This window comes from Perna viridis, chromosome 15 (assembly GCF_037379345.1).
Source record: "Perna viridis isolate PV_CMFRI_1.1 ecotype Kerala chromosome 15, ASM3737934v1, whole genome shotgun sequence".
Taxonomy (NCBI): Eukaryota; Metazoa; Mollusca; class Bivalvia; order Mytilida; family Mytilidae; genus Perna; species Perna viridis.
The window spans coordinates 23367005-23491176 of NC_142459.1; the positions used below are offsets into that span (position 1 = coordinate 23367005).

General features: G+C 32.3%; 1 protein-coding gene and 1 long non-coding RNA gene across 16 annotated transcripts; one reads left to right on the top strand and one right to left on the bottom strand.

Moving 5' to 3' along the window:
- Nucleotides 1-2117: 2117 nt before the first annotated feature.
- LOC148597530 (talin-2-like) lies at nucleotides 2118-114984 on the bottom strand. 15 transcript variants are annotated; one of them, XM_088562708.1, is made up of 56 exons: nucleotides 114910-114984; nucleotides 106890-106943; nucleotides 77536-77775; nucleotides 67554-67651; nucleotides 64126-64255; nucleotides 62762-62911; nucleotides 62320-62462; nucleotides 60891-61018; nucleotides 59958-60021; nucleotides 58802-58912; nucleotides 58190-58279; nucleotides 57509-57574; nucleotides 56595-56696; nucleotides 55039-55115; nucleotides 54423-54564; nucleotides 51143-51283; nucleotides 50368-50525; nucleotides 49643-49796; nucleotides 49037-49138; nucleotides 48609-48776; nucleotides 47981-48196; nucleotides 47454-47567; nucleotides 46900-47031; nucleotides 46420-46548; nucleotides 45798-45911; nucleotides 45256-45369; nucleotides 44432-44695; nucleotides 43902-43985; nucleotides 43221-43448; nucleotides 42289-42408; nucleotides 41723-42060; nucleotides 41364-41457; nucleotides 39980-40069; nucleotides 37729-37851; nucleotides 36781-36924; nucleotides 34289-34591; nucleotides 33876-34057; nucleotides 33318-33450; nucleotides 32689-32790; nucleotides 31823-32140; nucleotides 28922-29143; nucleotides 28279-28425; nucleotides 27128-27478; nucleotides 26759-26884; nucleotides 21691-21807; nucleotides 21095-21280; nucleotides 20608-20712; nucleotides 19842-19947; nucleotides 16590-16625; nucleotides 15183-15307; nucleotides 12106-12231; nucleotides 11121-11138; nucleotides 8654-8725; nucleotides 7877-8059; nucleotides 5806-5931; nucleotides 2118-5526 (listed from the first exon to the last, which is right to left on the bottom strand). In XM_088562708.1, exons 3-56 carry the CDS (start codon nucleotides 77675-77677, stop codon nucleotides 5431-5433), a joined length of 7650 nt encoding a protein of 2549 aa, XP_088418834.1. In that variant the 5' UTR covers nucleotides 77678-77775; nucleotides 106890-106943; nucleotides 114910-114984; the 3' UTR covers nucleotides 2118-5430. The 15 variants fall into 15 exon arrangements, with proteins under 15 accessions (XP_088418834.1, XP_088418823.1, XP_088418832.1 ...); XM_088562697.1 differs by having other exon boundaries at nucleotides 54384-54564; XM_088562706.1 differs by lacking the exon at nucleotides 16590-16625 and adding an exon at nucleotides 17996-18007 and having other exon boundaries at nucleotides 54384-54564.
- On the top strand, nucleotides 97849-113606 carry LOC148597531 (uncharacterized). Its single transcript, XR_015918804.1, has 3 exons — nucleotides 97849-97983; nucleotides 112643-112897; nucleotides 113366-113606. It is a non-coding gene; the product is annotated as an uncharacterized LOC148597531 (long non-coding RNA).
- Nucleotides 114985-124172: the final 9188 nt, after the last annotated feature.

The following is a 124172-nucleotide window of genomic DNA, read 5'->3' on the forward strand; positions in this document are numbered from 1 at the left end:
TGTTTTCTAGAACAGATGTATGTTGCTGAAAGATTAAAGTCAAAACTAAAATATGTTGAAATAAAGTTCGCTGACCTATGTTTATTTATATCAAAATTATGAAGTTTGTTCATACAAGGTCATCTTTGAGAAAATCTATATACTAGACATATTAGGTATGATCTGCCTTAAATCATTTCAATGTTATGCAAATCGTTTGTGAATACTCATACAAAAATTGGTTATCAAATTATGTCTGCATAGTACAGTTGTATCAATATTGGCATCAGAACTCAAACGTATGTAGACGAGCTTTGAAAGCGAACAATGAGGAATCTACCTGTAAATATATCAATTTCTTAAAATGAGAGAATTCGTTAGCACGCTTTCATCCTCCAGCTTTTGCTATCATTGGTTGTCGTTACAGTCTTGATTTGAGACAGCCATGTTCACTTTTGTGATATTATATCAATAGCAGTCAGTGTGTTCAGTATGAATTATAACACCTTAGAGGCTGCTGACTGTACATATCTGTTTGACATACCTACCGGTACACCTAGTCTGTGTTCCCAGTTTCTAGTGGAGTCCGGGTTTTTCATTTAATTTAGTTTCTTTGTACGTGTTATTTTTTTGGTTATTGTATGTATTTGTTGTGTGCCTCTGTTTCCCTAGCAGTCTAGTATACCCCTCGAATAAATTATTCTGATTTCCGCTAGAATCTTGGTACCATTGATTACTCTTTCTTGACCTGCTAACTTACTTGTACATTTATGTAGTATACAACGGTTTTATGATAACCAGCAGATAGGGTGTCGAACTCGTTATACTATTTATTTTATCGGCACTGTTAATAAAGAATCGAAATCTACTTTTTACATTATTTTACTTTTTAATAGTCTGTAAGTCTCGGTCTGCGTTCTATTTTTTTTTTTTTTTTTTTTTTTTTTTGGTTTATTTCCGGCATCTCGAAACGCTGTATTACAATGCAAAATCATCTATTTTACGCTTTTCTTAACACTTATATGATGTGGTAATAAATATTTGTCATTTTATTGGTATTTTTACAAGAAAATATGTTTTGCTTTTGTATACTGAATCCAACGCTCTGAAAATGACAAATCTCTAGGCATTTGAATGATAGACTAGAATCCATTCTCGTGAAACCACGGAGTCACATGACGGGACTTACGAACTCTAATCTGAATATGTTTATTTCAATTATTCATATGAACAAGATGTTGAGAATATTTTTGTTCCTTTTTATCCGTAACGGAAAGACGCTTTTTTTGTTTTTAAACCAATTGGTGTACACCGGGATCCCATAAGAGGAGAAAAGAACACGAATTTGATAAGAAGTGACGTATTTACAACTACATTTTTTTTCTTTTCAAATTGCATGCCAAGTTTAAGTGTGTATTTTAGAAGTATACTTCTGTGTTCATCCTCCTGAATATGGGAGGAAATAATGAAACTCAAAAACAAGAAGTTTAGAACAAACCCACAAAGGATAGATAATTTTAGAAATTATCTACATGTAAATCAGCAACTCAATCATTCATAGTTGTATCTTGTAAGGGTAATCCTAGACATTTAAGGGCTGATCAGCTGTTTCATACCAGGGAGAAGAGGTTATCAAATAAGGGATGTTGAATCCCCCTTACAGGAAAATTTTGCTCATTGTGTCGAAAGTTTTGTCAAAAATATTTATTTGTTATGACTGAACAATCTTAAGTTGTTATATATTTCAAAACTGTGTCAACATCATTTGCTCTAGGCCCAAAACTGTTCAGGAGATCAGTCTCACAGTTAGAACTGAGCAATAGCACTAAAAGCTAACTGCATTACGTTGATAAAAGAGTTTTATGAAGGATGATCTGGATTCTGTAGCAGATGATCAGATGATATCGTTTACAATATATTTTGATTATGTACAATACTCCCATGTATGATTCTAATGCTGATGATGATGATGAGAGGTTATCCCTAGAAGCACTGTACAGCATACTGAAATTCGCAAAATCATCTTTAGACAACTCATTATAGCAAACACAATTCTTAGAGATAAAATACCATTTGTCAACAGACACAGACATATACCACAATAGGTCAAAATATAGATATATAAAACAAAACACATATAAGATTATTTCACTTTATTACTGTCAACATGTATTATACAAACAAGCTCTATTTAATGATATGCAAAATTACCGACAGTTTCTCATTCAAAATGGATAAGAAAAAAAAAAGAAAAAATCCTCTAAAAGAACTCCCCTAGAATGTTCACAATTCATTTTCAATGAAAACTGTCAGGCGTATAATATATAAATAATAGAAAAAAACAGTGCAGAATGGTATACTATATCTGTAAATATATTAGGTTGCTAAGCAACAGAACTAATATTTACAAAAATCTAACAAAAAAGACTAGTAATCAAAGCACATGGTATATATAATAGAATAAACTCCGTAAATATTGAATTTACTGACACAATCTCCTGTATAAAGGTCATTTAAGCACACCATGAGACCTCTGTCACTCAGTTTGACAGCACCATCTCTCAATGTCAAAACCCAAAGTCTCAATTCTCAAAAAAAAAAAAACATTTTCTTTCCCAATACAACAAAAGTGGTCAACATTCTCCTTAAATGAGATTTATGTAAAATTGGAGAAAAATGTTCAACATATTACAAACACTTTAATATTGTGTCTTGAAGTTTATAATAAGCTTTAAATGGACAATAAATGAGATTGGTATTAACACTGGAAGCAGTCTACAGGCAATTTTGTAAATCATTTCATTCATTTTAAGCCAAGAAATAAAGTTTTGTGTTTCACATATTTATTCTCTGTACAAAATGGGCAAAATATTCTTTTTTTTTTAAATTTCCATATTGTACCACAGCTCTTCTGTGCAAGTGAAAATATAAAAAAATGAAGTGTTGGTCACAGAATGCTATGTTAGCAGACAGAGATATTTTTCTTGGCCATACATGTATAAACAGAAAGGGGAATGTGATGATCTGGATCTAAAGTCAAATGAGAAAGAAATAAAAGAGCTTCTATCAAATAATATAAATATCCTATCAGTTCATTTGCTATAGTGTAGTCATGGTAACCATGTAATTATTTAGTCAAAAGTTATAATTATTTTTAGAAAATGCTATCAATGTTATCTGAATTTGGTAAAAAAAGTCTTAAAATCAAAGAATCAATTCAAGAAAAAATATTTTACATTCCAAAATTGCCTTCTATCATAACAACAATCCACCATAATGTTAAAATGATCAGTAATGCTGCATATAAAGTAACAACTAAGGCCACTACGGAAGCAAATTAATATATATCTGCTTATAGTTTGGATACCATATACAGGTGAAATATACATGTATCTTACTCACATAAAACACTGGTATCATATGGAATAACTTCAGTTAAATCACATTTCATACATGTGGCGACAGATTTTTTTTTGCAATGCAGTTTCAAATTTTGAAAAAAAGGAATTATCTGTTTTTAAGTTATAAACATATAAAGGATTTTTATCTTATATATTGATAATCAATCAGTTGATGTGTATTGGAACATACCTTAAGAATACACAATTAATATGTACATTATAAAAAGGTAAAATCTTCCTTATATTTCATGGGTTGCAGACTGCTATATGTGATTCTATTAGGTTTGAGTCTAAAGGCATCCAAACACAAAAAAATTTTATACCTAATTTTAGGTCATTTCAGTCATATTTATTGGGTATAAAATTTTCAGGACATTTCAGTCATAATTATTGGGTATAGAATTTTTAGTGAATATAATTTTTACGGTATATTTATTATGATAATTTCTACAGAGGTTAAGGTCATTATAAACAAATATACACACTAAAACTACTCTGTAAGCCACATATTGTTCAATGATGGGCACAAAACATCTTCACACACAGCACTCTATGGTTATTTGAACACAAATTTATCGCAGATGCAAGTTAATATATACAGTAATATAAAATCTCTCTATATATAAAGACATATTATAAACAATCCTGGTTCAATAATACAACAATAAAAATCACAATTATATAAAACTAATACATATCGAATAACTCTACAAAAAACTGTTTGGAAGATCTTGATAGTGTATTGGATTCAGTGGTCAACAAGTCTTAAGTTATATGCTCCCAAAGAAAGTCTGAAATTGTATATTGAAAATTCATCTCCAACATAAGAAGTATTTCAGAAGTTATATCATTTTTGACTGGGATTTCTTGTATTACTGGAATACTTACAACAATTCTGTGTTCACATGGCTTTGCATTTGCCAAGAAAATGCAAAAAATGAAATTGTAAAATTTCATTTCAATTTATCTCTTTAATGTAGCTTTAAATCAATTTAATTCTCCATTGTACTGCTATGGCCCAAAAAAATTTAAGTCAGCATAAACCTAATACCCATTTTGGATATTAAACTGTAAAAATTTAATCCAGCAAAGTCATATTATATTCACATAGCAATGCAATAACCCTATAGAAAGGGGTGAACATTAGCACACCAAACAAACAAGTACATGGTTTCAATCCACCAATCAAATTAAATATTAAGATGATCACAACAAGATTCATAAAATTAATACAAATTCCATTTTTGAACATAAGAGACTAAAGATGTATGAATGCCTGTAAATTCAGTAAAAATACTACAGTGTAAACTGTCTAAAACAAACCCCAAATAAACTGAAAACCTGTCTAAACCAGACAATATTTGAGTCCCTACCTGTTTAAATGTATTTTGAACCTGAATAAACAAACATCTGTCTAAACCAAACACATTCTACATTTCATATTGGATTCAGTTTAAAACCTGTCTAAACCAGACAATATTTGAATCCTTCCCTGTTTAAATGTATTTTGAACCTGAATAAACAAACACCTGTCTAAACCACAAACATTCTACAGTTCAAATTGGGTTCATTTTAGACAGGTTTCACTGAATATGAACTTTTTTCTCAAATAAAAAATAATTGTACAATGTTCAACAATGAAAGCTGTATGGAACTGTCATATGATTAATATATAATGAAAATTCATGATCTGTTGATATGTAGCAATGCCTTTAAACTCTGACCTTTGACCTTTAATCTTTTCTATGGCACTTTACATGACCAGCTTGTATTTTAACACAGCCTAAACAGTTTCTATGGAAACAATATAATCCTTCACTTAAATCTTGCAACGATTCACAATTACTCTTTCAAATTGTTCAATGGTTTCAGAAATTTGACGATGAAGAATCGTAATCATCAGGCTTATATCGAGCCTTCCTAATTTCAGCTAATTTCAATCTGGCTCTCTCAAGTTCTTTTTCTCTCTTCAAGATCTCTTCTTGTGCTTGCAATTCCTAAAAAAGTTAACAAATATTTATAAAGACTTCTAGAAGAAATTTCAACTTTTCTAATTATATCGAGCCTTCCTAATTTCAGCTAATTTCAATCTGGCTCTCTCAAGTTCTTTTTCTCTCTTCAAGATCTCTTCTTGTGCTTGCAATTCCTAAAAAAGTTAACAAATATTTATAAAGATTTCTAGATGAATTTTCAATTGTTTCAAAGCATGCAAGGCAAACACAATTTACCAATATTAACAGTGTCCTATACAGTAATACTTACATTAACAAAAGTTTTGAAAAGAAGCCTTCATCTAATTCAAAAAAGGTCTATCCATATTTTGTACAATTAACGTTATATCCCATAACTCTATCTACCCAAATAAAATGCCTTTTGCTCCAACAACTGGTGTTATCAAATCATGAAGTGATGACATACGACTTACCTGTCGAATACCTCCAACCCTCGTAGCATCAATATCAACCTCTTCTTGCTCTTCAATACCTCCCTTAGCCTGTTGAGCAGCACGCACCAAAGCATCAGTGGCCCTCTTCACAGCATTACCAGCAGACTGGAAAAATATACAGAAATCTAAGTCTTCTGAGGAAGTAACTTTATCAATAAATTTAAGCCTAGCTTCATACATAATTAGTTAATTGCAATTTTCATACATTCTAAGATACACAGGCAATATTATTTCACATGATTTTCACGCTAATTTCACACAATTTTCACCTGAATTGAGCAAATGAACTTTGAGACAGAGTTCATGTGAATTTCATGTGAAAATTATTTGCCTGTGTGACATTGTTGGTTGTCCTTACACACCCTGCCTTGTACTAACAGACAGAGGCAAACTTAGCAAGTGATTGTACAAAAAAGCAACAACCTTGTACAAGGCCTATCCCTCAGCTTTGACAAACTGTTCTGACTGATATCCGAACTGTGAATGAGTTTTCTCCATAAGCCACATGATTGTGTGAGAATCTCTTACTTTTGTACAACCCAGTCAGAGATCAAACACAGGACCTTTAGTATGTGCAGCAAACATGCTACTACCAAACCACCGAGAAGTTCAAAAAGATTTAAATTTTCAATCTGTTGCTATTTAAGGAGGTAGACCTAGGGTAAGGGACATAACTCATGAAATCAGTGATATGTTTGTACAGTAGATTCCGCTTAATTGCATAGCCTATTTGCCAGTAAAAATTATGCAAATAACCGGGCTATTCTTATAACCGAAATTACGATTTTACCGGAAGTGCGAGTTCAGGTAAGACGACGATACTGTGGATCAACCAGGGATATCACTGTTCAACATTTCTGATCTGGTATTTAATTGTTATAGACCTTCTCATTGTATTGTTCTTTTATCAATAAATAATAATATATATTGTGTTTGTCTTGTTTATTGACCTTCTTTACGCTGTGTGTGTATTTATAAGTAAAACCACGTGTTTCTCATCTATAAATAGTCAAGTAATTTCCTGACTTTTATACGAAAGCAAATCCCATATTTCATATTTCAGGCAGGATTCAGTGTAATAATCATCAATGTTAGCAGTTTTTGGGCTTTTGAAATGGTCTGTGTGTTTTTATTCCTCTGTTCATTGTACACTGATAGTTGTGTATTATACGCGTCATTGACCTCGATATATTCCTATGAAGAGTGGATAGTATGGGGCACCTTAGGGTAGTTGAATTTCATTAGACATTGTACTGAATGAATGACTTTTAATTTTCGTATGATATTTATGCCTAGTAACCCAAGCTCACTCAAAACTGTTCAGCTCATTAAAGAAAATTAAATTTACATTGATAATCATTTGTAGTCGGAAGAATTTAAATAGGGACAAAAAAGACCCCAAGCCGAACCTCAAGCCGCATCATAAGGTGATGTTCGGCATGTCGTCAGAAGTCATTGTTCACCTAGGTGCTTGTTTATTTTAATGTAATTAGAAATCATTTATATTGTCTTTTATGTCCATGATATTTTAATCCATTATTAACACCTCCTGATTGATGATAATCTAGTTTTTACAACAATAAATATGATTGACATATTTATGACCCGAAGGCTTAAAATAGAATTTGGGAAAACCTGTCTTTACCTGGACGAGGCAAAATTCTCTATGCAATAAACCAAAATGCACCTCCAAGGCCTATGCAAATAAGCGATTTTTTCCCTAATAGAATAATAGGAAATGGTTTTGTGCAGGAGAAAATTATGCTAATAACCGAAATATGCAATTAAGCGATATGCGATTAAGTGGAGTCGACTGTATCATATTCAATTTCACCAAAGCTTCTCAAGCTTTCGTTTGAAGCAGAATAAAATGAATCCAAGTTAATTAGATGCTTACATAAGATTGATGTAAAATGCTGAATACAAACGTTTCAATGATTTGTAAGAGTTGTGTCACTTACCCTAGGTCTACCTCCTTAAATAAAATGTGGTGAGGTTATTTGTTGAAACTTTTCAAATAAAAGAATCATCCAGTTTGAACTATACAAACCTGTAACCTTTGCATGGCCATTGACCCTGGGTCGGCCTTGACCTTACAAGCTACCAGTAGAGCAGCTGTGGATCCAGCTACCTCCTTGGCTGATGCAATAAGTTTTTCTTCCGTTGCATTCCCCTGTACCATAGCATTTGCAGATTCACACAAACTGTGGGTAGCTCCAGCAACCATCCTAGCCTGTAATATAAAATATAAAATGTTTTATTTATAGACAAAATAAATTTCAGAATTTTAAACAATAAAGAATTTTATCAATCTCTAAGACCTGTTCGTGTCACAATGCATAGTTTTGGTATTTTTTTTATAGAGTTGATTGGTAAAATCATAAATTTATTGATTTTTAACATAGATCCAATGGGGAAATTCTTAATCTGTAGTTCATTATCTGCAGTCAATTTTCACAGAAACTACAGATTTGTGAAAGAAAACACCTCTGGGTCTGGTTTCATAAAACATCCCAATTTTCCTAAATTTGAGATTTTCCTCAAAATTATAGATCTGTTAAAGTGAACACACAAACATCTTGTAAAAGCATCAACTACTGATTTTCCTAGGCTTCAATTCAATTAACTGTTTCTAAAATAAGGAAAATGCCTTTACCAACAAGACAAGTTTTGACTTTCCATATTGTGATACCTTGTTTCAATGAGCATTGTTTTCAATTTATCTTAACTTAAAGACAAAGGTTTAGAAGTTTCAAAGAATTTCAAGGCAAACACTCCACTAAAGAAACAACACTCCCAGATCAAATATCTTGTTTAAAATACTTACAGCTGAGATAAGTCCCTGTGACCACTGACCATCATCATTCATAAAATCAGCTTTATGGTATGCTGCACCAATCTAAAAAGGGAAGTAACTCTAATTACATTTTAGAGGGAAAAAAAAAACTCAACAGTAAATTGTCTAATGTGCAAGAATGATAGGTAAAGGTAGAACAATTAAAGAATACAAGATTTCCAAACTATCTCTCTATTTGATCCTTTTTAGGTTAGTAGTATGTAAAACAGTTATTCAATATAGGGGCAAATTAAATGTACTTAGTACATTGACATTCCCTTACCATCCATGTAAAATGGACTTGGCCAAAATATTTGAAATATCCTAGGTTCAAGTCATCATACACATTACAATTAAAATTGTATTACCAATGATTTCCCTGATATAGGATTTGAAAGTCTCGTTCTAGTTTCATTTTCCTTTCTGGAATTTTAAATTTAGATGTGACAAGACTTACCTACACTATTTGGACACAATGATTTGTTAGCTTTTCTATGATAGACTTTCATAATTATATTTTGAGAAGGCTGACATAAAAAAATGTGTAATTCAAACATTTTTTTCCTCTACTATTATTTGTTTAAATGTAATGAGTGATAATCTGCCAAGTACATTAAACCCCTCATACAACACAGAATCTAATGTGCAACAAACATTTATAAAATACCAGGTAATAGTATGTGTACCCATTTAAATATACTACTGGGTGTAATGTTTAACCATGATAAATTATTAGGAAAAATTTCCAACAAGGAACAATCCTTTAGTAAGGCCTTCATAAAAAAATTCTACATTCTCATCCAACAATTTTTAAAATTGGGAGTGGCCAGGCAAATTTTATTTATTATTTAACAATTTACGTAAAAAATATTGTCAATTTGAAAGAAATGTACCTTAACTGAAAAAAAAAATCACAATAAAATTTTTGGGTGAAGGTGAAAAAAATTGGATCGGGAGGGGATCTAGGATATTTTTTTTTGGCCTCTATAGGCCATGTTTAATGTTAGAGATAATAATTAATAATCAAAACTTCATGTAAAGCAGAAAACATTCATGAGTAACAAATAAAAAGATATAAATGTAGGATAAGAATAAGTTTCAAAGTGGACCAATTCAAAAGGGTGCAGTTAAGTTAATACATTTGATTTATCAGACTCATTTATAGTACCTAATTAAATGTATCAAAGATGTTTATTGAAGGTTGTTTCAAATGCAACAATGATTTTTTAAATTTAAAAGGCCATTTGCAGCAGAATTGCAATTTTTCTCTGTTCAGGTCAATTACGAACCAAAACACTAAAATACAAAATCAACTCCCCACGGAAACATTAGCAAAATATGAAGTGAATATACAATAAAAAAAAGAATTATAGCAATAAAATACAGCCTAGAAAAAGCAAAATAAAATCAGGTCTGTATAAATGTCATTTTAAAACCTTTTTCAAAAGGTCTGAGGCACCTGAATGCTATAAATAGTGGGACAAAAATTCATGATTAAACCAGATAGTTAGGGAATAACCAATATTTATAAAGCCTTTCCCAATTCAAAAATGGTCAATAAAAACCAATAAGTAACAACATCCTAGCAAGCAACATATATAACAGCAAAAGAAGTTAAAATCTATGTACAATCATAAGCCATGCATACATTCATTAGCCATACATGTACAAGAAATACAACAGGTAGAGATATATCCAGGGTCTCAAGGGTCTTACTAAGAAAGATCAGTGTTGGGCACTTAAAAAAAACTTATCACTAGACTTAAACTTGTCCTTTTGGAAAAGCAACAATTTCTATGGTAAAAGTATCAATGAACAACACTGTTGTCAAAAACAAAGAAATTTTAACTGTACTATCCATTGATGGTACAGTGCACAATTTCCTCCTATAAAATATAACCCAAATGACATTCTTGTAATTATTGTCTCCCTACATGTACTAAGTATCCAAACCCTGGATTTACCCCAAAGGTCATGCTACTGTAACATATAAAGGTATATTAGGGTATAGTCTAAGCTCTCTACACCATTATTAAGTATTAGTTCATCCAAAAATCAGGCAGTTTCTATTACAATAACCATCGATGGTGAAATACACCTTAGGTTTAAAATGCATTTTAACAACTACATAAGTATCTAGATATGCAGATTTCAACTGATTATGTCAAAAAGAAGTGATACTAGAATTCTAGTTATCTTGTTTTCAAATAGAAGTGGATAAATCATATTCTCCTGTCAATTAAAAATCCACTTTACTTTATCAAAACATTTCAGGCATGTGTTAATATGTTTTCTAGAAAATGCTTAGCAATTCCAATTCATCAAATTTAACACAATGTCTATGAAAAAATCTATTGTTTTTTAAGCAGGTCATAAATCACATGTACCGGTACACCCGTGAATATTATCAATGAATCCTGCATGATTTTTGGTAGGACCAGTACTCTAATCTCTTTACCTCTTTTTTAGTTCGTATCTGAAAAGCAGCATTGTTAATAAACTAATCACAGTTAAACTTCATTCTCAACACAAACCTAATGCATCAACTATAACTCCATGCATCATGGCACTTTAACTATGGATCTTGATAATTAATTCTCAATATTATAGTTAAATAGAACATGATAGTCAAACTACACTAGTTAAGTAACACTATTGGGCATTTAAACAATAGGACTTGACAATGTAAACATAATTTGTACTGCGACAATACTGACAGTAATGTATAGTACTGCTATTTCACTACATAAATGTAAAACTTGACAGTAAAACCATGATAATGTAATAATGATACTTGACAATTAACTATAAGGTTTGACACCGAAACATCACACTAATATAGAGTTGACTAGCCCAATTAATGATGGTAACTAAATATAGCATCTTGACAATACTAACTACCTGACAATTTTAACTATGAGACCTGACATTTTAGCTACCTGACAATTTTGACTATGAAACATGACAATATTGCTACATTACTATTTGATGCTTCATGCATCTTTGTAAATTAAATGTCAGATTTGCCACAATTTGAGTAAACCAATAATGGGTCACTAAAATTCTTTTTCAATGCTTTCCAAGATTCTCTCATGCTTTAGTAGAATTAAACATTGATTTCAGATGCACAATCAGATTTTCAAATGCAACATCACAAAATACACCCTTAACTAAACACTATACACAGGTTTACATTTAATTGGCAAATATAACAAGCTTGGATTTGAAACATTTTTTTTTCAAGAAATTTTATTACACATTTCAATTTGAGATTTTCCTGAAATTAAATTTTCAATTTAAAATGATCTTCAGAACAATAGATTTATCAGGTTCAGATGGGGGGTGGGGGGAATTTATAACACAGTCTTTCTTATGACCGCATGGTATCATATTTGTCCTACTTATAAATTTTTGTCCTAGTTATTAACCCTGACAGTGCATACCTTTCCTTGCTGTACAAGTTCCCTTTGAGCTGCTGATGCTGACTTGACGAGAGCTGCTGTGGCTGCAGCAATTGACTTGGCTGCATCCAGAATTTGTTCCTCAAAGTCCAGACTCATATCAGCTTCCTACAAAAATAGTGAAAAATATTGTCAATATGAATGTTGACCCTACAGGAGATGTTAAGACTAGGAATATCTGTAACAAAATAAAACAAAAAACATCAACTGATACTTTCTGTATTGTGAAACAAGCTTATGTTCGAACACACTTCAAACTTATATTCTTTTAATTACAAAAATAAGGGGAGGAACACGGGAATCTCAAGTTAAAAAAATCTGTTCGGGGGTTTTGCAAAAAATATCCAGGGAAATTCTATAAGAAGTAAAGTTATTTTGTAGCACACTTTTATAAAAACATACTGTTCATTCAAGCATATATACTATGGCAAATAAGACTTCAAAACAAAAATAATAAAACAAAATAAAACAAATTGGAAATTATTACTAAGCTAAACACTGAACTTAAGTATCAGAATATATTCAGCTAAATATTCCTTTGGTAAAATTAGAAGAAATTACAGCTTCATTCTTGTATAAAATGAAAAGAATTGACCAGGAACCTGAGGCAATAAGCACCCTATGGACACGGAATATTTATGAAGCAGATATGTAACTGAATTTGAAAATACTTACCCATGTAATGATGACAGATCTATACTATAAGCATATGTTTGACATTGAAAATAACTCCCTAACAATTATTTTGATAACTTTCAAATGCCCATAATATTACTGTATTTGAACGTAAATTCCTATTGTAAAATCCATGAAAAACAGCTTTAAGGCACAGAATGTAAGTATTAAAATGAGCTCTTTGACCGTGTGCAATAAGACATAGATAAGACATGTGCCATCATTACAATTCAATATAATGGTGGAAAGAAATGTCCAGAATCATCAATGATATGATCAATACTACAATACATAACTAATCGGACATAGTTTTCCATTGCTAGTAAGCAAGTACTTGTACTTCAATGAATAAATCCAATCTGACAAAAACAACGAACATGACCTTGTACCCTACAGATTGATTGATTGATTGTTGGGATTTAATGTCCGAGCAGCAATATTTCTGCTATATTCAGACGATGAACATGAAATGGATGATAAAATGAACATGAAATGATGATGAAATGAAAAGAGGGATGGGACACAAGGATAATAGGGTCGACATATTTTGATTGCCACTGGAAAAAAGGAGAGATTGTTAGGGTCGGGCAATTTAGCCTCCTGTACCCTACAGAACTGATCCCTGAATTACTCACCGCCATCATTGTTATCCTATCAGATGCACTAACCACCACCTGTTTTAACCACACTGCTGTTATCATCCCAACACACTAACCACCACCTGTTTTAACCACACTGCTGTTATCATCCCAACACACTAACCACCACCACTGTTAAGCACTTTGACCAACTAATCAATACAAATGTTTATCAGTCTGACCAACTGACAATGATCCAAGCAGCATGACTGGCCAACCTGTTTACAAGTCTGACCTACAAACCCAGTCTTATTCAACCAAACATACCTACTAACCCAGTGTTATTCAACCAAACATACCAACCACCACCGTTGTTAACAAGTCTGACCTACTAACCCAGATTTTTCAACCATACATACCAACCACCACCGTTGTTAACAAGTCTGACCTACCAACCCAGTGTTATTCATCTAAACCAACCAACCACCACCGTTGTTAGAACTTATCACTGTTATGATATGTTCAATATTCGGTGCTATATATCTACCACCAAATATATCAAACATATCTCCCAGTAATAAGTATTGTACCTCCACCATGTTAGTCTAAATAGCCATTATAAGATATTATCAGGTGTGTTAGCAGTTAGTTAGTACATAAGAACTAAAATAAGATGGCAAAATTTCTAGATGAGAGTGAACACCTGAAGATAACAAAGTCTGTAAATCACCACTTAAAATAAGACTGAACAACTCAAAAAGATGAAGTTAGTGAACCAATAAAAATATTAACTTTGAGAACCACTCAAAACATGATGTTTGTGAACTACTCAAAAATACAAAGTTTGTAAACCACCACTTAAAATGAGACTGAACAACTCAAAAACATGCAGTTTGTGAACCACTCAAAAATATGGAGTTTGTGACAACTTTCACTTGAAAGCAATAATCAAGGACAAATTAAGCATCAACTCAACATTGAAACAAACACAACTGGGACCAATAGTAAACTACCATTTGCAAATGATTTTCATATACAACCAAAAATAGCCGTACGATCAAAACTTAAGTACCAGTCCACATAAAATTCAGACACTGCCAGTGGTAAAGTGATTTATGTTGAAGAAAACCCACCAAGTAAACCATGACTTTTCAGTCTACATATGCTATACTTTATCATTTTTGCATCCTGATCTGCACTTTCTAGAAAATCATACATTCATCTTCCACTAAAACCAACCAAATCAAACCAAGTCAAGAATGACAACTCTTGCAAAGTCCCAATTTCATGTACAATCTATATAATTTTTAACTTAAAAGTGCAACAGCCAAATGAAAAAAGTAAGACTGGTTATGTGATCAGTAACAGTTTCTGAACAAGAAATAAAACTGAATTCGGTGGGTTTTTGACATGCATGAATCACCTTGAGTCTGATTTTTAGAAAGACTGATACTTAAGTAAAAGCACTGCATCATGGCATTTTTCTAGCACACTTAATGAAAGGTATAAGGACAATAACAATTAACATTAGTTCATTATTATAAGTAGCAACTAAAATTGATCATACTGAACACTACAGAGACAATATGTCAGAATTAAGTATAGACTTTCAATGCATTTATGATGAACATCCTAAACTTGAAAAATCATTAAAATACATTTCAGTATTGTTCTTATGAAGGAATGAAATATTAATACATCCTGCTTTGGCATGTTTTCCGTTACTTGATAGTTTCCAGATCATTTTTGTAAATGCATCAACAGTCCATGCTAATTCAGTATATACAGTTTATCCTTCATTCTTACCCTGGCTTTTTGTCTTGGTTTCAACATAGCTAATTTCTTCGCAGCAGCTTCAATCGAGTTTGCTGCTCCAAGTAATTCATTCTCTGCAATCACTGTTGGATCTTCAGGATCAACCCAATCAGAGCCTAAAACATACAACAAAATCTGTGCTCAAGTTTCCAGAACAATTTTTTTCAACCAGGAGTGGGCAATGTTACATTCAGATGATATAATTTTACTTTGACTTTAATCATGAATGAAGGATATAAATAGGATTTGAACAATATTTCAAATTGAAAAGAAGTATGCATCTACAGGCCACACAGACAGAATATATATTCTTTCAAAGACATCCAATCACTTTAACTAATGGTGTAAAAAAATTGATGCTTCATGCTGTTAGACTGATTCAATTTTTACACATGCAATATGATTATAATATATCTTTTGGTAAGTTCATTTCAATGCTGAAAATTGTAAAATATCATATACAACATATATCATTTTAGGTAAAGAGAATAAACTAATCAGAGGGTTCACATGTTAATTCAAAAACAGGAAAGGATGGTCTGGTATATAATTAAATGGACAAATATATCCATATAAGGGAGTATTGTACATGTCAAAGGTCAACAGGAGAATTAACTGATGCAAACACATTCTCTATTTTATTGCATTACTCATATGATTCTTCTTTGAAACAACCATTTAGAGTTAGACTGCTTGGTACTAGAATTATCACATTTAAGGTGACATTGTGCACAAATTATATGGTTGATCAGGGGAAAAAAACTTTTTTTTTGGGACTGTCAGCTAAATGTTAAAATCAAGTGATAAAAAATGATGATGAAGGAATGGCAACATTCTTATATTATTCAGTAGCTTCAAGAGAATAACTTGTCAGAAGCCTTGATCAACTGTAATAACAAATGCCTTATATGTTAATGATTAAAACAATTCATTGCACACCTCCTGAATCAACTGATGTTTCATTTAGTAGTCATATTATTTTCAACTCAATCAAAAATATATTTTACAACAACATCAAGGGGAGAGAACTGTTCTATCCTAATGGCATTCAAACTGGTTCCTGTTTTTTTTTTAAGTTCATCATCCTTAAAATAGTTAAGAATAGGTCAAGAAAGTCAGCATAAAGTAGAAATTCTAAAAGCAAATTTACTTTCTCTTATTGAATTCAACATTTACTACAGGAATTAAGTCTGCCAAATGTTAAGTACGTTTAAGACCCCCCCTTCAAAAGTAAAATTGGCTTTATTAAGTAACAGAAAAGGGGAAATATACCTCTTAAAAAAAAAAAAAAATATAACCAAGAAATACAAATTTAAAAATCATTTCTTGACCTCTCCTTTTACCAAATCAGGCGTGAACAGGGAACCATAACTAATCGGCATTCAAAACATTGGTTACCTGGGACAATGTATGACCATCTGATTTCATGGTTTGCTGTGGAGGAAAATGTTCTCGTAAGTTCAACAGAGGGTGAGTAAAAGGTAAAAGACATGATGAAAATTACAGAACTCTATCTAATCTATGCTAATAACAAATATTGACAACAAATTACGACCTAAATATTGACCTACATATCTAAAATCTAAATATAGAAATGAATTGACCTGAACCATGAAAAACAAAAGCATGAATGTTAGTATAGTTTGTCTTTCTATAAATAAAATGAATGAATGTGGATTAAAAATGATTTTAAAATACAAATCACCACTTTAATCTTATACACACAACACATATGATAAACTTAAAATAAAAGCCATGTCAAAATGCAAAGAAAGAATGAAAGTCAAGCTAAACCTTGAAGATAATGAAATACTCCTAATTTAACAGGAAGTTGCATTGACTTCAACAAATGGTGAACTTTCAATACATGTAACAGAAATCATGAAAATGTGTAATTCTTCACCAGTTGAGCTTTTTTTTTTAAATGAACACCAATATAACACACATCAAAGTTATCTGATTAACTAGATGAGCATACATCATCAGAGTAGACTGTTCAAAAACCAGAGCAGACATCATAGTGGAGTACTGCAATTTTGATTTTTAGTCAATGCAACCCATAATCCTATGCAGCTTAATGTATGCAATAACTTGAAATAACTTGAAAAAACTGTGTGATACCACTGTTTAGCAATAAGCTGCCATGTAAGATTGATTAGAAAGGATGGAATAGAACTGAACAGCAGCGCTAAAACCATGACAACATATTCTGATCATACCCATAATCCTATGCAGCTTAATGTATGCAATAACTTCACACAAATTGAAAAAACTTTGTCTTAAAAACACCAAAAATAAATAACTATTTTTGAAATTCATATATCATAGATCAATAGCAAAATCCTCATACTGTGAGTAAAATCCGAACTGAGTAAAATCCTCACACTGTGTGCAAAATCCTCATACTGTGAGCAAAATCCGAACTGTGAGTAAAATCAACTCAACAAACTTTGCACAGAATTACATATTGACCGGCTGTTTCATGCCTTTAGCCTGAAAATCTGCCAAAATCACATGCAAAAAGGCAAAAAGGATGGTTTTTCAAAGCCATTTCTTTTAACTTTGCAATGCTAAAATATATTTTGAACTGCTACATGTGGTAAAGTAGGCAAATTTTATGATTCAATTGAGGCCATAGCCATTCAATGTTTTGAAACTGAACTTACGCCGCATGTCAACCCAAAAAAAAAGCCAAAAAGCAAATTCCTGTCGGCAAAAAAAGTCAGTAAATAAATATTCATTTAAAAACTTGACAACAGTGTTACTATATATAGTGGGATGCAAGGAGTTGTGGGAAAACCTACCTAACAGTTGAGCTAAATATAGAATAGACAATTACTACAAATAGAACACAACTATTTATATCTTGCTGAAAATAAAATACAAATATATAGAACAATACAAGGGCACATGAAAGGACTCTGGTAGTTTGTTCACTGTGTTTCATGTGGTACTCATAAAACATATTTCTTTGAAAAATTCAATGAATTTCCTCCATATGGAGAGTGTCACATTCAAAACAGGAAATATGATGTGAAGCAAACAAAAAAAATCTGTTTTCAAAAGTAAATATACAGCAAAAAAAAGAAACGTAATGGTAAAATCTGATTTGAACAATCTTTTAAAAGTAATAAGAACTGTTTAACACAAAAAACTACCACTAGAGACAGAGTGAAAAAACTTTACACATTTCATATCTTGTGAGGACAGAAATATAAAAACTGTAACATGAAAAAAACAAATCGTGCTGGCGCATTAAAGGGGCTCACTAGAGGAAAGTCTACATTGGTAACAACAAAAAAATAATGGCGTGCATACAGAAAATTACCCAGGAAAACTGCTCGCGGTACTCCTTTACTTCTATCATACATTTTATTGACTAAAAACAAAAGGAAAGCAGTGTGGATGAACAAAAGAGAAAAGTGCCACAAAAACACACACACACAAACACATGGAAAAAAGGGAGATAATTCATCCCAAGTTTTTCCTAATTATCTCCCTTCCTTCTGATTGCCAAAGATAAATAAAATGGGTATTTTAAGAAATTTGGGTAAGTAGGTCCATGACATGGCAACCTAAAAGAGGTGAGACTTTCATTGCGACCCCCTGTATTTCTTTTTTTAACCTTCAATTACTCAAATCCAAAAATTCCTTGCAAATGTTCAAAATTTGAAGAAATAGGTATGACCAAGTTGTAAATAATAAAAACAAATGGGTGAGTCTCAGCACAAGATTAATACCCATTTAGTGTTCCTCTTATCACCTAAATAAGAGCTCATGAGAAATGAAAAAAAAAGTTTTAACAGCTTATTTATTCCCTGTAAGACAAGTATGTAATGGATGATAACAAAATCACAAATAATATTCCAATTAACTGAAGCATTCAAAACAGTACCCTACACTGTGTGTAAGCCAAAGCATAAATGTAAATAAAACAGCACTTAAGCCATCAATCAGAAAGCAAAACACATGCTATGATTAATGTAAATCATGATTTTACAGTAAAGCTTAATGATTATGCAAATCAGCTTTCCCCTATGAATATGCAAATTTCATTCATAATTATGCATATTAGCCTTTATTCATGATAATGCAAGCCCAAATTTCTACTAAATGTGCATTCTGAATTCAAAATATTGTATAAGTAAAGGCTAAAATGCATGAGATATTTTTTTTAAAATGTTCTTTTTTCAAATTAGCTGGAGTTAAAACTGAAGATGGTTAGTCTTAGTACCCTCACACAACCATACTACAGCCCAATAGACACAAACTACTCTAAAAAAAATTTCTACATTTGAAGGCTTTCATCTTTTATCTTCAATTAGTTCTTTTTTAATCAAACAGAATGAAGTGTTGTTATCAAAAACCTACATAAGAACCAATGGAAATCTTTAACAATAATTATAACCAATAGCCAATGAATATGCATGTCATATGATGAAGATGAGAAAAAAGGACTTTTATGCAACTCACTTAATACTGCTAAATATAGTTTAATAGAGAATAAATTTTACATATGAAGACAATGAGAGTTTAATCCACAAAATGATACCACTGTTTAGCAGTAAGCTGCCATGTAAGATTGATTAGAAAGGGTGGAATAGAACTGAGCTGCAGTGCTAAAACCATGACAACATATTCTGATCATACCTTTAATAACTTCTGCTGAGTGGACAATATCTGTAACAGAGTTGGCGACTTGTCTTGACAGAGTAATAAGGTGCTGTTTGGCTTCTGCTGTAGGTTTCTGTACAATCTGTAATACATTACATGACCCCCTTTTTTAAATATGTTGTCCTCATTTTTACAATTTTAGTTACATATATGAATGCAATATCACGCTGAAAATCGTGTTAAAAACTAAAAGTGTCATATTCTCAACATAATACAACTTGATACATTATATAACAGCTACACCTACCATTTCTTCTATTTAAAGTGAATCTAAATTCATCGAAGTATATACTGAAGCCCTTTGAGATTTTTCATAAAAGCAACTGTTATTGAGGAAATAAAATAAGCATTTTTTATCCCTGCCTTCAAAGTCCATTATTAGATAAAATTTTCTAATTAGACAGACGAAATAGTTAAACTAAAACTAAACTAAACGCTGAGAAGGTACTTCCTTTCATGAGTATCAATGTTCAGTTTTTATTTAGTAAAGCCATTGTATTTTCATTTTCATTTTCATTATTTCCATCTCTCCTTGAGGAGAATTGGGCCCTTAACAAGTCCTCTCCACCTGTCTCTTTTGTTGGCCACCCTGGTTGCTTCGGTCCATGACATTGTATTTTCAACTTAGAATAAACATCTTAATTAATGTTTTGATCTTATCATGAAAACCATACATATTGGTAAACTGAAGACAATAGTTTTTTTCCACAGTATGTAAGATATTTTTAGTTTTGGTACTCACAGTATGAACTTGTTGAAGTAGTTGGTTATAGGCGACAGCGGTGGCTCTTCCTGCCTTGACTGTTCTCTGACGAGTTTCTGTTGTCTCTGCTGTAGCAGCGGCAGCCTGAATAATTCATAATGAAATCTGTTTTCAATATCTTCATAAAAACTGACTTCACAAGAGAAAATAATTGCTATACAGCTACATAAGAGTCTGAATTGCTCACCTGGATAATTGAAATCATTTAGTTGTATTATTTTGAACAAAAAGTTAAAGCAGCTCTTATCCCTAAATCATTCCTGCTGCCTGTTGAGCAACACAAGAAGAAATAGAGCATTTGCCAAAGTTGCCTTAAGACTTTACCAAAATATTGAAACCTCATACCAGTAATTCTACCATCTCTTAACAAAAGCCATCAAGATAATGTTCAATAAAAAAAACTATGGTTATCAATAAAAACATGAAACTATAATATCTAGAAAAGTTTCCACAATCCTTGACTTACCTTACAAACACCCAAGAGATCAAACACAGCCTTACGACCCATATTGGCAGCAACAATGACATCTTCCTGTTTACAGGAATTGCCAGCATGCACTGCTTTGGCTGTTGCCATGGTGATAGGCTTGGTCAGGCGTATCAGATCTTCAGCTGATGCTTTTTTGTCGGTACCTGGTGTGCTGTCATAGGCCTGTAATCCAATAAAGGGAGATAATTCAAAGTCATGGAACCAATTAAACATTTTGGATTTTTTTTCCAAAACTTCATAAATTTGTCTAAATCAGAAGGCAAGATAAACTTACATCAACATAGCATGTTTTTTAGTGATTGCTATACTCTAGAATACAATATTTTAACATTAACCTCTGACTCATCTAGCCTACTTAACATTAACCTCTGACTCATCTAGCCTGCTTAACAGTAACCTCTGACTCATCCAGCCTGCTTAACAGTAACCTCTGACTCATCCAGCCTGCTTAACAGTAACCTCTGACTCATCTAGCCTACTTAACAGTAACCTCTGACTCATCTAGCCTGCTTAACAGTTTTGATTATCATTCTTTTCTAATTTTGAATACAGACAGACAGACAGACAATTACCTTGACCTCCTGGTTAATAGCTTCAATAGTGCCCTCCAGAGCCTGTGTTCCTCTTGAAGCCTCATCTTCAACAGTTTTGACAGTCTTCAGTAAGGAGGTAACATTAGTCACCATCACCTGGAAAAAAATATAAGTAAAATTCTTACTATTGGTCGAGACTCATAGCTGATTTACTAAAAAAGAAACAATTCCGGTGTGTAATGAATTCTCCAATCATGAAAGAACTTGGACATGAATGTTGAAAATAACTGCAATATTTGTAAAAGAACCAGACCAGCAATATTAAAATAACACTGAATTGTATTATATATAATTGATGACTGTCTCCCTATTCAGCTTACCACTCAATGCAGACTTGCTGAGAAATCTAAATGTATCTGACAGTAATGGATGTTCCTGTATTAAGAATATCAGTTTATTTTTCAGTTTTCCCCAAAAAAAATTGTAAGAGAATTTCTAGCTGTATATTGTAATATAATACAAATACATCATATATGGATATCTCATACAAGCTGTAAATCTATACATTATAAGAAAACACATGAATGAAAACATCATTAAAAAACATAATATCTGTTATGTCTGACCCCTGACCCAATACCATTAACTCGTAAGTAATTCTCTCTGAATGTATAGAGAGACTACTTCAAATCTAATTTGTTCTGATGTCATTTTTATCTTATTACCAAGACAACAGACAAATCCTACAAAGGCAAAAGGAGCCTATTCCACCTGTAGATATTGAATAAGTTAACAATTACACCACTTATTAAAAGAAAGAGAAAACAAGAAGTTTTGGAGATTTTTATCTAAACATTTAATGATACATTAACATTTAACAACAACTACACAGATAGTATTCAGTAACTCATTGTTAAAGAAATAAAAACGTACCAAATTGACAATTGTAATTTTTATTCACTCAAGTAGAATTTCCTGATTTAGAAATCATACTGTTGAACTCTGATTCATTTGAAGAAAACATAAGGTGTTACAAAAAAGACAGGGTCAACATTTAAAAATCTATGTCTGAAATAATCTGCCTACTGAGTTAAAAGGCTACACCATCATGTGAGCTACTCTAAACAAGGGTACACCTCCCTGAATTGAAATTAAGTGAGTAAAATGCTCAGGATTAGCTCCCTTTGTATGCATCTAACATTTGTATAAATTCTTTTGCACCATTGTATATAGTTTCAGTTAAATCTCTACAGAATGTATAGAGATGGGTATAGACACTTTTGAACTCATCTTCATAAAGAAATTGCAGCATATGAGGGAAGACATACTGAATGATCCATATTAACCCCAAATCTATAAATAGGACAGAGATATAAATACACAGATTACCCCACACTTCTATAAATAGTATATAGACTAACATAACAACAAATCACTACATCACTGATATGTATCAACAAAGAGCATCATAAAATTCTGATAATAATAGCACTTGATATGTTTTATAAATAGCTGGCCTGGGTTTTCCTTCTTTTCCTCTCCTTTATGAAGGAAAGCAATTAGCATCCATAAAAAAAAAAAAAAAAAAAAAAACCTGTTCATATTTATGTGTATTTAATTTTTCAGCACATTATTAAAGGATACTTTGTGAAAAGCTACATGTAATTTTTTCTTATATCTTATTTTTAAGCTCACAAACTGCAAAAATAAAAGTGAACCAAACCTAAATAAATATAACGTAATTACTTTTCTTCAAATTTCGCAAAACTAATGAAAATAAATTCAACTGAAACATCAATTTAAAAAAAAAAAACTAAGTTCAGTACCTGCTACACTGTCAATGAAGAAGACTGTGTGAAATTAGTACATGTATAGTAAAATCTTTATAAGGTAGTTGACAATCTCATGATTAATGTTCATGTTACTGCCTAAAATTGCATTTACATGTATAATTATATTGTGACCAAGCAACATGTGGATTCAAAGAACCTGAATTGCTCACATGGACAACAATCTTTAGCTTCATATTAAAAAAGTAATAAACTTATAAGTTTGCATTAAGATTTCATGAAAATTTAAAAAATATAGAACAGACAACTAACACATAATTTTTATCGCAGGCTCAATGATCACATGATTAATTGGCCCAAGTAAGATAATTAGTACACACATAAATATATACTAATCAGTTCCAAAAATAATACTGACATCAAATGATTATAAGATACACATGTTTTATAAATTTAATGTTCCTCCAATTATATTTTAGGGTTATTCTTTCATAACTAGATTTAATAAATTGACAAGTCTGAGGTCCAGGATCACTGAAATTTTAATTACCTATATCATGGACTTATTATACTTTAAATTCATTCTTATTGAGGACCTTTCATTTTCTTCTGGTTGACCTTTCATTTAGGATGCTAAAAAAAAGTCCATGACCTTTCACTCTTGAGAGTAAATTTGAACCCCTTGAAGACAGAATATACAATAAAACCTGTCAAAACTGACACATCTTAATCAGAACCCTGTCTTGTAAACCTCTTCACTTAAATTGCAATACAATTAGACGCTTTATGAAACCAACACTGATTACACTGAACAATACTTTCAGTCCAAGTGGTGTTCATTTAGACATGATTGTACTGTACAATACTGAATTACTATGGATTTACAGGTGATCATATATTAACTAATGCAAGTACACATTCAAATAAGAGAACTGTACTTGTGGAAGAAAAAAATTCTCAAAGACATTATGTATCAATACATGTGTATCCTATAATGAATATACTTGTACTGTTAAATGTAAGAACACCATGCTATCTTAAAGTTTATTGTTTCCTTTTTTGTGGTTTAGTTAATTTTGATTTTTTTTTTAAATTCTGTGAATAATAATTATGAATTTTCAACTAAATCTGAACCAACAGCAGCCTTGTATAAGTTGTATGAAAAAATGTCACTTTAATTTTTCGAAATAAAAAGCAAATTACTCCTAAATAATTCGCTGTAAAAAAAATACAACAAAAATTAAAGCTAGCATAGCACACAAACATTAATAAAAGGGGTTCCATTCTACAAGGACAGTCACATGATGGTTGCTATGGAGAAACCAAGTTGTATATGTTAACAAATGCATCCATGGCAACAATGAAACATGAACCACATTCACTAATGACACTGAAGAATTTAGTCCTGCATGGAATATGGTAAGGCAGTTTTCTACCAATCAAATTATTGCAAGCCCTTTCACTCAGAGCATGCTCGAACAAGATATAGTATACCGCTGTGGCATAAAATTCATTATAGAATCTGCTCTCTGAAAGTACAATGAATAGGAATATATACAGCAAGGTTTTTCCATAGTTATCAATTTCTCCATAGCATAGTTGCCAACCCAATCTTTCAATTTAATCTGAACAGGGGACAAGCAAAGGGTACGGAAAAAGTACCTTTTCAAAAGTATTTTGCAGATATACTTATTTGCATAATAAGTTAAACAACAATTTTTTTACTACATATGATTAAAATGGTAGCAAACAAAAAGCAAGTGTCAATATTATTCAATAATGATTAAATAAAAATTTTTTATAACATAAAAAACAATCATTCCATTTCCTTCAATTTTGACTTTTTTTTTTTGGTTAAATGAGCTATTTACATAGATTGCCCCTTCTGTATACATAAACTGTAGAACCTCTCAACAGATGATGGCTGAATTTTTAAAAACATATTTTTTTTTCCAGAAATACTGAAATTTTCATGTTTACTTTCACCTACAGAAGATACACAAACACATATCCAAATTGACAACAAGGGTTGGCAACTATGCCATTAAGCTAAAATAAATCAGTGCCAAAATACCTTATCTTTACATAACAAAATTATAAAACAAAATGCATTTCATGGCATATTGTCTGAAATAATCATTGAAAATAAGGACATTGGTCCCTATCCTTGAATTTTTATACAGGTCTAAGGATGAAGAGACCATTGCAGGACATATAGGAAGGAACAATGCAAAGCCTGCCCATTTCACATCATGGGAAACAATATCACTGCACTCCAAAAGGGACACCACAGCAAGAGCTTATGCCATATTTTTCTTTATGAAACAATTATTAATTTTATTTTTAACATCTAAATTACAAGATAAAAACTGAATAAACTAAAACTTTGATACATGATCTCTGGAGAAGCTTTGTGGCCATAGAAGTGTAACTGCTTCCTATATTAGGTAATAACTATGACTGATTGCTAATAGATCTTAAAATTTAAAGCAAAAATCACACTTTCAGAAAACAGTTGTTAATAACTGGTAACAATGAAACAGGAATCTTACTTGATATACAGTTTGACTTTTCAAAAAATCCTGATTCTAAACCACAAGACAGAAATATAAATGGGGGGAAAAGAAGAGGATGTAAACTGATAATTTTATCTCATACAATACATGTAGTATTCCATTACGGCCACTTCAAGTAAATTTGCAGAATCTCAACCCCACATGCTCCATTTCAAAAGCCCCCTCCTTCAAATTTTTTTTCTTTTTTTTTTTTCTGCAGTTCAAATTTCCAGAATTTTTTCATGTCTGTATCTGTCATGACACTAATTTTACCCAATGGCTAATGACTTCTAGTGAAATCTTGACAAAATAAGGTGTATGTAACCTGAATTGTATTACTTAATTCAAAATAGTCTTAATCTATGTATAATCGTAGTATACAACTTCGACAGCTTATGCTAGCTTACTCTGCTATGAATTTATTCAGATTTTACAGTTCAAGAAAAATAATAAAAAATAAAATAGTCCCATCTGCCCCATTTTTTTGTTGCTGGTAGATGAGAAGCTACAAATTTACTTGATGTGGCCTACAATAATAAATAAAGTGATACAACTACAATAAAGGATGAATATATGTTTTATACTGGTTAAGGTGTAAACAGAAAAAAAGCCAGTGCTAGATTATGACCCCTAGGTGCTCTATGTCCTATATTATAACCCATGAAACATTATAAATATAATGATATTCTACCCAAGGTTAAATTTGGGAAATACCAATTCATTTATAATTAATTAAAGACTATAATAGATATGGAAACATACCTTAGCAGATTCTTTCAGATGTAACATTGCTGGGTCCTGCACATTTTTACCCGAGGCATTCTTTGTAGCGCTTATCAAATCAGCCAGGGCTGAGGCAACATCCTTCACAGCATTTATCAGTAATACCTGTGGATAAACATTTTTAAAATTAACTTTTCATTAGGTATGTGGAATTTTGGCTTTTTTGGTACACAATTTAGATTTACTGTTGATTTCTTTTTTTTAGCAATGTTTTTCTTTCCTTAAACTTCTAAGACCATTATAGTCTGAATAGAACAAATCAGCCTGTGTTATCTTGAATATAATCTGGTCTGATGAAGGAAAAACTCATTCAATGAGAAGAAAGTTAATAAATCTGCCCAAATGTACCTGAGCCTCTGGTTGGTCATTTCCAAGGGAGGAGGCACCAAATTTAACCACATCAGCCAATCGTGTGATAGTTTTCACAGCTTGTTGTGCAGCTCCAGCCAACTGTTCCTGATTAGATGCAGCACCAGCTACAAGAGTCTTTGTATCCTCTACAAGTGCCTTGGCTGTCTTCAGGATGTTTTCTCTGTGGTCAGCGAAGCTTTCTTCACCCTCCCTGTTCAGAGTACCGGCAGTAGCGAACATGATAGTAGTGTCAAGGTCAGCAATGATACCACTGACAGTACTTGCTGCATTGATACAGGCCTGGGTACCTCGAGAACCAGCTTGCAAGGAGGCCAAAACAAAGGATACCTAGAACAAAATTAATGTTTGGTATATTCAATTACATCATAATTTTTTTCACTACTCTGATTACAGCAAATATAATTTTTTAAAACACATACAAAATATCTTAAAATTTTATCTCACTGTCTAGTCATAAAATAAACATATCATGATATTTGTCATGATGTCAACTCTTCATGCTTACATTAGTGTTAAAAATGAACTTTCTGATTAATACAATGCACAATTAGAATTGATTCAAACCTCTTATCTGCATCTCTAAGATTTCCTTATTGTTTTGTAAGCCTTGTGGTATTCATCAAGATCAGATCTTTTTTTAAATGACATTTTCATATGTTATCCTACAAAGGCTTTAAGACCACTACTGAGGTAAAACACATAATAAACCATGTGCAACGGTTATAGACAGCACATGTAGCTTGCAATTAAAAAAAAAAAAAAATTTAATTGCAGTTATATAAATATAAGAATTGAAATAATTCACATCACTCAAGATGAAATAATCAATATTAATTGCAATACTGTGAAAGCACTATAATTCACGGGGTACCAATTTTCGTTGGTTTTCATTGTTAGGCCAAACCAAGAAATTTGGTTCCCAACAAAAAAGAAGAATCCCATTGATGTGTTTACTGAAAACCTAAAAACCACGAAATAAAAAATCTACGAACTTGTGTTCCTGCCCTAATCCGCAAATACTGGTATTCACAAATTCAAGTTCTTTCATAGTATACGGTAAACTAAATGATAAACTGAATGGAGCCTCAATAAACTCCTTCTTCAATAAACCCTTCTGTGATACTGACCTTTTCATTAACACTCCTGGCATGATCAGCGAGATCCCTCTGAGCAAAAGTATCACCAGGATTGCTCTGTAGGTTACCAGCATCCTGTACAAGTTCTATACAACTCTTTCCAAGGTCCATAACAGTTGTCCTTATTCTGTTAGATACCTGAACAGACAAATAAAGAATCCATCAATAATAAGTAATAGACTTTAAAAATGCTACATAAAGCCAGACTGTTTTGTTGTTGTTATTTTGGAAGTACTAAAGTCCAGTACTCTCATAGGGGCATCATTTAAGTACATATAAAGTGTCCAGAAACCCTACGAAATTTCCTGAAATTGTGATAGCAGACCTGATGTAGTTTTGTTAACAAAGTACATAGAATGGAGAGTCAGACAGATACAGTCTGTTAATAAGCCCTCCATAGCTTTTTTTGGGGGGGACACCAGCTGAATTAGTAGTATATGTACATACAGAAGTAATACATTTTTGAATACGTAAGAAAATATAAATTACCTAAAAGGGTTAAAATAGAAATCTTAAAATTATAATCATCCGTTGTTTATTAAAACTGGAAAAAGAACAAATAATTTACATGTTTCCTTGGTGAAATCTTCTACAAATAACAACCAATTTGAAATAATTGTACATGAAAACTTACATCAGAACTGGCAGATGCTGCTGCAGCACCAGCAGAGTTAGATGCCAGGAGATCATAGTCTCTGGTCAGTTGATTGGCTAACGACCCTAAGTCAGCAGGGTTACTGGTTGATTTACCGACCATATCTTGTGCTGTCATGGCAATTTTCTTAGCAACACTGACCATATTGGTCTGGAAATCGACATACGATTCTGATTCACTGATGTTAATCTTCTGGTCAGTCTAAAACAATGATAGCAAAATATAATCATTGGCCAAATATAATTGTGAAAATAAAACTTCAAGGAGAGGAAAAAAGAATAAATGTGTGTTGACATGCCCATACAAGTCAAAATGCATTTAACTCAATTTACAGTTACTTTTACAATCCTTAAATATCTCTTTTCAAAACTACATGTATCACTTCAACAAGAAGAGTTTATTAGTCTTTTACTCCAATCAAAATCTATCATTTATTCAGTCATTTCAGTAAACTTGAAGTGTACCCTAAATTTCTTTGAACCTAAGGAAAAATTTTAAGTCTTAAAAACTTTTGGTCAAAGTCTCAATGTCTAACTATCTTTCTGTCATCTAACTGAACACCTTTTCATCTGTCGTTATTTTGAAACTTTGTAAACCAAGAAAGAATACTCCTCTTCAGAGATAGGAAAAAAAAGAAAACGAAAAACAAAAAAAGAAAGATTTTTTATTCTGACAAATCAATTGATTAAATGAAACCAAACAAATATAAACTGAACAAAACATCAACAGAACAACAGATGGAAGGGAAGATGAATTGTATCCTTCTACTAGCAATTCTACCAATAGCACAAAATGATTTCCCAGAAAACTGAAAAAAAATAACTATTGTAAAACATGACTGCCCACTCGCCATAATGTTTCCAGAGAAGAAATGAGGACTCTCAGATGGAGCTGGATGTAGGATGGCACAACGGCTGATAACGGGACAATGTGAATGTATTAATAATACAAAGACTGAACAAACATAAAACAAGTTAGATTTATACCTGTGATTAAAATTTTGAACTGTGAGCAAACTTGGTCTTTAGCCACAAACCTGACTGAATCTACTCCAGCAAAAACGAATTAAAAATACGTAAAAGTGGAAAATGCTGTGAAGTTTATTTCATTGTGCTAAACCAAAATATTCTTTCTTTTCACTAGTTGTCTCAAAACTACAAATCTAAATTTAAGTTATCCTAGATTTTTACTTTATATCACACATGTTAAATATATTAGCATTGAATTTGAAAGAGCACACACATAAAAGCTCTGAATGACTAATGATTTATGCATTTGTGAAAATGTTTCACATGAGTTACAATGATTTTCACATGAATTGAGCAAAGAAAATTTGAGACAGCATTCAGGTAAAATTTATGTAAATTGAACCTTCATATGACCTTATCGCATGGAATTGATCTGAATTGAACTCCACATGAAAATGCCATTGAAACGAAATTCACATGAATTTCCCATGAACAATATATGCCAGTGTAAAGTACTAAATCAGTGACGGATTACAAAATACTACAAACAACTTCTTGAAAATTATTTTTGACTGTTTCTAGTTTTTGAACAGGACACAAAATATCTATAAAATTAAATCTCTAATGGATTAAAATCTAATTATTAAAAATTTGTTCATTATAAAAATGTATTTTGTTTGGGAATATTTGAAGTGTGGACCAATGGATGTTCATGATGTATTTGAATCACGGAGTGTGGACCAATCAATGTACATGATGTCAAAGTACCAAAGCAAGTCATCAAAAAATAATTAAGTTTGCTCAAAGAGAACCGACCAATCAGAAAGCTTGTTACAAATAAAACATACACATTGGTAACTGTTAGAAACAAGCCAATGTAAGTTTTTAAAGCAAAGGAATACATTATTCTCCCTACCAATAGAAAAACATAATTCATGAAAAATATTGTTCAGCGTCTACCATAGTATGATCAGTATTGTGATAGGGCATGATGTGGAGGAACAGCTCTGGATAAAAAAGTAATGGTGATACGGCTCTCAGTCATAAAAAATTCACCAATCTAATTAAAATTAGACCAATCTATTGTTCCATTCAGTCACTGCACATAGTATCTAACAACACTCCATTCTACTGATCAGCCAATCAGATTTTATCTTTCATGATTTTGAAAGCATTAGTCATAGGGAAAGACCCAAGGATTCTGAAAAAGTCATCTGAACTGAAAGTAGAATGGGGTGTTGTTAGACATAACATGAAGTGATTGAATGAAACAATTGATAGGTCTTATTTTCATTAGATTGTATATTCATACATGCAGTGTTATTTTTGTACCTTAATTTAAAATTAACCAATGAAAATACTCAAATTTCAAATTTAACCTGGTGGTACGAAAATCATTGAAAATTTTATGACTTGAAGGCCAGGTCTTTTCTGGTTATGCATGGTCTCACAATACTTACCCGACATGTAATCTAAATACATACAATTATCTCTTATAGCTAAAAGTTTACTGAGGGAAAATGTGAAATATCTAAATACACACAATCATCATAGCTACTTTATCATTTGTACAAGGTTTGAATAATTCACAATTATTCAATTTAGAATTGATGAGAATGCTGGAAATACAACAACCCTCTATCTATGTATTACATACAGACTTACAGAATAAAGTTCCAGGTTCACGACAATTGAGTCTATTAACACTGATATAATTCTCATTCAAAGTTTACATCAATTATGACAAATTTAGACAAAAGGGAATGATAACCCACACATTCTTAACATATCTACAAGAAATTTCAAACAATCTCTTATTTTAGCAAGACATAATTCAAACAGCAGCATTTTAAGCCAGAATAGGCGACAATATTGCAGATTACGCTAAGAACCAGGAAGGGAGATAACCCACCTTGGTAATAGATTTTGTGATCTTCTCAATCATACTGGTAACCATGCCTGCCTGTGATGCTGACTCTTCCAAGGCCTGTAACAAGTCCTGTACAACATCTTTTGTATTATCTGCAGCAGTGTCAATATTTTCATGGGTGTGAGAGGCCTTGGGGTTACCTCCCCCTTCCTTACACGAGTATAAGAACTGCAATGCAGACTCCATAACAGTCTTTGTCAAGTCCAGAGTGTGAGTTTGTTGACGAGCTGTAGTTGACAGCGATGCTGCACCAATGGCACCTTCAGCAACAGGTTCAATGTAGCTAGCCATAACAGTAACCTATAATGTAGGGCAATAATGAAAATTCTAGTCCAGGAAGATACGTCTTACAGAGATAATAGACATAGACATCATTTTACCAGGTCTACAAACAAAGCATATGACCTGAAATGTATGGCAATAATGAAACTTCTAGTCCAGGAAGATACATCCAACAGAGATAATAGATACAGACATCATTTTACAAGGTCTACAAAGCACAAAGTGGCAAAATCAGAAGTAAATATACAGTTAAAAAAAAGAATCATAACGGTAAAATGGGGATTTGAAAAAGCGGGAAAAAATAATGTCTGTAGATAACACAATTATTCTTTGACACTTTGAGAAAAAAATTATCATGAATTAATTCATCAACATTTCAGTTTAAAGAAGTTTACTTTTAACTGTGTGTTAATAAGAAGAATTTTCTATTTCTCTCTATCCAAATTACAACATGTAATATTGCTAGATTCAACTGTTTATTTTTGTTTTACTGAAACTTTCGAAACTTCATTACAAGGAGACTAATTGAAATGTCTTTGTTCTTTTCTGTATATTGTGACACTTACTCTATGACCTAGATTTTCTGGTTCAGATTTAGCAGCTACTTTCACTTTGTCAACTGTATCCAGGATTTCTCTAGCACTACCAATGATTTGTTCTTGGAAACCCTGGACAAAATTAATAAAAAAATAAAATTACTTTTTAAACACAATACAACTACATATTTAAGAGATCTCAAATTAAAGGCCTTTATTAATCTTTCCATGTTTTCATTCAAAAAGTCATTAGTTTTTCTAAATGTAAATGAACAGTATTTAGTTTTCATTCCTTAGAATTCGATTTCAACTAAATCGCATTGGTGTGTGAAACCTTTTTTTTAATATTCTTGCCAATTCTGCTAAGTAATTTTTCATTTCAACTCCTCAAAATAAAATTTGACTAGCACGCTTGGTTTAAGTATTACCTTAAAAACTGAACAAGAAATTGGAATGTTCTGAGATGAACTGTATTGTCCACTGTCCAGGGTCATCAATATACTACATTGTAATAGTCCAAAAATCATCACTTACTATCTTGGAGAGTACATCAATAATAAGCACTAGAACTTGTAATCTTTTATTTTTGGATGCAAAAAAAATTAATGCATCTTCAACAACCATATAGCAAGAACATTGTTGCAACATTCCAACCTTACCCGTAAGTTTTTCTCAGATCTAGGTTGAAGGTTCTGACTGATGGCAGACAGTGAGGCCTGGTCCAGGTTACGTACACATTTGTTGATAGTATCAATGGATTCATCACACTCCTTCTGTCCAGGTGCACAGTCCCTGTAAATAGTTTAACATATTTTAATGTCACAAGTAAAAGGGAGAAAATGGAATGTAAGGCTATCAACTGATAACATATCTGAGCTAAATCACATGGCTAGCTCAACGTCCATCTTTGGCAATCTCTTTGAAATATTTTTCCTGAAAAGTAGGTCAGAGAGAATACTTTTACACATTCAATTTCTGATATAATTTATATGTGTACTTAAATTTTCATGTTAATGTGATCCTATCTTCACACCCAATAATACACCTTAAACTTCAAGACAAAGGGACAGACAATTATTTACATGCCCAAACTACATATGTAACAAGGTGTTCCAAGACAAACTGGAGGAGGGGTTAAGGTTCAGTCTGACAATTAAGCAATATCCTTTAAAGTATTACTCTCAACATAATTAGGCTCTAATCATATTACAACTTACTTGATGGAGGCAACTAGTTTCTTGATTGCATCAGATACACTCTTGGAGTGATTGGAATACATCTGGTAGGTGGGCGGGTCTTTTGGATTGACAGCCAATTGTTTTGCAGCTTGTACCATGTTGGAAGCTCCACCTATCATTGCCTTGCCTGCAGCAATAATAGGTTCTTGGGCAATTCTTGCCTGAAAAATTTCATTTCATAATATTTAAAACATGCAATATGACAGCTTTTTATGCATTCACAGATAATTTAAATTTCTACAGTAAAATGTGTTGAAAATTTAGCTTGCACCATAAAAGATGCTATGATTAATTTGATTGTCTTTGCATCTTAAATGGTAGCACCTTAACATTTCAGTGAAAAAGTATATAAAAACATCCCGTTATATGTGATAATAACAGTATAAGTATACCTCAGGACTGATCTTAGCAGGCATACTAGCGAACTCTGGTGAAGAAGCAAAGGTAGATAACTCATCAACAGCATTAATCAATGGTTTGGCTGCCTCAGCACATCGTTGACGATTCTCTTCAGTAAAATCACTGTCCAATGCTTTTATTGCCTTAACTAGTGCAGCTGTACTGTTGGCTACGTCTTTGGCACTTTGTACAAAATGTCTCTTTGCCACAGGATTAGTGGTTTTGGAAGATGCCAAGCGACAGGCGTTACAGAGAGAGGAGGTGTGTTTGGCTACAACTGTTGCAGCAGAAAGAACCTACAATCACAGTAGAAGTACTAATAGAATAATGGACTTGAATACAAGTATATATAATGTACATTCTTAATCTAATCAGCACTTATATTTCTGATATAGATGAATGGTAATTTTATTTGCTGTTCTCCAACCCACCATTCTCAATAATCTGAAGGGAGATAAACAAAATATTTTTATCATTTTGTTTATCCTAAATTCTTCTCTTTTTTCTTTTTTGGTAAGATACAAATCAAAAAGTCAACAAATCTTTTTTGGATTGCACAATGATTTGGATTGGTTTGAAAAATGACAGCCTAATTCTAAAATCCATGGCATCAATAATGACAAACCCTCTAACACAGAACTTGATTTGAAAAAAAAAACCCTTGATAATTATGATGGAAATTTTTTTTAAAATTCAATACACATTTATACAGGTAATTAACTAAAATTTGTTTATGTCCAGAACTTGTCCCTATATGTACATGTAGTAACTTCATTTATCAAAAAGTTCAGATATGTAAAGTTTATTAGCATATCATTCCATAGAATCTACTGTTAACTGATATTTTTTTGGTAATATTTATGACTGCTAAATGTGGTAAGTCATTGCTTCTTCATTCAGGAGCATTCCTTGTGGGTATTGTAATGCACTGTTGCATTCATATGTATTTATTGTACATTTGAATTAGTATTTCATTTTAGTATGAATATTATTGATAAAACAACTGTGCCCAAACATATCTTAATATATTTGACAAAATTTCTGATAGCCAAGAAAAGGGGAAATCATATTTTAATGATAATTGAAACACAAGAAGAAAAAAATTACAAAAAAATGTCGGAATGAAGTTTGTAATAGAAGTCAATGAGGTTAAATATCCCAACTTCATCTGTTACAAAAAAAATCACAGGGCTTTAAGCAAATAACAATAAACACAACATGTAAATAGGAAGAATCCAGAAATAATAAAGGAAAAATAAAATATAAAATTGGCGCACTCAGCACAGAAGACAAACAACACAGCTCATCAATCTTTAAAAAAATTTCTGGTGTGGAAAAATAAAAAAAAGGTAATGCAACTTATGCTTGAAGTTTGATTTTTCAAGACTTTTTTGGGGTAGTATAATACAACTAACAGTTGGAGGGAACACAGTAAACAAATACCAAGGCAAGGCTAATGGTTTTTGACTTTTAAATGGGAGGTAAGGAGGGATGTCAGATTTCTTGTCTACATCATATTTAGTGAATAGTTAAAGGTGTTGCATCACATATTTGTATGTATAGGTGTCCCTAACTAGCAGACGAGACAATAGTGATTAGGGGAGATATAAACATTCAGTCAGATAATGCATCAGGTCTTTTACTAAAATAGTATGAGGTGAAGAAATGTAAAAGTCATGAAAATAATTTAGGTGGTAAAAAGTTAAAATTAATGAAATGATGAAATTATCTACTTTAATACAAAAATAAAAAGAAGAGATTTTTTTTTAATTCTTTTATCTTCAAAGGCTAAAAGGGTATATTTTTGTTCATTTAACTCACATATGTTTTAAAACCAAAAAATTACAAAGGAATAAATTAAAAACCAACAATTTAAACCTGTCTGCATTGACTGACTCAGACAGTGAATTTATTATAATAATCAAATTAAAACATAGCAGTATGATCAGACAGAACTAAAAACTTGAAGATAGTCTACAGACATACAGACGCGTATGCAGGAGACGTACCATTGACCGAGCTGCCCAGGTAGAGTAGTACTTATAAAAAGAGCAAAATTTCATCAAAATAATTTATCTGATGTTTTTCTTTAACCTCTCATATCCAATTACATGGGAAACATAAAATATCAATTAGCAGTATTAGTTAATTCTATATACAGATAAATGAAGCTTCATTATGAGGGAGTGATAAGGAATATTTAGTGTCGTAAAGAACAGTTCACATTTTTATTGATATATCCTTCAATTTGCTACTAATACTGCTATCATGCAAAATATTTCTTCATGAATGAAGGAACGTATGTGTTCACAAACCTGGTTGATCCTTTGATGCTAAAGGGTTGCCTATAACTGTTTAAACACTTTAGTTAGGTGGAAAATTTTTGCCAGAAAAGAGGTGGTCAAGTTCAGAGCCAATTGTGCTTAAACATATATGTCTCTATTGATTACTAATTTTACACAGTGCACCTAAGTCTACCACATACCTGTTGCTGAGAACTGGCAGGATTTGCCAGGTTTTGGCAGGCAAGCTGTATTGCCTGGTTTGCCCGGGCAAATTGTGACTGATCAACTAATCCTGGACGCCCTGGCTCAGAAGCCTTGTCAGAGATTCCTACCAAATAGGCAGCCTGCAACACAAAATGGAAAAGGAAATGTTTCCAGATATACATAACAAAAAATCAAAAGATTTGTCCTTTTTTTTTTGGGTGTGTGTGTGTTTTTTTTTTTTTTTTCAAACTAAATTTTAGGAAAGAAATTAAGCCATTAACCTTCAAACTGAATATATGATTGCCATTCTGAAAGTTTCTCCAATATCTTACATAAAGTCAACTCTATTTGCTTTCTCTCTGTCAAACATGTTAAGCAAGCTTATCAACATATTAGCTGCTAACATTGACAGTCTACCTAGATAAACATGTACACAGGCAAATATTTTTCACGTGAAATTCATGTTAATCAAGCTTCACATGAAATTCATGTGAAATTCACATAAAATTAACATGATTTTCATGTGAAATTCACTAACAAGAATTTTATGTGAACATTTCGTGTGAATTTTACGTGAAGGCTCCATTCACCCGAATTTCATGTGAACTCTGTCACTTAGTTTATTTGCTCAATTCAGGTGAAATTCGTGTGAAAATCATGTGAAATAATTTTGCCTGTGTAGCCTCACTCAAGACATAGTTTTCATCATTTATCATGTGGTTACACACGTAGATTTATCATGTGGTTACACATGTACATTTATCATGTGGTTACACACGTACGTTTGTGATATGGATTGACACACTATTAACCAACTTATATTTGCATTTCAGGATATCGATTTGATTTTACAAGAATTTACTTTTCTCTACTTAACACGATCTCAATAATGTTAGGACTTATCTGCGGTGAAAGTTGGTTTAAAGTATAAATAGTACACATACCTGTGATGAAGCCTCGGTCAATCCACAGACAGAGTTGGCAAAGTTCTGAACAGAATCACAGAAGTTATCTAGTTCTCCTTTCTTAGCATGATTGGTTATACCTGTCATGGCTTCACCAAGGTTCTGGAAAAAATAACAATATAGCTTAGATAAATAAAGGATGTTTCAACTGGCCTGGGTTTCATAAAAAAAAAAATCTCAACTTGAGAATTCTGTTAAGTCCTGTGTTTTTCCTCAAATCTTCAGTTTCAAGTGATCTTATTGGTAGAAATTTGAGTTGAAAAAGAATGAGGACTCTTAAGCAATTGGTATAAAACATTGACATTTTTACTATAATAATAAGACTGTCCTTTTATGATAAGACACTAAACTTCTAAATGAAACTTATATTTATGTAAGAACAAGTGCCCATCCATCCCTCTCTTTAGGAAACATCAATCAAATGTTTAAAAATGTTCAAATTAACCTAGAATATACTTAGTAGATTTTTTTTATTTATTTATTACTTAAAATTAACTATGTGAAGCATTAATCTTAACCAAAGTTTAGGAAGATACGCAAAAATAATTTAATATATCTAAATACCTTTTTCACATAAAACTGACTTTTCAATTTATAAATTCAATTGAAAAAAACTTGGTCATAACTTCATGATGGCATTATTTTAGACTGATGATGTAATGAATCTCTTATTCATAAAAAAAAAATGGCTCCACAGCAAAGCTAATCAAAGCATGTAATATAATCTACTTTCATTTACTAAAATAAAAAAAACAACAAAATTAAGATGGATTTATCAATACAATAAAAAAAAACTTGCCATACACCAAACATGCCTGGTTAGCTCAATATATCTATACCAACAGTAATCTAAATTCAATCGAATAAAACTAAATTAGTGTATAAGTGGTTCATTTGCAGCTGCTTGCTAAATACTTTTTCTTAGTAAATTTAGTTTAGTACCATTACATATACATATTTCTACTGTATACATTGAAATTTTCTCAGCAGCTTTATTTTTAAATTTTTGCGGTATGACCCATAACATAGTTGTGAATATATTCTTCAAAGAAAATTATGATGCATAAAAAAATTCCATTACCACCAAAAAAAAGGTTCCTTCACAGTAATCTTTTAAAGTGATTACTTCTTATAAATTCAAAATAAACAACTTTTTAAAGTTTTAAGTCTTTTAAAGCAAGTCCTAGCTGCAAAATAAACCATGTCTACACATTTTAGGGAAGGAATATCATGCTATGAATTGGTCAAGTTCTGATTAACAAACTTCAAAAGCAATGAAAGGGGTAGGGTAAAATAAGAAAATCTCAAGTCATAGCAATGTTTAGCATTCAGAACTAAGTGTTAGGTCACAGAAACAATATTTCTGGTTCGATCTCACACAATATCAATAGTGTACAGAGAACAACACTCCGCCCATAAATCCTCAACTCTTGCCGAATGAAAGTATTTTTATGTGCAATTTTACAGAAAAAAAAAAAGAATTGTAGTTGTCTTTCAGGTTGAATATAGGTATCTCAAAATAAGGTTCTTTTTTATATAAATTACAAAGTAAAAAAAAAAAAAACAGATCCAACACTGAGAGAATGTATTTCAGTAAATTGTGCAAACCAACATTTCCAATAGATTGGCCTAAACAAGATATTGAACCAGTGATTTATGTTTGTGTGGCCTATTGGACAGAAAGTAAAACACTTTACCCAGATTCGTCCCTGAAATGATCCTTTAACCAGTAAGATAATACATCATCTAATCATGCTCTATAAAACTAAAGCAAAAATACAAATCACAACTTAAAGGTAAGTAAAGCTGGAGAAAAGAGAAAAGCTGTCTATAAAATGCTAAGATAAATTAGTACATGTAAATGATGACAATCTAATTCAAATTAGACCTACTCATTATTCTGTTCAGTCGTTATATGTAGGTTCTAAGAACACCCAGTTCTACTTTCTGTTTACAAGTCCTTTCTGATCAGCCAATCAGATTTCAGCTTTCACGATTTTGAAAGCATCGTTAGAAGGGAAAAACCTGAGGATTCTGAAAAGGACACCTAAACAGGAAGTAGAATGGAGTGTTGTAAGATCCTACATGAAGTGACCAAATTAACAATTACACTATGAGTTGGTCTAATTCCTTTGATAGTATGTTTACATAGATAAAGCTTAGTAGATCTGAACCTTACACAAAACCTGACATGCTTTATAGTAATATATATAATGTAACATATACTGACCTTTGACCTCTCCATGACAGCATCCAAACAATCAAAGTAGGACATGTCTGTAACAGGTTCATTTGCACTGTCTAGCAAATTCTCCATCATCTGAAATACATAAGAAAACATGGCTGTGTTTGTTTCACCAAACATATGGTGATAGGTCAAAATCTATAGATCATATTTCTTTTCAATTTACAATGCATTAGATGCATTTCTTTTTTTCATTATCTCAAGAAGCAATTTGGGATGGTGAGAACTTTTAGAATCTTTCTTCAATACTTGTCAAGAACATTTAGAAGAACATTCTTTTTTATTATTATTATTTGAAAATTTCAGAATGTGGAATTTATGGTATTCTGCCTCTCTGTATAAGACCAACTGTTTTACTTTAATTATGTTTGTGAAAGTGATTTATAACCTTGGTTTGAAACTTACAGTTTTGGTGCCTTTAATAGTAGTTTTGATAGAAGCATCAAAATGATCTACATGATACACAGTTATAGTTGGATTAAAATATTCATTTTTTTGTACATGCATTACAAGTGATTGTTTAAACTCTATATCGTTTACCCTACATGACACTCCAAAACCTACGACCCACCCCTACTCAGAATCCACATGAAGTATATTTAATGATATAATAAATATGACATGTCAAAATGTCATTTAGTGCAACACGTAGGTTGAATCTATTCAAAAATATGAAGAAACTAGTCTTGTTAGAATCTAAATAAATGACAGAAACTATATTTTATCATTGTTTTACCATGGGCTGCCCATTTATGTTGTTATTTAACCCATGTGCCCAATCAACCTGAGACTTCTATATCACCCAAAGGGCAACTGACCTATGGGGTGATTAAAAAATAAATGACAGAAACTCCATTTTATCATTGTTTTACCATGGGCTGCCCATTTATGTTGTTATTTAACCCATGTGCCCAATCAACCTGAGACTTCTATATCACCCAAAGGGCAACTGACCTATGGGGTGATTAAAAAATAAATGACAGAAACTCCATTTTATCATTGTTTTACCATGGGCTGCCCATTTATGTTGTTATTTAACCCATGTGCCCAATCAACCTGAGACTTCTATATCACCCAAAGGGCAACTGACCTATGGGGTGATTAAAAAATAAATGACAGAAACTCCATTTTATCATTGTTTTACCATGGGCTGCCCATTTATGTTGTTATTTAACCCCAAGTGACATTAATGGCAAGCCCATGGTAAAACAATGATAAAATGGAGTTTCTGTCATTTATTTTTTAATCACCCCATAGGTCAGTTGCCCTTTGGGTGATATAGAAGTCTCAGGTTGATTGGGCACATGATATAGGTTTTGGCATGTAATATTTAGTATTTATATTACAATATTGTAGAATATATCCGTACCTGAATCTGTCTGAGGGCGTTATCACATTCCTTCTGACCTGGTGCTGATACTGTACATGTATTAATCAGCTGATTGATGCTCTCTGTTACTGCTCTGTAAATAAATAAATAAAAATATGATTTACTCACCGTATTTTATGGATTCAAATAAAAAAACACTAGTAATTTTCATCAGTGCAGTTTGTAAGTACTGAAGTAGATACTATTTTTGTAATATGTATTTTTTTCCTCTTGAATATAGCCAATAAGGTAACCATATAAAGCTCTACCTAGGTGTGGAAAACAGGTATGCTTTCATGCCTATATGTTAGACAGGTAAGAAAAACAAATTTTTCATATTTGTGGCACATGAACTATACCTGGCAGCATTCTGAAGGAGATTTTTGGAGTTTGGAGCGTTGGGATCAGCTGACACTTGCTTAGCAGCCATCAACAATTTACTAGAAACCATAGAAACATTTTTCAATCCTCCAACAATTTGTCCCTGTGTTTCTTGGTCTTTAGTCATACCAGCAATAGTCAAACCAGTATGTACAAACTCTTCATAGGTGGAGCTGTATTGACGTGACGATTCAGCAAGAAGTTTTGGTGCTCCACGAGAAGAATGTACAATGTCACTAGCAGCTTGATTCAAGTTGACAGCAACACTATTCATCTCCAGCTGTACATCTTGGAAGCTCTTAGTTGTGGATGGAAACTAAAAAAATAATAGAAAAAAATATGAACATTTCAGGTACCTCATACAAACATATGTCACATTTATTTGCATTTTTTGAGTAACACAGACCGAAACTGTTACCTCGACAACCAAATTATAAACAACAAACTAAAGTTTAAAAGTTCTATATCTAATTTACAAAAGAGAATAATAGACACACTGCCCACACACTGTTATTGGTTCTAATGTGTCGTGAAAGGCATTTACCTGCGTTGTAGCCAAAGCCTGACTAGTATCTGTAATTTGCCGGATAGCATTATCAACATCTCTTTGTCCTGGTAAAGTGTTAACACAGTTGTTCAGAGCATTAGACACTGACTTGGCAACCTGCAACATAAAATGTCATATCTGTCTTTAAACTTAACCTTTTTTTTGATTGCTACATTTTCAATATGGTTTATGTATACATGTATTTTTAACCAAAATATGTTCAACTGTATAAAGATATGTCTCATACAACTATATAGTTCTATACTGAATAAATAAATACAGGTTTACTTTTTGCCTATGTTTCTTAAATATCTTCACAACTTTTCATATTCTATTTAAAAAAAATTGGCTTTCCTTTTTTCATTTTTTAAATGAAGGTGCCCAATAAAATTACTAATAATGAAATGCCCATATCTGGTTAAGGCAACTGATTTTCTAATAGTAAAATGTCCATACCTGTCTAAGGTACTATTATTTTCTCATAATGAAATATCTATACCTGGTTAAGGCATTGTTATTTCCTAATAGTAAAATGTCCATACCTGACTAAGGTACTATTATTTTCTCATAATGAAATATCTATACCTGGTTAAGGCATTGTTATTTCCTAATAGTAAAATGTCCATACCTGTCTCAGGTACTATTATTTTCTCATAATGAAATGTCTATACCTGGTTAAGGCATTGTTATTTCCTAATAGTAAAATGTCCATACCTGACTAAGGTACAATTATTTTCTCATAATGAAATGTCTATACCTGGTTAAGGCATTGTTATTTCCTAATAGTAAAATGTCCATACCTGACTAAGGTACTATTATTTTCTCATAATGAAATGTCTATACCTGGTTAAGACATTGTTATTTTCTAAAAGTGAAATGTCCATACCTGGTTAAGGCACTGTAATTTTCTAAAAGTGAAATGTCCATACCTGGTTAAGGCGTTGTTGATTTTCAGGATTTTCTGGGTCATTCATTGCTTTCTTAGCTTCGTCCAGTAACTTGATAGATTGACTAATAACCTCCCTTGCACTGTCCACGACAAGTTCCTGTACCTCTCGGTCATCTGTAGTGGCTGCCACACCCCTGGTGGCATCGGCCAGTACTCTCAGGGCATTAGCTGTATCCTTGGCAGCAATACCAACATAGTTATCATTGCCCTGTAAATATACAAAATTCCAAATTAATTCTCTTTGTCCATTAAACATTTCACCAGTTCACCCACAAAAAAGCCACCAAAATTCTTGATACTGTGAAATTTTAAATGAAACCTCTTTTAGACTGAATGATTTGTTCACTTCAGGAAGGAGGAATTGATATGATGGGATTTCAAAAAGCATCTGGTTTGAACAGAATTCAGGTTTTGGTTAAGACAAGTTTTACAGTACTATCATTTTAACTTCTAATCAGTAGTGTTTTGGTAAGTGGACTTTGACCTTTGGAGTGTTCTCATTTTTTTAAATGAGTGTCTAGTCAAGCAAATATAATTAAATTTATTAAACTGTCATTTTTATTGTTGCAGATGAGAAAAGTACTAAATAAAACACTTTTTAAGACAAAATTTGCAGACAAAAAACAAAAACAAAGACAACACTAGTAAACCGCTGACATACCTGTGAAGCAGCAGTAAGTAGTTGTGCCATGGCAGACCCTACTGTCTTTGATGTAGCTCCAAGTTTGGTAGCCACAGACTCAGCCTGCAAACAATGATAATAAATTACAGTTAAGTGTAAAAAGCACTTTGTACATTGTTTTGAAATCGATAAAACCTAGATCTTTATCAATACTGTCAGAACCAAGTAAGTTATATCTATAAATTTTCACTTGTTGTTAAATTACACACAATTTTGAACATTACTTGATTACTTGTAATCTAAGTTATCTACTAACCTCTAGAAAATATTTACACATGTACTTTTACCAGTATAAGCATCATCAACTTAAAAGACTAAATAAAGATAAATATATATTTGGTCATCTTCACATGATACATTTTATCTCACCATCACTGAACTAAGTCATTTCCTCATATGGCAAAGAAAATTTTTTTGTTTTTATTTTCATTTGTTGTCAGACTCTCAGTGATTCAGGAGAAAATTGATCCTATAAAGATGATAACAATCTATAAATATCATATACTTACAGTTTCTCCAGGCAATGGCCTAAGTTGACCTTGCTGAGCTGACCTCTTGACTTCAACAAGTTCAGTATCCAAGGTAACCAGCTGATCTAAGGCACTATCAATCTCCAGTGATCCATAAGCCTCCTCTGATTTATTTGTAGCTGACCTCAGTTCAGCCAGGGCATTGGACATGACCTTGACACTGTGGCTAAGGTTCAAGGCCATTGCTTGATCACCAATAGTTGGGTTGGCAGCATTGGCAGCAGCTATTAAAGCACTGGCAGGCTACAATTTTTAAAATACAATGGTCATTTTCACAAAAAATCGTAAGTGTAAAATTAGTCGTAAATTGTGACGTCACAATACTTTGATTTACTATGACGTCGTAACTTACGACTCTTGTTTACAATGACCACAATTCTTATGTTGAACATCTTGCAGTAGTGGCTAATACTGAGAGAAATTTTGAATAAATTCTAAGAATTATTGTGAGGTTTGTTTATTTGTTTTACATCTCTATTTTAATTTTTTATTTACCACTTCTTACAATTTTTATCTTTATATAGTTGACTGACATAATAATTTTCAACTTAACATTGGAAACGGACATTAGATAAATAAAGTTTAAACTAGGAATTTGAACTTTATTAAAGTTTTGAATGATACAGGTTTTGTTCAACTATGTATCTCAAGACTTATCAAAATAGTAACATCTATATGTAATTAATCTTTTTGGTTCTGACCAAGAAAAAAGGACTAAGATATAGCTCCATAAAATGGTTTTCATTCAGACAGATTCAACTGCATAATATTAGATTCAGCTGTGCAATTTTGCTACAACAAACCTGTATAAAGTCTTTACTCTGGTTAATCAGGTTGAGCTGAGCTGTAGCACTGTCTGTGTTCAACATAGAAGCTCTGAATGCCTGTACTAATTTAGGTAGCTCTTCGTTCATTTCCTGAAATATAAACACCACATTGATATTCATCATTAGCATCCATACTTCAAGCAACAATCAAATGACAAACCACTTAAGCCATACTCAGTACTTTATAGCCATATCTCACATGAAGTTTATGAAAATTTTCTTCTCAGAAAGAATCGAGCAGAAATCAAAAGTATAAATTCCAAGGATAAAGACTGGACAGGGAAAACAGAAACACACAACAATGAACATTAAATAGCCAAGATAATACATTGGAGACACAATTTCATCATCAATTGATCTCAGAATGTGATAGGGGGTTTTCATATAGTAATCTCCTTGTTCAAAACCCAGCCAAAAATTACAAGGTAAGGGCTATTAGCTTTTAAGAACTTGACATCTTTTCACTAGTTTGATAGAAGCCTATGAATGGGAGAAATTTTTGTCAGTCTTATATTCACCTTGATCTGTACATCCAGCTGGTGCTGTGATGTGGTATTCTTGTTTGTGGTATTGGCAGCATTAGCCGCATTCACTAGCTGTGTAGAGGCTGAGGCTGCCTGTCTGGCTGCATTCTGTAATGGACAAAAAAGTAAAATATGATACTGAGAAAAGATTTTTAAAAAATTTTTTGACAACTCAGCCTTTTTTTTTTGTCTTAAATTTCTTACTTGAATTTCTCACATAATTGTTTTCTTGTTTTAATTTTAGTGATTAAGGCTTACAGTGTCAATGCTAAATCAGATGGATATCACATTCAATAGATAATATCACAGAAAATAAAACAGTGTACTTCAGGGAATAGACTTGGTCTTTCCAATGAACATTTCCTGATGCACTGTCTTAGGTAGTTGAAAGAAAAATTAACAAGGAGATCTAAAACTTGCAATCAGACAAAAAAGATTTGAATACCTGTAGCAAATAGAAAGAGCAAACCTCTTTGTCAATTACTTGTCTACATGGCAACTTAAAGAAGTTCTTCTGAACCTCATCAGCGAAGATAAGGCCAAATCTACTCCCTGAAGTTAACTATTTTATTTGCTATAACAACATCAATGTTTCACTCAGTTAGCAAAACCATACCTCCAGTCTTCTTATGAGTTTTTTCTTCAGAGCATTACTGGCAGCTATGTTGGTAGCTGATCTCAGATCTTCAGCAGCTTGTCGTAACCTGTGTTGCTGCATAGCATCATTAGGATTGGAGGCACATCCCTAAAATACAGATGGTTTCAGTCATTAATCAGAAAAATAAACATACTTAATCCTATACCTTCATTTCACTTATGAAGCAATGAACAATGAAAATTTTATGAATAAAAATCGACCTAATACTTTAAATTCTGTATTATTAAGAAATGTTATCATTTATTCCTTTACCATGAAAATATAAAATTCAGCATAGTTTATTTACTATTTTTCAAGTTCAGTCAAATAAAAACCCAGGATTTTACAAATCTAATACTGACAGTCATGTTATATACAAAAACATAGAATCATGACCCCAAAGAAGGAGCTCTTTTATATTGCACCAACCAACAAAGATCCTAAAATAAGGTTGTTTACCTTGGCTGCTTCCACCATTTTAGCTGTGGCATCAGCCAGAGCTTTAGCAGCAGCCAGTAGTCGTTTCTGCATATCTGAGTCGGAGTGACCTTCAGCATCTCCTTTGATGGCATTCACCAACATAGAGGTTGCCTGTTGATATAAATTATGCAAGCTTATCTCCAAATGTAAATTAATTGTCTCATGAGTTATAGCAAGATTAGCGAACTTGTTTTTTGGTGAGAATACTTGGTGAGAAGACCATGAGGTACCCCCACACCCAAAAACTCAAGAGTTTACCTGCCTGTGTAATTAACCCTTGGATATCTCCAACCATCTCCCTTTTATTAACTTGATACATTTCACTTTTCTTCCTTATTTCAATTTTGATGAAGACACAATGCTATAGAATTGATTTCAACAAACTTTTTTTTCATTCTTTTCCAGAGTAACTTGAATACATCTTTATTGTAAAATTAGATACTTCAGATCTACAGAAATAACCCTTTTACCATAATGTGTAAGTACCACACTAACAATGTTACACATGCTAATTATGAACTTATAATGTTTACCTGAGCCAACTGCCTAGCTTGTTTAACCATTTCATGTGCATCACCAAAGTAACTGACAATCTTATCTGTTCCAGCAAGGATGGTGTCAACAGCTTCTTCATGGGCTTCATGGGCCTAAAATTCAAAATCGTTAATAATTAATTGCAAGTCCAAAATTCTAAATCCTTCATGATTAATTGTGAACCTGAAACTCAAAATAAATAATACTAAATTATCTCCCTTTTCAAAGAAAATTAGACAGTTGTCAAAGTACAGGCCCTCAAAAATGCATTTTAATACATGTACATCCATTTGCAAAGAACATGGTCATTTCTTAATATTTAAAATTTCTTGATTTTTTCCTCAACAACTGATTATCCTATACAGTATTATAAATTTTCAACTGCTACATCGACGAGAAAATACATTAGTTTTAAAATTCTGGAATAACTTCAGTCTCATGGCTTTATAATTTCTCTACTTTATGATCAAAAACTATTCAAAATCAGAGGAAACAAATCATAAATTCAATCTACTCCAAAACTTACACTTGTTGGACCCGCTCCCTTCTTAATGTGTTGTAACAGGTCATTAAGAGCTTGAGTAACCGCAGTAGCTGCTCCTCCGAGGTCCTGGAGGAGTTTGTCATCTCGGCAAGCCTGTTGGGCAGCGTCCACGATTCCCTCAACAGACTGGGCAACCTGTTTGGCAGCTTCTATCAACTGCTCCTGGCAGGCTGGACTGGCAATAGTTGGTGCAACCACCTAATGTATAAAAATGAAGGAAGTTGACTGACACAGTATACTACAATGGTTGATGCAACTATCAGGAAGAGAACACAAAATGTTTCTATACAATTGGGGAAAAAATTGGTACACTCATTTTCCATTTATTAGGGAATCTCCTTATCAAATGAATTACTACAAATGTAAAATCTTACAATATGCAAAGCAAATAGAATTCATAAAATGAAAATACCACATTTGATGCAAAATCAAGTCATCCCCAAGGACTAGATGTGTTTTTTAACCACTTATCCAATACTTACCTTAGTACAAGCGACAGGTTGTGATGTGGCGAGAGCACAGCTGGTGGCAGAGTTGATAACTTACCTTAGTACAAGCGATAAGTTGTGATGTGGCAAGAGCACAGCTGGTGGCAGAGTTGATAACTTACCTTTGTACAAGCGACAAGTTGTGATGTGGCGAGAGCACAGCTGGTGGCAGAATTGATAACTTTGTTCTGAAGACCTTGGTCATCAGTAGAACTAGCCACACCTTTAGCCTTCAGTACCAGTGCAGATGTAGCTCCTGCTACAGCCTTGGCAAGAGCAAGCAAAGTTTCCTAAAACACAATGGAGAAAATTAATTAATTATGGAAGTAAAAAAAACTTTTAAGTGCAAAACAAATTTTAGAATTTTTTGTGGTACAATCAAAGCTGGAATTATAATTTCTAACAAAATATACTGGGTATGTTAATCTAAAATGAAAAATATCCTAGATTCTCATCCCCAACCAAACCAATTTTTTCACACCCCTCAATTTTATTTTGATATTTTTCCCAATTTATGTCAATTTCTTTCAAACTGACAGCATTTTTATACCTGGTATTGTCTATCCATATCTTCAGCTGTTTCCCCAACCCCTTCCATAACTTCCTGACTGGCCTCTCCAACAGTCTTGGCAGCAGCAATGATATTCTGCCTCTGTTAACAAACATTCGAGTCTTATTAGATAATAGCTATAGGAATTTATTTTTAAGCACTTATTGTAAACAATTCATTTCCGTGGATACTTATTTCTGACTATTATGATATCAATTCAAGTAAACAAAGTAAGTAGACTGTGAAATCATGTTGATTTACAATTCATGCTCAACAAAAAAAAAAAAAAATAAAGAGCATCAACCAAATAGCAAACAATAAAATGAATCCTTTTCCTTATATCCTCAAAAATATTCAACAGACTAAAGTTATGTAAAGTTAATACTTGTAAAGTAAGTTTTTCTTACTGTACAGAAAAGAATTTCAAAAAATATTCACCTAAGAAGAAATATCCTTTAGCATGAAATGCCAAGCATCGGTATTTCTCATTCTTTTTAAAAAAACAATTTTTTAACAGCATTTTCACACTAAAAATATTAAGTTATATCATCCTCATCTCAATTTAAATGAAAAATCTGAAAGCTTGAACTCCAAAATTCTACTCACATCTCTAGCTCCAGGTTGTGCAGCATTAAGGAGGTCGGTGAAAGCTCCTGCCAGTTTCTTAGCAGCATCAAGGAGATTATTGCCAGATTTCTTGTCTTCTTGGAGTGCTGCTAACATACGAACATCAACAGAGAACTCTCCAACATTGGAGGTACTAAAAAAAAATAGATGCAAGTGAAAAAACTGAATAATGAGGTATTTGAAGGAATGTTGAATTACTGTACATTTCCTTTTAGAACAACAAAATTTAATAGAACAAAATTTCTGAAACACATCCAACTTGTTATCAAGTGTAAGTATCTGTAAGAATCAGGCAAAGGGTGAAACATGGTATGAAAAACCCACCAGTTTGATAGTTTCATTTGAGTATTTTTGCCATCAGAATCAAAGAACAGTAGAGATTTTCCATATCATGCTGGACCATAGAGTTACAATTTCATTTAAATGCACTGAAAATGAACATTTCAAGGGCAGATAACTCTGTCCAAAACCTCATTTTTCTAACATTCTACTGGAAAATTTCTGAGCAAAGCCAGTGATGCAGAGATTAAATAATAGTCTTACCAAATAGAGAAGGTATCATTGACTGATATTACATTGTCACATCTGTGGGTTTTTGACATCCATGATTCTGATTTTCCCCATTTTGCCTGATTCTTACGAACACTTAAAGCCTGAATAATATCTGTTTCTTTGTACAGACAAGATAAATAGGATAGACTTACATCTGAGCCACAGCAGAGCTAACAGCTTCAGGGTCAGGCTCCTCATCACCAGCCGACAAGGTGACAAGCTGAGCAGTGGCAGCATTCATGGCCGACACTTCTGCACTAACTTTTTGTCTAGATAAATCAAGTGTATTCTGTCTCCATTTCTTGGAAGCCTGAAATTGAAAGGTCAAAAGCTTAAAATCTCTTACAGAATGTGATGTAAAGTTCTTCTACAGGCTTGTATCAATGTTGAAAATATGTGCAAGCATGGTTGCTTGCTAAAGTCAAAACTGACAAAAGCAAGTAAATCTATAAAAAACTTATCCTTTGTACAAATGAAAATATTGAATTTTGTATACAGAAACAGGTATACAGAAACATTTCAACAATGTGGGACAAGTTTCATTCAAACGGAAATTGATTTAAATGGATGTGTTTTACATATATTTTCAAGGTTAACTTTATTCATTTTTCTGCCTTAAAAATATTTCTGTTAAAGACAATACAACTTCACCTATACAAAAAAATAACTAAATCCAGGAAAACCTTATACATGCAGGAATTTCTAGAGTATGAAAAATATACCATTAATGGAACATTTAGTGAAACTGCCATGTAATGGTGAAAATAAAATGTTCAAAATGGCCCAAAACAAAAACTGTCTTTTGGATTTTGCTGAAAATTGAACAGAATCTGGAAACCATCAGGCGACAGATAGACAGACGGATGGATGGATGGACACACAACTTTTCACGTAATACTTCGCTACCTAAAAGAGCGTTCAACTTACTGCATCATCACCAAGTTGTGGTAGTGTGGTACCAGAGTCCATCTGTGATTGGGCCTTTTTGATGGAAGACATTCCCTCGTCAATGATGGTTATTAGTGCCCTCTGTGAGTGAGTAAGCGTCTGTTCTCTAATGTTCTGACTCTGGCAATAGAGTATTATACAACATATATATATATATATATTGTTAAATAAAAGGTATACATAAGAGGAGAGGCTGAAGCTTCAAAGAGAAACAAGTTAAGGAGGTAGACCTAGGTTTTGGGCATAACTCTTTCAAATCATTAGTATGTTTGTTTAAACCATTTAACATAAACATTATGTAAGCATTTAAGTAACTTGGACTGATTTCATTCTGTTTCAACTGAATGCTTAAAAGGCTTTCATGAAATTGATTGCAAACATATCACTGTTTTCAAGAGTTATTTCCCTTGGTCCACAATACTGTAAACCAACTTACCTTTGATTATTTTTTAAGAGCAAGAAAAAAAAACTAAAATAAATTGTCTTGAATAAGTCTCTTCACTGTTAGTAAACAAAAGAATAGCAGCAAAATCAAAATTGATATCCTGAAGAGTGAAAATAATTACATGTACTCCCAAAAATGAGTTGGTTTACAATACTTTATGCACCTATCCCATGTTGCTGTTTCCCGTACTGCCTTTCCCTGATTAGAACTTTGAAACTTCCCGTTTTTTATTAGGACAAATTAGAGCTTGTTCTTCATGGTGAGATTGAACAGTACATTCTTTTTGTTACTTTGATTGTATGTTTAGATAAGTTGATGAAGATCAGGTCACAAAACAATCCTCCATTTCTCTGCTTTACTATAGTAATTAAAGCTACAGTACTTATTTTCTAAGGTGACCTAAACTTCATACTTTTTTTTAAATTGAGCTTTTGTTATTCCTTTCTTTCTCTCAATCTTAAGAGCTTTGAAAGTAGGGAAATAATTCTGAAAATTTGCATGTATTTTTTTTATCTTTGTTCTGTGGACTTCCCATTTGTAGTGTCAGTGCTGGGCCCAGTTTCATAACAAAAATTCTCCAATTGAGATTTCCCTCAAAACCTTGAGTTTTCCTCAAATCTTCAATTTCAAGCTAACTGATTGATTGAAATTTGAGAATTTTTATGAAACCAGCCCCTGAACACTTTGTGTGCACGTTGGCCCATTACTACATTTATAATGTATATACCTGCCAACTGTCACTAGTTGTAGTGGGTTTTCCCCATGGGGGCTCTAAAATTTAAATATTCAAAGAGCAATATTGACCAGAATTTACAATTTAAGATTTAAGTAAGTTTCAGATTCATTAGATTTTTGTCATAAAAAAGCCAGAAAAACAGAAACTTTCATGAATTTGAAGGACCCCAAAATGTTTTTTTTTTTTTTTGTTCGCTGAGAACTTTTGTTTGTTTGTTGGGGTTTAACGTCCGAGCAGCAATATTTCAGCTATATTCAGACAATGAACATGAAATGGATGATAAAATGAACATGAAATGATAAAAAAAGGATGGGTCACAAGGACAACAAGGTCGACAAATTTTGATTACCACTAGAAAAAGGGGGAATGGGTAAGGTCGGGCAATTTAGCCTCCTGTGGCGGAGCACAAAGGTTCCTACTCCTATCGAATACCACAGCAGGGTTCTTTAACGTGCGAGGAACGTGGCATCTTTCCCAACACGGTGCACCACTATGGTTTGCGGTCAGGTTTTCCGTATTATAGCCTGACAACCCCAGCATGTAACATGCCAGGGGTACCCCATTCCACCACCTGGGGCACACATCCCAGTTGCTCTGTGGGTAGAGCGCCTAGCCCCCAGCTAGGTTTCTGAGCACTATTTAGTCGCCTTTTACGACAAGCTTAGCGCTGCTGCAGGCCAATTCTTTTACCACCCGGACCTGCATGGGGCCGCTGAGAACTATTTCATACATAAAACCCTAAGGACATTTTCAAAAGTTGGCAGGTATGAAATATGTATTGTCCTTTTATTTTGTGTGCATTCAAGCAAGTAGTTTAATTTTCTCAGAAAGAAAAGAAAAATTGTAATAATATGCAATAATAAAAAAAATCACTTCATGCAGAATCAAAACAAAGATATCACCAAAACTTTAAAAAACAAACTTAGAAGCAAACACTAAAATTTTCTACTTTGAATCTACATAAATAAAATTGTTAAACAAATACAAAAATGCCTATCTAAGAAAGGGTAAAATAATAGAAAGAAAACTAATCAATACTGCCTACCTAAACTCATAACAAAAGACACACAACAGTTACGACCTGTATTATTAGTATGGGAAGATTGGGACTGTGACAAAGGTTCACAGCATTTATAGGGTGCACAATTATTATGGGATACATACTGTTGCAGCTTAGAAATTTTGTGATGTATACATTTTGAAATATTTCTGTGCTGATAAAATATAGAAAATATTACATGTAGTACCTGTAAAAATTTACAATCACAGAAAACTTCAACAATTAGCAGATTCTAAATATCTTTTTCATAAATACTAGGGTTATATGGTCAAAATACAAATTTTATTTGATTTTTGTGCCCCAACCCAACAAACAGTTAAATTGCCACTAACTGCCCCATAGTGCTGTTACGTTGTCACTAACTGATAAATCTTTTTTATAATCTTTGCATTTTTTTCAAAATTGAGACTATTATCTTTTACATATTTGATAACATTCTTTTTCCATTGAAAAATATATATTTCAGAACCTAACTACAAAATATTGAATTTGAAAAAGCAAAACAAAGAATTTGTTTTAGTTGACCTATGACACCACACTATTTCATTTATTTACAGTGCACAGGTGTAAAGTATAAAGTGGAACCTACCTGATACTGTAGAACAGAACTACAGAAAACTGATTTATGGTTTTAAGAACCTTGCAAAGTTCAAGATCATATTTTATTTGAATTTCGTCAGCTGAATCAATGAAGACCTGATATCAACAGAGTTTACTGTGGGGATAAGAACATTATTGTTAGAATGGGTTGGAATGAAAAACACAGTACTGAAGATTTATGTCAAGTAAGCAGATGACATCAATTTCTAAACCTAAAAATAAAATGAAATATCACCTGCAATTCAATTTTAACATTAGGCCCCTTTCCTATTATCAAAACATTATATCTTGATCAATCTTTTAATAAATGACCCCTCTTGACCTTTCACCATGATATGACCTTAAGGAATGTTATTGTGTTAGTATATAAATAGCACACCTGTCTATTTGCATGCCCAACATGCGCTTCATTTGACACCTGACTATGTTGTGCTGATCCCATTGATCCAACAGAGAAACTGGACTGGCCAGTGTTAGCTCCTCTTAATACTGCTGGCATGGCAACAGAGCCAATGTCTGCATGGTCAACCCTGGCTTGGTTTCTCTGTATTATAGTTGCTCTGAAATAAAAGAGACATTATAAAAGCTAAGAAGAAATGAAGAATTACATTGAGATTTTTCTTTTACAGAGGAAATTTCACCTTGTTGGGGTTGAAAATACTCAAATGGAGTTTTCATTTTAGATAGTTGTTTGTCACAAAATTAAGAAAAATCAAGTAATCTTTTGTTCAATGAAATAGGCCTGAGAACAAACATATTAAGTTGTATGACACCACCACTCATACAGAAAGTTAACATCCGAAGGCAACTAAAATCACTTACAATGTATGACCCATTTTTATGAAGCAACACATCAAATTTGAAATCAATCCAGCCATCAGAAACCAAGATAATTGTGATGAAATTCTGACAGGTGGAATGATGGACAAACACTCCTCGAGTGGGGGCATAAAATAAAGTTAGAATGGTCATTGACATATTCCATTGTGTATACCACTCAATAGGGAACACCAAAATATAGATAAGGTACTTACTGAGATGGAGCAACATTGTCTTCAGATATCGGTGCTTCATCTTCTCCATCCAAACCAAAGTGGTCCTTGGCCTTTTTCTATAAGAGCAAAAAAATCATATACATGTACATATGTCTCACTTCTTTTTTCTGTGAATGGGTTTGAAATAAGCAAAAGAAAGGTGTGACCTGTGCTAAGTAGGTAATTTTCTACCACTTATATTTTTGAAGGAATGAATATGGCTATGCAGTTAAATATCCCCAATCACTGCAAAATTACAAATAAGTCAAGTCCTAAAACAGAAGTAAACTACAAGGTCAACACACAAAGCAGAAATTGGCAAAATAAAAAGTTATTATACAGCAAAAAAAGAAACATAACAGTAAAAATCTGAATTGAAAAAGTGGAATTCCGCCTAAAGGGAAGAAAATCATCCCTGACACAATGTCAACACATAACAGCAATATCATATTGTCACTTTATCCTTCTATATACCTCCTACTTGGGCCGAAAAGCAGTGACTATCAATTTAAAAGTCTTTGGTGTAACTTGGCTGGGAATCTAACCCTCCAACCTTCTGTATTCGAGGCAGGCAAGCTACCCTGAGGCTAACGAGACTCAATAAATTTTAACTGTGAAGATGGACAATAATAAATAGAGAGAGAAATAAATATAAACCCTAGCCAAAGGAATGCATATATTTCTAACCCGCCTATTAATCAGTCTATCTTTACACAAAAAACTTGTTAGCCCATCACTTATAGCAATCTATGTCTATTACCTCTACCAAAAATCTATGATTTATAAATTCTAAGTTAAAATGGTGATTAATATAGGCTTACAGACCAATCAATTTGATAAAGGAATTCAATCTATCACTTTCCAGACTAATCTAATAAGTGCTTAAAGGACATAGTTTAAAATCAATTCATAGAAGAAAATATATCTTGATAAATTGTATAAACATTTTTGGTGAAAACAAATTTTTCTGTACTCATAGCTGTGTATGAAGGTATTTTAGGAAAAAAATTAATGTTAGCACCGACTGACCTGTCACAAGATTAATGTTATTTAAGTGATAAGGTCAAAGGTTATTCTATGTTGATATCACTTTCTTAACTACATAATTGATAAGTCTGATGCAGAATATCTTCTCAAAAACACTATATATTCTGTGGAGAAAGCATGTTTTCTTTGGTTTCAATACTCATGCTTAGGTCAAACAACAAGTTTTCAGCAAAGTGTAAAGTTTCCATTTGGAACTATAGATATTCTATGGAAATCCACAATGACAAAATTCCATGACATAATCAAATTTGGGCACACCATGAATACTGATACTAATAATGGAACGTTCCTCCTTCACTAGAGGTGGAAATGTTCACATCAAGTTTAGGCATTGCAGGTTTTGTTTTGAGTTCCTCCTTCACTAGAGGTGGAAATGTTCACATCAAGTTTAGGCATTGCAGGTTTTGTTTTGACATTATTAGGACAGGATGGACTGGAAGTTACACAACAATGTTTTAATGGTTATAAAACTCCAAAGAACAAGAAAACTGTGTTAAACATCTACATACCTTGCTAAGTATGATATCAATATAACCAGCGATGAGTCGAGATATTTGTTCACCTTCCTGTGTCTGTACCGAGTAATAGCTATCTGAGTAATCACCAAAATCCTACAAACAACAACCGTTAACTCATCTTGCTTTATTCAATAATGTATTTATAGAGTGTGCCTTTGAATACTGGGCACGAAATTTTTAACGAAAAACTTGAGACTCTAATATGGTTCAATCATATCTTCACATAAAATATATTTTCAAAAACAGACTTGCACTATTTTGAACACCAGATGGCACTTATTGTAATTGTACACATATCAAGGGTATTAATTTCGTGATTATTGGTTTATGAACATATTCACATATTCTTGCTTTATTCAATTTTCTTTACTCCATAATGTATTCATAGAATGTACCTTTGCACGAAACTGTTAACGAAAAACTTAAGTCTCTAATGTGTTTCAATCATATCTTCACATAAAATATATTTCCAAAAACAGGACTTGCACTATTTTGAACACCAGATGGCCCTTACTGTAATTGTACTCATATAAAGGGTATTAAATTTTGTGATTATTGGTTTATGAACATATTCACAGGTTCTTACTTTCGCAGAAATCATAGTTTTTGTGTAAAGAACATTGGAATAATTACTCTTTTGTATGTATTTATTTCAGAAGATTGTGCATGACCACGAAATTTGTGAAAATAAGAATCAAGCGAAAATAAGTACAATTAGTATTCAAAATGAAATTCTTATAACTCTTACAAATACATTAAGAATATACTTGTTTTCTTTGGAACTTTTCTCACAACATGAATTTTAAAAGGACTTTCAAATAATATCATTTATCAAAAGACAAAATTTTAATTTGAAATGTCTAGAACTCCCCAATTCATGAAAATTTTCTACAGCACAAACTTACTAGAGTGAAACTATTAGGAGAGGCAGCCCATCTTCTTACAGTTGTTAGTGGCCAAGTCTTCAATATCTGCAACACAAACAGTTCTATGTTGGCACCCTTCAATGACTAGTGGTACATTTATTTAAAAATGAACAGAATGATACAAAATACAGTGTAGATACCTTCTAAGCATGACGGACAGACAGACAATCAACTATCAGGGATAAGCATTAGAGGGGGCCCTCTGGTTTTTATCACATTCCTGCTGAAAATGTCCCATTAAAATCAGAAATGTTTACAAAAAATGGCCCATTTGTTCTTAAGATCATTAAAAATGGCCCATTTTCAATATTTTAATCCCAATCACTGAACTATTAGATCTGCTTACAGAATTTGAAACACAGGTAAAAATGGTTATCTAAACCATTCTTGTATATGTTTGTAACCTGTAACATTTACATGCTACCAATGTACAATATGAAGCATTTTTAATTAGAAAGTAACTGCCTAAATCAAAGTATCACTTTATGACAAGAAAAATGGTTCAGTCCAATTTAACAGATATGATTACAGAACATTCATACACATTCACTTTTTTGGTGCATTATAAAGGTAAAAAGAAATGCCTTCTTTTCTTCATTGACATTCAATGGTCTGAGATCCAGAAAATTAACTTTGAATAGCCCAAATCTTTAAATATACCTCTTTTGTTTTTTCATCCATCCTAACGACACTTTCTTTGGTGATTCCCAACAATCTGGGAGTTAACTTATTTTTTCCAGGCATTTTCTCCTACAAAGAAAATTAGTCAGTTAAATAGGAGAAACACAGGCCAGACTGTCCTTTTTATAATCAAATTCCAACAGCGTAATAAGATTTAAAATTTCTTACACTGGTGCACCTGTTACATGTCACCATATCCATTCTTCTTTCTACTAGTCCTAAAAATTCTTTCAGGAAACACCTCTGCTGTTTCAAGTGAACTTTAGCCAATGAAAATTTATTCATTGTATATTATGTTGAAGGAGAGAGTATTTTCTTGCCAAACTTTCCCATAAACAGCTGAATCTTTTTAGACTGGAGTATTACTAGATTTCTAGACTGCAAGGCAGATTTCACCTCATTTCTAACACCATCCTTAAATTTGTAACTTTACAGAAGATTACAAAGTTTAGGATCTGTTGAATTCTGTGTTTGCAAATCAGAACTGATAGATGAATTATGATTTATCTTCTATGGGAGATATTTTTTTTTTTTTTTGCATTTCAGGACAAGAATGACTGACCAAGAATCATAATTCTATTATCCACTTACCTTGACTAAGAAGAAAGTGATACCATAGGTCTTGAGAGATCTACACAGCTGAGTATATTTAGCTTTAGCTTCAAATTCGTTCAGTCCTTTGTTTCTTAGGTTTGAATGTTCCTAAAATGAAGAAATGTTACAATGAATACAAAATCAGATGAATTAGATAAATGATTGTGATCAATTTCACAAAAAAATTTAGTGTAAAATTAGACACGGTAATGATGGCACTGTGTAATTGTTTATCAATTAATACTTGTAACTTGTTGTGAAATCAATATTAGGATAATTAATTGGAAAAAGTAGATAACCAAAATATGATAAGAAGCCCTACAGAATGCCCAAAATTATACCAGTCCAAGAAACTTGTTCTTTGCAGAAGTTAAATTCTCACACAATAAATTTTGGTTATTCATGATAACCAATGGATTATCTTATTTATCATCTAAATTTTTCACAATGATTTATTGCTATTTTCAACATATAAAATCGGCTGTGTGATATTCTTGTAACATTTTGGCGAACAAAGTCAGAGAATGAAATAACAGAATTTATTTCAGTGTAAACTATAGAAATATATTACAAAGGGAACTTTTGGAAAATCACTGCTTTCTATCTAAAAATTACTGATATCATCAGTGTAATTGAAACTTTAAGAGACCTGATATGTTTTCTATAAAATGAACCATTTCAGAAACTTTGCTGTCATATTTTTAATGGGACCAGAGTCTTTATAATTAAGATACCACAAATTTCCTGCAAATGGGTTACCATGACAACCTATACACCTTTGAAATTTGTTAATATGCATTCTTTTATACTCTTTTTTATATTAAGGAGGTAGACCTAGGGTAAGAGACATAACTCTTGAAATCAGTGATATGTTTGTGTCATACTTAATTTCACCAAAGCCTATCAAGCTTTAACTTGAAGCAGAATGAAATCAATCCAAGTTACTTTGATACTTACATGAGATTGATGTCAAATGCTGAATACAAATGTTCCAATGATTTCTAAGAGTTGTGTCCCCTACCCTAAATCTACCTCCTTAAGGGAAAAATCTACATACTATCATAAATCTTTGGCAATAATTTACTACTTTGTAATTTATGCTTCCCGGACCTGTTAAGTCAAAACTGCTGTTGATGACCCATATCTTACTTACATGAAATATTTTCTTTTCGATGCCTTTATTTTTCACATATTCCTTTGGTAAAAATTCCTTCAATCTGAAAAGAAGAGCATATTAACAATTACATCAAACATTTATATATAAAATAAAATAAAATAAAAAAATAAGTAAATTTTTCCACACAAGTACCACATCTGTGAACAAGCTGTTTTTTGTTCTTATAATTTTGATAATTATGTTTCACTTTGTTTTCATATTTTCCATTTATTTAAATTTTTACTTATTTAAATCAGTTCTCTGGACAAGTCAGAGTAGTTCCATGCTTCACTGCATTTTTTACCCCATATGAAGACCTATTTATTAATACAGGGGGTTTGATCGTTCTATATTTTTCTCTTGTGAGTAGTATTTTCAAATGGTATAAACATTAAAAGTTTTAACTGTAAAAAAAAAATATGCTGCACATTCATTGCGATCTTACTGAAGCCTTAGATCATCCTTGTCACTCAGTCACACATCTATGTTTTAAAATTCAGGAATGGTCAACATTGTAAGTCAAATAGACAGTTAAAAAAAATTTTAACCGTAAAATCTGGATTTGAAATAGCAAAACTCCACTACAAAGTGAAACAAAATCATCCTGGTTAAAATTTGAAAGTTTCCAATACCTTATTGTTCAATACCCAGGTTGACAAAAGGTCGTCTATAGACTGTTCACGGTGATAAAACTATATATCAAGTTATTTAATGTGTCAGGGTAAAGGCCAGTGATGATGGTTTTTTTCTGATACCAAAGCACTGAAAATTGTAACAGACCATCCTTCACTATAAAAGTTAAAACATATTTACTTGGTACATCCTACAAAGTCCAAAGAATATGTCCTTTACCTATCCTACACCTTTCATTTTAATGGAATAACCAATACAGAGGTCAAAGGTTAAACAGCCTAATACCACAAAACCTACTCTAAGAATCCTGCTTTGTGTTTGCCCTCCTGGTAATTACCAAACTGTATCTGACACTGGAACCCTGCCAGTTGTATAGCTTCCTCCTGGGTAACAGGATGGGTACCATTTAAAACAGCATCTCGACACTGCAAGAGGAATCATTCCATTGAACTTTTTAATAGCATATTTCATTCATTTCAGATTTTAAAATTCATAGCAGAATAAAATGAATCTAAGTTAATTAGATGCTTATATAGGATTGATGTAAAATGCTGAATACAAACGTTTGAATGATTTTTAAGAGTTGTGAATGTTTTGTATTACCTTTCCTTATACAATTATTGATCTGTCCTTTACAACAAAATGAATCAACGTAACCTTTCAGTTATCAGAGTACTTTAAATGTATTAATTTTCGCGGTTGCTAATTTTGCAGATTCTGTTAAGTGAACATATTTGTGGGTATCAATTTTTGCAGTTTCAAAAAAATGTTTGGCATTATGTAGTGTAGAAAGTCAATTTTATGGGTGCTATTTTTCATGGTTTTCTATCGACCGCAAAAATAGCCAAAATCAGTACGTTTACAGAAGATGAGAGGGCATTTTCAAGAAAAAGTCATTTCAATAGTCAAACTACTTCTTCAGCTTCAGCATATAATGCTCATCAGTAGATTGTTTTTGTTTGTTTGTTGGGGTTTAATGCTCGAGCAGCAATATTTCAGCTATATTCAGGCGATGAACATGAAATGGATGAAAAAATGAACATGAAATGACAGTGAAATGAAAAATGGGATGGGACACAAGGATAATGGGGTCGAGAAATTTTGATTGCCACTGGAAATTGGGAGAGGTTGGTAGGGTCAGATAATTTAGCCTCCTGTGGCGGAGTCCTATGGTTCCTACTCCAGGAGAATACCACAGTAGGGTTCTTTAACGTCGTGAAACGTGGCATCTTTCCCAACACGGTGCACCACTATGGTTTGCAATCAGGTTTTCTGTATTATAGCCTGACAACCCCAGCATGTAACACGCCAGGGGTACCCCATTCTACCACCTGGGGCACAACCCAGTTGCTATGTGGGCAGAGCATCCTAACCCCTGGCTAGGGTTCTGAGCACTATTTAGTCGCCTTTACGACAAGCTTAGTGCTGCTGCAGGCCATTCTTTTGACATCCGGACCTGCACGGGTCTATTCATCAGTAGAACTCAATATAGACATAATGCTTGCATTGTGACAGTGATTAGTCAAGTATCTTATGATAGAAAAGTTTATATCAATTAAAAAATACATATATTGTGACTCACAAATGTATACCCCAATAAAAAATATATGAAAAATACTGTCTCACGAATGTATCCCCTACAAAGAAATAGTACCGGTACTTGAAAAAAAAATACAACTTGAATTATCTCCCTTTGGAAGACACACTATACTTGTATGAGTTATACCTGCACAAACAAGAGATTAAGCTGTATAGGGTCTCTCTGATCAATGTTTTGGTCGGAGAAGAAGAACTTCCTCCTCAGCAGTAAAACATCATTATCTGTCACTCCTTGCTCTCGTAACGTCTTGGAATGGTCTAACCAATCCACTGAATAAGAAAGTATTGAAGTGTATATTGGAGGATGGAAAATGACGTATGCAACATTAAAATTGCATTTTTCTTCCAAATATGGAAATTATTTTTATGTTTTTTGTTTTTTCTTTAATTCAAAAATGAGACTTAGTTGTTTTAATATTAGTTCACACTCAATTTATTATAGGCTGGATTTCTATATATATATTAATGTAGTAAGTTCATTTTGCAATGATTTATTTAGCCTTATATGAAAAATTTGCAACAAGAAATGTCTTCAAAAACAGCACAACATTCTACAAGTGAAAACTAACATTCATCATCTGTGTGAAGTTTCTTTCTCATCTCCTCCAGTTTTTTCTGATCCTTAGCTATGGATTTGTCACGTTTCATCGTTAATGTCTTCTCTCGTTCATCATCTGGCATTTCTAAAACTAATGAGTATTCTTCATGGTTGGAAATTCCTAAAAAAAAAAAACACACATAGGTTATAAATTATAACATACAAGAATATTATGGTGTTCAATGATTAAAATAAAATTGGGCAGAGGACAAATTAAACAAGTCAATATATCAAGAGACGTTTGAAAAAAGACAGGACATTCAATGAGATTGATAGACAGGCAGACACCCTAAAACTATGGTTGCCTGGACTTTTCTCAGTAGAGGACCAATAACATTTCAGATACTAAGCATTGATCCCACAGTCTTATCCTGACAAATTTGCAAATTTGCTAAAACCTTCCTAAACTTATCCAGACAAAGTTCCAGAATTCCTGTTTCCCATCTCTCATGGCAAGTGAATTTTTACCAAGGTAATATAAAATTTATCTATTTTGTGAAGTCATTTTCATGGTGAAATGATTGAGGGAATGGGTATGAAACTATCAAGTTTCAAGTTTCAACTTTTATTAATACTCTCTGACAGGCATTACACTGTAACAAGAGGCAGATAACTAACACATTTACAATACAACAATGACAGACAAGGTAAACATTCATACAAATAAATAGTAAATTTTCATACACATAAACAAACATTGTAGGAACAATATATTGACCAACAAAATCACGATCGATAACACAAAAACTATTCATAATCAGGAAGCAGGTGCTAAAATCTGAGCCCAGATACTTTATATATAAGTGGATTTAACATGTTACCAGAGACAGATGAAATCTTATTATTCTTGAATGTAAATTTTCAAAGGCCTACTTGCCAATAGCCCCTAAAGTAAAAAAAAAATATACATACTGGTTACCAAATTTACGCTGTGGGCTACCAAGCCAAAATTTTAGATTAAACCCCTGGCGTCGGTTTCACAAAAATTTGTAAGTGTGAAATTGATCGTAAATCATGACATCAGAATTTTAGTTTATGACGTCATTACTTACGATCAACTTTACACTTACGACTTTTTGTGAAATCGAGACCTGGGGAAATTAAAACAGTGTAGACTTATACTAATATAATTGAATGAAGTTGTGTGGTTGCCTTGCAATATCCATATGTTCTGATCTGTTTACCCAAATCTCAACCATTCAGTTTATCCATTGTGGTAGATTGATAAAATCGGTTTACAACTTTGCCAAAACACGTTGCCTTGCCATAACCCCTTTTAGTCAAAATGTTAAAATAAGTAAACAACCCTGCCCAAACATGTTGCCTACACCTTACCCATTTTGGTACAGATTGTCACCATAAGTTGCCCAACTTGCATACTGTCATCAATTTGGATTTTCTTATTAGCATCATCTAAGGTGCGGATTTGTAAAATTCTAAGTTTCTTCTTGTACTCTAATAAATCCTGCAAAATAAAAACAGAAAACTGTATGTCTTTTCTTTCTTTTTTTTTTTCTTGCTAAACCATGGCCATTCAATTTTGAAGGTCGAAATTCTGTAAATGTGTGAAAGATATATATCATGTATTTCTTGCAAAAAGATCTGTTTTGTAGCCTACTCATGGCCTTATATTCAATGCTATATACTACTTAAAACTGCTGACAGTGAATTAAATTTATATTAAAGAAATGCAAATGCTCATGTGTGACCACTTGATACAAATTTCTACATTAATTCTTCAACGGAATATCCTTTTGTTCGGTCAAGAAGATAACCACTTATAAAAGCAAAAAGGACTCAAAAATGAATGATGGTATTCAGTCTCCTTGACACAAGTGTTCTAATATTATCTGTCTAGGAGAAACTAAATTCATTCTAAAGACAAGGAGGTCAAAGTCCATACTTAGGACAAGAGGTATGCAATTCAAATTTTTTTTATTAAATTTAACATGTTTGTGAAATTTTGATTTTCCAGAAATTATACTCTACACTGTAGCCTACAGTACCATGCCTTTATTTGGCAATTAGAACACATATAAATTCTGTTGCAAAAAGGTGAAAGCGTGCGAGTCCTGTTGACATATTTTCAGCCTTAACTGATACGCTGAGGCACTGAAGATTTTTTTAGCTCAGACCTGGTTTTACCAGAGTGGAAAATAAGCAGTAGACTAGTAAACCGAGTCTATGTAAAATCATGTCGGTCTATGCAGAAATCAATCAATAAAGACTGATTGTCTATGAAAAAATTATCATCTATAAATGGTTTGTGTAATCAAAATACAAATTTTCATTATCATAATTCACTGTCCAAGAAAATATTATTATTTGCCTTGGTTGCATGTTACAATGTCAAATGTGCTAAATAATGAACTCCACAATTGTTGTTATAGGGGTAAAAATAATTTCAATTGATCGATACCCAAAAACGCGACTTGACCAGTTGCCAGTAAATGTCTGATATCTATAGTACGTTAAAGTGTAGAATAGGTAACCAGTATTAATAAAGTAAACAGTCCCACCTGCCTTATGGCTGGAATAAGAATCTCTATTGGTCCAACAAAGGAAAACAAGTTCAAAAGTTTTTACAGTGTGTATCTCTGGAATCCACTTCTTCTAAAGACATACTTGGTACTGTTACAAAGGGTTTAAATATTTAAAAATCAATAAAAATTAAAACTTGTCGGTGTGACTACTGATGGTGCATCTAATATGACCAGAGTCAAGAACAGTTTCTGTGCTTTGTTTAGGAGGTAGACCTAGGGTAAGGATCACAACTCTTAAAAATCATTCAAACGTTTGTATTCAGGATTTTACATCAATCCTATGTAAGCATCTAATTAACTTAGATTCATTTTATTTTGCTTCAAACAAAAGCTTGAGAAGCTTTGGTGAAATTGAATATAATACAAACATATCACTGATTTCATGAGTTATGTCCCTTTCCTTAGGTCTTCCTCCCAAAAAAGATAGAATCCTGGCATAATAAATACTGTCTAGTACATAGAGCTACCAGTGGAGGATTCTTTAATCTATCATTGACCCATTGTATAAAAAAGCAATGACTCTTCTTATCGAATTTACTATTTTTACAAAACAGAAAAAACTTTTGATAAAAACATTATTCATAAAACTTGTATTTAATTTTTTTAAATTGATAACTGAATAATTATTGGTCTATGAAAATCTTGGTAGACCGAAGTCTATGAAAACTCAGATTTTAGTTTCCCATACTGTTTTACAAGGTCAACAGGGCAGAAAATGGCAAAACTTGAAAAGAAAAAAAAAGAGGAATCGTAATGGTAAAAAGTTTAAAAAATTGTTTGAGGCCAGTGCTTGTTTCATAGTTTATAATGTCCAGGAAACACAAAATTTACAGATTACAAACCTCCAAAATTACATACAACTAATTTATTTTCATGGATACATATTTTCGTGATTCAGGACTGCAATCCATTTTGAGGCAAATCAATTTTGTGTCTTATACTGTCTTAAAGATATATGCCTAATACAATGACCTATTTTTTTTTTTTTTTGGTAGATTTTTCTTGCTCACAAAATTACCAAAAATAAATTACTTGTGAAAATTAATTGATACAAAGTAATTTTTACCACACTGCAATACATCTGATTGAAATGATCTTGATCTTTGTGATTCTACACACTAATTGTATAGAGCTCTCTATCCAGATCCACAATGACAATCTTTATAGCATAAATGATGGTAAAATCAATAAAAAATTTAAGAGAATTTTGAAATCCAAACACATCTAGTAAAGTGTTGTATCAAGACAGCAATTCAACGTTAAACTAATTCAATCTCTTCATGGATATGATAAGGGAAGAGGAAGATTCTGCATTCTACATATACATGTATTCTTAATCTAATAAGAACTGAGACGAAAATAACTACAATCCTTTTTAAAAAAACCCATCCGAATGTTAGATTAGGACAATGTGGCACTGCATCCTATTTTAAATCTAACCACAATTGAGCCAAAAATAGCCTCAAATATCCCTCTCCAAAACCCCCGTCCGATGTTAGATTAGCAAGATGTGGAGTGCCATAGGAAACCATCCAATTAGACCCAGTAAATGTAAGTACCACTTGAGTAACTGTAAGTATACAGTAATTAGAATCAAAGCGTCCAGATTTTTGTAATTTTAACCCTAGTCCTAAGTGGTGATCTAAAAGTTACCATGCTTCTATTACAGGTTTCAGAAATGCACTCAATTGAAGGAGATGATTTTAGACTTTGATGGTAACTAAGATGATGTACTTGAATTTCATACCAGAGCTTTTTTTTACGTCATCCACTACTCATGGGAAAGTGAACGATACAAGTAAAAGTAAAAGATATAATTGTCTTCCCAACTAGAACATCTATCAATTTCTTAGAAATCACACATAATATAGAAAAAAAATTTTTTAATAACAAAATGTCAATTATATGTGCTAAATTTAGACAGTTAAGATCATGGAAGAGCAGGGAATCATGACAACAAACATTGATTGAAAGATTTCCTTCTAATTTTGTCATTGGGTGGTGGGTAAACTGACATTAACAATCTTTCTCTTTTTTACTTCATTCATGTAAATTTAATTTAACTGTGTGTTTTTCATAATTATGTTGCTTTTAGTGTTTCAACTTCACTGTGTCGTTTCTTTGTTTTTTTTTTTGGTTTCATTTTTTTTAATGCAACATCTGTTCTCTCTACATAGTTTTTAGACCCTGTAAAAAGTGAAATGTAGATTGAAGACTTACACCACTTCTTAATAGGTAATAATCTAAGGTTCTCCCATTCTCTAACCATATTCCTTTACGAGGATCTTCATCTGCCAGAAACAGACCATATTCACCAGCTGCAAAAAAAGAGCATTTTTAGTCATACTAAGATACAGTGAGAGTTATGCTTTTTCACTACCCTGAAAGAGTAATCAAGGGAACCAAGGTTATAGCAGTAATCAAAAGAATGTAATCCAGGGACAAAGACCAGACATGGAAAACAGACACACACAACTGAGAACATAAAGTAACTAAAATCATACATACAAAGTAACAAAAGCAAATGAGCAACTCAGACTCCACTAAAAACTGAGAGCATGGACCAAGTGAAAAAAAATCATCTGTTGGAAAAATTGCTAGTGTAAAGAAATAATTCAATCTAAGTTATTTCATGAAAGGAAGTATTTTTATGATATGAATGGATACTGAACAGAGTTTTACTTCCAGATTCTCTTTCAGAAATGAGTGGTTCAAATTATTTCTACAATCGATATGGTCAACAACATGCTAGCTTAAATCAGCATGTTAAAATCCAAATTTTACCTTAGAGAGTGGATTGGTTTCTCCTATGAAAACTGTAGAAAAACTCAGAAAATGTAAAACAGCAGATTTAACTCGTACAGAAATTTAATCACTGCCTGATGGTTAAAAAGTCATGTGCATTTTTAATCCCCAGCTTAGCACATTGGCAGTCTCCTACAACTGAAAGCGGGTCAATCAGAAAGTTTTTAGATAACTCTAATAACTATCTTTCTATATCACTATTTTTTACAGATCAAGTTGTGCATTTTAAAGCGTTTTTTTAAGAATAGTAGAAGAAAAAAAACAGGCCAGAAATTCATAAATAGTTAGCAAGTAAGACTTTTTTCAGCTTTTCTACACAATAGTATTGATCTTATTCTACGATGTCACAAAGTGTTTCCAAAAGACAACTTACCAAATGGAAAACAAATTTTTCACATAGTATTAAAATCACATTTTATCCAGTAATTTTCTATCAACATAAAAATTTCCCAACAATAAGTCCCATCGTACAACAATTATAATTATTCTGCCATCTGGAATTGTGTTTCGGCGACATCTTACGACATGGATTTCATTACCATATATAACCAATTACAAAACTCAGTAGCATCAATCTTCCCGTACAAAACTTTGCCAACTAACGAGAAAGCTTTTAAGAAAACCGACAGGAACAGATTGCCTAAGTCTACTGACACAAATAGAACTCAGGCAACATTTGCATAAAGTAATTCCAAAACATTCAACTTGAGTAAATAAGGAGGCTTAAGGAACTTTATTAATAGAGCAAAAATGAACCTACAATCTTTTCCCTGAATCCTCAAATAAATGAATCTCGACCATGAAAAGAATGCATTGTTCAATATTGGACTCCATGGGAACCAGATCTCTCTGAATCCTCAAATAAATGAAGCTCGACCAAGAAACAAAGGCATCATTCAATGTCTGACTCTTTGGGAACCAGATCTCAGCTCAGTTATAATTATCTATTTACAATAACATGCAGTGTATGCACAGTTTGATTAGGGCAATGCATATTTAAAAAGAAATGTAATTCACAGGACTATCTAATGTCATGCATATTTTAAATGATTTTACTGATATTTAGGTCATAGTCAGATATGTGACCTGATTATGTTAAGAAAATTTTAATACATGTATGATACAAACTAAGTGACAGTACCGGTAATAATTATTTTCCAAAGGAAAAAGTTCAGCATGAATATAGATATTCTTCTAATAGAAATCAATCCATCAAATTTACTGCTTGGGTTAAATTTCAGTTACCATGAGAAAAAGGCAATGAAATTTTAGGCAACTGACAGGCAAATCACAAAGTTTTTAGAATGGTCATTCTATTTTTTTGTAAGTTTGCATCAATAGCAAACTTAACAGTCCATAAAGTGGAACATTCTATATCACATGACAGGAAAAAGATTTGCAAAGACAAATACAGTTAGAACTTAAACTACGCATTATAAAACTGGTACAAGAACCCAAATATCTAAAATACCAGTTTACTTTGAGTAAATCATTCATTTACATAAATCTAACCCAATGATTAGACTACTGCTGTAGTAGTACTATGGCCCTCATGTACCCAATATTGTCAATATCTGCAATGATATCTATTCCAGTTATGTACCTAATATCCTCGATATCTGCATAGATATCTATCATGTTTGTCAATAAACTTCCAGTCAGTTTGGTCTTCAAATTACATAACCTAAGGCCAGCACACATCAGACATAAAAACCTATCAAAGTTTCAGATCAATTTTCCTTCAACACTGGGTTAAGACACTATCAAATTGACCATGGTGAAATATATAATATTATCAGCTGGACATTAACTTTCTTCACCATTAAGAAGAGAATTACCATAAGGAACTTATAAAGTCTAGACACAAGTCCATTTACAGTGGAGAGTTCGGATGCCAGTTCTCAGATTTCTGATAAGGAGAAATTTCTCTAAGGCAAAAAAATAACATAACTGTTTCCCACTACCCTAGCCTAGTTTTTTGTGCCATAAACATTTTATGGCTATTTTGGCTCAAGCATGGTTAAAGTCTACATTGTTTCCCCATTAACTTCATGTTAAATGTTTTTGAAAAGTAAAATAATTTCCCTACCTACCTAACCCATCTTTTTACTTGCTGGTAGCAGGATATAAGACTATTATTTTTTTGGCCTGACTTAAACAGTACAGATGATATGTAGCCTTGACTTGTTTATCACATGTTAAAATTATGTTGCATTTTTGGGAGAAACAGATAAAACCTTGTACATATATTATTAGCAGAAAAGGGCAACAACTCATCATATTCTTGGTTCTCATATTACTACCGGTAGTTGAAAAGGTAAATAACTCCTCATATGCCAGGTCCTCTTTATTACAAGCTGAAAAGGGCAATAACTCATCATATTCTTGGTACGCATATTACTACTGGTAGTTGAAAAGGTAAATAACTCCTCATATGCCAGGTCCTCTTTATTACAAGCTGAAAAGGGCAACAACTCCTCATATTCTTGGTTCTCATATTACTACCGGTAGTTGAAAAGGTAAATAACTCCTCATCTGCCAGGTCCTCTTTATTACAAGCTGAAAAGGGCAATAACTCATCACTTTCTCAATCCATGAAAAAAGAAGAAAGCTCTTGAATTCTCATCAGCCCTTACAGTAACAAGTGAAATTGATCTGAAGGAGTTTTTAAATACAAGTTTGTTTTAGGTGTCCAAATATCATGATCAGAGCAGAAAATTTAGGGACAATTTCACCTTTTTTCCCTGATATTTCAGGTTACTGCCATATGATATTAAAACATCAGCAATGTTCAGTGTAAAGTTGACTAATAGACAGAAAAACACCATTTTTGAATATATCAACAGAACATTACATTTTGCCATTATGGCCTCACTTTAATATTTTTCTAAGCCTATGTTCCCTGAGACAAGACATCTATTATGAGTGTTCAAATTTACTATTTGGATACCATATCTACATATTCTTATCTTCTTTTTTATATTCAAGAAGTAGAAAGTAATTCATGATATATATTACATAATGTGTACACAAATAATGTAATAAATGCTGACAGAGATACTATTTTCTTTGTTAATTCTTTGATTAAGAAAGACTTGAACATCAAAGCTTCAAATTGTCTCGGCAGATTGTTAAATTGAGCATACAACACTGCATTTGATCAGAGGCAATAACTTTACTGAACAAAGACTTTCATGCATAGGAATTTGTGATCTTAACTGTACAAATCATCAGTAATAATATCATCTGACCAACAATTTTCATGGTTCTCATCTCCATTCTAGAGCCATTGAATGATGCAATTTTTCAAATTGTAAGGCAATACATCTCCTAATGTCGTCCAATCAATTGTGTATAAAGATCTTCGAAGGGTCTCTTGACAGCCATTTTCTGCCCAATCAAATTGTGCATAATCAGGCATGTAATTTGTACGACAGAGGTCGGTAAAGTCAATGAATCGCAAGTCTAAATTCAATACTGGATAAAACACACTACAGATCATGAATTTAGAATGCCAACTTTACTCAAATCAATAATGCAGACCATTGCCACTGATCTGGAACAAAAATTCTGCAGAACTTAGCACTTAACCAACAGACAGGATTCTTCTTAAAAGATCTGAATTTGGAGGTTATTTCATATTGTTTTATCAAAATCTTTAACATTTTATTTTTCTAATGCATTAAGGAGGTAGACCTTACATTTTACATCAATCTTATGTAAGCATCTAATTAACTTGGATTCATTTTATTCTGTTTCAAACAAATGCTTGAGAGGCTTCATCGAAATTGAATGTGATAAAAACATATCATTGATTTTATGAGTTATGTCCCTTACCCTAGTTCTACCTCCTTAAATAGAGTAACTTTGTATGTTTGACCAGTATTTAAGTATGAATACATTTTACTATGTTTTTGATACAAGTAGTTGGCATTCCTTGTTTTTGACATGTAGTTAAAAATCCTTTACATGTGAAATTGATTTTCTACTGCTTACATAGCATGATGGTACTTCATTTAAGTACCCCAAACATCTCACCAGGAAAAAAAAACTCTAAGGACTCCTGGACTGCATGTTGAGCCTTTGAATGAAAGTTGTTACATATCTATACATTCATACTCTTCAAAATGAACTCTAATGACCGATCAAACAAACTGTGCTTTTTAACACAAACACATAGAACCTCAAGCTCCAAATAAAACAGACAATGCTTTGTATAAGACCAACATACTTAAGCTCAAGTTTACAGCAGTAGGATAAGAGGATAAGCAGATTTTACTAAGAAAAAGTCTACACTTTCTCCCCCTTAACCTTAGGTTTATACTTCAACAATGATACTTAGAATATCACCTTCTCTGATTTCTCTACAACTAAGTACAACAATGATACTTAGAATATCGAACCCCTACATCTTCTCTGATTTCTCATACCAGGAAGTTGAAGAATCCTATAAATAGCTTGAATAACAGTCTTAATTCTTACAACTGAAGCAAAATTTCAATGATTTCCAAACACTGCTAATCACATTTCCACATGGAAGACGATGAAGCATCGATGATGCTCTACAAACATAACGAAGTATCAATTCCTCAAAAAGTCCCACAGAACTAATCTCTATCAGTTAAGACAATACTTCAAACATGTTGTTTAAACATGCCTTAAAACGTTTTAGTGATTAATCGTATCGAAGTACATTAAGAGAATTATTCGTTTTCCTACTTAACACAATAAAAGAGTTTATCATACTAATACATCCAATTATATTATTGATTTACACGATATTAATAATCTTGCGCCATTCAAAATCATTAGAAATGGGGCATGTGATCGATGATAAAAATACAACGACATCGCCTGACAAATTGGCCCATTCATTCTAAACAACTCTTCCAGAGTTCTTATATTTGGCTATCAATAGTAATTTTTCATGATAACGGTTGAAAATGTCAAAATTTTCTGGCTCACTATTTCCAAAATGAGCGACATATCACAAATGTCGAAGGCAATATGGTGATTACATGAAATTGATAAGAATGAGATTGACATTCCTCTAGTGTAACATCCTAATCTGAATAAAATGAAGACAAATTTCAGCAAAATTATGACAAGAAATTTGTAATGAATTGAAAACATTATAGTGTTACTTACAACTTTTTTTTTATAATATTAGACCTGAATCTAACATGAAATGATAACAGAAACTGATTTTGTTCAATATAATATCTTATTAAGTAGAATTCCACATAAGAATCATGCAAAATGTGACTTATTGTTGGAAAGCCTACATATTTTTATTTTTGATATTTCGTTTTAAATGTCATAAGAAACAAAAAGTAACATGTAATTTTTGTATAACCCAAGTTCATAACTTTGTAAATGACACTAAAATACAATAGAAACTATCTGATTTTCCATGAAGATTATCTGTAAGAGTCGACAGATTGGAATGAATAATTATACTTTTCATCTATTTTTTCGATGTAGATTATCCGTAAGAGTCACAGATTGGAATAAATAATTATACTTTTCATCTATTTTATACAGACCTATAAAGCAACTTAATAACAAAAATAAAAATATGTGTAGCCTTTTTTAAGGTGTACCATATATCACAGAATTTGCATGATTCTTATGTAGAGTGTTACCTAAAACTGAACAACAGAAAGTAAAAAATATGTCTGTTTTAGGCTACTTACCTACCCTATTTTAGCGGCTTTCACTAATTTTATTAGTTGGGTTTTTTCCTTTTTTAAAAAAATGCTGTTATCATTTTTTAATTGAGTAGTATTAAACCAAGAAATCCTCCCATAAGTGTCTATATAAAATAATTTGAAAACATAAAATGATTTTACCTACCTACCTACCCAAAGTAACCTTTAACAGACAGCAAACACAGTATTACATCAGAATTTAATTAAAACTCATCATGAATTACAGAGAAAATATCATAAGATAAAGTTGTCTATTTCTAATTATTACGATTTAAATTAAAATCAAATCACATCTATAAAACAAGGAAGTCTGAACACTGAATGTCTGGAAATGATTAATGATTTAAAATCATAATATGTCTTGTAAGTCTCATTCTCAATCTTTTTTTATTCAAAATTTCTCTTGTTGAAATAATTAAAAACCAAAAGATTGATCTGTATTAATATAAAAATAGGAGAAGTGGTATGATTGCCAATGAGACAGTAATCCAGTAAAGACGAGCAAAAAACAATTAACAGGTCAACTCATGGTCTTCAATAGTGGGCAAAACCCACACCATAAAACAAGCTGTAAATAAGGAAGAAAACTCACTCAAATTCTAGCCAGTGCTCAATACAATTTTTCAATATATTTACATATTTTTAATATATTTAAAAAAATAACCAGTCTTCGGCTGGCGGGCAGGCTACTATTTCTAACTCTGTACAAGACCCAAACATAAATTAAGTGAAACCACTCATAAAAGATGAAAATGGACCTAATTTACAGAAACAACATATAACAATGAACAGAAAAAACAACAACAACCATTGGACTAGAGGTCCTTGGCTCGGGTGTGGCTGGGTTTGTGAGCACTCAACTCTCACCCCGGGGACAAAGGTGGGCAAATATAACAATCAAGTCAACTATAGAAATGTGATCAACTTTCTGGTACATCATGTCACAAGTCTAACAAGCCCTATATTCCTGGATTATTCCATAAATGGTGAAACTTCTTGATAAAGAATTCTTTACATTAAGAATTTATTTAAATTTCAAAATTTTTTTATGGTATTGAAGTTAATTCTACCTATTTTTATATTCCATTAATTCAGCTTTCATTCTTTCTTGTGTTACAGTAGTTTCAATAGCATCAAAAAATTGCAAGATAAAAACAGGGATTTTTTTTGCCACAAAAATGATAAAAATCAAAAACAACTTGCTGATATCAAAGCAATAGTGATAAAAGCAAATTTACAGCCCTACAAAATTTTATAAAAAAGTCCAAAAAGCATCTACAATTCAATAATGTCATTAATATTTTTTTTCTGAGAAAGAAAACAATTTGTAAACCTTCACATTAAAATAAAAGTTAAAATAAAAGTCAGTCATATTTTTTTCTATTGGGAAAGAAACCTTTTCTCCTATTCAATTAAGCACTCACAATCAAAAATTTCTAGATGAACAACATAAAATGTACAATACTCTGTAACTCAGTTAGGAAATTTCAAAATATGACAGCTGAGAAATTATCTTCTTTTTTCATCAGCGTTTTCGCATCTCTCTGACAAATAAAACTCGTGATTGCAAAGAAAACTTCGCCAGATATAAATCATTAGGAATGTCACATAAAAATGCATAAAATGCAGATAAAATAGAGAATTTTCTTTAAAAGGTTTTAGTTGCGAGAAAATTTCCATTAGAGGCACCAACAAGAGCAAAATTGAAGGAGTTCAGATAAAATATTACAAAGTTGTCCTCGTCCATGATAAAAGGGGTCAAACATATAAAAAATGGAAATGATGTTTTTACTACCACATTTTACAGTATCATCTCAGTGAATAGATTATTATGCCACTTTTCATTCCTGTGGGACAGACATAGGACAGCACAAAGCTACTGAATCATTTTTTGAAAAGTTCACAGTGTCTTCAATTATCAGGGGTAAAAAATTCCAAAGCATCAACAATGAAATAATTCAAATATGTCAAAAATCCAAGTATACAATCCAAGTATACAGCCTGAGCATGTAAACAAGAAAACAAAGATGATCTACATACACTAAAAGTGATCCAATAAAATAGATAACATACAAAAAATGAAGATTAAGAAAACAAGACATAACACAAAAAACTAAAGCAATTAAACCTGAAAGTATAATTAATATTTTTTTTTCTATTATGACAAATTTAAAATTTTAACATTATCCAAAGCAATTTTTACAGCAAGTCAATAAAGCTACATAATTGGCAAAAACTCAATGTAGAAATGAATTCCATATCTGAATGGATCTAATTAATGCAAGGTCATGCATCCATGGTCTATGTCTAACTAATATTTCCTACTTTTTATCATGAAAAAAAAAATGAAATCTTACCTTTAAAAAGCAAATATTACTGATAAGAAGTCTGTCACATATACTTATGGTATTTCACAAGGAAAAAAACCATGTAGCATTGGCAATAAAGACAGCATTTGACAACCATGTGCAAATTTTGAACATGCCAGATTTAGACAAATTTAGAATGTATGCACAATCACGCAAAATCCTGAATGGGCCAAATTTAGACCAATTAAAGCATGTACATAGATGGACCATAGCTACTCATGACCTTTGACATTTATCTATTTCTATTACTAAAATTTCCTGACAATGGGCTGATAGATATATTACCCTGACATTTTCACTCAACAAGCAATTATGTGATTTTTCCATATTTATCACATCTGTTGAGTGATGGCCTTTATAAATGGACCTATTATAATATTAAAGTGGATTTAGTCTGCTACTGTTGACAAGTGACTTCAAATGGAAGGTTCACTACTACTTTTCCCATGCAAGCTTAGGACAATAAATACCTCCTTTAAAACATATATCATTTCATTTCTAATGCCATGTCATGAGTTCTTCACAAGTATCAATTGAGGCAGATTTTCAAGAAACAATTTAAATAAAATTTCATCCTTTAGTGGGTTGACAGAGCAATACTCAATAAAATGCTTTGCTGAGTGCAGGTGGATACGCCCACAGGTTTCTGACAGTTTTCTCTAAATTTGTCAGTATTTATTCCTTGTGTTTCCAAGACAATTTTGGAGGCCATACCCCATTTTATCAGTTTTATAAGCCCCTGCCCTTTACTGTCAATTTTAACTAAATAGGTATTAATTCTTGCAAGATGTCCCTTCAAATATGTCTCTAACATGCTAGAATGCCAATTTTTTTTCCCCAAATTTTAACAGCTATTTTCAAACGCTGCAGTGACCATTACATCCAGATATTTTTGAAGGGGATTCCACTAATATAAACTTAATGCCCTTAAAGTGCTTGATTCCTGAAAATATGTTTAAAACGATGGGAACTTGTTATTCAATTTTCCCATTAAACCAAGTTCCTAAAGAAAACTAGAAGTTAAGTTTTCTTGGACAAAAATCTAAGGTTCAAGCAGGCTGATTAATTTATTATACAAAAAGTTACATGTAACAAGCCTGTGACTCTTTAAGACAGTTGACTATCTATAATGTTTCAGTTTCCTAAAAAAAACTTGACAAGAGATTATCCTTAAATCCTCTAAATTTTCTCAAAATTCCAATTTTTAAACTAGCTGTTTGGTGAAGAGTTGAGTTGAGAAATTAACAAAGGATTATTCTATGAAACATTACAATATATGCAAAGAGTAAAACACATGGAGTAATACTAAGAACTTACGATTAATTTTTTCAGTTGTTGTATCAATCACTTTGTCACGGATTGCTCTGCATGCATCAAACACCTGCATATTTGGTTCAAACTGCATGGTTTTGACAAGGTTCTGTCCCACAACGCTGATCTTCAGCGAAAGGGTCGCCATCTTGGTTCTCGTCTAAACTGACCAGGTTCTTTATCTGTGTGTAGTGTACTGTATCTATCAAGTCTTGTCTAGAATTCTTTTATCACACTGACGAAAATCTGGAAAACAAAATAAGTAGTTTTATAAAAAAAAAAAAAATAATGAAAACTCAAAACACGGAGAAATCTGTGGACAAAACAAATATGGGACCATCAAATAGTCACAAAACACAAATAAACTAATAACTACATGGAACAACATGAACCCACTAAAACACGAAAACTCAACAATGAAGAAGGAGCAGTTACTGTTTTGGCTATGACATATTCCATGCTGTCTGATGAGGGTCACGTCAACTGAAGGAGCAAGAATTACGGATAAACATATGCCGGTCTAAATTGAACTTTGATTCAGCAGGAAACAGGTTGTCAATAAAAAAGAAAACCCGGTAAACTTTCTAATTTGAACATTAAGCAGGAAACCAGTTGAACAGAACCAGATTAGAAATTTCAAAGCCAGACTGAGTTTCCCATTGCTTTTTCTCTCTTCAGTTCAACAGGGATGATACGAGGTAAAACAAAGCGGAAATTGGTAAAATCGGAAATAAATAAACAGTAAAAAAAAAAAGAATTGCAACTGTAATTTCCAGATTTCAATTAGTGCAATCAAGCTAAAAACAGGGAAAAAAATCATCCCTGTTCCAAAAGACAAAAGTTTCATCTAAAATATTTTTTTTAAGAAATCATCATAGGGAAGAATTTCTAAGTTTAATGCACATTTATTTCTCAATACAAATCAATTGGAAAAGACCAGCATTTTTCTTCAATAGTCAACCATTAATCAAACTTATGATGGATACTCGATAAAAAATGTAAATGAATCTCACTTTACAAGGTTTCTACTGAAAAAACAATAAATTATCATGAAATATTAGATGTCTGTGTAAAAAGGCATGATTTGCATTTTCAATGGAGAACCTTCAATTAACAAGCTTGTATCTAATGGATCCTCAGATTCCTTATACTCTTGTAGATTTGAGTTAGACTTAAATGGAGTCATGACTTGCCAAGTATGTGAACTTAAAGAACTCATATGTATGTTATCATAGAATATACCATAAAAGAATTTTCATTCAAATCTTAAGGTGGTAGACCTAGGGTAAGGGACACAACTCTTACAAATCATTGGAACGTTTGTATTCACCATTTTACATCAATCTCATGTAAGCATCAAAGTAACTTTTTTTTTTTCAATTAAAGCTTGAAAGGCTTTGGTGAAATTGAATATGATACAAACATCTTAGTGATTTCAAGAGTTATGTACCTTACCCTAGGTCTACCTCCTTAACTCAACAAAAAATATCAACCAATCAGGTCATAACTATTATTTTCAGAAATCTCCACTAGAGGAGTCAAATGGTTCCTTGTTTTTTAACAAAATCAAAGACTAATGGTAAAATAATAATAAAAGAATTCAGAACTCCAACTTCTAGGTGTGAGTCAATCGACCTGAGAAACTACATACAATTCAAAAACATTTCTTTTCAAGCACATTTCTTCATTTCTTCAAACTTTCATTTTTGATTGACCTGAGTTGTAAGGTTGTGAAAAAAATTGAGGCTGTTGAAGTTCATGCACCTCTGACCCATGTTGTGTTGGAAACCAAAGGCAGAAACTAGGGAAAATTACTATGCAGTTGATCAACATTCATGAACAACCTTCATGCATGTCAATTTAAGCACAATTTTTTCAAACTAGCTGACACAGCACTTTATGTCCCTAGGAATATAACCTAACAGCCTTGTTATATAAGACAGCATACAACAGACTCATGGGACAACTAACAACCAACACATGTCTATAGAACATGCTATGTATCCTGATCGATAAGACAATTAGTATAGTTTATCTACTGTGGGTGTATGGTCTATATACAGACATCAGACAAATTGTATTTATAGAACCTTCCCTGTATTTAATGTATTGGTCCTGCTGCTAAGTAACCTCAAGTACAATGGCCCTCTTCATCTGAAACTATCGACTGATGGGAATGAATGGACTTAACATTTAGGAAAACAGCACTAGCCAACAAACTGTATAGAAAATTTTGACAATGTACTGTTATGTTGCTTATCCATGGTATAGTGCAAATGTCCATTTTTAATTTTTGACTACTTTAGTAAAATGGGTTAAGCAGACTAAATGTACAGAAAGTTCAGACTATGTACTGGTCAAAACAACATCTACTCATGCTTATGTGAAGTTGTTTTTTGTACTTTCTGACTTAGGTACGGTAACCTTTCAAAAACAGTCCTGGCCCTTAGCATCACAAAAAATGGAAAAAATTACTTGTCTGAGAAAATTCTTAAACATCTGTGATGTCATCAATTTCAAAGTCACCATAAAAGTTAAGAATATTTTTTTTTTTACATCCACCCCATATTTTTATGAAGGTTGGATGAGACCATTTTTGTTTACTTGGCCTAATTCGTTTTACTATAAGACTACAGAAAGCAACAGTAAAATTGGCCAAGCAGACTTATTGTAGTGAAAGTTTTTAGTATGTATTGGTCATATTGTCTTACCCATACTGATGTATATGTGTTTGTTTTTCTTTATGACTAATGACCCTTAATAAAATGAGCTGAGCTACATAGACATATATGTGGGACTTATTACTTATAACCTAAATAGAGGCAGGTCCAGAGATTCTCAAAAGATGGGAACTGGCTCTGCCATGGCTCAGTGATTTCCTACATAATGAACTTAATTTTCTCACCTAAGAGAACAAAACTGAAAAGATATTTTCTTCCTTCTTCCTGTCATATCAATATAAAATAAGCACTTACTGGAACAAATTAATCATATACCATAGGAACAAATAAAGTTCTAATCAAAAGAAAAGTGTACAATCAAACTGAAAGTAAAGAAATTCCAAAGCTAAATGGATTACCTTTGAGAGCTACATCAATACATGTTAGTTAACTACCAAGTCTAAAAATAGATTATTGAAGTCTTAAAATAGAATTGGGTAGATTTCCAATATGATATATTCCTAAGAATCTTTAAATTTCTATTAAATTTCTAAAGAGGTCAGGTTAAAAAACATATTACGAAATAATCAAGTTTATCTTACATTCTTCATAAAACATTTTTAATATGTAGTAGTTTAGTGTACCATAGAATAAATACAAATCAACAAAAACGTGAAGTAAATTTATTTTACCATAGGTTTATTAATAGCACAATAGCACTCTGTATGTATCTATATCAACCCACACTTACATCTCAAAACGTGACTCAACAATTTCTCTTCTGAATCACAGTTAACAATAGGCTTATTGACTTAAAAAACAAGTTATAATATTATATCATTCTAACCCATTTATTCAATCAAAGTTGCTGATTGAAATCAAGAAAAAGACACATTTACCACAGAAATCTAATTTACAATCTAACAAGCAACAGAAATAGACTGCATTCTTCTATAATTTATTTCAAAGTTTCAACTAAAGTTGTTTTTTACTAAAGCAGTAAAATATTAATCTAGAATTAATCTCTTACTTAATACACATGGCATTTAAACAGAAATTTAAGTTACAAGACAGCTGAAAATTATATTAAAGTTATCCCCCTTTAATTATTAATTATGTGAGTTACTACCCTTAACAACCCTTAGTTGCGAAAATTATTCCCCTTTGACTATTAAAATATTTTTTGGGTATGCAATTTAATCAAAAGCAAACTATGTCATCTTGAATTCTGATCTGATTTCATGGCAGAATTAAAACATATCCTTAAGAAATAAAAATATAAAATCCTCTAAAAACAGAATTCCATTTTCAGGAGAAGAAACTGTTTTCTACTAATCTTCTAAAACAATTTCTACAAGTTGGAAAATTTTGCAACATGAGTTTGTATTTCAAGCCCTTATATAACTACAAAAGACAAATACATGAGAATTTATCATGGTGAACTATCTCAAACATCAGAAGTATTCAGGATTAATCGACAGTGGAGGAACTACCCTCATCATAAAGTGCATGTCAACCTCCAGCCATACATGTATGAGAGAGTACTTAAGACAATCATTAAACTGGAGGAACTACCCTCATCATAAAGTGCATGTCAACCTCCAACCATACATGTATGTGAGAGAGTACTCAAGACAATCATTAAACTGGAGGAACTACCCTCATCATAAAGTGCATGTCAACCTTCAGCCATAAATGTATATAAGAATATCAGGCTCATTTATGTGTAGCTGTCTATTTATGTAAATTTGACATTGACATATTTTGATTCTGATGCCATTAGTTCCACAACTGTATATTTAAGGTGAAGTCATAAGATGTTCCGTATGAATCTTAAGATTTTAAGTGTGACCATATCAATGGGTGGGCAAATTTAAATGTGACCATACCAATGGGAGGGCAAATTTGTAGATCTTTTGGAAAGTTATTCATTGATTTTTCTTCCTGAAGTCCAACATTCTTCAAGTTACACAAATTTTAAGTCAAAATGGCACTCCCTTGATTACACAGTGTGTTATTGCTACCTTCCGTACCCCTTATTTATTATCCTTTGTATCAATATGACCTAATATGAAATATATTCTGTTAAAATACTAAAAATATTCGAAATTCATTATCTTCAAATCAATCAACTCAAAACATACAAATCCCAGAAACAAATGCCATGTTATGAATTTAATCATCAAACATCTCCATATAAACAGATTAGAATTACACATTTACATCTGGGGAGTTTCAAACAACCAAGTACAATGTAACAGTGCCAATGAATTTAATTTTGCTCCATTTTTTTTATAATTGATCTAATTATAATCCTGTACTTAATTTTAATAAACAGTTTTTGAAAAAATTTTATTATAAATCAAAATGCAAATCTTTGGTCTTCAAACCTGCCATTGAAACATTTAAATAAAACACATTTTAAACTTATTTAAACTAATATTAAATATATACTTTTAAAAGTTAAATAATTAAAAAAATATTTTTTAAGTGAAATGTCAACATCAAAATGCAGAATTTCCACCTACCGCTACAAAATCCTGTCATTTCAATAAAACACAAGTTGTATCTATCAAACAATTCTCCCATCCTCTCAGTCCACGTCGTCGTACATTTCCAATAAAACCAATTATGATATGATATTTGCCCGCGCAATCTACAACCACATCAATATCGAAGGAAGACAGTTATACACTGTGGATCAACCAACGATCTATGAACGTTGTATTTTCAATTGGTGTCCTACATGAACCAAGCCTATGATTTGCATAACGACGACCATAGTGACTCAATTAGCATTTAGTCTAATAGCTCCAAATACCATAGACCACCAGAGACTCCGTAATTTTGTTAATGTGCCTTACTATTTGATATTTCATGTGCATTTTTTCTCCATTATAAAACTAGGATATAATCAATCTAGGAAAAAACTTCAGCCTTACGACAAATAAATTCTTTGTTCTTGGTAATTCATTAGTTCCTTCTCAGCTTAAAACACATTACTGAAATCTAGTAACAGTACACTGTATTCAAAGCAGATATCAAAATACATCACATAAAAAGTTTCTAGATAAAATGAGTTAATATTTCACTTCAGCTGTAAAATCTTTCACGCTTACAACACATCTAACAATACAGGAAAAATAAATTTCTCCCATTCTATGCCGTTGATTAAAAATGCACTTGACTTTTTAACGATTAAATTTCAGGGAGAGTATTTTTTTCCTGGCATTTTACTTTCCAGATTTTTCTACAGATTTCATGGGAGATTTCAATTATTTCTCAACTCTCTATGGTAAAATTGTGATTATAACATGCTTGCTAAAGCTTGCATGTTGAAAATATCATTTTTACCATCTCTCAAACCAAAAAATAATTTTAACCACTCATTCCTGAAGAGCAATCTATATAGAAGCACCAGGAGTTCAAATCAGTGGTGGTCCAAGGGTAATGACCTCCTGTTTCTGACCTATGATTAACTAGGTCCAACCCATTTCACAGAAACTTATTGAGAACATTTGGTTTTCCTCAACTGGACCATTGATTCCAAACTTAAGAAGTCCAAGACCTTCAAGTCTTGAATACTTGACTTCTCATATGACTTTTGAACATAAGCAATTAAAAGAAAAAAGCTTACTGTCAAAGTACTACTGTTAGTGGGGTACCAATTTTTATGGATGTCGTGGGTAAGATAAACCACAAAATTTGATTCCCAACAAAAAGGGTTATTTAATTTAAATTGTACGACAGGATATTCAAGAATCCACGAACTAGTGCTATTCCCCTAAACCCACGAAAATTGACAGTCACAAATATAATTACTTTTACAGCATTAATGATTTATGTGTGTCGATAGCTTTTCTCCTAACCTGCAATGTACATTAAACCTCCCCTTCATAAAATCCTGAACCCGCCCCTGTACCCTGAAACTTTCCTCTTACGCAAGAATTTATACTGGCAAATGCACAAAAGCCTACAGAGTCACAATTTTATAAGCGAATAAATAACTGAATAGCACATTACTTAAGCTGATAGAGAATAAAGAATTGGGTTAAAAATCCTCTCTAAATGTTTCTTTTTTAAATGATTGTTGATATCTTGGTCGTGACCTACATACAGCACTTGAATCATAAACTTGGACAGGGACCTAGATACATGTGCAAGAACATAAGGCATGAGCATAGTGTTTCAGTAAAAAAACTTTATTATCATTTAATCATATCTTCTAAGCTTTGTAAGGCAGTGCTAATCACTTCAAACAAAACTCAAACACAATGATACTACTGTAAAAAAAAAATTAACCAAGTAACATTGTGTCCATAGCCTAACTATAATAAATAAAAGAATATCTCATTTCTAACATTAAGTGGATCTCATAGTTCTAGCGTTAAATTGATAAATGGCTAAATTCTAGAGTTTCCAACCAACATAAAATACTCAACGACAATTACATATAATTAGGTAGTTATGTCATTTCAGAAGATAGATTATGAACAATAAAGGTCCAATAAATATAAAAAGGGGACCACTCAGAGCTTGCTATAATTGATATCTGTATAAAACTGGATTATATCAAGAGAAATTAAATAATATAAATTTATAGAGGCCTTGGTAAATGACCTACTTATGGAGGTTCAGTGATCAAAAACTTCTATTTTTAACAAAGGCTAGAAACTCTACTAATGCATGTCAATAACATGGTTTGCCTTAAACTAACAGAGTGGGCTGATCTAAAGGATAGCTCCAACACCCTTCCTATAAGCTCTTATTGTTTTGTAAACTTGAAATTACTGGAGCTAGCCCTCCCCCCTTTGGCCAGTCAGCACCCCAACCTGCCCCATCCCTTTTTGCAATTTCTGGATCTGCTACTAGCTTAAGAAAATATACATATTTTTTCCTAACACATGTATAAAATCAGAATGTGGATTGACTGATACTTCAGCTTCAATATGACAACATCTATGGATGATTACCTCCCTTGAAATCATCTGACAATATTTATCTTTCTAGATACAGATCTACAAATGATACTTACTCTTCATGCTATTTTATTTTTGTCTGGCCCAAATGGTTCTAGTCCATGTGACAACAGGATGACAAGCACATTTATCTATATGGTAACCAACTTGTTAGATAGCCCATAATGTTATCCCAACTAATAATAAAAGACCTTTCAGAACAATCAAGAAAAAATTCCTTTATCGGTGCCTAAAAGTTGACAATATTCTCTCAAACCAACCAAGTAATCCCAAATGATTGAGCCTAAGAATCTTAGACTATTCTCACAAACCAACCAAGTAAATCCCATAGAGTGAGCCTGAAAATATTCCCTCAAACCAACCAAGTAAATCCCATAGAGTGAGCCTGAAAATATTCCCTCAAACCAACCAAGTAAATCCCATAGAGTGAGCCTGAAAATATTCCCTCAAACCAACCAAGTAAATCCTTTAGCCTAGGCTTAAGAGTCTGAGGATATTACCACAAACCAACCAAGTAAATACCATAGAGTGAGTCTGGAAGTTAAAGACATCTCTTCAAATCAGTCTCAAAGTAAATCCCATAGTATGAACCTCAGAGTCTGAGACATCCCTTCAAAACCATAATGTAAATCCCATTACTAGAGTAAATAAGTCTGAAACATATTCTAAAACCAATCAAGTCCCATCTTAGTCTGTCATGCACTCTTAGACTTCACTTCAAAACAATCAAATCACTTCCAAAGTCTAAATCTGAGACTCTAAGACATGCAAGTAAATCCCAAAGTCTAAATCTGAGACTCTAAGACATGCAAGTAAATCCCAAAGTCTAAATCTGAGACTCTAAAACATGCAAGTAAATCCCGAATTCTAAGTCTGGGACTCTAAAACTTCACCTTAAAAAAACCAAGTATATCCCAAAGTATGAGAAATCTCCTATAACCAACTATACAATAAAAATAGAAACCCGAACCTGTAAGTTCACAAATTCTTCAAATAAAACTTCAATCAATAAAGTACCTAAACATTTTTCTAGTGAATTACCCTTAGTTAAATTCTAATAAAGTAAATGAACATCTGTTTATTGAAATTTACATGTTAAGTGATTCTCTCTCTTAATCTATTATAGGCTTCACAACTCCACACAAAAACCAATTATTTCTCTAAAACATGGAGGCATATGCTATCGTAATGAAATAATATGGTTATCTGTAAAATTATCATTGGCCCATTATGAACAATAATGGTATGCAAATATAAAGGTCAGAGAGACACGCCTAAGAGATTCTTGTCACGGAAGCTTTCATTTTAATATAGTGGTGCTTGAAAGATTCTTATATATGACATTAAGATCCAAATGATTTTTTAAATGGAGGGGGGAGCTATTTAAGAATTAAAGCATGGTCAGAAACCTAATTAAAAAAAAAACATTTTAAAGTTCAGTTCTTTAGCAAAATATAGAAAATGATACTAAAGAGCTTCCCATAGCACATTATGGTGAACTTTGTTCACTTCGGGCAAGTCACACTGGACACAATATTAGAATCTGACACACTTATAACATGTAGACTTGGAGTAAATTATGGCCACAACTACTGGTTTGGACACAATATTGCACAAAATTTTAACCTCAATTAACTTTTAAAAAAGTTCTGCTTTGATGGGGAGGGCTCATCAAACACCTTTGCTTTTGACCTCTTTGACTCTAAAACCATATGAGGTAACTGAATTTTCATGAGGAATCTGATAAAAAAAAGTGGGGGTCATACAAGAAAGTCCAGTTGTTGAGAAGAGTTTCAGGTCATTTCTGTCAACATGACATTCCTGAATAACGGACTCAGTTATAATGTTAAGTATGGTAACATCTGAAATTCATTTTTTTAATTCTTTTTTTAAAGCAGCATGGCCTTTCATAACAAGTACCAGACTGTGCTATTTCAAAAGAATGGTAAAAACATCAACGAGTTTGCACAAATGTACATGTATTTGTCAACTTTCTATACCCCAAAGGTTGAGTAATCAATCTCTTTTTTTTCAAGACTGCATTTAACAGAAGAGGGTATGGAGAAATTTATTTAATGTCTTCAAAATTAGGACTGTTACCAGACTTCCAGCTATGATTATGAGCTCTCCTCACAATAATAAGGAAACAAAAATAAGTTGCAAAATTCCAGTAGAACTTTAGCTCTGGAGGTAATCAATCAATTGCCACTGGTAGGACGGTCAATTACACTCTCAAGTTTTCTATTATTATTCATGTATTAAATATTCATTTCAGCTTAGGATCAATCTGAAAGCTTAACTTCATCGAGAAGTTGTTCTGTCCCGTCGAGAATTGTAGCAATAGAAATGGATCAATGCCAAGTGAATTTTGATGTAGAAAATTCTCCCAGTTTCTAAATTGTAGTCATTTACAGAAAGATTTGATAATTTATTTGTCTTCATTGAGAGGATCTAATTAGAATCAGGATCCTCGTGCAATAAGCTCAATTTATCAGTAACAAAACTTTATAGTTTTCGGCCAGTGGCTTAACAAAATCAGTAGCACCAGCTCTTGTAAACTTACTTCCCTGCATTTTCAAACAAAAGGGTGCATAACACAACAATATAATCTCACAATTTTTTATGTCACTGGCCTGAGTTTATCAAAATGGTCTGAATTGTTTGGGCCTGGATTTGTAATCATAGTTTCAAAACAAAAAAATGACATAATTATTTCAGGTTAAAAAAATGCTGTTTAAAATATTTGGCAATATTTACTACTGCAAAATTACAATTATTCTTTAGTTTTTACTTGACATTGGATCTAATGATATTACTGATTTCTCAAGAGTTTTTCTGGTCAGTACTATACGGAAGAACTAATTCTCCACATGTGCTCCAAATCTTTGAAAGCTGTTATCTAATAAAAGCACCTATTACAGGGAAGTGACATGTTTGCCATTCACATTACTATATATAAATACTTTAAAGAACCATATATAAACTGAAACCTGTATTTCTAATCTTTAGAAAATTTTAAACCTAAAAAAATAAAGACCTGTAGCATTTTCAAATTGTAGGCATTACAAAGTAACTAAAATCAAATTAATGAGATACGCTTTCCTTATTCAAGTCCTACATTTGAATAAATTGATGAACCCAATAATTTCTGAAAATGACTTAACTCAAATTCTATAGAAAAATATTGTTACTCACAACAATAAGACTTGTAGCCCATGTCCTAACCTTGGTTGTTAGTTGCCTGTTGCCTACTTGTTTGCCAAGCCAGTCGCCAATTTGTCTGCCATTTTCCTTGGCATTCAGTGTCAATTTTTGCAGCTTTCAACCAAACCACCCCTTCCTGACTAAAACTCTCAACTGATTATGATTCACAAATGACATATTAAAAATTCTAGCATCAATTTTTGTCCAAATTATATCCAAATGACAATGGTAAGGAAGAGGCTTAACAAAGGGTACTTATGTCCTAACATATTTTTTTACTAATAAAGCTTCATTAACCAATTAATTTAACCATTAAGTTTTCATTAAACTACACAATGAATAAGAATTAAGACAAAAATAAGTTTTTTTTACAGATATTTCCATCATAAAAAGAAAATTCAAATCTCCCATTTGTAGCCCCAAAACAGAGTTTAGTTTAAGTTTTAAGTAATTCAATCCTCAATTTCAAAAAAAGGAAATGGACAATTTTATATCCAATTGAAGTGAACACTTTAAAACTAATGACTTCCTCTGTATCCAAATACATGTACATGTCACACATAGATGCTCATATCTGGTTGTCAATGTTAGTATTTGCAGACACGTTAAAAATTTAAACCAACTCAACTTGGTGTTTTCCCCAGGTCAATATTGCACGATGTAGCACTTTCAATTTTAGCTAACTGAAATTTATTTTGATGAAAAATGGCACAATGCTATATTTTTTTCAAAAGCCTAAAGGATTGTGTATGCCAGAAGCACTGTGGTAATTCAAATTGATGGGTAGAACACTTATAGTCTGAATAAAACCCAGTCCATGTGACCTTGTCATCACAACAGAAATCTCTTTAATAAAACCTGAACTTTACAGACACTGTGTTAACAGGAACCTCCAAAATAATACAAATATAGTTAAGTTTCAGTCTTTGTAGGAATCAGGCAGTGGGCAAAACATGGCATAAAATATCCTACCATTTCAAAGTGGAATTTGGCTATTTGTTCTATAAGGACAAGATCCTTATCATAAAATGCGTTACAATTTCATTGAAATGTCCTGCAACTTAACTTTTTCAAAAGCAGCCAACTCTGTCAAATATCTCAATTTTCTAACATATCTGATCAAATTGCGTTTGTTTTTTTTATATAGTGTCTGTTTATTTGTTTGTTTGTTTTGTTTTGTTTTTTTTTGTTTTGTTTTGTTTTGGTTTTTTTTTGTTTTTTTTTTTTTTGTTGTTTTTTTTTTTTTTTGGGGGGGGAGGGGTCAAGAAAAGATTTACTTTCATGTTATTTGCTGATTTTTACATAGACTTGTACTAATGAGTGATACATGTTGTCATGGCTAGGAGAATCAGGAACAATTGTACATTAATTTACAAGGAATGGGAGTCATTTTTGTATTACAGATCTGAGTTGACTAACACAAACTTCCTTGGATGTAGCCCATTGTGGAAGTAAATAATTCAAATGTTCTTGTTTCATGGCCTAATTTTGGAGTTGAAATTTCAATATGGACCTTTTTTCTCTTCTAGTCTAGTGTAGATCTGGCCAGAGACAAAGTAAACATGGTTTGATGAATCTTAGTCAAATTGTTTTTCATTATGGAGGAAAAACATAGAAATCATTAGCAGATCTATTCATGCTACTTTGTATTTTTGGTATTTTATGAAACTTGTATTTTGTCGTTTTAAAATATAGGTAGAATGGAGCATGGAGAGACTTATATCATACATATATATAGTGTAATTTGCAGTCGAGATACATGGAAAATTTGGACACTCCATAATATAGATCAACAACTCTGCATTAGTTCTGGCTGAAATTGCTTTAGATTGATAAAATAAGGAAGTTGCAATACATACTTACATATACATGTATAGACATAACAAGACCCCCTCCCCCCCCCCCAACACACACACACACACACACAAAAGACCATCTCCATTATAAGGCCACTTTTCCTTGGCAACAAAGGTGGAACTACTGTACTTAAAGTAAAAATTTGGGAAGGGAGGTAACCTATAAAGAAAGAAATGTTGAGATCAGAGGAAAGGTTAACAGACAAAGAATAAGTCACACAACACAAAGCAACTGAAACATACATTTGTACTATCAGGGAACCATTCTTTCATTTTTGGCTGTTAGACCAAGGCACTTGTCAGTAAAATCAATTTTTGCTAAAATCACAAGTTTAAACAGGAAGAAATTCAACACCAAGTATAGACATACATACAACTTTAGTATGTCTTCTTTAACTATGTGTAATTCTATATTTGTAAACAAGGAAGATAACTGTCTTGTGTATCATATTTTGTTAAAACTTCCTTATTTAATTACTCCAGAAAACAAATATTTGTCGATCATATTAAAGATCTTCTATCAACTGACCGTGCACTTTTTAAGAGAAAACTAGAGAAAATTCAATATATTTTGATAACATTCCTAAATGTTACCACAGAAACTGAAGTTTCTTATTTAAGAAATTTTTTAACATGTATAAGTTATTACCCTGAAAAATAAAGTTTTTCTCAAAAGTTTCCTGTGTATTTTATCAAGTATCGTTGCAAAAAAAAAAAAACCCAAGGGAGATAATCATTTGTCTCTATAGGCTATAGTATAGCAAATGTATTACAGACTTCTATAAATTCAAATAAGAAAAGAATTGTTTATTTATAAATTTGTATTTCACAATTTTTACATTTCTAACATTTTTTTCTGCCAGAAATGTCACAGAAACAAGACGCTTTGTTATGCCATAGTAATCAGTGTATCTAAAACCTGCTGAGAAAACTGATAACCCTCTGATTAAAAATATGCAAATACACTATCATTTTGTATGTTTCAGCTTCATGTTTGTAAGAGGAATATTCTGACAATTGATCTTCTGTGTGGAATATGATAAAATCTCTAAGAACGTGGGGAAACACTGACACTAAAGCTTTTTCTCAGTATGCCAGGTCTAATGACACTACAAAGTTTTACACTCCCCCCCTTTTCCCCCTTTTGTTTCTGAACAGAAATATTTTGGTACAAATGATTGATTGTCCTTGTGGATCAATCTGTGGTATCTATGATTTTAAATAGTGGAAAACATTGAAATCAAAGTTTCTACCAAGTTCAGTCTATAATAATTTTATTGTCATTACAAATTTCAATCCACTCCTTTTGAAAGATCTGCCAATAACTAGTCCTTTTGGGTAACTGCTTTTGTGGTTTGAATATCCATCTTCTCCAATTTCCATCAATCAAGACTCCAATGGCTAATAACCAGTAGATTTTACTGAACAAATCCTTAAGAATTTTTTTGGTCTCTGGTATTCCCTAATGAGAGAAATCTCTCTCTCCCATGTTGAACAGTTCAAGTCCCGCTTTGTGTTCAACGCCAGGTGGTTCCCTCTTTCATATTTTGATTGGCATATTTTGCATTATTTACAGTTCTAGCTGATTTTTATACAAAGTCAAAAATGAGTTCTTCTAAAATCCTTCCCAAACTCAAACTTAGACCAACAGATTGATTTTAGTTTTAATCGAAGATTCGAGGGAAAACTTTTTGACCTAAGAAAAACAAATACCAACTCAATGTATGGTCTTCTTGAGACTGTGCACTACTTATAATCAAGTTTAAGCTTCTGTGAACGGGCTTTAAGACTTAAAGTTTAATTTAAGGAGATAGACCTGGGGTAGGAGACATAACTCATGAAATCAGTGATATGTTTGTATCATATTAAATTTCACTAAAGTATTTCAAGCTTCCATTTGAAACAGAATGAAATCTGTCCAAGTTACTTAGATGAGAATGATGTAAAATGCTGAATACAAACATTCCAATTATTTGTAAGAGTTACGTTACCCTAGGTCTACCTCCTTAAAGACAGATGTTCAAAATTTACAATCAAGAGTGGAAGGTCCTGGAAGTTTGAATAAAAAGTCCACGATTGAAAAACCAAAAGTCCTCAATAAAGTGTCAGTGAAAAGGGTTGAAGGTCCAGGACCTAGGCAAATGAAATTTCAAAGGTCTCAAATCAGAAACTGAGGGTCCAGGACCTCAGACCACCATTAATTTGAACCCCTGAAAGACTGCTGAAACAATATCCTAATACTTTTAAAATATACAACATCAACCAATTATGCATCAATATAAAACACTTTGATAATTTTTTTCCCCATCAAAAACAGAAATTAAATTGCAGTATAAATGAGCCACGAGGCTTTATGTGTATGACCTTGCTAACATATTTAAAGTTATCTACAGGAAGTCAAATGTTTTAAGATTTAACAGATACATAACTGTGGAGAAATGTTTAGCTTCAAATTGTTATAATATATATCTAAATTGACACGTAACACAATATCAATCATATTTTTCTTCAAAATTTCTGGGGTTACTTTCCTGTACACTGATTTTTTTTCTGCTTACTTTAGCATTTCCTGTTTGTAAGATATTCATAACCATAAGTTGTGTGGGTTATGAGATTTACCTGTCATTAAAATGACCAACTGGATTGGAGAGATAAAAATGCCTGAAAATGTTGGTTGGGCTCGGCTGTCTTGAAAAAAAATCATTGATAGGGACTATAGTATAGAGCACCAGGTGCCATTTATCACATTTTAGTAGAAAAAGTAATCAAGGGAACCAAGGTTATAGTGGTAATCAAAAGAATGTAATCCAGGGACAAAGACCAGACATAGAAAACAGACATACACAACAAAGAACATAAAGTAACTAAAATCATACATACAAAGTAACAAAAGCAAATGAGCAACTCGGACTCCACTATAAACTGGGAGCATGGACCAAGTGCACCGGTAGGGTAAGCATCCTCTGCTTTTCTAGAAACACCTGCCAAGTTGCTCATAAAAAGTCATGTCCAGGGTAGACAAACGAGAAAAGGAAAACTATGACCCCGTTGAATAAATCAGTTTTCATGGTGCAGATGGATACACATCAAATGATCCACGAGTTCATGATGACGACCATCCCATTAAAATCAACAATCATGGTAGGTCAAAATTTAGTTTTTACACTGACTTTTGTAATCATGGATTTATTAGATCATTGTAGTATTACACTGTAAAGCCACAATTTGCATTCATTGTTTGGTCGATCCATGAAAACCAAGGAAATTGGTACTCCATAAAACAGAAAGTAGCAATCATTGTCATGCTAGATTATAACCCCACTCATACAGGATATTGGATAACATAAAAAATCGCTTAAAACATATGTACAATCTGTAGAAAGACATACATGTACAATACAACAGTTGGAGCGGAGATTTTTGTGAGGATATTTGGATGGACCAAATGATAGAAAGACATGGCTGAGATTTTGGTGAGTATATTTGGATGGACCGAAATGGGCAGAAATGGTGATTCCAAATAGTTCTACCGTAAAGTAGCAACCATTGTCATGCTAGGTTATAACCCTACTCATACAGGAAAGGAGATATTGGACAATACAGAAAATCACTTAAAACATATGCACAATCTGTAGAAAGACATATACATATACAATAGTTGGAGCTGTGATTTTGATGAGGATATTTGAATGGACCCAATGATGGACAGACATTGTTGAGATTTTTTGTGAGGATATTTGGATGGACCGAATGATGGACAGACATGGATGAGATTTTGGTGAGGATATTTGAATGGACTGAATGATGGACAGACATGGCTGAGACTTTGGTGAGGATATTTGGATGGACCGAGGGTTTGGACAGACATGGCTGAGATTTTTGTGAGGATATTGGGATGGACCGAATGATGGACAGACATGGCTGAGATTTTGGTGAGGATATTTGGATTGACTGAAGGGTTGGACAGACATGGCTGAGATTTTTGTGAGTACATTTGGATGGACCGAATGATGGACAGAAATGGCTGAGATTTTGGTGAGGATATTAGGATGGACCTAATGATGGACAGACATGGTATTTCCCAATAGTTCTACCACAACAGAACTTTGGTACAACCTGTGATGTAGTTCAACATACAATCTCTTGATCTACTCTCATGAATTGATCTTCCATGAACTGAACAATCAGTCAATATTTTTAATAAAATATTTATTTTCCTAAAAAATCAGACGTACATGCCTTTGACATCTAATGTTAGATGTCTGTTGTTAGATTCCAGTACAGCTTTAATTAATTACATGGCAGGCTTTACTGCAACTGTCAAATCATGAATTTTTTTAAGGCTCACTTATTATTTGCTAATTTACTGGTACCACTACTAGTAATTTGTTTCTCATGTTTAAGAAAATCAGATGACACCCCATCAAGCTAGCTCAATCCTACAGCATCTTTAGTCAATGTCCCAAGTCAGGAACCTCTAATTTTTGTCAACTTTTATCTAAATATATAGAACTCTGTATACCGGTAGGCCAAATAAATAAGAAGTCTGTTTCCTGCTACCCTAACTACCCTATTTTTTATATCTACCCTAAAATTTTATGGCTATTTTGGATCAAGCACTGTCTATCTCAATGTAAAATGTTTCTGAAATATAAAATAATTTCCTTACCTACTTACCCCATTTTAATCTTGATGGTAGCAAGAAGCAAGTCTGGGTTTTTCACATTTTTTTGCCTTATTTGTAAAATGAAAGCTAATGGTAGTTTTACAGAACCAGTATATAAAGTCAGTTGTAGGCAGTCTTTTGGATAGGAAAATTGCTTACAGTTCATGAAAGTTTGACTATTTCTATATGAATGTTTATAAATGGCCCACTGAAACTCTGATTGTACTAGAGAAACGCCCATTCACAAAATTAAAATCCAAATCACCTAGTCTGGCAGGGCTAATGTCTGTTAGACCTCTGTATTCTATATTGACTAGAAAAATGTAAATATAAAAATCCACATAAATTCAAACCTGGTGTTCAGGTTTTGAATAGAAAAATGTGAACACAAAAATCCACATAAATTCAAATGTGGAGGTCAGATTTAGACAATTTCAGACAAATGCAACCATAAAAGTCCACATAATTTCATGCCTGGTGTTTAAAAGACCAGCACTAAATTACAACTCAAGATGAAAAAACACATATTTAAAGTCTACATAACAAATAACTTGTTTTAAAAAGGCCCAATACTAAGTTGACTAATAAGTCCACATAATTTCAAGCCTGGTATTGTATAGAGCCTGTACTAAATTGACTATCTAAGAAAAACGTTAACATAAAAGTCTACATTATATCTGTCTGGATCTGGCCGACTCGAGGGATGAGGAAATTATTCTTAGATCATTTACCGAAGTACCAATATCGATATTTTGACTTAATGTCAATGTAACCGAATGATTTGAGCTCCTGTGGACATTAAACGAGACATTCCTTAGACTTACAGAGTATTTGGTTGTAATGGGTACATCACCACTACACAGATAAACACTGAAGTGTTTTTTTTTTTTTTATTTTTAATACAGCCAGTAAAAAAGCTAAATTGTGTGATGAAACCTTAAGTAAATATATGGTACTGTAAATAAAGAAACATAACACAGTAAAATCCAGATTTGAAAAAGTTGGGGAAAATCATGTCTGTAAATATAAGATAATATCCTTTCCTACACCCAGTATTTTTCTTGGTCTGTTGATAATTTTGAAAACACAACAAGGAAAGCTGTTAGAATTTCATGTCTGCAAATTTTAGCTAAGTAATGCCACTAAAATAAAGTTGGTAAATCTTGGGCCAAACCAAAATTCTCTTAGATTTTGAACATGGGTCTTTACTGAGATTTTATAAACATACAGACATTCTCTACTTAACATTACACCATACAGTACAATGTACATGTACCCAGAAGCTATAGGCTGACCACAAACATTTTAATCTGTCAATGTTACAAAGCATTTCCTGTATAATCATACACTAGGATTTACAATATAGTACTTTACAATCATTTTCTTTGTTACAGATGATGACCGCATGGAAAATAATTGATACCACCCAAATACAACAGAAACTGCACTGACTGGTCAGGGCCATTTAACTTGGGTATTTCATGACTGAAAATATTAACCTGCATGTCAGTCTGAGACTGGTAAACTTTTGGCAGGAACTATTAAAATTTTGAATATTTTTTACTAAAATTATAGGTATGCAAATCTCAAGCTTGCAAACTTCAGGGGTGATCAACAGTTCTGTGAAAACCAAACTAGTAACCATGGGCGGTTCAAGGAATTACTTTAGAAGCAAATTGCATTTAAAAAAATTTACCAGTAATTTGTTGAACACTATTAAAGTCAGTAAAATTCTGTCACAACAACAAACCCACAAATCTCTCTACAGCACCCATAAAATCAGAATATCACAAAATTAAAGTTATATAGTTTGTTTTTTGTAATAAACAGTTAACTTATGGAGGAAAACAATTAAATGGAATCAGTAAGCAGAAATCTGGACATATTATTTATATTAAGAACTAAAGAATAATTTAATAAAAATTTGGTAAAGAACATGTCACTGAACAAGTAAATGCAACAGTATAATCATGTATCAGCCAGTCTTCCACAGGCCCAATCACTGGAACCAATAGACATGAAAAAAGGTGAACTAACAGATATATCTTTATTTTCACAATATTCAGCTCAGACTTGCCTTCTTTCATAACAGAATCATTACAACAATTACTTGATATTCCGAAGGCATTTCTGTAATGTCAGGAGTTAAAACCTATGAAGCCCCAAAATGAAAGCTTTGGGACCCTTCAAGCCAAAGGTCCAGCCAGCAAAGAAAGAATAATGCTTAAAGGATAAAAGGTATGCATTATCTTATAGATCTTTTTCAACAGAAGCTAGCCCTAACATATATAAAACCTTCTGACATTCCTAACAGAAATCTTATGTCAAGATCCTATATGAACCATCTCTGACAACACCGAACACATCATGTCATGTTTAAATGCTGGACTCAGCAGCTTAAGGACCTGAACAATAATATAAACAGAGGTCCAAAAGTGGAAGGTCATGGACTTAAGTTTAAAATCAATGGAAAACCATAAGTACTCAATGAATTGTCAATGTGCTGTACCTTGGTAAATGAAATTCCCAAGGTCATAGGTCAGAAATTGAGGGTTCCAGACCTTAGACCACCACTAATACGGTGAAAGAAAAGAGGATGATTCAACGTCACTAAGATCTAAATCAATCAAATTTATAACCCAAAATGACCTACACAAAACTCTTACCTCTGTAACTAGTGTATAATCCCCTATAGTGTTTACAGCAACCTCTACGTCATGTTGATGAGTCAAGCCTCGTTAATTAATTGTTACCTAGTATCTTACGGTTGTCTCACTCTTTACACTTATTCATAGATATATTTACATCCCATTTCTTGCTTGAGTTTTTGTGTCTAAAAATAACATGCAATGATGTTGTTTATTTATTATCTATATTAATATGGGGTGATAGTCTTGTGAAATTCGGAATATCCAAAAATATCTAATGAAAATATGTACACTTAATATAAAGTTCAAGTTTGTTGATCTTGTATACAAATGTATATTTGTAAAAGAAACAGAAAACAACAAGAAATTTAGGGTAAAATATTTCTGGATTTTAATTTTTGTGAATATCAGCATTCATCCAAGAAAACAACATATGGATTGGTAAGATATAAATATTTATAATATGTAGAGCTTTCTCTATTCTAATGATTCTGACAAGGATAGTGTAATACTGCATTGATTGTATGCAGCCGACGTCTTCCCGTCTTAATTTTGGAAAATGTGCTAATATAATGTAGATCTGAGAGCAATAACTCAAAAAATAAAGTAGGTCTAATTCTACCATTACAATTGACAAAACAATAAAAATTTATACCAAAATTTGTTCATGTATTTTACCAGTACACTTGACACAGTTAGTGGTACACTTGAATTATAGGTACATGTACATGTGCAATGTACTAAGTCTAAGAAAAAGTTTCAAGCATTCAATGCTGCAAGTAGTTAAGTACCTGTTAACATAAAATTTAGATGATAAAGTGATTCATGGTGAAGAAAAACCCACCAAACAAACCATGTTTTTTTTTCAGTCTACACATGTGATACTTTCACATAACAATAACCTTAGATAAGCACATTTTAGAAAACCATGCATTCATCTCCCACTAAAATTAACCAAAGCAAGCCAAATCAAGAACAACAACTCTTGCAAAGTGCAAACTTCATGTAAAATCTATATAATTTTTTGTCTCAAAAGTGCAACAACCAAATGAAAAACTAAGACTTGTTATGTGATCAGTTACTGTTTCTGAACAAGAAATAAAACTGAATTTGGTAGGTTTCTGACAATGATTTTTATATAGACTGCTACATTAAATAAATGTTGATACCTTTGGAATACAGGCAACTAAACTAGCTACCAAATATGAGAGCAAACGTTGCAAAAACAAGGTATGTGTGGACCTAAAAAATAACACAATTGTGCAAGATAACAAAAATTGACACCAATATGTATATGGCATATGATATTGAATAGAATACATTAAACGGTACGCCCAAATTCTACATAGTGTACACACTACCCAGATATAACCCACTTCAATAAGTTCGCCTTCAATACAAGTACATATACAAGTGAACAATTTTATATGATGACTCATACTTAGTGCATCTTAAGCTGGAGAAGTGACATCCTGAAAAACAACACTACAAATCCCAAATCTTACAAGTATCTATAACAGATACAAATAAAATCGTGCACTGACCTGCCATCTTGCAAAATGCACGATCATAATCTCCATAGTTTTTACCCCATCTTTACAGCTTACAAGCTTCTCAATAACCAAGACTTAGGATTTAAATCAATTAAATGCAGCAGATCTGAAAATGAGTTGCTAAAAATAAATCTGCTTTGCTATTTTCTGTAGTTCAAAGATCGCTGCCTTGATTGCTGAGATAAGGGCGTAGGAGTTAGAGACAAGAACTTGATTTTTTCATGTTTTCTCTGATAAACATACTCTGACGTGATGAACATGCTTCCTAAACCACCTGTTAAATTAAGAATTCAATTTCTCTTCCTTCAAAGAGGAGATCGGATGACTTCAGAAATTAATCTTAGCATGCAAGTCATGATGACCATTTTGGAACTGCTTCAACTGTACCTCTATGATACATTTCTATCTCTTTTTTGGAAGAATCTGGTCCAGAATACAGTGAAACCGGTCATACCTGACATTCCAAAGACTATATTCCTGGTCACACAGGACAGTAGAACCTGCTGTACCTGACTTTCCAAAGACGATATTCCTAATCACATAGGACAGTGGAACCTGTCAAACCTGACCTTCCAAAGAGTACATGTATATTCCAAGTCACAGGTGGTCTTTATATACAAGTTAATTTCACATAGAATGCTCTATATAGGGATGTACTGATCACAGTCTATTCAGATAGGATATTGATGAATACAGATTTGACTGCACACACGTAGCAACAGTTAGTGTACCACCAATACAATAAATTCTTCATAGTACATGAAACCAAAGCCATGACCATAGATAAACCTAGCCATATGAAAGTCAAATAAAAACTAAGCAATGCTCACTGAAGGATACCCCTGCTTCCAGAAACTACACAGGCAAATGTGCTACAAATGAGAATCTGATGGTTTGCATCATACGATAATCATATGAATCGAGCACCATATGATTATCATATGTGGCACATTTGGCTGTGTAAATCTTCTGTCAAAATATCAAGTGGCTGTTATAAGTAGCTACAAAGAAAGCTGTAATGAATGAAGTGTGTAGAGAAGAATGGGCTATTGACACCATATCACTGTACACAACTGGCTTTCCAATTTTCAGCAGTCAAGTGAAAAATCTACATGCAGTGACTGAATGGAAGAACTAGTACATGTACATGCAGGTCTAATATTAATTACTAGTAAAATTGTTCTCTCCTAACATCATTATTCATAAATACAAATCCATAAGGGCATTTTTGTGAAAGGAGAAGTGTTCTCCAATATCTACCTTGGAGACTCCACACTATAACAAATAACAGGTTCTGTCAGATACATGATAAATCTTCAGTGTAAACTATACAGAATAAGGATGACCATTTAATACTTCAATTCAATCTTGTTAACTCAAAAATTTTAGTGAGCTTATATAGCAATCATTGGCATGTTAGCAAAATTCTACATGCCCACCAGCATTTTTACCAGCCATGGCTGTTGGGCTGGTGTCAATTTCAAAGACTGCACTAAATATATTTGCATTGAAGGAAATATACAACATCAGAAAATTTCACTCTTTGCCACCAGCCCAGTCTCAACTTTCTAAAAGGAGTTAACTCAGTGATCACTTGCTTAACCAATGATCATACAACCATTCATATAACATTAGTGTTTACATGGTCTTTATTTATCTCAATAAACTGAATTTACATCGATACAAAAAACTGTTTAAGAATAGAAAAGTAAATCCTTATAAATCAGGGATGATTTTATGAGGTCTACAAACAGAGCAGAAATTGTCAAAATCGGAAGTAAATATACAGTAAAAAAAGAATCCTAACCGTAAAATCTGGATTTGAAAAAGCGGAATTCTACTAAAAAGCTGAAAAAAACATCACTGATCAATACTACACTATGCTGATGATATAATACATGCTTGCCAATTCTAAAGTTATTTATTAGTGTAGGGCCCTCCTAATAAAAATCTTAACAATGCTATTAAAATTTTATTAAAGTAGGCAGCATAAGTAATATAACCATTAGGAGAAGACGTTTTCCGGCTACATCTTCTTATAGCTACTCTCAATAACATTAACTCCCTCCTAAAGCCCCTCATGATGCAGAATTAAATAACCCTCAATAAAATGAACTTCCTACTAAAGTCCCCCATGATACAAAGATAACACCTATAATAAAATTAACTCCCACCTAAAGCTCCTCATGGTACAGAGATAATACCCTCAATAATATTAACTTCCACCTAAAGCCCCTCATTATACAGAAACAATACCCTCAATAACATTAACTCCCTCCTAAAGCCCCTCCTGAACAGAGATAAGACCCTCATCAAGATATGATTAAAGATTTTATGTCAAAATTTATCAATATAAAGTTCTGGTAATGTCTGCCCTGATGGCCTAATGAAGGATAATGGATTCAATCTGTCTTTATACCTAGCTTTAAACCTGTGGTGCCTTAGCTTGCCAGACATTTTTTTTCTTTCTAGGTCATATTCAATAATAAAAAGTATATTTCTGTGGGCTTTGATTTAAATTATTCACTCAGTTCAGATATACACAAGTAATGTTATAAGTGCTGAGTGATAGAGGGGCATTGACCATTGGGAACTATGATAAATATGATGGCAAAAAAATATAATTCTATGAATCATAAGCTGCAGGAAGTCAATGCACAAGAACTGTCATTCTCTCAATTACAAAGTATATCATAGATTACATAAATTTACAGTATCAGACAATTCAAAATCTATTAAGCTCTTTCAATGCATATTGTAGAATTTGTTTGTGGATTACTATTTGAAACATGTAGAGCACAGCATGGAACCCTACTTACTTTTGTAGATTTTTTTTTATTATTTTGTGCAAAATACAAAATATATGGGACAAATAGAGCAAATGATAGCCTAAAACCCTTCCATTTTAGAAAATTGCTGGTTTTTAAGAAAAGCTAACGACTCAAAATTGCAATGATAAAAAAATTACATTACATGTATTTATTTACAGATTAATCAATTTTCAACATACCAATGCAGATGGGTGATTTTTCTCAAAATTACAAAAATTAAAATGATAATTTCAACTACTATATTAAACACATTTATACACATTTTCAGTACTTCTCAGGTCATAACTTCACTGGGTAATGGACAAGTGACCAGCATACATTTTAATTAATTTTTTGGAAGCCCCAACTGTCAAAATGATCAAACCAGATGAGAAAGATTGGTGATATAACACATTGAAGCATCTCAAAGTTTCAGAAAATCTTCATGCTTGAAAACATTTCAGAAATAAATTGGTCTAAATGAATTCTAACCTAAAAGAATATTAGTCTTGATATCTTGAGTTTTAAATGCCTGAGTTATTCCCTTCACTATAATTACTCAATATTTTTAAAGAGTCTGTCAATGTAGTAAAAGGCAGATCCTATGATATGTGTGGCAGAAAGTGAATTTCATTTCACCAATGTTTTTTTTTTTACATTTAACTCATTATGTCAAAAACATTGGGGTTTTTTTTCAGTATAAAAAGTGGATGACTCAGGATATATATCCATAGCTTCCTGACAAATCATGAAAATTTTGTACAGATCAAAGAGTTATTTCCCTTTATTTAAAGTATATTTCAGGAAATTACATACCTACTTCCAAAATTCAAGGCAACAGAAGTTTGTCATCTCAATTAGATGAACATTTTTGGGAAAAAAAATTACAAGTGCCAACCCCTTGTCTGGGTTCCTTAGACACTCTCTTGAAAATGAGTGATTTAGATATAACAAGGATAAAAGGACATAATCATGGAAAAGAGACAAATTCTGAACACTACGCTCACTGGATATATGTAGTTATAGCAAAGCTATGGAAAATGCTAATGTATAGTTCTTGGAACAAGTAAAATAAAGCTGAAAAAGAAGAACTTGAGGGGAAAAAAGACAACAATGAGTAAGATTTGTATGGTACTGAAGTGCAATGGAGCACACATAAAAGAAAAGAGGGACACTACATATCTCTATTTGGACAACAGAAAGTCAACACATATCATTGAATTATTGAGAGGTGCATAGAAAGGGAGTTACGGCAAAAGGAACAGTCATAAAGAGAATATCCTCATTCCTGGCATATATACATGTACATAAACAAAATGAGGTTCTTTCACAGTACTTTACAGCGAATAATATACTTCACTTCAGGGGATAGAGTCAGTCCTCAAGTAGGAAACTTGACAACTGACATAGATATTTAAAATTTCTATCAGTCTATGAAATAAATACCTATGAAATGACTGAAAGTTTAAAAGTCTCTTTATTGTCCAGTTCATCAGGTAATGGCCATGCAATCATAGGAAGATAGTCTATAATTCTCTAAAATTAACTTATAAATTGGTTTATTACTCATAAAAAATATGTGGTCACCAAAATGTCACTACAGTATTGCAAATGGAGTTAAGAACAACCACTAAGATTTTCAGCCATTATAACATATACATCTATGTATCTAAGCAATCATGTGGAATAAACATGAATATCGAGCCGAAAAAAACCCTGAACTACATCAAAATTATTATCATACATATCATAAGCCACCAAACAAAAACTATTCATATACCATCATTTACATGATAAAAGTCAAAACAATTATCCTTAATTTCAACGAAATGAATTATTCTATAAAATACCCAATGTAGATGAAAACATTTGACAATGGACGACAAGGGACATATCATTTGTTTCTATGACAGCATGTGACATTTGACATATTTTGTATTAGTGATAATGTTGTTATTTTAAAGCATTGCTATTTTTTGCAGACTCAGCTTTTAAATTTCAATCATTTTTTTTTCACATCAATGGAGAACAGATGTTTGAAAGTTGACTGAATTTAATGTTTATCTAAATCAGAAGAGTAACAACTGGTTTCACTATAAATGGACATTATTAGATATATTTTGAACATACATGTATTACTATGATGAAAATAAATAAATGTAATACAACTTACAACATTGTATTAATACTTGTAGATTATAAATGTGAACAATTGTTTTTTTTCCCTGAAATTTATTTTTAAAACAAAAATTCACATGAAAACATAATCCTTTTACATTGTAGCTGTAAACTACTCACATTTGTTATTTCCCCCTTTTTTAAATTTCTTTATTTTTTTTTTAATTTTTGATGAATTCTTTTAATTTTATCCAACAAAATCCACAGGTTTTTGACAAATGCACATCTAATTACATTTTGATACAAACTGGAAGTGTCAGAGACTATTTAAGTGAATCACCATTGTAAGCATTAGAAGGGAGATAACCTAACAGGCATGTTTATATGAATCACACTTGAGGTCTCAGTATCGTATTAATTTTCCCATAGACTTCTATAGTGAAGTGCATATTTTTAGGATTTTTTAAAAAATATGTAAATTGATTCAATAAAACTTTCACTTATGTAGCATTTCTAAGGACATGTGAAAAAATAATTTCCCGCAAAGAAAATAGGGTGAGTCCACGAAGATTGGACAGAAAAGTAGTCTTGAACTATAAATAGCCATTTTCCCTCCTTTCACTTTCGTTTTGCACTCACCAAACCAACCTTTTCAGTGGAACATTTTTATGATATTATGTTAGATTTTCTTTTAAAAAAGTTCTTCATCTTACAGTGTGATGTTTGCTCTATTTTTTAAGTCATTGTTCATGTCTTTTGACATAACATTAGTTTGTAGAGAGGCAAAAAGAAAATGCACTATATTTTTATGGCATCCATGTTTTGACGTACACCCGCTCAGGGAAATGCAATACGATTATGGTACCTATTACTAATAAACATTTCAATATAATCCTAAAAGTTGTTGTTTTTCTGCTAGAGTATTCATTTCCATACTGAAAATTCAGAATATCATTGCCCTGCTACAAACATGAATTTTCTATTAAAATTCTTATATAGGTACCCTATTCCAGGCATAAGACTAATATCTCAATGTTAGCCAGAAAATATTACTTTTGATAAAAAGCTGCTGCATTAATCAAACTAAGCAACTTTGTGGTTTATTCTGACATGGTAGATACATGAGCTGTACTATGAGTTCCAAATCATTATTTAATCCCCACTTGTGAGTTCCATATATGGAAATATTAATATCCGAACCTCCTTTTTTGTCTTTAACTCAAGGGAGCCTCTTGTTTAAAGTAAAGTATAATGACCGGTACAACCAACTGTTTTAAACTATAGATATGGTCATTTCAATTATAATAAATCCAGAAAAAATTATACCAATATCATAGTTTTAAAAAAATACAGCTTTTCATATGCAGAAAATACAGATTTTAAGCCATCTTGGTACCCCAGGCAGATACAAATGGACCTCAATGTGACAGGGAAAAGACTTTTTCTTTAAAACAGATAGCTATGATGCAAGAAATATAGTTTACTGGTATAAATATTATAATAACAATTGTCTGCTTTAGATACTTTTTGAACAAATTCAGTTTTTATATGAAAAAACACCATTATTTTTCTTGCCGCATTAGAATCTGTCCATTTGAACCACTAAAAAAAGTCCACTAAAAAATTGGCTGATGACTTTTGTGACATTTCTGTGTTTAAATCAACCACACAGTTATATGGCAACTCATTTTAGCTATTTATTTGAAAGAAAAACAAAAAATTAAAAAAATATTCATTTTTTCATATATAAGAGGCAATGTATGGAAAATGACTATTTTCAAGTCCTAACCACATACTTAAAATGTGTTGCAACTTGAAAACTATCCTTTATGCAGGAGTATTACTTGCTTTAGGTTACCTGAATATAGATATGCTCATCATAAATAGTCAAGATAATAATTTTATTGAACTGATATCCTACAAATTCATGAAAACAAAATGCATTTCCAAATTTGGTAAAGATTAACCATAAATGCAAAAAACCTGAGCTACCATAAAAAATCAGGTTCAAAAGTTGGCTAATTCATCTTAAAAGTGTTACCTGTATTGGGGTACTACTTTTTCAGCTGGTAAAGACCACTTGCTGAATATCCAACTTTACTTGAAAAACTGGCTTACTAGGTCTCAGTATCGTATTAATTTTCCCATAGACTTCTATAGTGAAGTGCATATTTTTAGGATTTTTTAAAAAATATGTAAATTGATTCAATAAAACTTTCACTTATGTAGCATTTCTAAGGACATGTGAAAAAATAATTTCCCGCAAAGAAAATAGGGTGAGTCCACGAAGATTGGACAGAAAAGTAGTCTTGAACTATAAATAGCCATTTTCCCTCCTTTCACTTTCGTTTTGCACTCACCAAACCAACTTTTTCAGTGGAACATTTTTATGATATTATGTTAGATTTTCTTTTAAAAAAGTTCTTCATCTTACAGTGTGATGTTTGCTCTATTTTTTAAGTCATTGTTCATGTCTTTTGACAAAACATTAGTTTGTAGAGAGTCAAAAAGAAAATGCACTATATTTTTATGGCATCCATGTTTTGACGTATACCCGCTCAGGGAAATGCAATACGATACTGGTACCTTGAGTCAACTTTGGCAGAATTATGAATGAGTCTTGTTCCATTAAGAGGAATGAACAATAATCTGATTGGTCAATTCCTGTTTTCATAATCTAATAAGATTTCTCATTCCTGTTCTTGGCCTGGCTAGAACCTTTTCTTTAAAAAATGTCCTGCTTAGTCACATGTAAAAATAAGTCATGAATGCTTCAGAAATAAAATGATGTAAAATATATATGCAATATGAAACTTCTAAAAGTTGGTATTTAAATCTTGTTTACTTTTACTCCTCTGTGACTTACCTTCCTATATCATATTGTTCTTTCCTTTCTTTATCAGGGCTGGTTTTTGTTAATCTGTAAAAAAATTAAAAAACATCACTAAAATTAGAGAAAATGTACATGTATTTATCATAATTACTAAGGATGCATTGTCAGGGTGTCAATCCTGATCACCAAAAACTTATTCAGGCTGACAAATTGCCATACTTTGTCCGACCAAATGCTGAATGGAGAATTTCGTCCTCAAACAAAACTTATAAGATTTGGTGAAAAAAAGTCCAGTCATTATTCAGGAACAATTTTATGATGTCAATAACCAAAAAATGAAATTGGCAAAATTGGAAGTAAATATACAGTTAAAAAAGAATCATAACAGTAAAACCAGGATTTGTAATAGCGGAATTTTGATTCATAAGAGTCTACCATTTCAGGAAGTCTGTTATTTCACTAGTTTTCTTGATTTGAACTGTCAATTCAAAAATTAAAAAACCAAGATGAAGTACAAGAAAAATGTTGTAAACTCTAATTTCTTATCGTTTATCAAATCCATGAATTTAAAAATCTGAAAAGAAATTACATCTTAAAAAAAACATGGAAAATGTGAATTACTCTGCCAGAGTTAATTACTCCCAAAAATCATAAATACCAAGTAAAGAATTTCAAACTGTGTACACATGTACATGTATATTGTTCAAAATCATGACATTTGGAATTTCTTACAATTTGCAAAACTCATTAAACAACCAATGTTCTATAAATAGAAATTCACCCTCACAGCATTCAAGCTCATGAACATCAATTGAACTTCTGCAGTTTATCTAAAGTGTTTTCTGTTAGCAGGAAAACATCCCACTAATTATGTATCAGTAAAGGATCAACTAAAATGGAGCTCTAACAGTTCTATTACATTGTACATGTATCTTAGACTAGATTTTCAAAAGGTGTCCATCAAAAAACCCACACAAAGGAGGGCACATGCCAAATTTTATTTCCATCCATTAAATTTAGTGGCATAAAATTTACCATGTGCTGCCTATATTGAGATGTAGAGCAACTCAAAGTACAGGGGATAAGCTTTTACTTTCCATCCAAGAGTCTAGAAAATTTTATTTAGAACATAGAACTTTACTATTAAAAGTAATGACTCATGATTAAAAAGTGTAAAAAGCTTTTACAAAACCACAGTTATGACCATACATTAACTAAATTTTCTTTGAGGGTATATCTTAAAATGACACTTTTTTAACACAAATACTAAACATGTAAATGATTGTTATATAAAACTATATCTTATGAATACTAATAGTTTTACTGTTAATTCTCATAAAATAGAGACTTTTCCATTATACATGTATGTACATGTAATGATTTAAAACTGTAATTTAGAGAATTCACCTGTAATATAAAGTGCTTCTTTCACAAAAAATAACACATAGTCAAGAAAATTAACCTCAACATTTTTTGGCCTAAGGCTCATTGTAGATACAGCTATGTTGGTAATTTTAAAACATTTACAAGTATGAAAAATGACCACATGTTACAACATATGACCCAAAGATTGCACATCTTACAGACAGTCAAATGTTTCATACATGTATGACAACTCACAGTTAACAAAATCATGATACATGTAAGTCCTTCAATCATGATGAAAGTACAAATGTGCTGAACGCATCAAGACAACAACTAAACCAGCAGAATTATTTTTAATATTAACTGGCATAAAAAAAGCACTTAGAAGTCTCAAAGAAAGCTAAAAAATAGTGCAACAAATATGTACAAGTATAGTGCTGATTTGTAAATTTGCTTAGTGGCCTGTTATATTTAGTAAATAAGTGCTACACATACATGTACATATATGTACAATGTACATGTGTATAATACATGTGGGATCTAATAAAATGATTGTAATATAAATAGGTTAGCACTGGACTTGATTCTCAACAGCAGTGTCTAGGATTTTTCGTCAAACACTTGAAGTTTACTTTACAGAACTTAACAAATCCTTTATTAAAAATTCAAGCTAAATACTTGCCAAAGGGAAAGTGGGCCAGGGGCATAATAATCGTGCAAGTCAGTCAAGCAGAGATTGCCCACTGGGCCACCTAGTTTTTGATGTTTTATCAACTTAATTCTGGACCAGTTCAATTTCAGTTAAACTTGCCTACATGACCAATTGATCAACTTATCTTATTTTCTATACCTGAACAACAATGTATTTAAAATCTACAGAAAGAACTTCTTATGAAAATGTGTTAAGAAATAAAATCTTGAATCTCTAACTTCTAACCAGAATATGGTGATTTACAATAAGTACATGTCGTATGAGCACGCTTCTTAATCTAAGCAATGTCTAGAATTCAATAAAATCCATCCCATACAAAAGAACACTTTTAAACAGTAGTAAATCATTTTCAGAACAAGCCTCATATATTGTATCTAATATAACTTGTGTCAAAATCAATATTAAATGCACAACTTCTGCGATCAATGCAACAAATATTCCATATTTATAACCAGGCTTAATATCCATGAATAAATTCAACAAGACTCATTTAAAATTGCATTGCAGACTTTTGGGATTTTGTGCTTAAATTTGGCATGTTTGGTTTTTTTTTTAATACACTTGTCTTATATTATCAATATATTATAGATACACACAAATCATGCAAAAATTGAAATAAAAAATTCTTAGTTCAATATTTCTTAGTGTTAAATGAAACCATGACAGCACTAACAGATTTACATGTAAAATTTGAATGTAAAAGTACACTGACAATGTCACTGGCATAAGAAAATTATCTTTGTTACATAATATTCTAACATGATTAGACACATGTAACTGTTATAGAAATTTACATTGTAAACATGCGCAATAATCATATTCTTTACGTACATGTACATGCATCTTGGTACATGTACAAATAAATGTACATGTCCATGTAAATGACCCTGTCAAGAAATACAATATGATACCACACACCTGTCAATGCATTGTTGACACTTAAGATTTAGTCAGATGCTTTACCTAATATTCCCTATGTACATGTACAAATGTACATTTTAACATGTAAATGACCTACATTAGGATATTCTACACCTGTCCAAACACTGTTGACACTATAGATTTAGTTAGATGCCACTGTTTAAATTAACTACCTCCATTATATGCATTAAAAAATTAATTACTAATAAATGTATAATCATTCATTGAATTTTTCATGTTCCCAGAGACACACATTTTAACCACTAGGTAAAAGGAATATCTTGTAATTCCTCTTTAATATTTAGGTCGGCCCAAAGGCTCTCAGTCTGCACTTTACCAGTCTTCTACATAACATGTATATGTATTATACAATATGAAGGTCCTAAATAGGCAAAACTTGCAGGGATAAAAATTTTTACAACACTGCCTTCACAATAAACCAGCAGGTAAAAATGCTAATGTGGCTGTAAAAATTCCATTAATAGACAGGAAGTATCTACATAAAAAAAATGCCCAAAATATCTTGAGTCTGTGGATCAGTAAGTTTACCACAAAGACTGCTAACAGTAAGTACAAAATATTAAGTAACTGTCTTTGTAAGAATCATGCAAAATCTGAAAAATATGATATACCCCAAAAAAAGGCTACATATTTTTATTTTTGTAATTAAGTTGTTTTATGGGTCTATATTATGAAATGTGTAATTATTCATTTAAATCTGCCTGCTCTTAGGAGAAAATCAACTTTGAAAATCCAATAGATTCTATTGTATTTGGGTGTCATTTACAGATTTATCTCCCATAATTTTGAAATCTACAGTGCATTCTATATAATTTTTATCTCCTAAGAACACGGGTTACATGAAAAACTGAATGTTAATTTCTGTTTACTATGGCAATTCAAACAAAATATCAAAAATAAAAATATGTAGGCTTTTTACCCATGAATCACATTTTGCATGATTCTTCGCTGGAGTGCTACTTAAATTCTCAAATAGAAAATGAAGATTAAGAAACAAATCGAATAAACTTTATATATAAAACATCAAATAAAACTAAAACAGCTGTTGAAAGTCAGCACGAGCTACAAATAAAAAAAAAATTAAAAATGAATTACACAATGTATAAAAACTCTATTGTCTATGTTAACAAGTCTAGAGCTAAACACAGACTGCAGGCGAAGAGTAATCAAGGGAACCAAAATTCTAGTGGAAATCAAAAAGAATGTAATCCAGGGACAAAGACCAGACATGAAAAATAGACACACAAAAAACTGGGAACATGGACCAGGTGCACTGGTAAGGTAAGCATCTTCTTTTTCCTAGAAACACCCACTGAGTTGCTCATAAAGAGTCAAGTATGGGGTAGACGAAAGAGGACAAGGAAAACTTAGACACTTTGAACAAATCAATTTTCAAGGTGCAGATGGATACACATCTTATGATCCACGAGTTCATGATGACGACCATAAAACTTCTGTAGTGATGACTTCAATCTTATAGCAACATAACCCTGTTCCAGGAGCCATATTGTAATAAGTCTAGCGTGATACAAAAAGTCTGAATAGATTCAGCAAGCTCTATTAGGGCAGGCAAGTAGGTCTTTTTTCATTTTACAATTTTGTTATATACTGAAAAACATATTGACTTTAACAGTGTTTATTAAAAAATTACAAAAAAATTAGGGTGCACTATTTTAACTAAAAAAATTAATTACCAAATATGTAGGTAGTGAATAGGAAACATCCTTCTTTTAGACTTTTTTTAATATAGCCTAAAATTCATTTCCATGTTTAAAAGTGCTTCATCCTACATTGTAAGTCCTTTAACCAAAATCCTGGAACAATGGAGTAATAAAACTCTGCCTCAGTGATTCTAATTTACCAGTTCAGCTCATTAATTCGATTTTCCTTGATTTAAGAACTGTAAAGCTCTTCAATATCAACAATTTGATATAATCGGACATTTATATGCAGGCATGCTGTCCAGAATTATGTAATCTTGACATTGTATGCCATGTAGAATCTTGTCAATAATTTCATTAAGGATAGGGTGCTTAAATACATGCATTGTTTTGTTTTATGACCATTTATGCAACAAGCCAGTATTTAATAATTATAGTTAATATTTGATTGGCTGGTAGAAAAAAAATTAGGAAAACCCAAAACCCCCTCCTTCAAGCATTTATCATATTTCTATTATTTTTAAGATTATAAAATAGAAGCTTTGATTCCTTGTCAAGTTGACAAGATCCTTTAAAGGCTATTAATGTTTAAATTTGGTCCACTCAACTTACTCCAGTAATGGTTCTACAATTTAAACATAGCATTACATTACATTTTGTACACGACACATCACATGTATACACATTCATGTAAAGCTTATAGTAAAATGTTCTTACTCCCACCTTACATCTCTAATTCATTTGAAGAGTAATCAAGGGAACAAAGGTTATAGCGGTGATCAAAAGAATGTGATCCAGGGACAGACCAGACATGGAAAACAGACATACACAACAAAGAACATAAAGTAACTAAAATCATACATACAAAATAACAAAAGCAAATGAGCAACTCGGACTCCGCTAAAAACTGGGAGCATGGACCAGGTGCACCGGTAGGGTAAGCGTCCTCTGCTCTTCTAGAGTCTGTAGTATCCTTTATCTCAAGTTCTTTGGGGTAGATGTGATGTATCAAATCCCAAAAATAAGGACTGTTTAAAGATGATATGTCATCTATATAGCGGAAACTGAGATTAAAGGATCTAGCCAAACGATATTCTTTCTTTCAGATCAGATCAGCTACAAAGTCAGCCTCATAAGAGTGACGGAATAGGTCAGCAATTAAAGGAGCACAAATTGTTTCTACTGGAATGCTGACGGTTTATTGAAAAACACGTCCACCACACTGGACAAATATGTTGTCGATTAAAAATTCCAGCATTTTGTAAACATTTTTCCCTAAAAGATGATACTTCTATGGTGTGAGTTTCCAAGGGCAGCAAGTTTTTTTCAGTGTCCTAGGAACCCACTTTCCTACATTCATGGTAAGTGCAATTTTGGTATGGGAAGTTAGTTATTTAAATGTACATGTATATTATGCTCACTTTCCCATGTTTAGTAGAATACTTGAATTTCAGAAAGGATTTGTGAAGTTGCAGGCAAGTTAATTTTCAATTAGAGTTTTCATGTGTTTTATTGATAATGGTACAATGTAATACTCAAATTTTGGCATGTAAAACTGCAAATGTTCTAAGACTGCCTGGAAGTCTAGTAATAAAACTCCCATCGCAAAGACTGGTTAAGTCCAAATTATTACAAATTGAAAAAAAACTTTGCATTCTTTTACAAGCCTATTAATTGTAATTATATAAAGACACATGGACGTGTAAGAGAATTTTGAATGGCTAAAAGCAGTCTTCAAGATTAAGCAGTAGTCTGAGGCCTAAGGCTTGTAAAATTTACTACTACAGGCCATAAGTCACTAATGTAAATTTCTGAAAAATGTATTTCAGGCTTGTGAACTGGAAAGTTAGTTATGAAGAATGTAAAAGTTGTGCTGTTTGATAAGAAAATTGGTGCTTCCCACATGACAGCTTAGATTCACATACATGTGAGAGTATTTCACATGTATAATGTATTTTTCTGCATCACAATGACTCTCTATGGATATTTGAGGTTATAAAAACTAATTCTTCTTGAACAATATATTTCATTTGTACATACAAATATACTTAATAAACAGTAACAATTCTATGATTAAATCTTTATTATTATTTAGATTGTGACATGAGCATCACAAGCAATATTTTGCTCTTATTCAAAAATCTATATTACTCTCAGTACTAAAACAAGGGAAATCACTCTGGCGTGAATCAATAATTTATCAGAGATAACATGAGATTCATCATTCCTCAGGATTCATAAATAAAGTAACGGACTTGGTTGAGCACTAAATGTAAGTCTAAGAAGAGCAACTGAAACAGATCTGTTCAACATTTCAGAACCAGAAGCTTACAATAATCACCCAAACTAAAATATTCTAAAAAAAACAAATATAAACACAGTACAAGAAATACACTTAAAAGAACTACTAAGAATGATATACATGTACATGTATCATGACATTATCAACTGGCTTAAAACTTTAAAAAGAAATTAGATATTAGCAGTAACTTATAAGTTTGCTATAAGTCATAAATGGAAAGAAGACCACTGCAGATACTACCATAATAATGCTCTAAAAAAATTTTAAAATACATAATGGTTGGGACTATTCATGGTACATTTACTTATAGGACTACTCTTTTCCAAAGACTTTAAAGGTTGTCCTATTGCACGGGTCAAGTGAAACTACCATTTGGAAATTTAAAGTAAAATCATACTTGCCTTGAGGACTACTAAATCTTATCTATTTTTAAACATCTTTTTACTATAATATGAAAACCTATTTTCAATTTAGGCAAGTAGAATTTTCATACCCTGAACCCAGAATTCAATAAAGGCAATATAATTCCACTGATGTGTACATCCAAAAGTGTTGACTAACAAGGAAGCTATGTGTGCACATGTATTTACTTCTATTGGAAAACTGAAGACATATCTGTTGCATTAATTTTACAGTACAAATTTAGAAATTTCCACTGAAACTTGTGTGATGGGCTAACTAGTGCTAGTCTTACCCAAAGCTGAGAAAACTGATTTGTAAATTCTGACAAGTTGGGTTTCGCCCTTAAAATAAAGATCAAGTAGGTCTCCAAGTAGTTATCAAATCATATCAAATAATTCAAATTCCGGTATCTATATACAACATAAAAAATGTAAAATGATAAGTTTAAATCAATTTTATGGTCTAATGCCCTATGTCCAAAAGGGGAAATGTTTTTGGCAATTTGGGTCAAACTCAGCATCCTCCAAAAAGTTTGTGTTTTACCGGATATGGGTTAGAATTTAGTTCTCAGAAGACGAAGCAGGGCTCACTCATACTAGGAGTTCAAAGCTGGTGCAGTAATTTACTAATGCAGCTTTGATCAAAAGTATTTTGCAATTAAAACCTTACCCGACCCACAAAATTCTGTTCGGCACACCCTCGCTTTGAGTAATATGGCTGGCTGGTGTTTGACGTCACATCCGGGGCGCTGCTCTTTATTTGTAAACAAAACCACGTGGCTACTTTACCTGACAGCTTATTTTGACTAGGGGTTTTATATTAATATACACTCTCTGTTTCGACTGCTATTTAAGCGTTATAGAAAACAACGAAATGTTTTTACTAAACTTTAAAGAAAATTTGTTAATACTAATTTTCAAGCAAGATGTTGCAATTCAAATTTATAAAGATATTGTTTTTGATGTTTAATTAAATCTTTTGGAGCGTCAGGTACAAGTTTGGGTTGAAGTCAACAGACGTTGACATTGTTACTAATTACTTAGTAAATTAATATTAAGAAAGCTATAGGTGTTGACAATATTTCACCTTAGATTCTACATGGTGTGGCTCACGTTCTCAACAAAATGTTACATCTTTAATGAAAAATACTATTTGTAATAGTTATTTTCCTAACAGATTTAATGATGCGCCTATTGTACCTTTATATAAAAAAATTGATACACTGGGGCAAGAAAAATTACCGTTCTGTCAGCATTTTACCAATGATATCTAAGTTAAATGAAATAATTCTGTCTGATCAACTGACAAATTATTTTGAAAACATTTTTCATTCTTTTTGTGTACTTTATATAATAATCCTTATGATAACACCTTGTTCAGGCATTGATTTAGGTAATAAAACACATGATATGAAGCCTGAAGCCTGTTTTTAATATATAGTGAGTCAGCTGAAATAACATGTGATGACGTTGTCAAATTACTGAGGATTGATATAGACTATCGATTGAATTTTAATCAATATATGTGTGTGTGTGTGTGTGTGTCTCGTAGGGCCTCACAGTAACTCAGAGCTTTGGTGCTTTTTTATTTTGCTTTAACGCTTTCCCATTGCCTTTTATCATCTCAGTTTTAGTTGCTTTTAGTTCTAAGGCTATTCATTCATCAGCTTTTGTTTTGCTTTGATACCGTGCAGCTCTTATCAGATTTGTATCTCTTCATTGTCCATTATTGATTTGCATGCTTTGTTGTTATATTATGTCGGTCAAGAGGTCAATAGAGCTTATTTTATTATTATGTATTTCTAAATTAAACTTATTAATTTATTTATATTTGTTTATGTTTATCCTCGTGCATGCGTCTTTTTTCTATTAATCCCTCCACTTAGTGGACTACACAGTACCACAATTGGTTTAAATATAATCTCATGTACTGACTATAAGCAGGAACAGTAACTCTAGAACGATAGGTGCAAAATTGGAATACACATGTTCATTACAAAAAAAAAGTGAAATATTTCGGTGCTAGATATACGGTGACGAAAAGTTAAAAGGTAAAAAAATGCACACACCCTGTCTGCTGCTTATCAAATATATTACAATATAAAGCAGTTGGAAATAAGCCAGTTAAAGCCGATATATAAGTGACAAGTACTATCTTTTAAAAAAGATTTCCGACGCACTAAAAATTGTTCTTTTTACTTGTAATTTTCTACATTTCAATCAGGAAATAACACATGGCACGCAATGTCAATTTTCGATACATTTTTTTCGAACGTCACTTAGTTGTCAGTATTTGGCCAATCGGGAAACAGAATCGTGATTAGGTGACTTGCGTTTCCATGGAAGAGCGTCTTTAATGTCAAAGGGTAAAAAAGCGAAACTATACCGACTTCGTAAAAAAAAACAGAAGTTTAAATGTTGCTCTTTAATATATCTTTAACTCAGTGCTCTTATAAAGTATAGATGAAAATTTTCTCTCCATAAATGTTTCCCTTAACTCCCTCTGAATTACGGGAAATGATGGGTATAACGGGGAACATCCACACCGACCTAATTTATCATAAAGAGTCTTTTAGTTCACAGCATATAAAATGAAAGTCTTGAACGTATAGCGCGTAACAACAGACTTATGTAGGCCAGAACAATAATTCATAGGAATACTAAATAGCTTTAATATCATGTTTAAACTATTAATTTTCAATTGGAAGGTAAGTCATATGAGAATAATTCTTACGGTAAAAGTTAAAATATGAAAAGGTATAGCGCAGCACAACCACACTAACCTACCTATCTCTAATCATTTAAAGGGATACTCTTTTTAAGTGAAGTTTATAACATATATTTCTACTTTCCTCCTCTAATTGGCTGAGTAGAAAGGTATCCCAAGGTAGAATACCCATGAGAGCTAATTGTTGACAATCTCATACCAATTGCACCGTTAAAGTGCTGTCTCAAACTTTGTGAACCAACTTTGTCAATAACAATTCTCTGATGATAACAAACGTCAAAAAAGGTAATAACTCCAACTTGTCTCAACAGATATACACGAAAATTTGACCACAAATAGATTTCATCATGCTCCATGATGCTGATCACTTTCCCTATAAATTGGCTAAATATAATGGTTTAGGAGATATGTGCAAAAACCAGCTGTCTGGCCCCAATGTTCTAAATTTAGTAACACGGGCATGTTTAAATCCCTACATCAGTTCTAGACAGAATACCCGAAGAATTATTCATGTCCAATAGTGTCAGAGGAGAATAGTTTAATAAAATCAAAGTACTCATGTACTACATCAATTTATATCGATCGTTTGAATTTTTACGCCTCAGATAATCGTCAAATTTCAAAAATAGGGTATAAAAGGAAAATTCGGGGAACGAATTCAAACGTATCTTAACACAAGCTTATTGTTGTAAATGGTTAATATCATATTGAATTCTTGGATTTATTTTTAAATTAATCATTCTGATTACGAAGGCCATTAAAAAAAAACGCACACACCAAAATTCACGATGCATCGTTGCAGTGCACTAGTTCGCATTATATTCAGGTTTGATGTCGGTTTACATGAAAAACCTTGATAAATGAACACAAATTCTTTGACATGTTGCATATTGTAATCGAACTACAAGGCGTAATACTACCATTTCATGCCTCCATTACTTTCTATGTTAAATTCAGCTATTTATAAGGCTCATAGCAAATTTTACATGAGTACAGATAGTGCTGGAACGGTTTCATTAGCATGGGCACCATTTATCTTAACTCTCATAAAAATGTCAACATCCCTTTAATTTATGTGTCTTCTAAGAAAGAACCGTAAAGTTAAAGTAGCCAGATGCAGAAATCCCTACTTTCGTTTTGAAATTTAGTCATATCAAAGGCATAGAGTTTTTGTCCAGAATTATTTTACCCACACTTAGGAAAGAAACTGTAGTTTTAAGACTACTGCTGATTCACTCAGCTTTCAGATGATACTAAGTTTTATATCTCTACTTAACTATGAGAAAAATGAGATACAATCGTAGGACTACTTCATGTCATTTCGAACTACTTTCTTATATGTGCAGGCGACTGGTTCCCGAAACAGGGGTATTATACCTCTAAGTACTAGCTGGCCTTTCCCAGTTAATAAATTTTCAAGTCGAAATTCATTTTATCGACTTCTAGGTCGAATCTGTCTGTCAAAGAGTAATCAAGGGAACAAAGATTCTAGCGGAAATCAAAAGAATGCTATCCAAGGACAAATACCAGAAATGGGAAACAGACACACCAAAACGATACATACAAAGTAACAAAAGTAAAAGCGCAACTAGGACTCTACTAAAAACAGTGAGCATGGACCAGATGAACCGGTAGGGTAAGCGTCCACTGCTTTTCTAGAGACAACCGCCGATGTCACGAGGCGGTAACCGAAATAAAAATACACGATACAATGGGTAATACATCAGGATAGTTTCGGGCTTATACGACCCTTTTGTTAAAAAAATTGGCAAAAATGAGCGGCACATAATAGCCTGGAACAGGACGTGTATTCCCTGCCTGGAACGTCTTTCTTTATACAAGTTTCTTGATCGGAACAACTGCCACATTTTTGTAAATACTTAGTGTATGGATCCGCCAGAGCCTGCATGAAATATATGAACAGTTCTTCCAATTGGTACTCAGCATACCTCTTTATATTTCATTTCTATGAACGATGACTATTTAAAATCTCGCAGGGTTTTCATTTCTAGTTAAACATCAAAAGCTTTATTATGCGTCTACAGGGATTTATATATTTAACACCTTGGCGTCTTTAACTAAGAATAAAGCATTTATAGGCAATTTGAATACATCGACAGTGAGCGATTGGTTTATTCGGGTAAACGCATAGATGTGAACAGGTACTGATAAGAGGTTAGATGTCAACTACTTTTAATTGAACCATTGTCAATTCAACCAAATTAAATTAGCATACTTAGTTCGCAGTAAAAGTTGTTTATTCGGTTTGTTTATTGGCGTAAATAGCATCGAATTAATTATGATGTATTAGAAATACCTACAAAGTGGACCTAACTATCTGCATTTGAACCTTAACGAGGTAAGCCAATGGTGCTATTTTCCTGCGGTAGTGCAAGATAATTACAGATGCTAACAGGCTTTACAAATCTAAAGGCTCTGGCGACTGCTATATCAATTCTGATCTTCGATCTAAATTGATAAAAATGTTAACGACAATTAAGGATGACAACGGACGCCAAGTGATGACAAGAGCTCACATGGCTCTTCAGGACATGTGAACTAAAGAAGGGGAATATTTGTAAATTTTGGGTTTTATGGCTGACCTAAGGTTGATCATGGGGCGTTGCCTTGATAGCTAGCAACGCAGTGAAAAACTGTATGTTCCCAACGGGTTTAATCAGCGTTTACAAATTCGTTTCTAGACTTGTATATTTGTCAGGCTGATCTTCTTTCAAATAAAGGGATTTATTACTGCTGAATTCCAGTTTAAAATCAATTTAGAAACTAAGCAGCTTCATTTCATCCTCACATTTTATATTATCAAAATGCCTATTGGAAGTTGTGGTTGTATCCAGGGGCAATTACATAGATTTGCTTTAAGTTAGTCTACATTTATAACCATCAGGTTATAGAGATTTACTTAATTCGCTTAGGAAAAAACATATTCCAGAATGTTGCCGGCTTTTGAGAAGGTATATGACTATCAATTTACATGTACATATAATTTCAAATCTAAGGTCGCAAAAATATTTTGTTTGATGAACGCGGCCTAAGGACGGATCCAATAGAACCCTCATACGCTGAGCATTTTTCATATTAACTGAGTCTGCGACAAACTTTAACACATTGATTAGTTTGAGAGTAACATTGATTTAAGTTTCAGAATAGCATTTACTTTAGTTTTAGAGTAGCATTGGCTTAAGTTTTAGAGTAACATTGACTTTAGTTTCAGAGTAGCAGTGACTTTAGTTTTAGAGTAACATTGACATTAGTTTCAGAGTAGCATTGACTTTTAGTTTGAGAGTAATACTTTGTTTTCTAAAAGATTTAATTAGATATTCACTAGAACCCCTGGACCGCCACTGATAAAATATCATTGATATATGCGTATCTGGTTTGCAGGTTAGTGCTTTTGGCACGTACATCTCTAGAGCTCGGAAACAAAATAGCTTCGAAAACCTACTTCAAACTGCCAAGACTCCTCAAGTAGGCATGAGAGAGAGTAATCATGCTATAAAAATGCTATCATTTGAAGAAAATATATTGTTCTAACTATTCCAATTTAAATGAGGGGCAAAAGGTTATTTAAATATGCCCAGGGAGAATGTATTGATGTAAAGCTCCATTATATACTGAAAGAGTTATCAAGGGAACCAAGATTCTAACGGAAATGTAATCCAGGGACAAAGACCAGACATGGAAAACAGACACACAACACATACACATAAAATAAGAACATAAAATAACTAAAATGGTACATACAAAGCATAACAGTAAATGAGCAATTTAACATATAGGGGAATTCATACAAAATATCAGAGATGTTTGTTGTTGCTTCTCTTACGATAATTTTGTGTGATAATACGTATATTTACAGGATACACGAGAAAGGAATGTATAGCCGTTGCTCATTTTCTGGGCAGACACAGTTGGTACTTCTGTGATCGAAGTAAATTCTACACTTTCTCAGGAAAAAAATACAATTTTCAACCAAATTTAGAAGTACAAACTCAGCATGTTCGTAAATTAACACGGAATGAAATATTGCCTGAATATATTCTTGAGCACCGTAACTGGTGCTCTATATGTCTTATTCGTACTGCCCATATTTGTCTTCTCAGGTCTTTGAGTTTTCTTGCTCCTCTTCATCACATTGACACATTTCGAGATAGTACTACATTCAGTTTTCCATACATGTTGATTAGGTCTATAATTTGTCCAAGCTATGCACTTGATGTTGGAAAACAACTTGTTCTGTGCCGCTGGTGTTGATTCTATGACTGAATGCATCATGGTATTTGTTACTTGTATTATTGCACGAACTTCTGTTTTAAAGTTGGAATAGTAGGTGCCGGTTGGAATAGTCCCATGATGTTAGGATATTCAATACAATGTATATATACCAGCTCTTCCGTCCTTTGTTGCGTTTGTCGATGGTCCAGTCGTGCAGATTCTAATACAAGACTTCTTCAGTCATTGCTATATTGATAGAATGTAGGACAAAATGTCACAAGACAAAAAGTATTAGTTCAAAAACTTTACAGCTATATGCAAGGAATCTCATTTGAATATTTTTTTAACCAATGTATTTCTGCTTCTATATTTCAGCACTCTAGGTTAATAATTAAAATACAAAATTGCAAGAAAAAAATATGTAGAATCATAATTATTATAAAACAAAGTATCAAAAGGGCTAAATTATTGAATGGTTTATAGGAATTATGTTATTTTTTGGCTTCAAAATATCAAATTTAACATATATGTTGATTTGTATTCATTAAAATATATCTAAACACCAGAATATGATTTAATGTAAAAATATTCCTTTGAGATGTTTTACTGTCCATTTTCCTACATAAAGATCAGATAGTTATCCTGTGCTAACACGTGTGTTCCAAAAGAAACAGAAATGTCGACTACCGTAAGGCTTCCGACAAAATCTCGAAGAGAATACTGTTGTAAATACCGATACGTGGCAACATGCGGATAATAGATTCTTTTTAGGTTGAAATTCATTAAAGAGTAATCAAGGGAACTAAGGTTATAGCTGTAATCAAAAAGTAACCAAGGGAACCAAGGTTATAGCGGTAATAAAAGAGTAATCAAGGGAACCAAGGTTATAGCGGTAATCAAAAGAATGTAATCCAGGAACAAAGACCAGATATGGAAAACAGACATACACAACAAAGAACATAAAATAACTAAAGTCATACAAATAAAGTAAGAAAAGCAAATGAGCAACTCGGACACCCGTTTTAAAGTTCGATAGAGCAGCACCAACTTCTTTTTTGTTTGGTGAATTACGTCAGGGGCGGATCCAGACACTTTGAAAAGGAGAGGTGCTAGCGGGGGTACCTTAGAAAAGGGGTGCTAGGATATATTTTTTTGCCATTTTATATCAATTTTACACATGAAAATGACATAAATTTGAATAAAAATGCGAATGTCAATCCCCTACACCCCACCCTTGATCCGCCATTGTATTTTTTTCTTCAAAAGAATTCTAGTTATTTATGTAATCACAACAAGAGGTGGCTTCATTACACGAAACAAGATTGTTAAATATTGGTACAAGATAAGCCTGATATAGTTCATGATTCGTTACTATGTAACTACGTTAAATGGCAAAACAAACTCGGCTTCAAATGTACGTGATCAGTAGTTTAAACTAAACCTTAACTATTTACGGTCGGATCAAAATAACATAAATGTGCCATATGAATTTTTAAAAAGCGTATTAATGATCAGTATTTTCAGAACTGGCATGAATGTGTATCTGATTGTGGAAAGCTCGTTTTATTCAAATCTTACAAACTATTTTTTGAACAAGAGATTTTGACGTTGCTCTTTTAACGAACCCATTAAATTGACCAAACTACATACTTAGTGGTACGCTTAGATCACGTTTAGAGTCTGGCCGATCGCTATGAAAATTTACCAAGGAATATTCGATTTTACAATTGTTGCTCAGTAGAAGACGAATATCATTTTGTTATGGTTTGTCCGGCATACAGATTTTTTAGATGTCGTTTTTCCTCGTTACTATTGTTCTTGGCCTAGCATACAAAAACTTCAAACTTTATTGCAAGCTCAGTGCCCAGGGTTGACTAAAAAACTGTGCTTGTTCCTCCAAGCTGTCTGGAAACGTAGATATGCATTTCTGGAAGATTAGAATATTAAAGACTAATCAAGGGAACCAAGGTTATAGCGGTAATCAAAAGAATGTAATCCAGGGACAAAGTTCAGACATGGAAAACAGACATTCACAACAAAGAACATAAAGTAACTAAAATCATACATACAAAGTAACAAAAGTAAATGAGCAACTCGGACTCCACTAAAAACTGGGAGCATGGACCAGGTGCACCGATAGGGTAACGTTAATCAAGTTGATATCAGACTAAATATTTTTCTTACGTATTTTATAAAGTATAAATTAAATGTATTCACCTGCTTATTATCAGCCATATGTAATGTGCTATATAGCGCTTATGTTGCTTATGAAAATAAAGTTATTCATACAGTATTCATATTCCTGTGTTTTTTGTTTTTGCTTTTGTTTGTTTGTTTGTTTGTTTGTTTTTTTTCTTTTTTTTTGTCGTAGCAAAACTGTGACCTTACGTCCTGTGATTTCAAGTCCATATATTTGATTTGCCTATTACTATTATTATAAGGTCAGTACTTTGTAGCAATGTGTACTATCTATCGCCACTAATATAAAATTGTCTTTTTCGCCCATCTATTACATGATTAAAAACACTCTAGATAATTGTGGGTTTGGGAACATTTGGCACATTCAGTTTGCGGGAGGTTTTCATTCAGAGTGGTTTACAAAATCTATTAGTCTGCGATTAAAAGACCAGTTTCAACAAACATGGAGATCCGACGTAGAAAACTCGCATAAATGCTTTTGTTATAAATTGATTAAAGAAAAATTTGAATTCGAAAACTATTTAGATATTTTACACGAAAAGGATGCTATTACTCTTTGTAGATTCAGAGTAGGCAACCATAGACTACCAAGCGAAACAGCAACTTGGCAAAACTTTGATAACTCAAGTTTATGTACCTTATGTAATAATGGAGAACATGGAGATGAGTTCCATGTCATTTTCCAATGTCTCCATTTTTCGGACACGAGGAAGCAATTTTTAAACAAAAGATATTTAGAGCGAATGTTCTGAAATTTAAAGATCTGTTTCAGA

Bases quoted from the DNA above. Each gene is read 5' to 3' on its own strand.
- LOC148597530 (XM_088562712.1), bottom strand. From the start codon at position 77,677: ATGGCGACCCTTTCGCTGAAGATCAGCGTTGTGGGACAGAACCTTGTC. The intron at 64,256-67,553 runs GTAAGTCTTCAA...TTTATTTTGCAG, and splicing joins ATTACCTATTAAGAAGTGGT to GATTTATTAGAGTACAAGAA. The intron at 33,451-33,875 runs GTAAGTTGTAAT...AACTATTTACAG, and splicing joins AAACTAGTTGCCTCCATCAA to GGACTGTGCACCTGGACAGA.